This window comes from Cervus canadensis, chromosome 28 (genome assembly GCF_019320065.1).
Source record: "Cervus canadensis isolate Bull #8, Minnesota chromosome 28, ASM1932006v1, whole genome shotgun sequence".
Classification (NCBI taxonomy): domain Eukaryota; kingdom Metazoa; phylum Chordata; class Mammalia; order Artiodactyla; family Cervidae; genus Cervus; species Cervus canadensis.
In genome coordinates, this window is record NC_057413.1 from 9592402 (window position 1) to 9736580 (window position 144179).

Consider the following 144179-nt stretch of genomic DNA (forward strand, 5'->3'; position numbering starts at 1 on the left):
TAGTGACATCACAGTGATACCTTGAAATCAGTCTCTGGGGGATTATCGACAGCATGAAGTCAGATGCTACAAACTAAGGTGTGTGCTTGTGTGTGTACGTGTGCGTATGTGTGTGTGTGTGTGTGCGCGCATAGAGCAGTTTACCAGCCCACCACTCCACACACCACTGGCTGCCTCCCTGAGAGACAGAATGACAAGCCTCGCGTCCTCCTGCTCTCTCCAGTAACCGCATCAGGATAACGCACAGCACACACTTGTCTACCCTCGTGAGTCCCTCCGGAGCCTTTATCATCCGTCAAGCAGAACTTTCATTATGAACATTTTCACTCCAAAGAGGCACCAACCGCCAGAGTCAGCCCCTCACGACTTTTCTGGTCATGTCCATGTGCACAGACCCAGAATTTCTTCACATCTGCCGGCTCCTTCCTCAAATCCCCAGCTCCCAGGCTCAGAACTCAGCCCTCCTGAATTTTCCACTCCTGATATCAGAGTTAGAGTCAGACCTGCATTCGAATCCCAGTTTCCTCCCTGTCGATTCCTTTTGGCCTCAGTTTCATCACCTGTAAAATGGGGATTATGGTAATGCTTGACCTCATAGACTCAGTTTGAAGAATAAACTTGTAAACGTACGCAGAGCACACAGCAGCCTCTGGCATGAAGGTGGAGATAGCTATTGTTACACACTCTCTCATAGGCACCTCTGGACGCTGACTCTCGTGGGCTGTCGCCCCACCCAGGGGCATTACAGACAGGGCACCTGTGCCACCCACTCCCCCACCCCCTTGATGTGTTCCCACTGCTCCCTTATTCTAGAGGGCCTTTCCCCATCTATTGAAATCCTCCACGTCCCTCAAAACCGTGCACAATGCCTCTGCTGTAGGAAGTCTTTGCCGCTCCTTACAGTTGTACTAAACTCGGACCTCTTGGCTCTCCAGGAGGCCACAGGGTGACTCAGATGGCAGCCTCAACCCCATCTTTTTCACTTTGCCTGAGAGGCTGATGAAACTTCACTTCTTTGGGCAAAGGTGAGCAAAAGCTTTGCTCAAAACGTGAATGTGTGCAGGGAGGGAGCCTCACGTTCCCACACTGGTGTGTTGACAGGTGGTCCTTAGCACCGACCCAGCCCCCAGCCGCAGGGCATCGAGTGCTGGGAAGTCTCCCAGAGGTCATGGTCTGCCTCCACGTTTCACAGATGAAGACCCCGAGGCCTAGGAAGCTGCCTAGCTGACGTCACATAGCTGGACTTGGAACTGGCATGCTATGCCTCCCCACCCACTGCCTGGTGCTCTGGCCATCCTGCCAGGCTCCTGGATGATCAGGACAAAGCCTAATGGAGGCAGGTGGAGGGATAACATGAGCATGGAGCTTCCAAAGAAGGCTGGTGGGGCTGCCAGGAGGGCTGGAGAGGGGGCAACATGAGGCTGTGGGTCTAAGGGAGAGGAGAAACTCAGACAAAGGGCTCGTAAGAGTTTTTGGAGCCAAAGTCCTGGAAAGCCCTTATCTAACCTGCCTCATCCTGTTGTCCATATTTTTGCAGACTGCTTACCCACAACTTTGGCCTGGCCACAAATGGCTGCGTGCAGAAGGCATCAGTCTGGGAGCTCATCCCTACTCTATTATTTAGGATGTGGGCTTTTTCCATTTCCTAATGGCTGCATGAGATCCTGTCCTTGGAAGAATCCTGAAGTCTAAAATAGCCACCACCAACTCACCCCCTCTTCTGGGTCTCTGTTGCTTTAGACTGCTGCATGTTCTTCAAGTTCAATGTGCTTCTCACCTCTTGTAATTGTTATTCATTCATTCATTCATTCATTTTCTTATGTACCATGCTCCCCCATTAGAAGAAAAGCTTGAGGGTTAGGACTTCATCTTTTCTAATATCTTTTACATATTAGATCATGCTAAATTGCTTCAGTTGTGTCTGATTCTTTGTGACTCTTTGGACTGTAGCCCACTAGGCTCCTCTGTCTATTGGATTCTCCAGGCAACAATACTGGAGTGGGTTGCCATGCCCTCCTCCCGGGGATCTTCCCAACCCAGGGATCGAACTAGGGTCTCCTGCGTCTCCTGCATTGGCAGGCAGGTTCTTTATCACTTGCACCATCTGGGAAGCTCTCATTTAACAATCATTTGTATCTTTATTTGTGCTTTGAGACCACAATATGGGTGAGTACAATCTATGGGTGAGTGAAACAGCTATCAGTTTTATGGCCTAGCACTTGAACAATCTGCATTACTATTTCATATGTTTTGGGAGGAAAAGACATTTTCTCCTACAGTTGGGTGCCAGGCTCTACACAGGTCCATTTGGTCAGGGTCACTATTTGTGCTGATTCAATCTGCATCCATTCCTTTTTCTGAATCGGTGATTATTTATTTCTTCTTCTATTCCACTTTTAGCCTCTAGCTGTATGAAAATTAAAGGCTTTGGTCTATTCTTTAGTGTTTACTTTTCCAGTTAAATAAGATAAGGACCTCATATCTCTTTAACTGTGGTCAAGGTTTTTCCAGCTTACATGATGCTCTTCTGTAATACATTAGCTTTTCTGGTCTAGATTTCCACACAAACTAGACATTATTTTTATAGTTTTACACGGTCATTACTTAGGTTTACCTACATCTTTGCTGTTTACTTCTACTTGTATCTCAGAATATTCACCTTGAATGATTTTCCTTCTTCTTAAAATAATCTTTTGAAATTTTCTAAGGTCTTTCCATGGGGAGTTCCACCAGATATGGTTTGTCTGTACAAGTCTTTATTGTGGCTTCATTCTTAAAAGGTAGTTTTGCAGCACAGTATTGTAGATTGGCGAGTTTTCTCTAAGTACATTGAAGATACAGATCCTTTGTCCAGGAATTTCCACCAACGCCAGTGAGAAACAGCTATCAGTCTCATCACCAATCCTCTGTGGATAATCTGGTTTGTCTCACTGGCTGCTGTGTAAAAACCTTCTTTTTTCTCTTTGGTATTCTGCGGTCTGCCTATGGAGAGGTCACAGTATATACTTCTTTTCATTTAATTTGCTAAGATTCAAGGGCTTCCTAGAATCAATATTGGGGTCTTTACTCTGGAAAATTCTCAGCCATGATCTCTTTGGATGGTGCCTCTTCCCCATTCTAATTATCTCCTTCTGGAACACAGATTAGGCAGAGGCTAACCTCTCACATCCAAAATAATAGTTACTAATCACAGGTGGTGATTTGGGACACTTCCATCAACAGAGAAGATTTTACTGGACAGCATTGGCAGAGATCATCATTCTATTTCTGTTTTCTTTTAACCGTCCCTTCATATTTTCCAAATCTTTTTCTCACAGGACCACAGATTGAATGATTCGCTTAATCTTCAGGTTCAAAATTTCTCAGTTTCTTGAGTCTGCTTCATCAGTTTTTAAACTTCAACTATATATATATATATATATATATATATATATATATGTTGTTGCTCACATACACTCATATATATGTGTGTGTGTGTGTGTGTGTGTGTGTATACATGAGGCAAAACATATCAATCTTTTTCTTGAATAGAGTTTGTTAAGGATTGAATTGTGTCCCCCTCCCCAAATTTAAATGATGAATTCCTCACCCTGGTACCTCAGAATGTGATGTTATTTGGATACAAGGTCTTTATAGAGGTAACCAAGTTAAAGTTGAGGTCATTAGGGTGGGTCCTAATCCAATATGACTGTCCTTATACAGAGGGGAAACTTGGACACAGACATGTGCACATCATGTAATGATAGAGGTAGAAATCAGGGCGATGCATCTACAAGCTGAGGCGCACCAACCCACAGACCCCAGGAGAGAGGCCCAGACCAGATTCTAAGACCTCACAGTCCTCAGAAGAGACCAACCCTTTCCACATCTTGATCTCAGACTTGCAAAGCTGTGAGACCATACCTTTCTGTTGTTCAAGCCTCCCAACCTGTGGTCCTTTGTTGTGTCAGCCCTAACAAACTCAAATTCTACATAACATCTTCTAGGACAGACAGCCCACCAGGGTCTGCTCTGTGGAGTTAGTTCAGACCACATGTTTTTCAACAGTCTGGAGGAACCTGGAGGGGCAAGAGGGTTCACTGCCACCTTCTGCAGCATCCCCAGAATTGGGTAACATCCTCTTCTATTAAAATTCAGTTTCCCAGAGAAGTCGTGGAATACCATCAATTATTCTCCTTCTGAGTGCTCTCTACCTGAAAAAGCACAATGTTCTTATTGACACTGCACTTAAAAAAATGTTCTGAAGTAAATCTGCAGAACACTCTGGCTCTTCAGATCCGGAAACTGGTTAACCAGTAAGGATATAAAGACACAGAGAGATGTCTTGGCAAGGTCGCAGAACAGTTTGTGCCAGAGATTAGAACAGAATCAATGCTCTGTTGCGGCATATTGGCCAAGGGCCTGGATAACCTCCAACGATTGACTTTGTCAGTCCCTGGGGTTATTGGCCAGTAGTAGGATCTTTAGACCTGGAAGCTCCTATCATCTTGTCCAGTCTAATAAAGCCCACTTTCAGTCTCTCACAAGTCAAAAAGATAAAGATAATGGGTTACCCCAAAATTCACTTAGCAAGGACCCTAAATCATATAGAGTGATAGAGACTAGCTAGCACCTCAGGCCTTCTGGCAGAGTAAATGGAATATGTCCAGAACCACACTCAACTTTCCTAAAGAAATGAGATAGACCTTTGCTCTGCCCCTTCCATTTCTCTTAGCAACCTTCCTCCCTCCAACTCCACCCCATCCATGCTCTAATATTAGCTGCAAAAGGGATGCCAACGCTCCAGAGAATCCTGAACCAAAAAACTTTGAATGGAAGGAGGGTATAACTAAACATTATCACACATTATTCACTAAGAATTCACCTCAACACCACATGTCACAGGGCTGCCCGGCACTTATGCCCCCTCCTCTGGATTCTGAGCTCTGGCATCACCTCTTCTCCACCTGAACTCCCCCCGGCCTCAATCTAGACCCTCTCAGCCCAGAGTGAAGGTAGAGGAAGGCACGCTGGTTGCGTTGTGGTCCTCCCAACATCCCTTGACGCCATTCCTCCTTCCTCTTCCACAGTGCTGAAGCCAGAACAGCCTCCAAACCAGTGCTCCCCAAGAGGGAGACGGCACAAGCCACGAAGACAGACCACAGAGAGGATTTGAAACTTAGTAGCCCCTTTAAAAACATAAAAAATAAATAGCTGAAATCAATTTTAATAAGGTGTTCTTTTTAATTCATTATATCAAAAATATCATTTCAACATGTAACTGGTACAAAAAGTTATTAATGGGATATTTACCTGTTTTGGGTTACGTCTTCGAATTTTGGTGTGTATTTTACACTCACAGCACATTGAGTTTGGACGACCCAGATTTCAAGAACAGAATGTGTTCTGCCCAGTGGCTACCATATTGAACAGTGCTGGTCTAAGAGTTTCAACTGATCTGTTATAGCTTTGAGTCTTGGGAAGTGTGTGATTTTAGAGGACAGATGTTTCCTCTCATATATCTTTTATTTTTTCAGTGGGGCCCATTAAAATGCCAATAAATTCTTCCTTTTTCCAATAAATCCTTACTGATCCCAATTCCCTGTCTCTATATATCCAGTTGTCTGCCTGAAAGGACCCCCTCTCCCTTCCCCTTTCCCTATATGCCTCAAAGGCACCTATTTTTTTTTTTTTCTTCTTTGCTTCAAAAGGTTCTTCAGTGAACCAAAGCTGAAATGAATGTGGCCTTCCTGAATGTTCATGGAAGGTCTGCTTTTTCCACTGTTATCATACATAGTATGGGCTTTCCCTGGTGGCTTAGCAGTAAAGAACCCGCCTGCAATGCAGGAGATGCGGGTTTGATCCCTGGGTGGGGAAGATCCCCTGGAGGAGGAAATGGCAACCCACTCCAGCATTCTTGTCTGGGAAATCCCATGGACAGATGAGCCTGGTAGGCTACAGTTCATGGGGTCACGAAGAGTCGGACACAACTTAACGACTAAGCATGCACACACATACAGTACACTGCACAGCGTTTACTTGAGAACAGTCTGTCTTTCTTAAGAGACAGAATTACATTAAAAAGTGGGGATGTGCCTTCTCTCTTGTGTTCTCCATACTTCACACAGGAACCCACACATGGTCGCTCTTAACATGGCAGCTTGGTCCCCTGGGCAGTGGATGGTCTGAGAAAGAAAGAAAATGTGAGCAAACATCCAAGACAAGAGCCGAGGTGTCTCTCAGAACTTGACCTTGGAAGTGACACACCGTCACCTCTGCCATATTCTCTTGATCACACGGATCACCCCTGGCCCGGTGTGGGAGGAGCCTACACAGGTGTGAGTACCTAGAGGTGGGCATCCTTGGGAGCCATCATGAAGGATGGTGAGCAATGGAATACGCCACTGCTGGACAATGGAAACCCTGAATTCAGGCCTTGATGGCACATAAATCACTGATCTTTAGAACCTTTGCAACCAGCAAAGCCCAGCCCTTCCTGTTCTCCTGTCACACTGACGCTGCAGCCCAGCGTCTGTGCTGTTCAATCACTTCTTGCCTGCTTCAGCGTGACCTCACATGAGTCCACCCCAGGAAGGCAGCCCTGAAGTCTGGTGAGTCAGCAACCACAAGGAAGGATGTGTAAGTGGACCTTGCTATGGATAAATACGGTTCCATTTACTGTGACGAATGAATTCCTTTGTCCAGGTTTGTTCACATTTTTGAAGATTTGGAAGAAATTTTGAAAGTGGAACCTATAACATCAAGGCTTTCCGCCGTTGAAAGCAATTAGCCACACAGCAGTTGTAAACAAATGTAAAAAAAAACCCCAGCTGTTTCACAAGTTGGAAAAAATACTGAAATTTATCTCAATGAAGGCAACAAGATTAGTTAATAACAGTATTAATAAGTTCAAATGTTATCTGTTTTAAATTTTAATGTTTGCACAGACCTATTAAAGACTTGGTAGGCAAATGTGGGGTGAATTTCCCGAAAACCAAAAAGCAAAACAGTTTTGCCACCCTATTGATAAATAAAAAAGAGTAAACAGGGCTTCCCTGGTGGCTCAGTGGTAAAGAATCTGCCTGACAGTACAAGAGACGCAGGTTTGATCCCTGATCCAAGAAGATCCCAAATGCCTCAGAGTAAGCCTGTGTAGCACAACTACTGAGCCTGTGCTCCAGAGCCCACGTGCTACAACTACTGAAGCCCACCCAGCCTAGAGTCTGCGCTCCAGAGCAAGAGAGCCCACCGCAATGAGAAACCCGCACACAGCAAGAGAGGAAACAGCCCACACGCCAGTGAAGATCCAGCACAGCCCTAAATAAATAAAATCAGTTTTTAGAAAGAGTGAACAGGCATAATATCCACACGAAAGTGTACCACAGTGAACTTTCAAATGTAAATTATTAAATACACGAACATAATGAGGTACCTGAGACCTCTGGGTCCCCCAGGTCCATATTGCGAACACTACTGGTTTGCCTACCCTAATTTTAAACAAATGTTTAAAACAATGTTTGACCACGGCTAGTGTGTAGTAAAACATGCATGTACAAAAATTTAAAGCATGAGATTAGAAAATAAAAAGAGATCCCAGTTTTTAAAATTTCCATACCACCCTGTGAGGCTCACACTGAAGACCATCGCCTTAGACAAAGCCGTCCCGCACGTCTGTACTTGGACTTGCCTGTGGGACATGGCTGGCTCCTGAAACTGGGACAGAGAGGTGGCGGAGGGTGATTGACCCCCAGCTCTCATCTGAATTTAGACATCTTTGTAAGAACTCAGAAGAGGGAAAAGTGGATTGAACTCTAATATCCCTTAGGTTTCTAGAATACAGAAGCATGGCTGGTGAGGCTTCCCAGGTGGCGTTAATGGTAAAGAACCCACCTGCCAATGCAGGAGATGGAAGAGACACTGGTTCAATCCCTGGGTCAGGAAGATCCCCTGGAGGAGGGCATGCAACCCACTGCAGTATTCTTGCCTGGAGAATCCCATGGACAGAGGAACCTGGAAGGCTACAGTCCATGGGGCTGCACAGAGTCGGACACGACTGAAGCGACTTAGCACACATGCCCCGGTGCAGAGTAGCAGCCCTGGGTGGAGGCCGGTGGAATTAGGGAACAGTAGGTCTCAGAGAGGAAACTGACCTGAAAGGGCTAGAATGTGGGCGAGGAGGCTGGGTGCTGTGGTGGAGGTGGACATGTGAGTGGATGCAGCTGATTACCTCAGCTCCGGGCAAATTTACTGTGAACCTCTTGCTATTACAATGCAGAGCTGGGCAGGGCGTGCAAGGAGGGGCGTCATTCTCTCGCTTACCCTGGAGAACTTGTCTGGAGAGATTTACAAAGGTCTCCAGAGAGGGGCTGGAGGTCTCTGCTTGAGGGATGCCCCATCCCAAGAGGTCTGTTAGGGCTTGAGCTGGAAAGTCAAAGCTCAGCCACACCAGGTTAAGAGGTAAGTGGAACGTCCAGTCCCATCCCAACACCAGAACTTGTCTCTTACCTCCGAAGGGCGGCTGATATGGGACTCAGGGATCTGCCCCATTTTCTCTGCTCCTGGGAGTGGAGGGGGACTGTTTTCACCAACAATGGTACCTCTAACTGCACTGCAGTGGGAAAAAATAGTCCAGCTTGAGAGTGACCACCTAATGGAAATTCCCAGCTCGAGACTATTGTGTGGTCCTGGCTTGGGCAGCAATGGATTTACAAATGACCAGAACTGATTTCCAGACACATGTGAATACCCCTAGGGATTCTTAGAAAAAAACTGAGAAAAGAATCCTGGAAGCAACTCATTTTTCTACAGCCAGGAAGGGTATGTTTATAACCCTGGTTTCCCTTGTACGAGCAGGCGAGTAGGAATGCAGCAGGAACTGAGGGGTAGGTTCCTGTCAAGCACCCGGCACTGTCCTTCTAGAGCCACCAGATGAAGTCTGAAGACAGGGCTGTGAAAATGGACCAACAAATTCTGGCCACCTCACCAGATATTCTGCTCCTCGACAGAATAAATAATGTAAGGGCAGCTAGTACAATAGCTTTCATTTTAGAGCAGCACAAAAACATCTGTAGGGGAAATAAACAATCCCTTGCCTTTGGCGTAAGAGTTGGACCAAGTGAGTATGGAAACCAAGTAATCAAGCTGCCGGCTGGGAGGCGCTGACACACCCATTCTTCTCTCGCTGCCGGAACTTCACTAAAATACAGGCAAGAAATAAAAAGTGGCTCCAAGCCACGTGGCCAAAGAGACCTGAAGAGGAGACGACAGCACACAAATGATGTCAACAAAAATTGAGAGCCAAAAGGTAGATTGCGGCTGATTTAGAAGCCCAGGGAGAGCTGAAACGTAAACTTGTAGCAGAGAGAGCCAAAAAAAACTGTTTCCCCTAAAGGATCTTGGAAAAACCCAGCTCTTTGAGTTCCAGCCCCCTCAGAAGGCGAGGAAAATAGGAGCACTAGTTGGAAGATTTTGTTAAGTAGCACAGAGATCCCCAGATTCTGTCCCTGATTTTGTGCAGTCACATGACTCTCCCCCTCCCCTCCATGCCCCCTGAAGACTAGAATTTTACAGAAGTAGACTTTGACTTCCAAAGTCAAAAAGTAAACCGTCCTCAGAACAGTTGAGGGCAGACTGAGGGACTTAATTGCAAAAGGCAATTTCGGTGAAAGTCTGTACTCTGGACAGTGAGGCTTCCAACTTTTCCTCCATCTTGGTGAGGAGATGATTAGCAGCCAATGCAGAAGATTAGAGTTGAGTTGTCCAATATGGTAGCCACTAGTCAAAATAGGTAGTGGTTGTTTAAGCTTAAATTAGGTAAAATTAAACAAAATTTAAAATCCACTTTCCCAGCCATACCAGCCACTTTGCTAGTACTGAATAGCCACATGTGACTATAGGCCACCATATTGGATGGTGCTGAGAGTGAACATTTCCATCACCACACAAGTTGGTCAGCATTGGATTAGAAAATTCCTCTGGGGAAATTGACCAGACTGATAGGAAAAAACCTACAGAGACTGACAATTGTTGATTACTCAGAGTGAAACCCAAGGGTTAACAAGCTCCATTCATGCAAACAGAGCTTTCTATCAGAAATTTGGTGACTCATCCTTAAACATAGATGGCAAATCTGAATGATCTAAAATTTTAAGTAAGTCCTAGCCATAGGAGACAAAAGGAGATAACAGAAAGTATGCTGCATCCTTGAAAGAAAAATAGGAAAGTATAAAAATGCATGCTTAGTTGCTAAGTCATGTCTGACTCTGTAAAACCCCCTGGATTGTAGACTGCCAGGCTCCTCTCTCCATGGGATTTCCCAGGCAAGAATACTGGAGTGGGTTGCCATTTCCTCCTCCAGGGGATCTTCCCGACCCAGGGATCGAACCTGCATATCCTGCATTGTCAGGCAGATTCTTTACTGCTGAGCCACCAAAGGAAGCCCATTATCAAAATATGATAGGCAGATAAAAATGGAATGGATTAGGTGGCAAAGTCTCTTGGAGTGCCAAACAAAAAAAAAAGTTTAAAGATAAGAGGAGAAGCTCAAGCTGTCCATGAGATTCATCTTTCAACTAAAAGGATTTCCAGCAAAAGAGAAATGGAAATAAGGGGGAGGAAGAAAATCATCAAAAGAACAATAAAAAGAAATTCTCAGAACTTTTCAGATGGAAGGGGCCACTGAGTGTATAGCACTCTGAGTAAGACAAAATAAACATGTATCAAAGTGCATCATGACATTTTGAAAACTGGAGATAAAGAGCAGACATCTGGGTCTTCCTGAGAGCAAACGAGTCCCATACAAAGGATCAGGCGTCAGGATCACACTCATGTCATCAGAAGTGACCGTGAGAGCTGTAAGACAGAACCGTACCTCTAAAGTGCTAAGAAAAAATGACTTTCAACCTCAAATTCTACACCCAAGGGTAAGGGTGGAATAAAGATATTTTCAAACTTGTAGTGAATTCAAAATTTACTTCTTGTGTCAGTCAGAGTGGAAAACAACGGGCTCAGTCAGACTGGGGAGAATTCACTGTTTACCGAGGAAGCCAACTGGGAATGGTGAGGTGCCCCACGGCTGCCCAGAGTGGGGAGCTGTCACAAAGCTGAGTTCCCCAAACTGGAGACAGCTGCAGTCACAGGAGATAGTCACTGACAGAGGCGATGGCCACCACCAATTCACAGCTCAAAAAGAAGGGAGCTGGAGAACAAAGACCCCAACTTCCTTTCCCTCCCACTCAACTTCCGTATCTCCAACTGACCAAAGTCAACTGGAAGTCAGATGGAAAGGAGGCTACCAATGTCGTCTCCATAAATGCCAGCCTCCCAGGGCACAGAGCAGGAGGAGAGGGCTCTGGGGTAACCACTGGAGAACTTCCCTCTCTGTAGTCTTGCTCAAGATGCCACTGAAAGATGTGGTTCAGTAACATAAGGGAGTAAATCAGAGGGGAAAAAAAAACAACACAAGATCCTAGAAACAGAGACTCATAAAAGATGGGATTGGGGGCGGCCAGTGGGAAATCCCAGGGTAATAGTGAAGGAAACCTCAGAAAACATCTATGTGCCATCCCCAAAGAGCAAAATTCCAAACTGGAGAAGACAGAGTGCTCTTGAGAAGTGGTGCTACGAAAAGAAAGATGAAGACTAGTTGGCATCTTTGGGCTTCCCAGGTGGCTTAGTGGTAAAGAATCCACCTGCATTGCAGGAGATAAAGGTTCAAACTCTGGGTCAGGAAGATTCCCTGGAGAAGGAAATGGCAACCAATTCCAGCATCCTTGCCTGGGAAATCCCATGGGTAGAGGAGGCTGGCTGGCTACAGCTCATGGATTCGCGAAAGGGTTGGACACGGCAGAGTGACTAAACAACAACAAAAGTTGGCATGTTTAGGACTTAGGAGAAGATTATCAGGTTTATCAGACAGGGATGAATTAATGAGATCATGGTTTGTTTTTTTTTTTTTTTTAAAAAGCAAGTGGGGGAAAAGATAATTATTAGCTTCAAAGAAAATTTAAAAGTTGTACAGAAAGGAAACATAATTATTCACTACGACATACATTATAGTGTAATGAAGTGAGCGGTATTTACATAGTTGTGGTAGGTAGAACAAGGGCCACCAAGGACGTTCACATCCTGATCCTTGGAACCTGGGAATTCTATCAGCATGGCGAAAGAGACTTGCAGAGGTGAACAAGTTAATCTTGAAATGTGTGGATTCTCCTGGAGGATCTGGCTGGGCCCAATGTGATCCCATGTGGGAGAGGGAAGCAGAAGGACCAGCGTCGGAGGAGATATGATGATGAAAGCATAGGTCAGAGTGAGGCAGTGTGAGAAAAAGTCAATCCACCATCGCTGGATTTGAAGATGGAAAAGGGCTCCCAGCTGAGGGCTGTGGGAGTAAGTGTTACATCTGAATTTTAAACTAAATGCATCCTATTCTTTTCTACAATAAAAAATTTTAAAAGCAACTTTCATGGACTTCCCCACAGGAGCTGGTGTCACCTTGCTCAGAGAGAAGTAAGTTTCCATTTCTTTGATTCAAGAAGAGTATTCAGAGGGAGTACATTCTGAGATGAGTGTCCCAGCATCCTAGGAGGAGAGACTCCGAGAGAAGAGAACCAGAGCTGGGTGACCTATCCAACACAGGTCATAAAGTCTAGGAGATCCATAGCAACGTGGAGACTAACCTGGAGCGTGAAATAAAGACTAGGGCCTTTGTGTGGAAAAGATGGCCAGGAGACGTCAGACCAAGCAACAGAATCCTTCTAGGATCCTGGGGAAGATGCTAATACTAGTGAAGCAGAAATGGACCAATTTAAACTATGGGCTATCTTAAGGAGAGGGGCACTGGACAAGAACTTAACTGGTTTTACATATCTTTGGACATATAATGTAACTAATGACAAATGCACGAAGTGGCTCTTGGAGTACTGCATTATCATCTGTGCAATAGACGATGGCAGCGCACTTCCTTCACTAAAGGCTCTCTGCTGAGTGGACTGCATGTGTGTGTTAGTTGCTCAGTCGCGTCCGACTCTTTGCGACCCCATGGACTGTAGCCCGCCAGGCTCCTCTGTCCATGGGATTCTCCAGGCAAGGATACTGGAGTGGATCCTTCTGATCCAGGGACAGAACCTGGGTCTCCTGCATTGCAGGCAGATTCTTTACCGACTGAGCCACCAGGGAAGCCCAGGCTGAGTGGATTACTTTAAACAATTCACCTTCCAGTTATAATAGTTGATATTATTATTATTCCATATAGTCTTGATATTGTTTTACAGGGGAACATGTATTTTAAATTGTTGAACTCAGTCCTGGAATTCATAGCTACATGCCCAGAAGCACTGTCTTCTGAATCAATGCCAGATTCCCATAAAATGAATCACCAGCCCCTCCATAAGGTTTTCAGTGTCTTATATATGTGATCCTCCATTGCCAAAATGATGATCATTGTTATCTTAATCTACTCTGAATCTGTACCTTTCCAGGGCAGCTCCTGCCACGAGAAGCTAGTGGTGGTCTGCTGGGAACGGTTCCTACAACCCTCTGCCGCATATCATGAAGGAATCGCTTAGCTGGGAAAAGAGTGGAACAATAACCGAGGTCTCGGAGACATACTGCTTCCAATGGGTGGCCTCATCATTCACGACTGCCTGAGGAAGTGCAGACAGGAGAACGGGAAAAGGAGGCCACCCATACTGAAGGGAGGGCGAATCTCGGGGCTGATATTCCTTATTTGCCTCACACGGCTCCTGGCTTTCACTTGACATGCTTTCAGGCTGTGCTCATTCTTTAGTCATCTCCCCCTCTCTCCTGTCTCATTGCATCCAGCCTCTCCTGACCTGTGCACGATGCTCTGGGCTCTAGCCTTACCTCTCAGAGCTGGCTGCCCCTCCTCCAACTCCTCTTCCCCTACTTTCCTCTATCTTACCTCTTCCCAGCTGCATCTCTCTGCTCTTTTGGCACCAAATCACCAATGTCCATTGAACTATGCGAATACGAGAAGAACATTTTGAATGTCCTCTTCGTGCACCTCCACGTCTATCTGCAGGTCTCCTTCCACCCCAGGAATTCCTCACTTCCTTACTCATGCCAGCATAACCTAGGATGTCATTTCCAAGCAGACATTTGTCCCAGTCAGATTGGCTCAACCAACTTGCTTACTTCTGCATTTGCTAACATTTGTTTTTAAATACAAAAAGACTTCTCCCTAAAGGGCCATGGTTCATGATTAAGGATAAAAGTGTTAATTTATTAGCAGAGAATTAGGTATTTTTCAATAGTAAAGCACCAAGTCAAGCCATAAACTATTTCTACATTGCTGTGTAGACAATAAGGTCTGGGCAATAAACCCCATCAGCAAGCAGGGAGACAGAAGAGCGGAAGGACAGTTCCTGCCCCTGGAGGGGCCTTGTGTGAGTTCAGGAAAAGGCCCAGAGAAGCAACAGTCACTTACAGCAGTCATCAGAAGAACATAGAGGTCTTCATAAAAGTCTTACACCTACTGGAATCTTCTAAGAGACAGACTTCGGGTTCGGGATGGGAACGTATCAGGAAGGACACGATCGCTGTAACAGGGCTAAAGGAGGAATCAGCAGACAGCGGGAAGGTTCAGCAGGTCCACCTTCAGAAGAGGACAAAAATTACCTTTGAGGTTTCCACTCATGAACCTAGAGGGAGTTTAAAACTATATCCAAGGGATCAAGACAATTAAGAACTTCATAAGAAGTTGAGCTACTTACTTCTTCTTCATCTTGGTAATTTTTTTTCAGTTACTACTTTCCTTTTGTGATCAGTAGTAAAGAGCCTTACAAATGAAAAGCTCTTTTGCGTTTGTCTTTGGAGGGTATTAGGGTGGCAGCTTCTGAAGGAGAAGGAAGTGGAGCTTCGGCAGAGGGGGCAAAGGAGACCACAGGGCGCTGAGTGGGATCTTAGGAGAAAACCTGGAGCTGCAGTAGATAATCCATCTCAGGGTTCCGCCAAACCCGGTGACAGAATGTGTGGCTCTGTGACAGCCCTTGCACCAGAGCACGAATGATGTGACTTTCCCCTTGGGCCTCACTGCCCCTCTGAGGAGTGCTGCTTTGGGCTGGAAGAGTGTCCGAAGCCAGTTGGTGGCATAAAAATGCTACAAGGCCCAGAGTCCCCCATCCCTCCCAGTGTCAGCTGCATTCCTCCAGCCCTGTTACTAAACCATCAAAACGCATCTTCAACCTCAGGCTGGGAGGGGTCCGTCCAGGGTCAGGACACACTCTTTATCTGTATGGAAAATCTACCGAGTTCATTGCGTGTCCAGCTCCACAACGGCCTCTAAGACTACAACGGGGCCTTAAAGATTTGGTGTTTTTTTAAATATAAAAGATAGACTGTTTTAATGGGGGCAGTTGCATGTGTTAGGAGTTAGGAGGGTTAGGAGTTAGGAGTGCTGGGAGTTAGGAGTGCTGGTTTGGGAGCCAGTCTGCCAGTGTTCAGGTCACAGCTCTGTCTCTTACTGACTCTACGATTTTCGGTTAGTCATCTAACCTCTTTGCGGCCCAATTCCTCATCCATATCGTTGAGACAGGGCACCTACCCACCTCATGGGGTAGTGTTCTCAGGAGGAGGCGCACCTTGATCTGAACCTGACGGAAAACTAGAGCATGTGTAGGTAAGAAGACAGACAGGAACATGCCGGGCAAAGGGGTCGGCCGCAGGCACAGTCCAGTCTGAGGCAGGAGACGGACAGACCCGCGTGGCCCCTTAGTGCTTCTGTAACCCTCCAAGCTGACCACAGGAAGCATGGGCTGGGGAAGCCACACATACACCTCCAAGGCTGGGATATTCCTTCTCCCAGGACCCAGTGCAGCTCACACAAAAAAGGGGGGACCCTCTTGTACAGATGAATGATGACAGATGGACATCTTAGTCCTCGGTCCCCACCTTCTTTCACTGAGCACCCTGGGGAGATAGCAGAGGATAGGACAGCACAAGAGGTTGGTCTGGCTCAAAGCCTACTCTGTCACAGATTTAACTTCACCCTTGGAGTCTCAGTTTCTCCCAGGAGAAATGATTCTGCATGATTCTGCTACAAAACCATGCAGACCCAGGGCTCAAGGGAATTCACTGGTTTGCAGCTCCTCAAACAAACTCCACCCTCTCCCGCCACTGTGCCTTGGGAGATGGGTGTAGGGGAAGTGGGACCTGGGGATCCGGGTCCATCGAGGGGACCCTGTGAGCTTCAGACCTGCTATAGCAGGGCGGGGCACATCGTGGATGGTCAACACGTACGTGAGGACGCATCAGAGCCACGTCTCTGAAACCTGGGCTTGTGGCTCACACAGGCGCAGAACTCAAATCCGCATGGGCAGACTGCAGGCTAGTTTTCCAAGGGACCAGAAACCGCCCCCAGCATCTCAGGAGAGGCTGATAATGGAGCACAGCAGCTCCCGCTCTCTCACACGCACAATTGCCCGGGTTTTCACATGCAAATAGCCATCTGCACAGGGTTTCTTTGGTAAATGCCAACTTCATAGGTGCAATCCAGGTGCCCGGATTTGAGAACTTGGCATAGAGAGGAGCACGCAAGCTTTGAGTTCGTGATGGCCTGGCATTGTCACTGTAATTAGTCCCAATGGACGCGTCGGTCATTCAGTAACAATGCTAGATGATTCGGCCTCGCTCCCTCATCTCGGGGGCCCCTTTCCCCCATTCACCCCTTTTATAAGAAAATCCAGCCACGTCTTGCTTCACTTTTTCCCCCCTACCCCCACCCCTGCCTTGTCAAATGAAAAGCCCAGATGTGGGTGACCCATCTGTAGTGTGTGTCACGTTTTTAGCATCGTCTTTATTTAGAGCTGGGAGAAAGAGACTCATTAGAGAGGAAGTCCACAATGAAATTAGGAAACATTTGATCAGACCATTGTCCCCGCACAATATGTGCAATGAGGGAAATGCCGGAGCTGGCTGCAAATCTTCGATGTGTTTCAGTCTCGAAGGCTTGCTGATACCACGCTGACCAGAAAGGGGAGCCTGACAGTTCCCTGACCAGAATCCAAGCTTCTGGAAGAGGGGAGCACTGTCAGGGCAGCAAATTTTCTCTCTTTCTCTCCTTAAAAGACTTTGAGTTTTTAAACAGCTTTAGATTCACAGGAAAAGTGAGAGGAGGGTACGGAGGTTTCCCAGCGACCCCCAGCCCCCACACACGCGCAGTCCCCTTCCCATTACCTACATCCCCGTCAGGCCTGATGGACCTGCACCGGCACACCAGGATCACCACAGTCCTCATGTCCATCGTTCACACGCCGGTTCACACTTGGTGGTATTCAGCCCCTGAGTTTGGACAAAGCAAGATGACGTGTATCCACCACTACAGTATCACACAGGGTACTTGGGCTGCCTGAAAAATCCTCTGTGCATCGCTGGTTCATCCCTCGAGCCTTCTTAACTCTGGCAACCACTGATCTTTTTTACTGTCTCCATAGTTTTGCCTTTTTTAGACTGTCGTATAGTTGGAACTGTGTGGGATGGAACCTTCTCGGTTGGGCATCTCCCACTTAGTAATATATGTTTAAGTTTTTCATGTCTTTTTGTGGCTTGATAGCTTGTTTCCTTTTAGCACTGGATAATCCCATTGTCTGGATGAACTACAGTTTATTTAGCAAATTCTCTTTTCCCTGTGGCTTCACTCTGCCATGGAAGTCGTCAGGACACTCTGCGCCTTCACCAGCCTCAGTCCTTGCCTGTTGTCTCCAGAGGCCTCTCCAGAGCCCCACTGGGGAGGATTAGCTCCTCCCAAAGCTTCTAGCCTTTGGCAGCAGTACTTTCCTTCAGCCTCTTGGCATTTAAAGGGCAGAGGTTTGCTCCCGGGTCCCTATGCCAAGGACTTGATGCATGAAAACCACTCTTGAACTCCAATTCCATTTCTGGTATCCCAACTCACTTATTAAACAAAACAGAAGATCAGAAATATATAGACTCCAAAACAGGTGGGCTGATGACACCTTTCAAGCTCAGGGTAAACCGTTTTGCTACCAGGATGTCCAGCCACAGCTCCAAACACTCCATCTGCACTGCATCAAAATCAGCCCACTTCGACATCAGGAGAAGTTAAACCACGGAGAAATGGGCCCTAGAGCCCTGAGTTAAGAGGGAAAAGTCTGGATTTCAAAAAATAAAAATTGGCTCTAGCCCTGACTTGGTCATTAGGACTTTTGACCTCACATGTGGCAGAGTTCAGACTAGCTGTCCTAACTTAGAAGGTTGTTGTGAAAGTACAATATAAAGATAGTTATTAAAGCAAACAGGAGGATTAAAACATCACATTAAAGTGTTTAGTTTTATTACTAACAGATCACATAGCAAATTCTCTGCTATTTGTGGGATGAGAATTCACCCCCCATCTGCTAAATCCATCTAAGTGACATACAAGATTTGCCATTTTCAGATGACACAGAAAATCCATTTCTTGGTCCAAGTTACCTAGCACAAAGTTTAGCACTGAATATAGGAACCTGAAGAGCAGCAGTTGACCAAGTGATACAAACTTAGCATCTGGCATGCAGTAGGGACTCAATACAGACCCTTTCTGAATCCATTAATTAATGAAAATTATGTAGAAAAAAACCCTACTAAAGATAAAGGCAAGTTTATTCAACAAATACTTAGCATCAGTGAACACCTCATGTGTACCCACCTTTGTTGTTTAGCTAATGTATAAGCTGAAGCAGAACTCCTTTATCCATGATTCTCCATCAGCTTTCTCTGCATGGAACTTTGGTGAGCACCGCCAACTGCCATTTTAAAGGAGAGAAGGGTATAAATAGAGAGACGCACGGAAAACTGAGAAATGACAACAGACGATACAGCAACCAAAACGAGGTGGCAGGAAACCTGGAAACAAACCTATACAAAAGATGAATTCGAAGTAAATACCTCCACACATCGCCACAAACCTTGGAGGCGCCATTGTACTGATTTCCTTGAAGGCATTATAGTGTACAAGTCCATGTTTCTTTCATTATTGCATTAATCAAGGTGACACTGAAACTAACTTAACCCTTTCTTAATAACTCCCCGTGTGTTGTTTTTTAAAAGACAGGAGACACCTGAGGTCTATTTTAACAGCACCTTATGTTAAACACAGAGGATGCAAGAGGAACAGCTAATCATAACACAAAAGAACTTTATTTTTATTTTCCACTATTTCTTTAAACCTGTTCTTCAGGATAATGATTTCACTGTTCTGGATGAATCTTCAGGAAATCTCCACGACTCTTCTGGCTTTCTTAGGTAAGGAGAGAGGCTCCAGTTCCTTGTGCCTTCTGCCTGTGGAGGACACTTACCAACACTGATCCCATGGAAGCTCTTCCTTGATTTCAGGGCATTGGTTGCCTTATTCTAAAATTCTCCTCATAAGATCAGTAGACACTTCACCACAGGTTGGGTGAGGGGCTTCTGGAAGATGGGCCCAGAAGTCGTGCAGTAAGTTTCCAGATGTTTCCTTTCTGCATTTGTATCTTGGTGCCCTGCTGCCCACCTGCTTTGCTATCTAATATCTGTGATACCTTTTGCCTCAGTCCAGACTTCCAATTTAACATTTGATTACATTAGAAACTTTCCACATAGAATAACATACATTGGGGAGGGGAGTTAAGTGTTTAACAAGATAGCCATTCAACATGCAGAATTACTCATTTACCAAGGGTTTGGGTAGCTTTTTTTCTTTCCTTTTTACTATATTTGGAAACATTTGGATTTTTAATGAAATGTTTCCAATTTAAATCCAGATGTTTGAGATCATGTAAGTAGCCAAAAGTTGGAAAAGTAAATTACTGGATAGGCAAAGAGCCCTGTTTTTGCTATCATTATTTAGATGTGATCTGACCACACATGGAATTATATATCAGAAAATCTAGATCCAAGTCTAGATTCAGACACTGAACTTTTCTCTACCTGGAAGAAGCTACTTGGGCCTCTGAACCCAATTTCTCCATAACCAATAAAGAGATACATACACTGTGTTCTGAGAATCCAATAATGTAAGCAGCTACCCCTACTGTGAAAAACCTATATTTTGCTTGGAATATAAGCAATAAACATGCAATTTATGCCAAAGAATTTGTGTTGGTTTTAAAATATGTCCACACGTTTCTCTGATACACTTCTATTCAAAGAGTAGAGTCTAATTCTCCTTCCCTTTAGAGTGAGCTGTACTTAGCAAACTGACTTTTCATCAATAGAACACGGAAGAAGTGACAACATATGGCCCCCAAGATTAGGATGGGAAAGGAAGTGTGGCTTTTTCCTTTCTCTCTGATCACTCTCCCTGGGAGAAACCAGCTGCCACGTCATGAGGACGTGGAAGCACTCCATGGAGAGGTCAATGTAGTGACGAACTGAGGCGTCCCACTAACAGTCGTATGAGTCAGTGGGCCCTCCAGCACCAGTTAAGCCTTCAGATGATAGAAACCCTGGCTGACCGTGTAACTGCAACCCTATAGAAGACTTCAGGCCAGAACCACCCAGCTTTTCCACTCCCTCATACCTGAACCACAGAAACTGCAGTTTAACAAAGGTCTATTGATTTAACTCAGAAGAACTTATTGTGCAAAGATAAAGAAATAAAACAAAATTGATCAGATTTTCTATTCTATTCTGTGAATCAACAATACTCATGAAATCAGTGATTTTAAAACAAACAAACATGAACTCTCACTTGGAAAAGAAAAAAAACTGTCATATTTATCATTGCAATTCTAATGAAACAGTTCTTGAATCTGGTCCCTTTAAACCACTAGTTCATTGAAGGTACTGTGTATATATTAAAAAAAAAATTCACGTGGTAAGTAAAATTATTTTTAAATGGATGGTAATAGCACAGATATTCATACGCTAAACTGTGCTATGTACACAGCTGACACTAAAAAACCTAACAATGCACCTAAAGCTACTTCTAGCTGTTTCTTGTACTTATTAAAAAATAAGAGCATTGATTTGTTTTTTATTTGTTTAGAAACTTGTTTTGTAAAAGGAAAGCAGATATATGTTTATTGTAAAGATAAACCTTGTCTTTTGTGAGAATAAGATCAAAGAAGTTGCACTTAGGATACTATTAATAAATAACCCTTATGCATCACAGACAATCAGAACGCCACACACCTGTGGGGAGTTTACAGTTACTTGTATTTATCTCATTTAATCTCCTCAACAATTTCAGAGAGCAGGTACTGTTTTTCTCATTTTGCATATGTGATGGTGCAAAAACTATTAATGTGAGACTCTTCTAGGGCTTACCTACTCTTCTGAACCACCAAAGATAATCCTCTATGTTGTTCACTCACCAAGTGGTGTCCGACTCTCTGCAGCCCCGTGGACTGCAGCACACTAGGCTTCCTTGTCCTTCACTTTCTCCAGAGTTTGCTCAAACTCATGTCCACTGAGTTGGTGATATCATCCTCTATGTCGAAGCCCAATTTCTCCTTTCCTTTCACCTCCTAAAGATGTAGCATCCTTTCTAGAAAGAGACACATGTTGCAGTTCTGGGGTTAAGCAAGCTGGGGTGAAAGAAAGTTTTAACAGCTACAGTTAGGAGGATGGAAGAGAGGTCCTTGGAAAGGAAGTTAAGGAGAGAGACTCTGGAGCAGCCATGAGGTGGGAGGGATATTTTAATATATTTTATGGACAGTGTATTTGGAGCTCCTTTAACTTTATCTCGGGGATTCCCTGGTGGCTCAGACGGTAGAGCATCTGCCTACAATGTGGGAGACCTGGGTTCGATCCCTGGGTCGGGAAGATCTCCTGGAGAAAGAAATGGCAACCCACTCCAGTATTCTTGCCTGGTAGGCTCCTCAGTCCATGGGGTTGCAAATTAATAAAATTTGTTTTAATTATTTTTGCTTATTGAACTGTGTTTCAACACATCACTTTAAAACTCCGGGGTTTACGGTGACACATGGGGGAAAGTTCAGGTGCAGAGTATAAATGACCTTCCCACGAATCCAGATCTTTTAAAATCAAGTGTTCTTCCCACTTTATCACTTGGCTCCTTCTTCATTCATTCATTCATGCAACAAATAGTGGCTGTTCACATAATAGACTCCAGGTACTATCTTAGCCCTTGAGGAAATAACTTGGTTTAAAACTGCATTTTGAAAAGTCAACAAAAGAGTTAGAGACTCAAATTCAGCCACCTCTCAGTACGACTGTTTCCATGTTTGGAACGAACAACCTGGGTGGACTCTTTAATTACCCCAATGCAAAGCAAACACCCATCCATTATTCAGCACTAAAGCTGTGAAATGACAGTAATGCCATGTTTTAGAATGAGAACAAAAGCCTTCTCTAATTGTAAATTTTTACCTCTGGTTGAGCCAAAGCTTTTGTTGATTTTTTTTCTTTTGTGGTCGTTCTTTTCCTTTTTTTTTTAGAGATTGAGTGACAGGAATATGCCTTTTCTTTATATAGAGCTGGGGTACCCTGTGCCAATGAATCTTTGTTTCTCTTGAGGAGAGAAGGACATTCAGGCGTGATCCTAACTCTAGGATAAAAGAAAGAGGCTGTGAAGAGAGTTCTTTGTGGTTCAGGATGTACCAGGATGTGGGTGTCCTGAACATTGGATTATTTAAGACCAGATAAAACACATCTTAGGAAATTCACCCATGTTAGAATACTGTCTTCCAATGCGCCAGCCCCACTGGGTATATTCCCAGTGCCTTCAACTCTGTGATGACATCTTGGAAAGAGCACTGAGCCAAGCTAAAGAGGAAAACAATGTACATTTCTGTCTTCTTATTCAAGTTTCCCACTTTCCACTTGAGATCCTCCTCTCTCTTAATGTTCTCTCCCCTCTCAGGTTCTAAAATACCACTCTTTTTTGATTCTCCTCCCTCTGTTGCTGGACTGTCTCATTCAAATTTCTCTTCTGGCTCTTGTCCTCCCACCAAGTTCAGTGACATCAGGACTTGGTTGCAGTCCTTTCTTTCATAGCTACACTCTCTCCCTCTGCAATCTCATCAGTGTTGGGGCTTTAACTACCATCTGTATTTTGATGTCTCCTAAATTCATATCTCTAGCCCTTACCTTTTCCTTAAACTCAAAACTTACATAGACACTGCCTTCCTAACATGGTCACTCGGAAACCCAAGAAGCATCTCAATTTGAAGGTCTAAAACCCCAAACCTATTCCTTCACCAACATCTTCCTTCTAAGGAACTGATGCCTTTGCCCACTCATTAGCTCAACTGAAAAACTGGGAGTCAAATTGTGTTCTTCCCTTTTCTCCTGCCTCCATAACCACTCGGCAAGTTGCATCAGTTTCATCTCCCATACTCACCCATCCCTGTCCCTCCACACTTCTGCCCCCATCTTATGAGGTTATTCCAGGAGTTTCCCCACTTGACACACTGCTGAACAACTCCACTAGTCTTTCAGCAATCAGAGTAATCTTTTAAAGAACATGTTTCAAATTATGGTCCTTTTTTAGTAATATCTCTCACTGCATTTCCACTAAAAAGCAGACTCCTTTCCAAGTCTACAAGCATCTCCATGGTCTAGTCCCACCTGCCTCTCCAAATTCCTTTCCATTTTATACCACTCTCTCCCTCTCTCATTTCTGCCACAGTATCTTCCATTTAGGGGAAAGGAAGCCTGGCCATCACACCCATGCCCCCATGCCAGAACAGTGGTAACAACGCTGTCCCAAGGTGGGTGAATAGCTCTGACCTGTTGGGTAGACGACAGCCAGAACTCAGTGCAGATCTTGATAAAGGGGAGACAGAGGCAGCCCCACAGCCTCGTTTCAACTGAGTACCATGAACGTGGGACATCATGAGATGTCCTAGAAGCACTGGAGAAGCCGGGGACATCGGAAGGTGAGGCAAGGCTGCCACGGATGAGACAGGACGCTGACCCCCGCTAATCTACAGTATTAATAGAAAGATGACCTCTCCACTTGGTGGCATGCACCTAAGACATTCAGTTTTTGCACCAATGAATCAGATAGAGCCTCTGCCCTCCAGGACTTTTCAGCCTAGTAGGAGAGACAGACAGATTAACAAATAATTCCAAAACAGTGTGATAAGTGCTCTCACAAGAACAGATGCTAGTAAGAACCAAGGCACAAAGGTAGCAGCGGGTAATACTCGCTCTAGGGTGGCACTAACAGACAGCCAGCCGAGGATTATTCTGCTGTGGCTCGAGTTATGGCCCCTTTGGGCTTTTCTGGAGAAAATTTACAAGTGATCAGATTTTAGATTTCAATATTTTCAGAAAAAATAAAAGAGCAGTGCTATGTTTAGAGAAACGAAGGAGACCATCTTTATCAGAGGATGCTCTTGATTTTAAAATGCCACTGAAAAAATGGGAGTTTGCAATTTTTATAGAAGAGAATAAAACCCGTGTAAGTTGAACTATGGTTTTTGTGAACATTTTTAGTGCCATGCCAATTTTATTACATTCTTTCCTTTGGGGGGAAATATGTTTTTCATGACAATTCCTGAAAACCAGGGACCTAGCAACGGAAGCAAGGGCGGTGACTGAATAACCATAGTACAAACACTGTCATTTCGAGAGTGGCAGGAAGGTGGGCACAGGTCAGCGGACAACGATTCCAGAAGCCAAGAGATGCCAGCAAAGCCATTGCTTTTCCTTCAGCCCTCTGTGGTCCAAATGACACATTGGAGTCTCATGCCAGTTTTCCCCTTTAGGAAAAGTTAAAAAGAAAAATTTCATCCTGAATATTTATGGCTTTTCCCCTTCTTGGGATCAAAACAGTCTCAGAGAGATAAAACATGATGCTTTTCCTAACACCATCATATGGCAGTTTCTAGATGCACCTCCACACCTCCCTCCATCCTATTCTAAAGCTGTCATAACGGAGTAGCCTTCGCAATGTACAATACCATTTCAGTACACCAGCCATTTGCTAATAAGAAGGAGCACAATTAGATTGGCTTTCTGGAGGCAGCAATCAATATCCTGGTGTATGTGGACCCGATTAGACATTGCTAATTAGAGCTCTCAGACATTAATCAAATACCACGTATGGGACTAATCAACCAATGTGGGAAGCGAAAAAAAAAGAAAAATCTATAACCTCCCCTTGAATTCTCCCAACCTGTTCACCTTGAAATCAGACCCAGAGACAGAAAGACTCACAGAAGTTCTGCTAGAACAAGGCCGGGAGGCTGTGCTGTATCATGGGTTCCCGAGCCTCCTGGAGAGTGAGGCTGACATGACGTCATCAGGATCCTCCTTAAAGAAGACAAGCTCCATCCTGCAGCCTGGACACCCTTCTCATTGACTCCCTGGCAATTGTGGATGTGTGCCAGCTGCAGACTGGACCCAGAGAGGCGGACCAATACTCCTAGGCCTGAACAATAAACAAAGCTAAATGCTCGCTAACTAATGGATTATTCATGAAATAGCCCAATCGCCCATCATGCTATCTACTTGTACTCATACAATTATTCCTGTGTGTTTAAATAATGAATGTTAGGTTTGTGTTTAGTAACACAAATTGCTGATTAATCTGTATTCAAATCAAACAGTGCCTTATATGAACTCTTCGAAATACTGTACTAGATGGCAGCGTGTCTACCTCAGTTTAGAAATAGTTTCTATAATGCTAATTTTAAGGCATGTGATTGAGCCCTTCCATTTGACAAAATCTTACTGGATAAACCAGGCTTGGGTAAAGGTTCTGCTGCAAATGCTGGGCAAATCCAGATGTGATTTAAGATTTGTGGAGTATATGGAAAGTATTTCCAGCAACTATGTCCTTAATTCCTGACTCTTCAATGCTTCCTAATGTTACTTTGCAAAAAACTATGTACTGCCCAACAAGCTCTTTCAATCTCTTCACAATCTCCTTTAAAAAGATGTTTTGCTAAAAAAAAAAAAAAGAAAAGAAAAAACACAACATACGTGCATGCTATCAATATATTACTTTTTTTTCCCCAGAAACAGATAGTCAGCTTTAAAGGAACTCAAACCCCAAAAGGTTTACTTGAAATCTGAAATTCACAGCCTATAAATTGATTAGGTTTTAGGCTCTAAGAAAGCTTGTTTTTCCCACCATTCTTAACATTGTTAGTTTTAGACTTAAGCAGTGAGATGGAAATGGAATTCCTAGAACTTAATTATAGGGCAAACTAAACAGCACTGGAGGAAGAAACAGCATAAAATAGTAAATATAATAAACATGGGGTCAAATCTTGCTTGAATCCTAATTCACAACACATTAGTTGTGTGGCCTGGACAAATATTTAATGTCCCTGAGCTTCCAGAGGACAGTAATATCCAATGTCATAGTGTCATTCTGGAAGTGATCTGAAGTGATATGTGTGAAGACTTGAGATAAAGTTTTCATCGAGTTAGACCTCGTAAGTGCTTAAGTTCTCTTGCTTGTTGCTTTTCAGTCACCAAGTCATGTCTGACTCTTTACAACCCCAAAGACTGCAGCATGCCAGGTTTCCCTGTCCTTCACTGTCTCCTAAAGTTTGCTCAAACTCATGTCCATTAAGTTGGTGATGCTATCCCACCATCTCATCCTCTGTTGCCCACTTCTCCTCCCGCCCTCAATCTTTCCCAGCATCAGGGTCTTTTTCAATGAATCGGCTCCTTGCATCAGGTGGCCAAAGCATTGGAACTTTAGTTTTAGGATCAGTCCTTCTGGGGAATTTTCAGGGTTGCTTTCCTTTAGGATTGACTGGGTTGATCTGGTTCTCTTGGCCTCTCCCCTGGTTCAATGGGTCTATGGACCATAATGTTCTGGAAACTAAGAATTGCATCTGTACCTTCAGGGCCTGGCACTGTGGTAGCACATATTTGACTCAACAGATCATTAAGTGATTTGGCTCAAATCATTCTTGAGCCAAAATGAACTGCCAGAAAAACCACTAAAAGATATTTCAGGGACAATGTGACTGTTTCTTTACCCTCCTCCCCAAAAGTCAGTATTGGCTAAAATCTCCAGGCAGTAGTTTTCAGAAATCAGAGGAAACATTCCAGAAAAGGCAAAGCAAATACCTTCTAGCATTGAAAAGTGTGATTATTTAAAAAAAAAACCAAAGGCAACAACAAAAAAAGTCTCTCTCTTTCACTTCTCTGACCTCTTCTTCTTGTAATTTTTGGAATATTCATGCATGGAAAATGTCAGGCAGGGCATACAATGCAAATATGATGAGTATCCAAAATATTGGTTTTTATGAGCTACAAAACATGAGTCTGGGTGGACTGTTGGTGAAAACACAAAAACAGTATGGTGCACAGATACTGGAGAAAGGGCAAAGGTTAAATGAGGGACCTCATTAACATCTGATGTGATTCTAAAGATAAACACATCAAATGGGAGATACCACAATCTGATTTCTTGAGTTTGGATCAGGGATACACCATGGGCTTCCACTGACTTCAAGTACTGAGAGGATAAATAAGACTCTGGGTCCCTACAACGTGCCTTTGCCATCAAAGAAAGGCAGGGCAGGACGGCCAAGGTTAAGAATCTGCCTTCCAATGCCGGGGACATGGGCTGGTTCCTTGGTTTGGGAACTAAGATTCCACGTGCCTGGAGGGCAGGGCAATTAAGCCACAATGAAGAGGATGAGAGTCACAACTAAAACCCAACACAGCCAAAAATAATTCATAAATAAATATTACCAAAAAAGGCAGTGTATTCATCAGCACAGTGAGTAGCAAAATGTCACTTACTGAAGGGACTGGTCTTAGAGCAGGGGCATAGAATATAACCAACAACATGTCTTGCTAATTAAAAGTCATACGTTCATTTCTTAAAGTAAGCAAATTCATACGATGTACACATTAAGAAAATGTAAGTTCTTAAAAATTATAAATATAAATGATAAATATAACATTTCTATTATCCACATGTGATGGTAGCAATTAAAATTTGAAAAACTTTACAGAAGTTAAGAATGTGTTACCTCATCACATGTTGGTTATTTAACATATTATTCAGCACTTTCTTGTCCTACCAAATCTCACTGTGACACTCATTTTACAGGAACACTGGGAAAAAAGATGGCCCACCAAAGAAATCTCTCGTGCCAAGTTCCACATTACTGTGGGTCTCGGCTGAACTGTCATTTTTTTAAACAATGATCCTTAATTTAGTCAATCATAAGTCTTTATCTACAACCAAAGGATATCTAAATTGAATATCTGGCATCATCTCTTTCAGTGTGTTTAGGAATTAAATCTCTACCATTTGGAATCCAATTTTTAATTCCAAAACTATCGGGAGTCCCCAGATGAGCGAAGTCTTCACCCAGGGACTGTAGAGGGTGATAGAAATTCAACCGAGTCAACAAGCAGAGCATCTGGCAGCTAAGCTTTTGCTGCAGTGGTTGTTCAGTCTTTATTCAAATGGATATGGGCTCTGCAAGCCACTTTGTGTTCTAGAAGAAAAACAACAGATGCTGACGCACAAGGAGAAAGGGCTGAATTTTTCCTTAAAATTCTGAGCCTCTGAATACATGGTTTCATCCCCAAATCCCTTCTCCAGTGCCACCCCTGCCAGAACTCTATTCATTAGACTCCATCATTCCAAGTCAGCTCAAACACACACCCAAATGCCCTGCGATGAGGCACAAACACTACACAGCTGCCCCGAGTCTCAGGTTCTCATAGGATGCTGGCATAACTTTAAATATTAAACAATCCTCCCAGCCTCTGGTTATTGTCACTCGCGACGGTAGACACATGTCATGTTATCTGCCCCACAGTTTCCCCTTTTTCTGACAAGAGCACCCCCTTTTCCTGGAGGTAATTATCCTCCCGCCACTCCTGGCAGGTAATGGCTTCCCCAGCACACCCAGCAGAGACCCTCCCAGATTTCACAAGTGGACACCGAGAGAAGAAAATCTTCTTCCTTGAGTGCCTCTTCTTGTGGCTTAGAAAGCCTGCAGACTCTGCAGACTCGCCCACCCCACACCCAAATCTTCAGCCCTTACGAAAAAAGTAAGTAGAGAGACATAATGACATCATCCGAATCCTTGGAGCCAGGCGGTGTGCCTCAGCTTGCCTTGACCTCTGAACTTGCAAATTGCACAGACTGTCCTAAGGCCTTTGGTAACTTAGCATCCTTTCTACAACACGTACATTTTTTTCAGTCCACAGATGCCACTTTTAGGATCCTCAGTGGTTATTCAACACTTCTCCCCACCAGGCTGGGTTGAAAACTTTCTTCCCACACACCTAAATACAGAACATTGGTCTTTTCCTCTTTTGGTTACATATTCAGCCAATTTTATTTCATGATGGAAGTGTTTCTCACCAATTTAGCTGCTATCTTTGGGGAACTCTCCTCCTGGAAAGTTGTAGTGAAACTTTCTTCCCAACAAGGCGTTGGGTTCTTGCTTCACTTCCCTGGTAAAACTGTCTCTAATTATACTCTAGATTTTTTCCTTCCACTACTTACTCTGCTGTTCTTATTTTCTTTCTTCCTTTGCTGTCTTTTCCTGTAATGTCTTCCTAAAGCAGGGGTTCTTAACAAGTCCATACTTTAACCATCAATGAGCTTCAGGGATTTATCAAAGTCTCTTGAAATTATATGCAAATTTTACATGAATTTGCACATATACATATGTCATCAATCACTATGTAACAAAGCACCCCATAATTTAGCAGCTTAATACAACAAGCACTTATTAACTCACAGTTTGGGTGGGTCAGAAATCCAGATGCAGCTCAGCTGGGTCCCTCTGTCCCTTGCAGTGCAGCAATCAAGGTGTTAGTCTGGGATCTGAAGACCCTGGAAAAGGAAAACACACTTCTAAGCTCACTCATGACTATCAACAGGATTGCATTTCTCCTGAGTTGTTAGCTGCGCATGTCTGCTTACACTGCTCAGTCCTGTCTGACTCTCCGAGACACCATGAACTGTAGCCCACCAGGCTACTCTGTTCATGGGATTTTCCAGGCAAGAATATTGGACTGGGTTGCCATTTTCATCTCCTGGGGATCTTCCCAACCCAGGGATCAAACCAGCGTCTCCTGCATTTGCAAGTGAATTCTTTACCACTGAGCCATTTGGGAAGCTGCGGACCGACCAGTTCCTAACCACACAGGTTTCTCATAAAGTGGCTCACAGCATGGCATCTGGCTTCCCTCAGAACCAAAGAGAGTAAGAGAGGGTGAGCAGGGCAGATGTCGCAGCCTCTTGTGATCTAATCTCACTAGTGACATTCCACGCCATGTACTGTTTCTGTGATTAGAGGCAAGTTGCTAAGTCCAGCTTATCCTCCAGCGAAGGAGGTTACTCAATGGTGCCAAAGTTAGGAGGTGGGATCACTGGAGGCCATCTTAAAGCTTTCTGCCAAAAAAAAAAGGAAAAAGCTTCCTGCCATAAAATATTGTGAAGAGGAAGATGATTCATATCTTTCATCAATTTTTTATTTCTGAATCAACATTCATATTCTCTGTTTCTGTCTCAACCATCAGTTTCAATCAAAGTCTTCTCCATTTTCACAAAATCACTAGGAATTATCTCTCCAAAATATGCTGGACTTAGCCCCCCTCCCTTCTCTTAAATTTTTATGATGCAAAGATCTTATGTTGTCACCCATCCCCATCTCTATCTCTCACACACATACATGCTTGTGCACACACACACACACACACACTTTATTCCAAGGTCACTCAATGAGTAGTGGACTGTTTTGATTACATAAGAACACAGGACAAGAACTCTCTCTTGTAGAACACTGGTCCTTATACTCTTAGACTCCTTTATACCCTTAAAATTATGGTTAAAAATTACTGAGACCTCTAAAGAGCTTTTGTTTATTTTGTGGGTGTTTAGTTGCTTAGTCATGTCTATCTCTTTGCAACCCCACGGACTATAGCCCGCCAGGCTCCTCTGTCCATGGAAATTTTCCTAGCAAGAATACTGGCACAAAAATCACGTTTGTAAATATCATGACCAATCTCATCATGAGTCTTTAGGTTCTGGAAAGCAGTCAGCTTGCTTCATGGTAAAGAAAACAAGTTTTCCAGAATTCTAAATTTCATCATGGGCTATATACACACTGTCAGTTATTTCCCTTGAAGTAACAGGCCCACTTCATTCATTTTGGGGGAAATATCTGCCTAATAACCAAGTCTAAGTAATCATAGTTTGTCTGATCAGTTGTTCTTTCAAATGAAAATCATGTCCCATTCCAAAATGGGGCTAGTTCAACTCAAAAGTATCTTTCCTTGAGACAACCATCATACATAGTACACAGCAGAATGCTTGATTCATACATGCCATTTTGTTACACAGAACAGGACAAAGATGCAGTGTGTTGAGATTTAACCTGTCTTACTGCTTTATCAAGGTCACTGTTGAGCGACGTGGACTTTTCTTTCTCCAGCCAGTGTGGGAAAGTGTACAACCACCAGCAGTGGAGGCTGGTGTTGCTGCCTGGAATCATCCAAAGATGCCAGCATTTTACTTGCCGTTGCTTTTGTATGAACAGTGCAAATGTCAATATATTGAAAAAAGCAAATAACATCTCAGTATTATTATGAAAATAGTTTTTGACATCATGGACATATTCAAAGTGTCATAGGAACCCCCAGGGATGTGTAGACTACACTGAAAACTATTGTAATAGACTGTTTTATATTGTTTTTTTGATCCTAACATTCATTATTACACTGAAGGAGCAGGATTCGATATACTGTGTGCTCACTTCGGCTTATCTAGATCTGACAGGAGAAGGGAGTCCTATAATAAAACTACTCTTTTGATTTACTGAGCATGACTCATCCATTATCTCCTAAATATCACTAATTCACAAGTTTTGCCAGAAAAAGTCATGTTTTAAAAACTTAAATATTTAAAAGGAGCTTTTATCCAGCTGAAAACAAGTATACTATCTTGTCACAAATCTAAGAACTATATTAATACCCATAATATAGAAAAACTCCAATTTTTGAAGAAACTTTAATCCAGTGTATTACTAAGGTCATTCCAGGTACCAGCAGTGATAGCTCATGTTTGAAAAGATGGCAATAATCTCTTTGTATCTTTGAGCTCCTTCACTTTGCCAAATTCCATTGTATGCAAATTTATTTCCATATTTCTCTTAGATTTTTACATCTACAGATTGCAAGTCCCTCCGGTTGGGGATAATTTAAGAAAAGGAAGCTGGGGATTGGGAAAGAGAAAAGGGAGGTAAAACAGATGGCAGTAAAGAAATAGAAGTTTGAGCCTGAAGCTCTGGGAGAGATAAACTGGGAGGAGGCGGAGCAGGAGGACGGAGCCCCTACGCTGCCCTCTCAGGTCTGGTGAGGCCGGGAGAGGAGGTAAATGGAAAAGGGACTGCTACAGTGTTTTTCCTTGTGACCAGCGCTGGGCCCTGGTGCTGGAAACCAAAAATGCCTCCCCAGATGTGTTAAATAAAGCTTGCCCCCAATTTTTTCCATTTGAAAAATCCAAGTACTTTTGTGTCTATGAGACCAAGGCTGGATTTAGGACATGGGAATAACCAAATATAAGTTATAAAATCAGAAGAGCATCGAGCATTTGGAAGAAAGGAGAGGGTAGGTAGCCGTGTGTGTACATGCACAAACACACACACACATCATCTCTTCGTGTGCATGTGTTTGGTGGTGAATCAAAATAATATTGAAAGCATCTTGTAACTTGCTCACAAGATGAGAGAGACCACACAAAGTCGCCATTGAGCAAGAGAGCATAAATGGAAATGAATAGTATAATGTCCATTATAACCCATTCAAGTTGTGAAAATGCCTTTCAGGGTCTTATTTCTCCTGTTATCTTTATTGTTAGCAAATATTTCATAAAGTATTTATGAGGGTTTTTATTGGCTCACTTGTTATCTTGGCTCTTAAAAACTGTCTTTGCTATAAGGCAGTGTTTTCAGGTTCCCTGGAATATAACAGGGGTGGTGGGTGGGAAGCACTCTGAGCTTCTCTGCCCTCCTTTGAGAACATCCCTGCTTTGACCTAGTTTGCATCTTGGTCTTCTCCCTAAGATTTCATCTCAAGAAAGGGCTCTGGTACTATAATAGATACATTTTAAAGTAAGAAAGCCAAGGTCATAATGTCTAAAGTCCCTTTAAAATGAACAAACACTACATGCCAAAAATATCTGCAAAATAACATACAGAGACATGAACAGGCATGTCATAAAGAGGACACTCAAATAACCAATAGGCATATAAAAACTGTTCAACTCCATCAGTCACCAGGAAAATGTAAATCAAAACCATAAAAACGATGCCATTGCACACCCACCGGCTAGATTACTATTGATAAGACAGCAATACTGAACTGTTGGCAAGAAAATAGGAAGATGGGAACTTTCACTGAATGCGGATGGCTATGCAAATACCCAGATGCTGGGAAAGATTGAGGGCAGGAGAAAAAGGTGTGACAGAGGATGAGATGGCTGGGTGGCATCACTGACTCAGTGGACGTGAGTGTGAGCAAACTTCAGGAGATAGTGAGGGACAAGGAAGCCTGGCGTGCTGCAGTCCAAGGGATGGCGAAGAGTCGGACACAATTTAGCCACTGAACACAAATAACAAGTCAGAACACAGCAGTATCTACCGAAGCTGAAAATGCACGTGCCTGGCAATCCTGTATTAGTCTTCGTACATGTATGTACCCAATTTATGGACATGAGAAGACATTCAAGAGCACACATCATAGCACTACTGTTAATAGGCAAAAACTATTAATAGGAAAAAAAACTATGTTTTTTTTTCCTAAAAAAATAGGAAAGAAACAATTGCTGTCAACAATAAGGCAGACAGTTAAAATCAGTGGCAGATCCATAAAACGGAAAACCATACATCAGTGAAAAGGAGGAACTACTGCCAGATTAAAACAGCCGTGAAGAAAAGAAGCTAAGCATAAAAGAGAACATGTTCCATGATTCCATTTACATAATGTTCAAAAACAAGCAAAACTGCAGGGATGGACATCAGGATAAGAGTTATCTCTGTAGGGAAGGATCTGGGGTGGTTTCAGGTATACTTGGAGGATGATTTCTTCATCTGAAGTCAGTCACCCAAGTTTATTCCCTTCGTGAACATACATCAAGATGTATATGCTCCAGACAACTTTGTGATTTGTGTACTCAATTTATTGTATTTCAATAAGAAATTTACTTGAGAAAAAGAATACTAAGAAATGTAATTTTCAGTTATGTAGAATTTTAGGATCCTTTACTATCCCAATCCTTCTGTGTACTTTCCCACCCACCTCCCCACCTCCACACATATTTCTGGTTTTTTCCCCCTAGATCCTGCGCCAATTTAAAATTTGTTCACTATGTTTCAACAAGGTCTATTTTAACGGGTTTCTACTCTAAACCACCACCACTATTCTACAAGCAGAAGAGCTTCCTCTCCTCCTCCTGGTACACCTGCCCTGAAGAGATGAATTAATAAACAAATTCAATGCATGTGTTTTGAGCACCTACCTTAGCCGGGCACCAAGCTTGACTCTGGAAATGCACGGGTGAATGGGGCGGACTCAGTCCTGGCATGGTGGTGGTGAGCGGTGGGTGGGGGGGTGAGTTACTGCGTTAATGGGGAAAATCTGCAGTTAAAATCAGTTGTCAGAGAATGGAACGTGTTAAATGCCGAGGTGAGTGAAGGTCAGGTGCTAGCGGGTCACACAGCAGGGTGGATGCCTCTACTCAGGTCTCTAGGACCACATTTCTCTCCCCTACTTTTGAGGCCAGTTGTTCTTACACTAGCACCCAGAGGGTGATGACTCATGGTTGTTCTCTGTTTCCTGTTGTTAACCTGTCACCTCGAATTAAGCATGGAGAATCGGTCTGATTGGGTATCTTCCGTTAGCTTTAATTCTGCGCAAGAATTAGACCCTTTAAAGTACCTGATGAGGGGAGGAAGGAGAAAGTGGGAAGGAACATCCATAAAGAAAGAGAATTTTCAGCAGAAAAGACAGGGGGACACTGCTGAGATGCAAACAGAAGCAGGAAGCGCCTTTGTTGCAGCCTGCGGATGGTGGCAATGGTGGTCTCCCGGAGCTCGGGTGTGTAGGTGCTCAGGACCTGAGAAGGAAGGTTCTGGAACCACCTGCCTAACTAAAGTCAAATAAGAAAAATGTTCTGACTTAACTTTTCTGCTAAGGAAACCAGGATACGTTTGGGGAGAGAAAAGGATCAATCCAACACGTGCCTATACAGCATTAGAAACCCTCTGACACTTCATTGGCTGTAGCTAATGTCTTGACATCTTCCTACCACGGGGATTTAAGAGACGGCACAGGGCTCACCTGATAAGATACGTGTAAAGACCTTGCACAACGCCAGGATTCCCAGCAGTAAAACACTAACAGCTTAGGCTCCAGGAGAGATAAAAATGGGGGTGTGGGAGGAAAGAGGGAGAGGGACGGGAGGGGGCTGGGAGAGAAAGATTGCTTGCCACAGCCAGAAGGCATCAGGATGCTGAGAAATAAAGGGAAGGGAAAGGTGATGAGAGGCGAAAAGTGATGCTGCCTTCATTTCTTAAATTACCAGGGAATGAGCCTAATTACAGTTCTCCATCTGGTAACCTAGCTAGAACATTCTCTAACCAGCAGGGCCCCCATCAAGCTGGGATTATTGTGGTTATTATTATTATTTATTACATGGTGATATTCAAATACCTAAATTATGCAACTAATCCCCCTTAAATGCCACATTCTAAACAAATGCTTTCCAGAATACCATCTCTCGTTATCATAGTTTATCAACTAATTACCTCAGATCCACCTACCTCTTTATCATAATATAATATTCAAAGCAATTACATTTAAAAAGAAACAAAACTTTAGGCAGTATGTCTTCCCATGTAACAGAAATGTTAAGTTCCTTCAAAGATCCCTGCCTTTGCATCCACCCTCTGTCACAAGCAGCATGGATGCTGGTCCCCTAAGAGCAGTCCCATGCCGCAGAATGCAGGTTCCTGTCTGGCACATTAACCCTGCTTTGTGGTTCCGGAGCTTCAGCCTCGAGACCCCCTTCTCCATTGCAGGCGCCCGAGCTTCCAGCAGCTTCCTATGGCAGGATCCGTATTTATAATTCATGCTTCTTCTTTGGTTTCCTTTCCAGGTCTCTCTGGGCTGGTGCTTAAACAAAATCTCTACCCACACCAGGCATGTGCTAGTCCTTCCTCAATTAATAATTAATAGCAAGGATGGTAATCAGGAGCGCAGCTTTTGAGATTGGTTTATCTTCTGTCTTGCATCTAAGGATCACGTCTTTCCTCTCTTCAAGGGGTACTACTGAGGCTAGGCACAACTCAGACTTCCCCGAACATCACTGACTGCATTTTATGTCACAGTTAACAAAAAACCCAGAGAGCCCATAGAGGAAATGTGTTCTTTGGCCAACAGATCTGATCTGTCCTTAATGCGGCAACAATGTTACAACTTGTTTTGAGGGCCCCCTCTTCCCTACTCCCCACTAGACTCTCAGCTCTTGTCCTCAGTTGAACCTGAGTCTACCCTCAGGCTATATGGATGGAAAATGCCATCTAAATGAAGCCAACAAGCCTAGTCTGTATTCTTGCTACTCAAGTACAGTCCTTAGATCAGCAGCCTCAGCATCATCTGGGAATTTATTAGAAATGCAGAATCTCAGGCTCTCACCTGAGACCTTCTGAGTCAGCATCTGCCTTTTAACAAAATTCCCAGATGATTCATGTGCACATTAAAGTTTGAGAGGCCACGGTCAATGTCTCTTTCACAGTAATTGTCCCAGGGCTGACCCAAACAGCCAATTAGGACCAAGGGGCTCCAATTTCCAAACCTTTGTGTTATTAGTAGGAAAGTCACTTCTCACGATGACTGGATTTGAACCTAGACATGTGTATTTTCCAGTGGCTGGCAGCATTCTTACAAGCAGTGAGGGAAAGAATTCATGAAAATCAAGCCCACCCAGAGGAAGAGAGAGTGACCAACCTCAATGACATGATGGAGCCTGTCTTCACCTGTGCCAAAGGCCACGCCTTTAACAAGACAGTTCAGATACCCAAGACACACATCTTTTTTTGTAATAAAATAAATTCAAACTTGGCTTTCTGTCACTTGCAACCAAAAGAATCCTAAATGATTCAGGGCCCAGCTCCCAAAAGAATGTATCCTCTGCCCATCCACCAGGGTAGACAGTTTCTGACATTCTAAAGGCAAGTCTAAGTTAGTTGTTCTTTAACCTGGTCTTTCAAAACAGCTCCTTGGTTAGGCCTTTAAAATACATACCACCTCAGTGGGGAGAAAAGACCCACAGGCCAAAGGGTACCAAATTGCTTAAACGTTGCCTTTCTGCTTTTAATATATTAGATGCGACCCCTGCTTCCCCTTCTTCTCTTAGAGATGAAAGACTCCTTGGAAATGCCAGGCACGCAGTTGTCATTTGGAAATGACAGCCAGCCTGGAGAAGGTTAATGCTCTCATCAAAACCGCCCATCTTCTAAGTTGGTTAAATGGATCTTTCTGGTTCACCTGACTGCTTGCTCTTTCCCCAGATAGCCCAGCATCTCAGTGAAGTATTGTTGCAATGTAGGTGCCTTTGCCCAAGTACTTTGGGCATCCAGGTTATCCACGGGTCCCAGGTTTAGCAAAACCCAACCACAGATGTGCCCGGCACAAGCCAGAGGAGGCAGAGCAGGCCAAGTACTACTTCTGCAGGAACAAAGAAAAAGGGACTCTAGAGTGTCTGTCACAGAAAATTTGTCCCAGAAAAATGAAGGTCTCAACTGCTTGCCTCCACCCACTCCATCGGCTTCCCAGTCCTGCCAACGCTTCCCAGGGAGCAGCCCACGTGCCGCATGTCCCAACATCTCCTGGGGTGTGTGCTACAGCTTGGGCCCCCTGGGCCTCACGGTTCCTCCTCCAGACTGTCCGAGCCCCGAGTTAATTATTTCACTGGAGTTGGAATTGATGTGCTTAATAAATAAAGCTCCTTTCTGACTCTGAAATTCAATGACCCTGTCAAGACACAGGATAACCCCGGCTGGTGTTAAAAGTGCACGGTTAACCCAATGAGAAAGACGCTTGCCAGGGAGGGAAGAGGGAAAAGTAGTCTTGAGTCAAGTACACAGATTAGCTGATTCAGTCAGCTAATCATGCAGCCTTGCAGTGAATGAAACACAGAACCAGGCAGTGTTAGGGAATATCGAGGTGTGAGTGGGAACTGGAGAAGCAAAAAGGGACTGAAACAAAGAGAGTCTCCATGCAATTCCCATGGCAACTTCTTACCTCACCAGAGCTCAGACATCGCCAGAAAAATCAAGTACATCCCTGCACAAGTTAGGAGCGTTTATGAAGCATCTTCAAGTGCAAGTGACTCTAAAACCTATTGACAGACATTTGGGGGCATCTTATTTTGTACTTAGGAAGAATTTCCAGATAATATTAGTTTTAAAATTAGAACTGCTTAAACAACTTAACCTCTTTTCCTGGGCCAGGAGGCGTAGAACAGAGAACAAACACTCACTCATTTGTTCTACGGGAAGAGCCATCATCTGCCAAATGCCCTTCCTTTCAAACAGCTCTGCTCTGAGAGTTGGCCCGAGTGTACACACTGGGAATATGTGCACTTACCTCCCTGAGATCACGCTGCCGGTGTTCTACATGAGGCAGGCAGCTCTTCCGTGTGCTAGGAGAAGTCAAATGAGAACCAGAGAGCCATGTTCCCTCATTCTTTAGCAAATCAGACGTGAACAGTATATTGGTGTCCTATTACTGTTGTAACAAATTACCATAAACGTAATGACTTAAATGGAGAAGGAAATGGCAACCCACGCCAGTATTCTTGTCTGGAAAATCCCAAGGACAAAGGAGCCTGGCGGGCTACAGTCCATGGGAGTGCAAAGAAACGGACATGACTGAGCACGCACACGCACATGCAATGACTTAAAACAACAGAATTCATTCTCTTAGAGTTCTGGGAGCCAGAGCATGCAAGGAATCTGGTGAGCTAAAATCAAGGGATGGTGAGGGCTAGATCCTCCTGGAGACTCCAGGGGAGAATCTGTCCCTTGTCCCTTTCAGCTTCCACTGGTGGCCAGCATCTCTTTGCTTGTGGCCATATTTTTCCAATCTGACACCATCTTCACACTAACTTCTCCTCTCTTATAGTCAAATATCTCTCTGCCTCCCTCTTACAATGACACTTGTGATTTCAGTTGACCCTTGAACAACACAGATTTGAACTGTGTGGGTCCACATATACACAGATTTTTTTTCCCCCATATGTACTACAACATGATGTGAAGTTGGTTGAATCCACGATGTGGAACCACAGATACAGTAGTTTGACTATGGCACTTGAGCAGCTGAGGATTTTGATACCGAAGGCCAATCCTAGAACCAGTCCCCATGGATACCAATAGATGGTTCTAATTTCAGGGCTGACTCAGACAATCCAGAATAATCTTCCCATCTCAAGGTCTTTAATGTAATTACAGCTTCAACATTTATTTTTCCATGTAAGATAACATTCACAGGTTCTCGGGGTTAAAATGTAGATATCTTTAGGGACCATTATTCAGTCTACCATAACCAGATTTGATAACTGAAGAGTGGGCTTGTTGGGGCTGGGGAAAATACAGTGTCATCACTTGCTGAGAAGTGGCAGAAATCGAAGAGCTTGTCCCTGTATTATCTAGAAGAGCATGTTCAGGCAGCTACACTGGCTCCATCTCATCTCACAGAGTTGGAATGTTTATAACCCTTAGAGTTGCATACACGAAGGTGACAGTGGTTGCAGCTTAACTCCAAGAAGTGGAGTCAGGAAGGAATTCCCCATCCCCCCCCACCATTGACTCATATTGGCCATGTTACACTTTTAGTTTTTTTTGGATTCACTTGACAAGAATGAAAGAAGGGTTACAAGCCTACTTGACAAATCAGTAGAAAACACTAGCAAAGCAAAAAGAATTGACTCAAAATTCCCTCCATTGCTGATTGTCTTCTCATATGAAGCCTGGTTTGACAGGAGTTCCAAGAAGGGATAAAGGGGGGAAAATCCACTTTACAAGTTTTTAATGGATGCTGAGAGATGTGTATTCTATGTTTGAAAAGGATGGTTTAAGACAGTCTGACTTTGTGGCCGGAGCAGGCATTTAATTATGGGGTTTTATGTCTTTTTATGCTTGCCTGTGAGAGGAATTCTTTGTAAATCAGTAACATTAGCCATATGAAAAAATGACTGATTCTTTGAACTGAATTCCCACAAAGTAAAACAGAATCTAGTCTGAACACATTTCCTGATGCCCTGACATCATCTTATGACTCTGCACCGTGTTGAAAACTTCAGCTGTTGTTCAGGCAGTCCATTTCTCACTGCCTCGTGGTCTCAGAACCACAGGTCAACGTGCCAGTTGAAGTCATCTAAATCTTAGAGGATGGAGTTCCCTAAGTCCCAACCTTTCCCATTTCTCTCCATTGCTGCCCCTCCCTCCGGCTCTGAAATGCATCCCAAACACTTTACCCCAGAGGACTGCATCTTCCTGCTAAATATTGCAGCCAAGCACGGACAGCCAGTGTTACCCTTTCTTCCCTCCTCTGTCAAACCTAGACTCCCCTGCAGGCGCTTCTTTAGTCTCAATATATTCTCTCCTTCTTCTCTGTCTCCCAGAAAACTAGACCTTGCTTCAACCTCTCTTCTATTCTAGATCTTTCTCTCTCAGCAAAAACTTCAAGGCCCAGGATATTTATTTACTCAATCAAATAGCCTTACATGTGCCAGAATTCCACCCTGAAGAACTGCAGAGTTGATTTTTTTTTTTTTTTTTAAACAGCCGCCTTTGGACATTCAAATATTTGGAGAAAGTTAGAATAGGAAAAGCCCAGAGGTAGCCATGATCCCTTTGAGGTACTGACAACTAAAACGTAGATATATTTGGTTGAATAGAAGCAATGGATTTCTGGCAAGATCAGTTTCAGCTAGAGGCTGATAAACAATCCTGTAGTTTATACTACTATATAGAAGGACAATGTGAGGAGAGTGAATTGAGAAACAAAAATCCATCCCTCAAAATTCCTTGACCTTAAAGCACAAAGTCACTCCAGAATGGCCCCAGTAGTCTGAAAGGCAAACAACATGGTTATTTTTTTTTAAGTCTATAAATGTGCTTTACCTGCCAGCAGAGCTGTTAGAATTTAATAGGCTCATACCGACACTCAAGTGTTTTGAAACACCTATTATAAGGGGTGTTTTCAAAACCAACTTTTGCCCAACCAAAAGCAAGGGAAATTAACCCCATGAGAGAGACAGGAAATTGACTGCACGGATTTGACTTCAGTGACGTAGGCTCAAGGGCTCTGAGCTGGTGTAGACACCGTTTAGTGGAACTCCATCTCTGCAGGTCTGTTGGCTGTGCACAAAGAAAGACGTTGCTCAGACTCCCCATGACACCAGTAAGTGGGGACCCAGATTATGAGGAACATCAGTGGAGACCCATCACCTGATCTCCCTTTCACAGTCATACCTGCTCTTTGTGTGGAATGGTCATATGGAGACACAGATGGTGGCCTTTAGCCAACAATGAATATTTGCAACAATGTCATGCATTGTGAATAGTAATATATAATTGCTTTTATAGTTATTCTTGATTATAAAAATTATGGTTTTTCCAGTAGTCGTGTATGGATGTGAGAATTGGGCCATAAAGAAGGTTGAGTGTCAAAGAACTGATGCTTTCAAACTGTGGCGTTGGAGAAGACTCTTGAAAGTCCCTTGGACTGCAACGAGATCAAATTGGTCAATCCTAAAGGAAATCTACCCTGAATATACATTGGAAGGACTCATGCTGAAGCTGAAACTCCAATACTTTGGCCACCTGATGCGAAGAACTGACTCATTAGAATTAAGACCCTCATGCCAGGAAAGATTGAAGGTAGAAAGAGAAGGTGACAACAGAGGATGAGACGGTTGGATGGCATCACCAACTCAATGGACATGAGTTTGAGCAAACTCCAGGAGATGGTGAAGGACAGGGAAGCCCGGTGTGCTGTAGTCCACGGGGTCACAAAAAGTGACAAGACTGAGGGACTGAACAATGACATTTATAAACAAGGAAGCTGGGGGGGTGGGGGGTGGGAAAGAAGCAAAAACAAAAACAGAAAAAAAGATTAACAAGAAGTTGAGGCTCGGGGAATCCAATCTCTTGCCCAGTCATAGTCAGTAAACAACAGAATTTGGGTTATTTAACACTGAATAACAGAATTAGGGCTCACCCAGGGCTTTCTGCCTCAGGAGACACAACCCCTGAGCAACCTTCCCTGGAAAATGTCTAAGGATGGCTGGACTATGGGATCACTGAAGTACCTCTCTGGACATTTCTGATTCTTCTAATTTAACCATTTCTCCCTCCAAAATGTCTTTTTTGTGCCATTTCTATATTGCAAAGCACAACCTCTCCCTAGCTCCACCACCTCTCTGCTCTTCCGTACTGGAGACTACCCTCTGACCTTTAAGGCAAAACATTGATGCAGAAATAAGCTCAATGCTCACAGGATGGACTAGAATAAAGCCCCCAATAGCTGATGTACTCTTTTTTGCCTTCTCATTGATTTCTTTGCATCTGATACCTCTTTTCAGCCTCCCAATAGCCCATGAGGTAGGACTGCTATTACTTCATTTTACAAATGAGGAAACTGAAGGTGTGAGACGTGAAGCCATCTGCCTCAGGTTGTGTGATGAGCTCACCGCAGAGGCAGCGTATGAACCCCGTTCAGTGAGACCTCACCACCTACATTCTCTCGCCTCCAGGGCTCTGCCTTTCTGGCTCCCAGAGCAGGAGAGCAAAGCCTGCATTCTCCTGGTGGCCTGGCTCCTCCCGGCCAGCTGCTGGGTGTTCTGAGGTGTTAGATCACTTGCCAGTCTCCACGGGAGGTTCCAGCACACAGGAGCAGCGTCTGCCCAGCAGAGCTGGCAGTTCTCTGTCAGCCCTCCCTGTCTGCAGGGACAGCCCTCCGGATAATTTACAACGGGCATCGTGAAGCTGTGGGTGCACACGCTGGTTCGGGAGCCAGTGTCCATCGGTGGCACGCGTCCTGCCATCCAGGGCTCAGCTGCCCCAGGACGAACGAAGGACTCTTGCCCCATGGATGGATGAGCTTCCTGAGGCAAGGCAGGCAAACTAAGATGCCAAATCCTTGCTAAGAGGAGACGTGACCGCTTCTCCTCTCTGGCTCAAAGGAAACCCAGAACATGTTACCCTGGATCAGGGGTCATGAGGACTGCGGGGTCAAGCCTTGGGGTCACAAAGCCCACCAAACCTCACCTTTGGCCTTATGTCCAAACGAACATAATGAGATTAGCCAGGATGGTTGGAGTAAGCAGCAGTGGTTCAACAACTTGGAACTGAGCTCTCTTTACAAGGCCACACTACTTCTAGTATACAGTAAATGAATAGCTGCAATAAATCTATAGTTATCTTGTTATAATGCAAGCACATATCATTGACTTTAGGGGCTAAGAATCTTCATATGTTATCGGGAGCAACAAACCCTTTCTGGAGGACCAGATAGTAAACATGTCAGGCTTTCTAGGCACATACAGTTTCTGTAGTATATTCTTTGTTTTGAGCTTTGTTTGTTTTTAATGACCCTTTTAAAATGTAAAATCCATTCTTAGCTCATGGGCTGTTCAAAAACAGGCTACAGGCCAGAACTGGTCTGCAAGCCATAGTTTGCCATCCCCTAAATTCAAACATATAAAATATATTACAACCATTTTATTATACCTTCTTTTTTTTTTTTTTTTACTAGATGCCTCAAAAAATTATATAAGTGGCTGAAGTTGAGGTTCACCAGACTCCAGCCAGACCTCATGGAAATACTCTATGGTCTATTCTTAACATCCTAGTTAATGCTTCTTGCACATTCCATGGAAATATGAGGTAATCAGTGAGAGGAAGATTTAGGAATAAGCGTAACAAACATTAAACTGTGAGTTTTATTATTGCCTTTGGATGAATCTTTGGAAATCATCCATCTTTCCACTTAGGTTTCCCCATCTGTACAATGAGTGTAATAACATTGGCACAGATCCTGGGCAGTAACCAACAGGTTATTTGTGTTCCTGTGGTCTGGCACATTTCTGCTCAGAAACTACAAGTTTTTAGGTCAGTTCCTACTCTGTGGCTTTTCAGTGGAAGCATTTACTCTTTCCTTTGGCAAGAGTAGGAAGTTGTTGATGGGAAGGTGAATAATCCTGGGTCAGCAAAAATACTTCAGAGCCTACGGAATGGCATCGCTCTGTAACTCCCATTGCAGGAGAGCTTTGCTCGTGGTGCAGTGACCTGGGGTGACCCTGGATGACCTTTAACCACACGAGGTTTCCCTCTGCACTGACTCTGCACCTCTAAATGGACCAAAGACCCTGGAACCAACCTCATCATCCAGTGGGTCAAGAATCCCAGGAGGTCTCACCCAAGTCTGCCACCACAACTCCATCCTCCTGGGTGGATGCAGAACAGTGATGCACCCTCGGGGATGCAGGGAGCATCCTGCAGCGCAGTGGTCCCTGACCAAAGAGCCAGCAGACCTGTATCTGAGTCTCAGCTCCACCCCTCATCAATATACCACCTTAGGAAGTTTCTCAATCCTTCTGTGTGTGTCTGTGTGAGTGTGTGTGTATGCTTGGTTGTATCTGACTTTTCGCAACCCCATAGCAAAGAGTATTTTGTATTTTGTAGTCCACCAGGCTCCTCTGTCCATGGGATTTTCCAGGCAACAATATTGGAGTAGGTTGCCATTTCCTCCTCCAGGGGATCTTCCCAACCCAGGAATCAAACCCGCATCTCTTGAGTCCCCTGCATTGGCTTTACACTGGATAAAATGAGGGCCTGGAACTAAATGGTCTCATAGAAACATATGCCTTTAACTTTCTAAGTCCCACTAAGCCAACTGCTTCCCCTCTCTCCAGTAAATGCCATTAATTCCTGCTTCCTAAAAAAGTTCCTACTTCCCAACAAAATAAAAGGTCAAGAAACCTGAACCTGCCCACACCTCTTCTCTCCCACCCTCTAAATGACTGACATCCTCTCATGTTTCTTCCCCAATTTCATAAAAAGGAAGAAAGGCGTCTTTTCCTCTAGGGATAAGAGCCCCCTTAGGCCCACGTCCCCTCTGTCCCACCCATCTCAGGATCATATTCCTCCCAGTGCATCTCCACTCTCTCTCTTTCCATCTGTCCCCTTTCCTTGTGGAAATGCATCCCAGTAGCCCCATTTTTAAGCCCCCACCGCAAACCCCCCCCATGAACCTGCCTCCCCCTGGAGCCGATGGATCGAGCGCCCCCACTGTCAGTTCTGGCGGGGCCTCCTGGAGCAGGAGTGCACAGAGCCCTTTCAGGGAGGGCCCTGAAAAGTCTGCTTCTCAACCGGCTCACCGCAGCCCTGCTGAGAAACACATTTGGGGGGGACCCTGTGTTCCCCGTTTCTGCATCTCAGAACCAGCCCGGTGCTTGGCATACAGTAGACTCCTCATCACATGTTTCAAGTTATAGGGAAATAACTGTACCATGGAAGGAAAAACGAATAGTCACTTCTGGAAAACCACGCCTCTCTTCTGCTTGGGAAAGCTGGCCCCTGGAAAAGGACCCACTTACACCAACAAACGAAAACTAGGGACCCGCAGTGAGCTGGACTCCTTAGTTTTCATCTATTGGGAATCCTTACTGCCAGCCGAGAATGCAAGGCAGGCTAGCAAGGATGGCTTAAATGGTTCTTTTCTTTTCTGGCCGTTTTCCCCTCTTTCCTCCCCTCTTTAAAAAAAAATAATAATAATGTGGGGAGGGGGGCAATTAAGGAGCTGAGGTTTTAAACATCCCCAGAGGTCAAACAAATTGCATTTTTGCTACAGAGAGGGGGAGGGGAGGGGAGGGGCAGATGGTAAATCGGCTCCGGAGACCCTTCCGTGATGTCTTTCTCTCGGCGTCCAGCTGGCAAGACCGCTGCAGCGCGAGGGGCAGCCCCTCCGGTGGGCAGATCCGCTCGCAAACAGAGAAACAAGGCGTGCCAGCAGGAGTCTCGCGGCTGGGAAATTATTTCCTAATAAAACTACAAAGGGAAGGACGGTAACTGGGCACTGCTGACAAGCATTGTTGTCTTGTATCAAAATCTCTTTATAAACCTGTTTGAAGAACGGAGCTGGCTCCTCTTTGAAGTCCCAGTTCAAAGCCTCCAAGCCATTGACTTGCGGGGTTCCTGGCCCCCGTGGGGGCGGCCGGGGAAGCAGGAGTCAGAGAAACTTAGCAAACGCTTCAGCACAAATCTGTACTCGGTGCTCTGGGACAAGTTTCTGGTTAGACGTCCCGTGGGGCTCCTAATGATTGATAACACCCACCCCCAGACGCCAGGCGTGTTCTGCCGGTGATCTCATTCAGCCCTGGGAGGTAGACACTGCCACCTCCCACCTGAGAAGTGAGGAAACAAGAGCCGAGGCCCCAGCTCTCAGGCTGACTCCACACCAGGCCCATTCTCCAGTCCATTAAAGCCCAGCCTTCCGTCCCTACACGTGGGCTACGGTGCCACACGGGCCCTGACGGCCAGTTGCGTTGTATTAGCAGCACCGGGAGAGGGTCAGGATGGAAAGAAAAGGTAACAGTACAGGCTGTGCCTCCCAGCAACGTCTCTGTTTAAACAACACAGGCCTTCTACGCTGGCCCTAAGGACACCGAGAGAGGGTCCCTGCCTCAATTTCCCCACACCCGGGTGGGAATCAGGCCACTAAGGGCAGAGACCAAAACCCTTCCTGGAAAAACGGAAACCTCCCGTTGTCAGCTGAAGGGTTTCCCACCCCCCACCCCCCGCCTAAGCGGTTGAACCCCCAAGACCTGTGGATGTGGCTTAATTCGGAAATAGGGTCTGTGCCGACGATCAAGTTGAGGTCAGTAGGGTGGGCTCTAATCCGATGGGGCCGCTGTTCTTAGTACAAGGGAAACTGGGACACAGAGGAAGACAGGCAGAGAGGGAAAATGAAGTGAAGACACGGGGAGAGAGCCACCTACAGACGCCTGCAGCCTCCAGAAACGGGGAGAAAGGGCTGGACAGACTGTTCCCCACAGCCACACAAGGAACCAGCCCTGCTGACCCTGTGATTTCGGACTTCCAGCCTCCAGACAGACGGGGAGAACGGAAGCGGGTTTAAACCACGCAGATGGTGGGTGGAGCCTTGTGACGCCCTAGGAAACGAATGGACCTCCCGGCTCTGGTGTGCGTGTTCAGTCACTGCCTCGTGTCTGACTCTTTTGTGACCCCGTGGACCCCATGGACCCACCAGGCTCCTCTGTCCATGGGAGTTTCCAGGCAAGAATACTGAAGTGGTTACCGTTTCTTCCTCCAGGGGCTCTTCTAGACCCGGGGATCAAACCTGTGTCTCCTGCATCTCCAGCAATCGCAGGCGAGTTCTTTACCACTGGTGCCACCTGGAAAGCCCTAGACCTAATAAAAATGTCTGCTCTTCTGACTTTATAAGCAAGGTCATGGGTCCTAAGAGCCCTGTACCATTGACGCTTTGTCAGGGTCTCCCGCCAGGAACACAGGAGACAAACAAGGGGAGTCCTCTTGTCTCTAGGAGATAGAGGAGGTTTTCATTGTTTATTCTTCTATTTTTCTGGGATAAACTGTGCAAATTTCTGTCCAGACCCAAGAGCCACATTGGTGTCTCTCCCCCGCCCCACACTCGCCCAGTCTTAGGGAAGTGTTCCTCTCTCTTCTCCGCTGGTCGGTAGGAAGAGGAATTCATTGGCAAGCCTGTTTCCCTAACACATGGGCCAGGGTTGGTAAATACTGTACAGACCTTTTGCCTTGTCAACCAAGTCTGGGAGGGAGGCGGGAGAATCAGCTGAAGACAACAGTCCTCAGACATCTTTTCTCCAGGATCAAAACCTCGAAGAGCTGACACCCGTCACATCACGCAGCCTGGCCCAGCACGGGTCTCCACTGGACGTTCTCCCTCTCTGCCTGTTGTGGTTGCTGTTTAGTCCTTAAGTCGTGACTCTTTGGAAACCCACGCACTGCAGGACACCAGGCTTCCCTGTCCTTCACCATCTCCCAGAGTTGGCTCAAACTCATGTCCACTGAGCTGGTGATGCTACTCTCTGCCTGGCTGGATTATAATTTCCCTCTTTGCCTTTGGGGCCACGGGACCCTTTCCATATATAAATGGGGGGCAGGTTGTGGTCTGTTGTGGTCTCCATCACTTAAGATGATAGCTACAGAGCCAGTGACCTGGCTTGTTGATGGCCATGTCCCCCCAAACCTAAGTTGGCACCCCATCTTCCCAGGAGCACTTGTTCTCCCACATACTCCCCGCCTCAAACAGGCCCCTCCCATACCACTCTGGGAGAGCCAGACCCATTATTAATAGTGATCTCCTCAGAAACAAAACAGCCGGCTCAGGGGAAAGCTGCCGGGTGGGAGGGGCGTCTCTCGGGCCGCACCCCCAGCCATCAGCGTGCTCCCACTTGCCGACTCGTAAACACATCACCTCACCGGGCTTCTCGGGCATCCGCTGCCAGGGGAACAGAGGCCGCGGACCCCGGGGGGCGCCAGAAAGACGTGGGAGGAGGAAGCCGGGCGTCGGGACGGGCATCTGTCGTCTCGGCAGGTCTCGCCTTGGCAGAGCATCCCTGAATCCTTCGTGCCATGCAAATGAGGTGCCGGGGAGGTCACTGCCTTCTGCCCGATTATTATCTCTGACATTTTATTCATAATAATTACAGAGCCTTTCCACCTTCAAAGTGCTTGGCAAACAATAATTAATTAATTAACACTCGTAACACCCTGGCGAGGTAGCTTAGTGTTATTAATTTATCTCTACAGTGTATTATTATCTGCCGTTTCCTCCCTCCCCGCCGAAGCCGGTAAGCCTGTGCGCTGCGTTTCTTCTTGTCTTTTCTGGGCCAACCCTCCCAGTTTGCTACTTCCGTCTTCCACTCTCAGCAATGATGCTCTGCAGTGATGCGCCTCTGAGTTTGCCGGCTGGCCTGCACACCCCTCTTTGGCTTGCTTCGCTACAAAGCACCGCTCTGCTTCTCTGTGTGGGAGCTGGTGCCTTGGAGTGTATTTGTTTCTCTCCAGGCCCAAGACTCTCACTCCCAACACCTCTCATTAACTCAGTTCTCGCCTCTCTCTCCCCCAGCCCGCTTTCATTCTGTCCTGGTCCAGCCGCATCCCACCCCCACTCCAACGTCATCTTTTTTTATGATTTCAGCACAAACAGGACTCTCTCATCTCCATTCTTAAGCTCTGTGCTTCCTTTAGTTGCCACAGTTCTATCTACCACTTGGCTCACCATCCATTCTCCTAGTTATCTGGATTTTAATTACGTAAATTAGTCTTCTCTGAGGGGTGCTTCAAGCAAGGCTAACATTTAACTCCTCTCTCTCTGCTCCTACTCCTCCTGTTTTTAATCTCATCTTCTTGGTGCCTCTTGCCCCCTCCCTGTCTAATCCTGTCACCCCTCAGCCAGGCCTTTATCCTTGCCTATTCCATGCTGGTCCTTGAGTGCCTGCTACAGGCTAGGTTCTGTGATGGAGTAGGGGTCAGGGGGTGGTGGGGAGGAGGTAACAAAGATAAAATTAGAACCCAGGCTCCCTCCTCAAGGAAGATGAGATAAGCAGGGCAATAGGAGGCCTTGAGAAGAGCTGTGGGAATTCACAGGTGGTGATTAATGGTGATCCTGCCTAGGAAGAGAGGAGGGGTCACAGAGATCTTTGCAGAAGTGAGGACACTTGAAAGATGAGTGGGTTGATACTTGCCTGGCAGAAAAAAGAGGCAAAGGGCGTCTCAGGCGTTGGGAACAGTGAACAGTGGAATGTAAGCGTGGCCTTGGATTGCTCAGCCTCTGAGTAACAGGGCTTGGATAACCCAGCCTCTGATTTCACCTTGGGCCAGCTGTAGGCCGGTCCTCCACGGTCACCCACTGAATGAAGTGGAGGGGAGGGGGGGGAGGGGCGGGGAGGAGAAGAAAGGGGGGAGGGGGTAGTGGCTTTAGGGAGGATTTTATAGGGAGAGAGAACAGGGACGATTCATATCACACAGCATTTCTCTCCCAAAATCTCCCCTCGGAAACCATCACAAGATTGTTCTTTCCCCAGATCACACAGCCTCCAAGGCCGAGTCCCCTGCCTTGCACGTTTCCCCAGGCCTGTCACACGCTCCCTTTCACAACCAGAGATGCCCACTGTGTGGCTTTTCTGCATCTTCTCCCTGCCTCGCCTCAACTGTATTCTGTGGGACAGACACCCCACAAACAGAGAGGAGCTCTAGGTATTATTAGGCTCTTAGCAGATCAGGAGGAACAATTATAAATATCAAATAATTTCTTCCCGAGACAAGTAATGTAGTCATTTTTATTTGCTGAATTACAAATAGTCTGATAGCATAGTAGGCAGCTAAAATACTGTGTGTGTGTGTGTGTGTGTGTGTGTGTGTGTGTGTTTAGAAAGTAGAACGGACCTCAAACACCATGCTGACAAGCTTGATAGTTCATCCTACAGAACTCCCACTTTGTATCCTTTGACCACCATCCCCCTCATTTCCCTCACCTCCTTGCTCCTGGTAACCACCATTCTACTCTCTACCTCTATGAATTTAACTTTCTTAGCTTTCATATACAAGATCGTGCAGTTTTTTCCCTGTGTCTGGTTTATTTCACTTATCACAACATCCTCCAGGTTCATTCATGTTGCAAATGTCAAGATCCCGCCTTTGAAGGCTGAACTTCATAGAGATATGTGATATACACCTAGTATATATGTATCACATCTTCTTTATCCTTTGGATCTGTTGGTGGACACTTAGGTCCATCACCAAAGCACTGGGGAGGCCCCTCCCCTCACTGCTCAGTCCTTCCTGGTCCCCGTTGCCCCAGCCCACCTGGGCGTCCAGGGCCAGAGGCTCCCCTGCCTAGGGTCTCATCTGGGGAGTTTGGGGTGAGCCTGGGATCCCTTGTGCCTCACCAGCCCTCTAGGTCTGCCACACCAGCGCTTGTGGCATCTTTCCCCATTTCCCCACCTCTCTTCCTTCCACCCTCTCCTTCAACACCCTCAGAGCCTTCTCTCACTCAGCCTCTTGCCCGCAGAGTCATTTCTCTTTTCTCCTGATGCCCTCAAAGGCCTCCTCTCTCTCCCCTCTCCCCTCGGGATCCCTCGCATCCCTTCTTCAAAGAGCCTGGGAGTTTTACAAAAGCCTTTGACTTCAAGCAGCTTCTGTTTTCTGCCCTCAAAATATCCCGAGGCAAGGACAGGCAAAGGGCCCATCTACCTGTTGATCTGAGGGAAAGTCAAAATAGAGCAAAATACAAAACAATCGCTCATAGTCTCTTTTGCCACATTTACATGTTTTCCTACTTTTCTCCCTACTAGACTAGACACACCTTCAGAACTGGGTGTCGTCTCCTCTTTGTCTCTCTAATTTCTCTGCGACCAGAGTAGCTCTCAACAAATGACCAGAGTGGCTCTCAACAAACAGGCTGGAATATAGAGGAGTGAAGGTAACTCAGGATTTGTCCGCCCCAAACTTCTCTCCCTTTAGTATGTACAGACATATACCAGAGACCCCACTCTTGGGCTCAGGTAGGGGATACACAAGTGTAATTCTACTACCTATAATATTTATTTTTTCCTTGGGTTTCCTCAACTTTATAAGTGTGCACAATTCAAGATTTTTTAATAATAGAAAAGTATTTTATTTAAAAATCTGGGTCATTGGGAGAGAGGGCGGGCAGAGAAACAAGGAGGTCCTCACTCTACAAGGGAGTGCAAACACCCTCCCCCACAGCACAGCGCAGAACCGCTTGTCTGCCCCCAGACCTATCCCAGGAACTGGAGCAGAACACCCCATGTCCATTCTTCCTGTGGGGCCCTGCTCTGGGAAAAAGCAACAGGAGGGAGAAACGGGAATGGATTCATAGATAAAGCATTTCATGTCAAAACTGGGAGCCAACCCTGACGCACAAGGGCATCAGGTTACACCTTAGCGGATTCATCCCCCGTTGAGAGTCCTGATAGCTCAATTGGTAAAGAATCCGCCTGCAATGCAGGAGACCCCGGTTCGATTCCTGGGTTGGGAAGATCCCCTGGAGAAGGGATAGGCTACCCACTCCAGTATTCTTGGGTTTCCCTTGTGGCTCAGTTGGTAAAGAATTCTTCTGCAGTGAGGGAGACCTGGGTTCGATCCCTGGGTTGGGAAGATCACTTGGAGAAGGGAAAGGCAACCCACTCCAGAATTCCATGGACTGTATAGTCCATGGGGTCTCAAAGAGTCGGACACGACTGAGTGACTTTCACTTTCACTTTGAGAGTCCAGGAACCCAGAGTCTTTCTGAAGCTTGGCCAGCCCTAATAGAAAGCTACACTACCTGGTGCTCAGATCTCACACGGAATCTCGGCTCCTGCCGTGGAGCAGCGCCCAGAAGGGGCTCTCTGGTCCGGCCATCTGGAATGGCCAGTTCTATTTACTGACCCCGGATTCATCCTCTCCTATTCACTTCAAAGAATGCCCCAGGAGGCAGAGAGACAAAAGGCTATCGAGGGGACTTGGGGGAAGGGAGGGAACTGGCTAAATAATTAGCCCTCCGACCTTCAAAGTACTCTATAATCGTTCATTAATCCACCCAACGGAGATCTGCGGGCAGATGGACAGCTCCCCATCGCCCTGACACACCCAGTGCTAAACGCAGCCTGAGGGCTCAGCAAGCGCACACAGGAGCCGGCGGTGCTCCCGACACAGGAGATCAAGACCGCAAGGCTTCAGCTCCAGATTTGCTGCTAATAACAATCTCTGGATCACCCGAAAGAGGCAACAACAGGCGCCAGGAGGCTTTTGAGAGAGAATTCACCCTAAGGCTGGGGGAAATAGAACCAGTGGGTGGGCTTCCACTCCAAAGGCTCCAAAAGTCAAGGGGGTGATCACCTTGAGCCTGCAAAGAGGCTACCCTCACGAGAGTGCATTTGAGTCCGTGCTGGGCTTCCGCCTGAGAAAGCAGACTCCTGAAACCATGAGGACCGCTGATGGGTCCCACCAGCAGCCTGAAGAGCAGCCGGCTCCACCTTGAGCAGAACTGTGGGAGACACCCAGGGAGGGTGCTAGAGACAGACACGTGCGGGCCCGGTCGCGTCAGTCGTGTCTGACTCTTTGGGACCCCACGGACTGTAGCCCACCAGGCTCTTCTGTCCATGGGATTCTCCAGGCAAGAATATTGGAGAGGGTGGCCGTGCCCGCCTCCAGAGGATTTTCCTGACCCAGGGATTGAACCTGCGTCTCTTATGTCTCCTGCATTGGCAGGCCAGTTCTTTACCACTAGCGCCACCTGGGAAGCCCCGTGTTTGAACTGCAGGTGCTACCAGACCCACTCCATCCCTCTACTGTGGAGCCTGCCACAGGGGAATCTGTGTATCTGGGGGTGATTCTAGGTTGTTCTGTCTTCACCTTTTTATCAGGTCTCCCATCTACCACTGTGCAGTCCCTGTGATACAATAAGGTATCAGCCTAAGATATATATTTACCACATGTGAGCTCACACTTTCAAGTTCTGTATTTTTACCAGTGTTTAGAAAGGATGATGAATGTTGGGACTGAAATATTGACAAGAAAGAGAAACTGCTGACTTTTCAAGATTCACACGGTATTATTCATCCCGGTAATTTCACAGAAATGTCCAGCCCTTGGGCAGGCATACTCCCAAACTCAAGTTCAAGTGTCTTAAAGTCTTCTGGACTTAAGGAGAGTGAGTCATACTACCAAAACCTACAGAAACTGAAATGCAGCATCGACGCGAATTGTTATCACCATCACTGTTATTACAGGACACTGACTGCGGCCGAGGCATCTGGCAGAGCACGCTTCTGTATTGTCATTCTCCTCGCTCCTCATGCTCACCCTGCTACTGGGACTCTTCTCATGCCCATCTTTCCCAAGTGGATACTGAACTCCCCAGAATACGTGAAGATGCTCCAGGCCTCACTACTGTAAATGGAAGAACTGGCCTTCAAACTCAAGAATCCCTCCCGTATTCAAGTTTTGGCCACTCCTCCCTATGGCCAAGAGAAGTGTTTAAGTGCCCCTCCCAAGAAATACACCGGCCACTGTGTTCCGTGTCTTCCCGCCTGCAGGCAGGTTCGGTGAAGAGTCAGATTTTCAGAAGGCTGCTCACTGTCAATGAAATTCAAACAGGGGAAGCACTATGATTTGAGAATTGCAAGCCTTCCTCCATTTTTGTGGCCTTCTCCACAAAAATGGTGCCTGAAAAGCCATCCCCAACAGAGCACCACCCTCTTGGGCTCAGGGGAGGCTGTCCAGGCTGCCTCATGAGGCTCCCTTTTCTGCTTTTCCACTGAAAGTTGCCACCTGCTTCTGAGGGACTGCATCCACCTGCAATGCAGGAGACCCTGGTTTGATTCCTGAGTCGGGAAGATCCCCTGGAGAAGGGATGGACTACCACTCCAGTATTCTTGGGCTTCCCTTGTGGCTCAGCTGGTAAAGAATCCACCTGCAATGCGGGAGACCTGGGTTCGATCCCTGGGTTGCAAAGATCCCCCAGAGAAGGGAAAGGCTACCCACTACAGTATTCTGGCCTGGAGAATTCCGTGGACTGAATAGTCCATGGGGTCAGAAAGACATGAAACACAACTCAGCAACTTAAACCTTCACTTTCTGAGGGACTGACCGCCAACATAGCCATGTTCAGGCTTTAATCCTGTCTTTTGCTAGTCTTCTGTCTCTTTAAGAAGACTTTGCAAATCTATGTTCTAAAATATAATCTGTGCCAAGAATAGGAGAGGTAGTGTATGATTCTGCTCCTCTGAGGTACCACAATGGGCAAATCCATAGACAAAATGGAGTAGTGGTCACCGGGGCACAGAGTTTAGGTTGAGGCTGATGACAGGTTTGGAGCACAGATAATGGTGATGGTTACACAACATTGGGGATATATTTAATATCACTAAATTGTATACTTGCAAATGGTTAAAATGATCAATATTATGTATGTTTCACCACAATAAAAAGGAAAGAAAATTCTAATACATGGTTAACATGGATGAACCTTGTAGACATTATGTGAAGTGAAATAAGCCAGACACAAGAGAACAAATACTGTATTTACATGAAGCACCTAGAGGGGTCAAAATTCATAAAGGCAGAAAATATAGGAGCGGTTGCCAGGGGCTGGGAGGAGTGGGAGGTGGGGAGCTATTGCTCATGGGACGGAGTTTCAGGTGGGGAGGATGAAGGTTTGGAGAGGAGACCGTGCTGACAGCTGCACAATGCTATGCGTGGACTTAATTCCCTTGAACTGTACATTTCAAATAGTGAAAATGGGAAACTTTATGTTACATCTATTTTATCATGATAGAAAACAATTTTTTTTTTCTTAAACGAGGAGGAGGCTGCTTTGTCCAGCACACCCTCTAAAGGAGTCCCCCCACAGCTGAGAGGCCTGGGGGTCCCAGTGCTGCAACACAGGTGATGCCCCTCCATCGCCTCCAAACCCTGGGAGGGGCTGTCCAGCATCTCTGCCCAACTGGCTGTTCATGACTCCCCTCTTTCTGGGCCATGAGCCCCTGGATCCCTGGTTCAAGCATCTGGCTAAGGAGCTGTATTCTTGGAGACTGTCAGGGACCTGCTCCTGGTGACTTTACAGTTCCAGAAATCTCTGCCATCTTGTTTCCATTACCACTATCCCTGCTCTCAGAAAACTCAGTATTCCCAACTCTCAATTTACAAACAGATAAACCCTGATTGCAATTCTTCAGGGTTCTTTCCCTGAAAATGAGCCTATCTTCTATTTAAGCTGCAACAATAAATTCTTTAGAACACCCAGACGCCATTCTCTGTCATCTCTGTCACCACTGTCAGCCACTGTCACCTCTCCCAGCCCGAAAGGGCGGCAGCCACCTCCACATGGGGCTTCCCCGGTGGCTCAGCGGTAAAGAATCTGCCTACCCATGCAGGAGACGCAGGTTCAATCCCTGGGCGGGAAGATCCCCTGGAGAAGGAAATGGCAACCCACTCCAGCATTCTTGCCTGGAGAATCCCATGGACAGAGGAGCCTGGCAGGTTACAGTCCATTGGGTCGCACAGAGTCAGACACGACTGAGTGATTAAACACACACATACACACACACACCCCTCCACATCCCTCCCACTGCCAGACAGTGACTCCAGCTAGAACCCAACTTGCACCCTGCAGGCTCTAACCTTCCTCAGAGACATTTAGAGCTACTGGACCTCCCCTCTGGTACCACCCTGAAAGATCTGGGGAGAAAGGCACCGACCTCCCCAACAAGGATCCCAGCAGGTGGACTGTGACGGGAGTAGCCAGCAGGGCCCTGGGGCCCATGCAGAAAGTGACCCATTGATGCCTGGCCTCCTGCAGACCTCCTGGAGCTAGCGGGCAGGGGCCGTGGGCCCTGGGCAGCCCGTTCAGACCCCTCCTGATTGCTGCTTCCTGACGGCGCGGCCTCCCCCAGCCCCTGGCTGCTCCCCCGGTCTGGGCTCCCCCGCAGCCGCAGTGGAGAGCTTCCAGGGTGTTGGTTTTATGACTGGAGCTGTCGGCCGGAGAGACACGTTTTAAAATTCATGACCTTTCCTGTCAGGGTTCAGAAACGGATCAGACTCCAAGATGAAAGCTGAGTTTATTCCTTCCCTGGTCCTGGGGGCCCCCTCCCCTCTCCCACCACATACCCCCCTCTCTCTCCACTTCTTCCCCCTGGAGCGAGCACTGTCCTCCAGGATCTTCTGCATTGATCGTGGTTTTAATCCCACCTCCCTGCAGAAGCCAAAGCGAAAGGAAACACTCTCCTGTTTCCAGATGGGAGCGTGTGCTGCTGCTCTATAAAAGCTATCTCCCTTTGTCAAGTGGGGCAGGGCCACGGAAGGTGCGGCTGGGCAGCGGAGATAGAGCAGGGGTTTGAGCTGATCTGAGCCGGGTGGTGGGGGCTGCGGCTGTTTCCTTTTTCCAGGAAAGGCATGGGCTGGTGAGTGTGTGTGTCTGTGTGTGTGTGTAGTAGTGAGGGGGCGCCCACCTGAGGCTGGCGGAGGTGGGGGCGCAGCTCGGGCCCAGCAGACGGGCTGGCAGCCACCCGGCACCGCGGACCCTGCCAAGGAAAATTAAAGAGCGGTGTGTTTGCTTCTTGCCACGAGGATAAACAACAACAAAGATCCCTCGGTGGAATTTGTGCCTTGCAATTTCAGTGAGCTGTCCTCAGTCGCCCCCTCCCCCGGTTGTTTCTCCTCTTGGGCCTCTGCTGAGGGTGTCTATACCTCGTATCCTCCTTGATCCTGGGGGCCAGGAAGGATCAACTTCCTCCCAACGGCCACAGAGATCAACTCCACGGCCACAGAGAAGGCCCACGGACTTTATTGTGGCCCCAGGAGAAGTAAATGGAAGAGAAGCAAAAGCTGCGGCTTCAGGAGCCTTGGCCCAGCAACAGAAGTGACATGTCCCCGCCAAAATGAGAGAGAGCATGTCCATTTCTGGGGAGGAGGGCTAGGTAACACTTTGCCAGAGCATATCAGTGCCAAGCAAGCTCTAAGCTCTACATCTGCATCATCTCATCCACTCCCCAGAATCCACTTTATAAGTCAGACCTCATTAGCCTCAGGTGATGCTAATTCCAGGAGTCAACTCAGCTTCAGCAGGTCACCAGGTATCTGGTCAGACGCCAGACTAGATGTTGCTGGAAGGTACTTTTTAGATGAGGTTAACATTGAAGCCAGTAAAACTTTGAGTAAAGCAGATTACTCTCCATCATGTGGGTGGGCCTTGTTCAATCAGTTGAAGGTCTTAGGAGGAAAAAGACTTGAGGTCCCCCCAGAAAAAGAGAATTCTGCCTCCAGACGGCCTTAGGACTACTCACTGCAACATCAACTCTTCCCTGGGTCTCCAGTCTGCTAGGCTGCTCTGCAGATTTCAGACGTGTCAGCCTCCACAAACACTTGAGCCAATTCCTTAATTAATTCCTCTCTCCCTCCCTCTCTCTCTCTCATGAACACATATACATACACATATCCTATTGGTTCTGCTTTTTGGAAGAACCCTGACTAATACACTCCACTTTACAGATGTGGAAACTCAGAGAAATTAGTCCCCTTGCCCAAGGCCTCATGGCCAGTCAATGGTGCAGCCAGGATAGGAATGCATCTGGTTTGGCTCTAGAATCTGTCCACTTGTCCCCAGACTGCTGCTTCTCTCAGCGACAGGAAGTGACAGTCACATCTCCATCAGCAAACTAATGTGGGGACGGAAATGTAGTGGGAAATGCATTCAAGTAGAATGTAGCTGGGTCAGTGGATGTTGCCAGGAGAGATTTTGAAATCAGTGAGATTTGTCTTCAATCTGGGCTTCATTTTGATGTCTGCGACTTTGAGCGTGGGATGGAAATCTCTCAAGCATCCATTTTCCTGATCTGCAAATTGCCATGAAAACTTCTCAAGGATTTTGATGTCTGCGACTTTGAGCGTGGGAAGGAAATCTCTCAAGGCATCCATTTTCCTGATCTGCAAAGTGCCATGAAAACTTCTCAAGGTTATTGAGGGATTAAATGGGATAATTTTCTGGGCAAACAATATTTTTACCATACGAGTGAAAGCACATAGGTTGTATGATTAGACAGTGGCTCCAGGCTCAAGTGTTCTAAGCCTGCCCTTGCTGACTTATGGGAGATGCAGTCTTCTTTAATTAACTCTCTCTCAGGTGTGTTTCATTTCCTCAAGGGCCCTGCCCTGCATCCGTCTCAGGGCAGGGTTCCCACCAGTGGAGGTCACCCCACCTTGAGTTACTAGCTCTGACCTAAGCAGCTGCAATTCAGAGCACAACTACACCGACCGCAGGCCCAGGCCGAGTTCCAAAGTGGGGTCAGCGGTCCCAGCCCCTCGCTCACCTTCCTCCGGGGCCTGCTGGACACATCAGACTCGTCCTGCCCGTGGGCACCGCTCACCCAGGGCCCTTTCCTGCTGCTCCCCATCCCTACCCACCAGTCTATCCTGTCTGTCTCTGCAAGCCCGGAGCCTAACAGTGAACAGAGCTTGTGCGTTCCTTTCTCAGGGGAGACACGCACATACAGAAGGAGATATAGGTAGAGGGAACTTTGCCAGTGACATCTCCGGGACAGATCCAGTCATGCCAAAAGAATGAGGAGCCTGGTCTGAGGCGGGTGGCGGCGGGGGAGGGCGCAGGTCAGGGGTAGTTGTTTTGCTGTGTTTGTTTGCTTTTGTTTTGTTTCCTTTTTTGCTTCCTTATGTGTTCAGAGACATTCCATGGCAAAATTATTGATCTGCATTTTCTCATATAATCCTCCCAACACCTCTGTTGTGCCATTATTGTCCCCATTTTATAGATGAGAAAAGCTGAGGCTCAAAGGAGAGAATTAACATACCTCTGCCTGACAAATAGGGTCAGATCCTAGGCTTGTCTGGCTCTAGAACCCTCATTTTTAACACTATACAGCACCTTCATAATGGGTATGTCTATCTATCTACCTGCAACAAATATTAGTAACTTTTTGGGAGGCAAGAGACATCACTTCAATCCCAGCTGTGTCTCGTAGAAGTCAAATGACTTGAACAAGTCACTCGGTCCTTCAGGTTGTTTCATCAATAAATGAAGAGAAATGGAACAGCAGAAACAAATGGTCTCCTGAAGCTCGAAACATTTACAGTTCTAAGAATTAATGGCCAGAGAGCCTAAACTAATACAGTTATACCATGCTGTCCTCAACTGATACTTAGCATTAGGGAAAATTCTTAGAAACAGAAATAAACAAAAATATTAAGTATAAGCCATCTATTAGATTTACAAATTATGTTGCAAAATTTACTGTGCTCTATTTTTCCTTTGAATGGGAACATTGAGGTCTAGGATATACACAGTCATAATATTGCTGAGATCACACTGACTGGCCATACACATTCCCGGTTCCAAGAACCTTCTCTGAAATTACAAGCTTGATAATGTCAATATGAAGACCCCCCCCCCTTCACCCAGTAAGCAGTATGGAAAAACATTTGTCTTTTTTATTTCAAAATAAACACTGAGACTCTCTCTTTTTAAAATGGAGAAAACAATCATGGAGGTAAGTATAACCAAAAAAGTCTTGGAGAAGAAATAGAAGCATGGGAGAAACACTTGCTGTGACATTGTCACCCTGTTCCTTTTGGTGTGATGCCACCTCCTACAGCACAGAATTAGAACCCAGGGCAAATGAAGTCCCAGTCCCCCTGGCTGGGTAAAGGCTAAGACTTCCCGATATTATCAGGGAGGAAATGATGGGGATGCCTGTCAGGCCATAGAGACCTATATACCTCAATACATGCATTATTCCATTTTCTTCCCTGCACCTGGAACTTTGCCCTTTGCCCTAACTCAATAATGAGTTTATCATTTTGACTAGGAATGCCAGTAGTATCCACCAGAAATCCGCCACATCCCCTCTGGTGCACTCACTCCAGAAATCTCTCTTCTCTTTAATTTTTCATTTTCTGCCATCTTTAATTCATTCGTGTATTTATTTATGTATCACAAACGCACAACAGAAAGTGTTCCCACAGGGGCAGTCAAATTCCAAAAGAGAGTAAACCGTTTGTTCTCTCTACAAATATTTACCATGTGCCTACTATGTCAGGAGGTGTCTGTACAGAGACAAAAAAAAGACACAGTTGCTGCCTTAAGGAACTACCTGCCCGAGTCAACCCAGGGACCACCCACTCCAGGACCCCTTCAACAGCACCTGTGTCAAGACAGAGCAGAAGCACTTCCTCACGGTCCTGGGTCAGTGGGTCCCTCACATCCATGACCTGCATCCCCTGGAGGGCAAGGCAAGCTCTCCTTGCTGCAAATCCAGTAGGAAAGTTTTAAAGAGGACACATCTCACCACATCTTTGGACAAAGAATTGTAATAACGATGATGGCGATAACGAAGACGTTGATGATGACATAACAACAACAAAAAAATGCAATTCCCTTTTCTAGAAGAGAAGGACTGTTTGCCTACCTCCTTCTGCCCCAAATCCCTGGGTGTGCCGACTTGCTCACTTCTAGGGAAGTCTGAGAAGAGGTCAAAAACGCCCGTGTGATGTCAGTTTCTCTCGGGGCACTGCTGTCTGACCTGTACATCCTGACTAATGTACTTCAGCTGTATCGGCATGAAAAATGAACAGGAAGGAGATCTTGCTGCTGAAACATACGTGTCAGAAAATCATTATGAGTATTAAATTACAGCAATAAAATGAGCCAGAACTAATTTTGCAAATTAAGATCCAATAAATTTTTTTCACAGCCACACCTTTTCTTTACAACGAAAAAATTAGCAAAACAAGATTGAGCCTAACAGTATGAAAACTTGACTGTAAGGGGGTTGCAGTGGGATGAGAATGCGTATAGAACCAGACATTTCAATATGACAAACAGATTGGCATTTGGGAGGGTCGGAATGGAGGTTGTCTGGACCATGTGCCAAACGGCATAATGATCAGTTTTTTAGTTGATGCACCTATGTATTTTACATGTAAAATTTATGTATACATTCCCCTTCCTCTCTTCTTCTCCCCCCAACCCACCTCCCCACTCCCAAGATAGGGTTCTGCTGACACAAGACACTAGCGAATTTCTAAATTTCTGACAACTGCTTATTTTTAGAAAAGACTACTGCTGTCGGTCAAATTAAATCTGAAGCTATAAACAAACCTTTAGAGCTTTGCCTGATCTGGAGAATAACAGGATATCACCCTCCACCCTCCAGCCCTGAGAAAGAGACTGTAATTAGCTCATTGTCCGGAATCCGCACAAAGGGGGCGGGGCCGAAGACACGCTCCCTTTCAACCTTTCTAGGGAGATCTCAGGGCAGATGTTAATTAATTAACTTCCCCCATCTCCAGGGAACAGGGTTGATCACAACACCTCATTCCATGAGGGACACTGGGGATGTAGCTGAAATGTCCTGACCAAGGACTCACACACAGGGTCCTTCAGGAAGAGGGGAAAAAAAAACAGGATTCACCCCCTGCTGTTACATTCCTCCAGGCACAGGGCTCTGGTTGTACTGCAGGAAGCTGCCTTGCCCCACCCGTGGAACCAAACTATTTATAGCCACACAATCATTATAAATAAAGCTGTTTATACCCTAGGACCCTGGCCCTGCATTAGTTAAAATTGTAACCGGTCAGCTATAAATAACTCCGTTCCAGGCTCAAGTGTGGCCTCTGGCCGATACTTCCTCAAACTGTGACAAATACTGACAAGTTTGTTTGACAAACATCCCACTGACATTCATCTGATTTTGAATAAGCGTGCTGTTTTTATTAATTTGGTCCCTAAGGGCCAGGTCTCAGGAACTTCCTTTATTCTTTCCCTTCCTCACCTCCTGCACTGAGGAGACTCTGTCTTATGTGGTAGCTGTTTCCCCCCTTAATCACTGGAAAGGATTTGGGGCCATTTAAGGGGAAGCTTATTAAACCCACGGCTTCTCTCCCGGGATGGTTCTGCTGGAGGGGCTTTGCAAGGGTCTGGGGAGTTTTGTTAATAACACAGCGGTGACAGAGACGGGGAGGGGAATGTGGGCCAGGCCCGGCCTGGGATACAGGCGGGGAGGGGATTGGAACGGAAAGGTAGATCTGACTGCGGGATTGTTGGAATCTGTTTGCAAGGGAGACCTGAAAACCTACAAATGCCGGAAATTGATCAATAGAAAACAAGAGTCTGGATGGAGGGACTGACCTCCCAAGACCCCTGATCTGAGGGACTTTGAATAGTCCTAGAGTGGAGTCCCCGAGGCTTGGGTACCCTCTCTAGGGGAGCAGACAGTGATGTGTGTCGGGAGTCACGTGGGATTTCGGAGTTCTGGGGGATCTTTGAGATTGTCTAGTGGAACTCAGTCATTTCACAAGCCATTGCGTTGAGCCAAACAAACTCCCACAGCTACTTAGTGCAGAACTAGACTAGAACTCAGCTCTCTGGCCTCCGGGCTGCGGGCTTCTCCCATCATCATTAAATTAATTAATACATGTGAAGTGTTGGAACCACTCGTGGTCCTTGGTGAGCACTTCCTGAGTGCTAGCAATTACGGGAGTGGTGAGCATCTGCCAGTTCTTCCGACTGTTGGTCTCTATGCACTAACTCTTTAAAAAGAACTCTTAGGCTGCTCCTCACCTTTCCTGTTCCACGTCTTCCTGTCTGATTTGACTCTTAATTATAACATGTACACAAGCTCACTCCTCACCCCTACTTTTGCCAGTCTGTCCCAAATATAGCTTTCAGAGCAATCTATTAAATATACAGCCCTAGTAATAAATCGGTCGTCCACCGGTCCCCCCGTCTCCCAGCCAGGCTGGAAAAACAGCAGGGAGGAGCCACTGTCCTCTGGTCCCGAGTGCTCGGTCTGCCTCTGTGAGAGCAGTGCCTTCCACCCCTAACCTCAGGCGCCTCACTTCCTTCACCCCTAGCCTCAGCCTTGTTTTCTCCTCCTCCAGAGCAAAAACCCAGCCACTGGTTCTGTTCCGGTTGGTTCCATGTCTGCCTAAATACCTACAGACTTCTTTTCTCACGCTGGCTGACCACATCCTCTGTTTCAGGTCCCACCTGCTTCTCCTGTCCAGTTCTCTGTGTTAGCCCAAAGTCAACGCCTCGCTCCTCCTAGAACACACCCCCTGAGATAATTCCCCCTTGCCTTTGACAAGGAAGCCCCTTCCTCTACATCTCAAGGCCTTGACCTTCTTTCGAGACTAAGTGAGGCTTTGCTGATGGATCAGGCAGCTGTGACACACCCTTTCCCTGGGAGCCCCATCACCCTTCCTTGAGTGTCTCTTTCAGCAGCAGCCTGTCTTTAACCCTGCCTTCTAGTTACTGTGTGCGTGTTTATGTTCACTCTTCTCTCCTAGTGGTAAGGGGAACTCCTTCATCATTTTGGTATCTAGCCTGGTGTATAATTAGGAAGGGGTAAACATTAAAAAAATTCTACTTTCTAAAAGTGCAAGCAGAAATGAAAAAGATTTGGAAAGGGATAAAGAACATATAAACTAGTGAATATTTGCTGAGATGTGTAAGCAGCAAAAGCTACAATGAGCCAAAGAAGCTCCATGACGGGTGGTCCCCTGCAAACCAGCGCATCCTCGGTGCTATCGGCAGAGGCAGATACCGAGGCAAGGTACCGAGAGAACTGGAGCTGAAAAAGCCCAAGTAACTGGGCAACTCAGCAGTTAAACAAGCTGGAGGAGAAAGCAGATAAGTGTCTCATCAACCCATCAGTCAGCCGCCCTGAAACATTTATTTAGAAACTGCCTGCCCCCAGTGTACATAACAGAGAATTACCCTTAAAGAATAGATGTTTTCAAGTAAACAGACTCATAGAAAAGGAAATCCTATCTGTAGTCACCAGAGGGGGTACTGGATGAAAGTGGTCAGAAGATGCAAATTTCCTGCTGTATCTAAGTCGAATCATTATGCTGGACACCTTAAACTCACAGAGTTCCCTATGTCAATTATACTTTGATGTAGGCATCCTATGTCATTTCTGTTGTGTCTGACTCTTTGCGACCCTATGGACCATAGCCCACCAGGCTTCTCTGTCTATGGGATTCTCTAGGCATGAATACTTTGATAAAACAGGATTAAAGAAAGACTAGATGTTTTCCCCATTTTCAGAGAGACTCTATATATCTGGAATTAACAATCAGCTCCACTTTCTACATTCTCCCCCACCTCTTAAGCTTTTATAATACTAAGACCCATGGAACCCCAATTCTCTTTCAGCCCCCAAATTCTTGCCTTTACGAGGAGAAAACATGCCAAGCTCTGCCGGGCCTCCCTGTGGGTTCCCCATCCATGTGCGTGTCAGCCCTGGCCTATGGGCCCCTCGAAGCCTGCCAAGGCCCTGGGTCATTTGAGGTTCCCTTAATACTCCATGGACACATGAGAGAACTCACTGCATCAGGACTAACCCATCCCCGGAGGAGAAGCAGATGAGAAAATTCTCAGCTGACAAGCTAAGCACCAAAGAGGAAAAGCACAAACTGAACGTTCCTACAAGAGTCTTCTTTCTTCCTCAAAAGTGACACAAGGAGGAAGGCGCCAGGCAGGACCAGGGCTTTGGGTCCCTTTGTGCAGTCCGTATTAACACAGGCACACTCTGCTATGCAGATGTCACTTCCAATAAACACCAGGGCTTTCCCGGGCCTGGACTCTAATTGAAGGGATTGTTACTGTTGCTGAATGGCTGGGGAATTAATTAATGCAGAGCCAACCACTTCATAAATGCCCGCTTTGTGAGCGGTCCTGGCGTCCCGGGGACCGCGACTCCTGTGGTCAACGCAGCCCCAGGCCTCTGTGTCAGCAAATGATATTTATTATTGCCGTCAGCCGCTTTCTGAAACCACCAGGAGCAGGAGGCCTCGCCGGGAGCAAGGTGGGCATAGCCAAACATCCTCCCACTTCTCGGGGGCTGAGCACACGGTGTTGGAAAAACTACCCCGCCCACCCCCCAGTCTTCTGGATTCTTCACGCAAGACCTGACTTAGTTTTTGAAGAAAGGCTTCGTTTGCAAGTCGTAAAGATGGGAACGGTCGTGCAAGCTGATTAAAAAGCTTTTCTCAACCCGCTGTATCCCTAGTTTGGTTACTTGAGGTCTGTGCAAATACAAAAACTTAGGCACACACTCGAGCTGGAAACATACACACCACCGGAGTACCTCTGATGTGCGTTACTCCTAGTCTTCACCTCACTTAAAAATCAGCTCCAGTTTGAATGAAGCAAATGGACTCTTCAGGTTAACCCACTTCTTAGGAGGGAAAAAGGAAGCGGTGAGTGAACATAACAAGCTCTCTGCCTGATACACGCACACCTCACTGAATACACACGGGGTGGACGGTTTTTATTCTCCTCCCAGAAAAATCCCCAGTTCTGCTGACGTAGCACGTGCAGGCCCCACGTCTGTTTCTGCCGTGGTGGCTTTGTAGTCTCCTCAGTCTAAATTGCTGTGGATGCCATCCTGAAAACATCCTTTAAAATTAAAAAAGAAAAAATGCCTCGATGCTAACATAATCAAGAAAGGTTTTTTTTCTCCTTTATGCTTTGTTGTGATATCTAAATGATCAATGGTGAGGGTATATGCTTCATATCCAAGAAAATAAAATGCATGATATAAAAGAATTATTTTAGGTTCGTAAAGTCTCTCAAGATCTTTAGGTTTTCTTTGGCAGCTTTATCTGATTTTTGTGGAAGTAGTGTTCAGGTCTTAAAAACTAGCCTGGGTCATAAAGCACAGAGAGTATGACATTCTCTGAAAGTGGATCCTACACCACTGGCTTCTGTCCAACCTTAGTGAGAAAGAAGTAATGGAGAATTTATCTTTGGAAACTTCATTCTCCCTTTCCCATGGTCTTATCCCTCTTCCCATTGCCTTTGCCACCCTTGCAATTCCCATCACTTTCCCTCTTTTCCTTTGGACTTTTCCTTACTATTACCTTAAACACACTCTGAGGAGGATAGGGTCTAGTATCAATCATTTATACATTTGTTGTTGTTCAGTCGCTCAGTTGTGTCCAACTCTGCGACCCCATGGACTGCAGCATGCCAGGCTTCCCTGTCCGTCACTATTCCCCGGAGTTTGCTCAAACTCGTGTCCATTGAGTCGGTGATGAATTAAAATGGGCTTCCCTGGTGGTGCAGTATTAAAGAATCGCCTGCAAATGCAGGAGACACAGGTTCGATCCCTGGGTCAAAGAAAATGGCAGCCCACTCCAGTGTTCTTGCCAGGAGAACCCCACGGACAGAGGAACCTGGTGGACTGCAGTCCATGGGGTTGCAAAACAGTCAGACACAACAATAAATGAATTAAAAATAATCATCATTGATTTTGTTCCGATGTTATAAGCGCATATTTGCATTTTAATTCTAAATTCAGTTGCATCATGAAAGGTATCGACTAATACATACATGACAGCGCTCAGCACCTCCCTGCATCCCTGAAATCAGACACATCGGCTTCTGGCTTCTCTGTGGGAAAGGCAGGTGCTGGGAACAATCAGAGAGATGACTACAATTAATGCTTCCACTTTGGCTATAGAATATCACCATTTAATATTTCTATCCCTTTTGAAATAGCACAGACTCCAGGGATACTGATAAATGTGGGAATGGTTGAAATAATGTGCAGTCTGGAAAACAGTCACAGGCTCCAGGCTTTTGAAAAAAATATATTCTTTATTCTTACTTAGAAAATTATATTTGCCAAACTTATATGTCAAGCATGCAAATTGAGTGTCTGGTCAAGGAAAATGAGTAATGTTTTGCGTGCTAAATTTTGGAAACAGGTGAGGAAACTGTATCCCCCCAAAGTTAAATAACTCGTTCCAGGTCATTCACTGGTCAAGGTTGGGCTTGAATGAGAAAAGAAGGTTTCTGAGTCCTAACCTCGGCTCTTCTTGTTTCAACACATCATCTTTCAACCCACTTAATTAAAATCACAGACAAATCTGACTACTTCATGCTGAAGGGACGACCCTCCTAATGTTCTCTCCTTCCCTTTGGGGGAATTCTTGGCAAGTCGGCTAAGAAATGAGGCTGAATGAGCAAACATCACATTTCTGACCCTCCTGAGCCTTCTCTACGATCAGATCATGCTCTGCAGATCAATGGGTGATACAGAAGAAAGGGAAACTTAGAAATAATCATTTGTCATCGTTGCCTTTTCCATCATTCTGATCCTCCACACACTGTTCAGGACCTAGAGAGAGATGGGCAGGGTCACCAAGGAGCTTCCCTAGGGAACACCCTCCAGGGAGACTTTCCCTGTGGCAGTCCACCTCCCAAGCCAGAGGGATGACTTGGTGGTGGGCTTCTATCTTCACAGGTGGTAATCAATACTTGACTCTACTCGTGGTTGGATCTGGGGTCACCGTCTATCTGGTTCCATGCAGACTGCATCTCGGGCCCTAGTCACTGTGTACTCATACATATGCCACACTGCCCTGCCTGCCGTCACCTGAAACCAAAGTAAAATCTTGACTCTGACTTGCCAGTGTATGCCACATGAAGGATCTCAGTACTTGTCATTTATAGATTTGTTCCTTTATTCAGCTAAAATATGGCAAGTGGTTACTGTGAACCAGGCACTGGGCCAGACTCTTGGTATATAAAGAAACTGGACACACAGCTCTTGCTCTTGACAAGCTGGTGTGACAATCAGAGAGAAAGGGACAAATGACAGAGAGTCAAGTTAATTTATACCCAGATTGACAAACGCCTCTTTCCTCCTTAAGACTCAAATCAGACACTACCCTCTTCAAAAGGCTTCCTGGTCGTCTCCAGGCAGCAATGTGCTTCTTCTTCTGTGCCTGTTATCAGGCACAAATATTATTATTTGGATTGTCTCTTGACACTAGAATTTCTCATATGGTTAAAATCATTTCTATGTACATCTACTTCATTCCTTGGATTGCATGTGAAAGGGGGAGGGTGGAGGATGGAGGCAGAAAATGTTTTGTACCATCTCCAAACACCACAATATCTGAGACTTGTCAGATGAATGAATGAATGATGGGTAAGTGGATGGATGAATGAATGAATGGGTAAACGAATGAATGAATGAATGGGTAAACAGATGAATGAATGAATTTGTTGCCAGGCTCTCCTATCCTCTGGATTTCCTTGACACAAATGAGAGTCCACCAATTCAAACAAGGAGTAAATTTTTTAATGGTTCCTTGATATTTAGAGTGTGTTGATTTCCAGTTCATTACACAAACCTGCAGAATCTGAATAAGTGAAAGCCTCATCTTAGCCAGCAGCACCATTTTGTTTTCTTTGTGTTTTCCAGGCGCATAACTACAGCATGTGTGAGCAAGGGTGAGTGTGGGCGTGCGTCGGTCCTGCACATAATCTGGTGGCATCCTCGATAACAGGTGTCCCTCCTGTAGGTCTCAGTGGTGATGGAGGGAATGGAGGGGTGTGCCAGGAAGATGGGGAGACGCCGCCTGCCAAAACCAATCACATTAAATCTTAATGCTCATTCAGGGCCTGTCACAGAAGGAGGAATCTGACGAACGCTCACATGTCAGGGTGGTTATAGCGTCTGTTAAATGGCTTGTTAATGTGATTGTTGAGAATTTTACACAGAAATGACACTGGCTACAATCAAAGCAAGGCGGGCCTGGCTTCAAGTCAGCTTCTACCAGGTATGGTCACCACTTCAGGTCAGGTGGATGGAGGGTTTTGCTGCTACCTGGCCTGACTTCCTGCTGTCATTTTGAGCTTTCTCTCTCTGATTTATAATCTGTTTCTTTTTAAGACTAGCAACCTCCCCCCAGAAGATACATAGGATCATAATTTTTGCCTGTTCCTGCAAGTAAAATAAAGATCTTTTACACCAGAAGTAAGGAGAGTTTGGAAACAATTTGTCACTCTCATCTCTTTCCATGAAATAAACAAGAGGTGAATAGTTAGGTCAGGTGGTACCTGAATCGAAAGGAAGAAAGAAAAACACTGAAGGGCAGAGCACAGTGACCTCCGCTAAGTAGGTTCCAGTAGCTCTTCCCCTTTGGTTTTCTGGAGAGTATGGAGCACAGATGATAGAAATCAATACTAGGTGAGTCATCAATGCTAACTGACCATCTCCTTGGGCAACGGACTGCCTTAGCAGATTTGGGGGACATAGAAAGAAGTTACATGAGCCTCATCTACAAGGAACTCCTGACTTAAAGAGGACAGATAAATAAAATAAAATTTTGTTATTTTACAGATTAATGATGGAAATGAGATTTGGGGTATTGGTAAAAATATTTAAGATCCTTTTGCAACCCTCACTCATTCATTTCTTTGACATCCATTCATTGATGAGGCGGTCAAACCAGTCAATCCTAAAGGAAATCAACCCTGAATATTCATTGGAGAGACTGATGCTGAAGCTGAAGCTCCAATATTCTGGCTACCTGATGCGAAGAGCTGACTCTTTGGAAAAGACCCTGATGCTGGGAAAGACTGAAGGCAGGAAGAGGAGAGGGTGACAGAGGATGAGATGGTTGGATGGCATCACTGACTCGATGGATGTGAGTGTGAGTAAACTCTGGGAGTTGGTGAAGGACAGGGGAGCCTGGCGTGCTGCAGTGTCCACGGGGTCGCAAAGAGTCAGACATGACTTTGCGACTGAATGGCAACTATGACCATGTAGCCCTTTTCTTAGGAACAAATGTTCCATTTTCATTCTATTCTATTCTATTACATTACATTACATTTTGGGTAGGAAGGGGGTTATATCAGAAAACATTTCATATTGGTTTGAATATCTCAGTAAGAAAAACCTTTCCACAGATGAAGGTGGTTCATTCAACATCCAGACAGCAATCACAGACTCCTAGGGTTATCGATGCTGGAGGTGACCAAGCCGGCCTCCAGGAGGTTGAGCTCCTTCTGCAGAGTACCTGCCACCACTGGGAGATGGAGCAACAGCCCAGGTCTGCTGAGAGTCAGTCCTGCACACTTCCCCCCTCGCCCACTCCCCAACTGCATAAAATTTAAATACCTCGAATTTGTCTTCAGTAACAGGAGACACAGGCTGCTCTCCCTGAACTGGCCCTGGTCCCAGCACATTTTGACATTTCCCGGCTGTGTGCCACTCTGGTCTCTGAAGAAGGATGCTTGGCTCTTCAAAGTGTCATGCAGGGCCCCCCACCTATGTGCAGAGTGACCCAGGCTGGGCAGCATAGGACACTCCTGGAAACAGATGGGCCAAGCCACACAATTACCCTTGCTTCCTTGAGATGATGAACCCCTCTCTGCCTGCGTCCTTTTCTTTCAACCCCTGGTAGCAGCAAAAGATGGTTTCTCAAAAGCCTGGCTTAGAGAAACAGCAGCCCTTCCCAGACCCACACTCTGCTTCTCACTGAGCCTTCTCCCTCCTTATGGGCAAAGCCTAGAAGCATTTTTCTGGTCTACTTAAGTTTGTATTACAGTGCAAGCTCTGGGTCTTAATGACACAATCACACGTATGTGATAAGCTCCTGCTATTCCAACTCTTTAGCCAAGGCTGAGATTTCTTTCAGTTCCTCGAGGCCTCTAGAAATTAAGATCCTCCCTCCCGGCCTCTCTTGACAATCCAGTCCTTTTGCCAAGGCTTTGCCACCAGGAATCCTTCAGCCGTCCTCTCCTCTGCCTCTTCTTTCCAATATAAGCCCAGCATCATGTGCTGGTTTTAATAGCTTTTCTTGAGGCAGGTTACTCTCTGGGTTAGTTTCCTAGAACCTCCATAACAAAAAATGACCGCAAATTGGACGCTTAAAAACAACAGAAATGCCCTCTCTCACAGTTCTGGAAGCCAGAAATCCAGAACCAAGTTGTCACCCACACTCCCCGCCAAAGGCTCCAGGATAGGATCCTTCCACGTTTCTTCCAGTGCCAGGTGGTCCCAAACACTCCATGGAGGTGGCTGAATGATTCCAGTTTTTCCAGCTGCCTCTCATGGCCACCTCCTCTTCACTCTGTGTCTTCTCCTCTTCTTCATCTTTGGACACTTGTCACCTGGATGATCCAGGGTGATCTCATCCTGAGACCTTTGACATAATTACCTCTGCAAAGATCCTTTTCCCAAGTCAGGCCACATTCCCAGGTTCTTAGGTTTACGATATGGACATGTTTTTCTGGAGGCCATCATTTAACCCACTACACCCTTTTCTAGTGATGTGGTTCACCCAAAATCAAACTTGAAACACTGTGCTTCGGAGTTGCTGAGGCTGAAGCTTCAATACTTTGACCACCCGATGCGAAAAGCTGATTCACTGGAAAAGACCCTGATGCTGGGGAAGATTAAAGACAAAAGGAGAAGGAGTGGCAGAGAATGAGATGGTTGGATAGCATCACCAACTCAATGGACGTCAGTCTGAACAAACTCCCGAAGACAGTGGAGGACAGAGGAGCCTGGCGGACTACAGTCCACGGGGTCGCAGAGTCAGACGCGACTGAGCTACTAAAAGACAACAATGATAACGACTTCAGGGCTATTGAATGATTCATCCAGGAAATCCTGAGTGTTACTCAGGCACTGGATGCTGGATCCTAGCTTGCCACTATATATACAAGATGAATGGCTCCTGCTCCCTAGATGTTCTTAATCTTATAAATCAGATAGAAAAGCAAATAGGTCATTCTAACACAACATGAACAAAATCTGAAAAGTCCCAGCGCTCAGAAATTCCATGGCACATTTGCCTGATGATTCCCATATTCCAAGAGGTGTCACTCTCTTTGTGTTCATCTGCCACTGAATCTGCTTAACCAGAAAAATGAAAACTGATGGAAGAAGGGGAGTGTCAAGGGGAACAAGGGAGATGTCTTCCCCGGAGAAATTTCCCTCAGCCACAAATATGTCTGTCTGAATATTAAAAATAAGGGCAGACATCTGGCAAAACAGTGCACTGGGGGCGTAACGTTTCTGAAGTCTGAACAGAGAGCATCTCAGAGTCAGAAATGGCTCACCCGTGGACAGAAGTGATGGCTCCCTGAAAAGGCTTCTACATATTTGTGCACAAATCCACAACCTGGATGGATGCCAAGGAGCAAGCTCACTCTTTCACTGTTGAGCTGTTTAAGCATTTTAATATTTTAGTTATGCGGGGCCATATCTGAGCTCCCATGTGAAGCCCCCCATGTTTAGCACTATATAGGAGACTGGGAAGCAAGGCAAGTGCTTCCCTCCACTTGTGAACAGAGAATCCTAGAGCCTGCTCCTAAATTTCCTGAGGGGTGGCAGGTGGGGGGCCGGGGGGGGGGGGGAGGCAGGTAGAAGATGATTCAGGATAGTAAGGAGGCCAAGTGGAGAGAAATCAAACACACACCTTGTTAGTGATTCTACAAGATTCCTACCTCACAGCAGAGATTATCTTTGGTAGTAAAGGCTTCCACAATTTAGGAAGCTAATGGTGGATAATATTTATCCTTGAAAACTGAAACATACAGGTACAAGGAAGACAGACAAGTAGGCCATGTGCAAATTAACTGGAGTATTGTGATTCAAAAATAAAACTCGATTTTGTTTGTTAGAATGACTCCTTTGCTCTGCATTTCTTTTTAAAAAATGTGTAGTATCTTATAGTAAAATAATTTTTCTTCTGATTTTTTTTTTAAGTTGAGACTCAATGAATAAAACATAGATAATCATCCTAAACCAGCCCTTATCTATGGTCCTCTGCTATTATCTTTGGAAAAAAGAATTATGTCCTGGAAGAGGGTTTCTAAGAAAATTGGCAATGATCCACCAGCTGTCCAGGGAAAGTTGAAAGCATAACAGCAAAATTTTCTAGGAAGTTATGCTTTGGTGACTATGCCCAGTAAAGAACTTTTTCTGCCTGAGATAAGTGGCAGTTAGAAAACACTCTGTTATAGATTCCAATCTCGGCTTTAAAACACGACTCATGTTAAGTCCTGAGTATAATATTTTGACAAATAAAAATAATTGTTATAATATCCTCAACACTACAAAGGAGAATACCTCCACACACCTGCCCATACAGCTGAGAAATATTATGAAGGGGGTTGACCCGGCTGACTCCTAGTTTCCCCAGCTTATACTTCAGCTAAAAGAAGGTGATTTATGCTGACCTTCTCCAGCTCTTATAGATCAGGGTGACCTCAGCCAGATACTGGTTTCCATTATGCAAGTGAGTTTGCCACAAATATTGGTCCAAATCCATTTCTCCTTCCTAATTCAGCCTACCAGAAAATGCAAGAGATTCCATCCTTCCGAGAACCGAGAGAAAAGCAGGGATGAATTATGCCTACAGGTCCCATTTAGGAAAATGTCAGCTTGACCTCCTATTCGTCAGCCTGGGGTGACCAGTGCACGGGCTCCTTCTGCCCCAGACTGTGTCCACTGCGTCATTCCACCTCCCAGTCTTGCCCTAGGACTAGGGTTCTGAATCTCAGACTCACCAGTGTGGCTGCCACCCCTTGGACAGCACTGCCCTAAGCAAGATGTGAGCAAAATAAGACCAAAGTGCAAGAGGATCTATCGGTGGGCCTGTTCTCACTTTATGCAGCAGGTTAACTGGAGGTCTTCACAAGCGTAGGTCCTGAGCCCTGGGTGGTTCAGTCGCTCAGTCATGTACGATGCTCTGCAATCCCATAGACTGAAGCACGCCAGGCTCCCCTGTCCTCCTCTGTCTCCCAGAGGTTGCTCACACTCATGAGCCCTGTGAGTGGGACTTTATTTGAAGAAAGGGCTTTCACAGATGTGATTAAGTTAGGAATCTGGAGATGAGATCATCGCAGATTGTCCAAGTGGATCCTAAATCCAAGGATGAGTGTCCTTCTAAGAGACACAAAGAGGAGAGACGCATGGAGAGGAACAGAAGACCACAGGAAGATGGAGGTAGAGACTGGAATGATGTCGCTACAGCCAAAGAATGCCTGAGGCCACCAGAAGAGAGGAGGAAGGATTCTCCCTTAGGGCCTTTTGAGGGAGCTCTAGTCCCTGCCCAGAGCTGTGAGAGAACACATTTCTGTTGTTGAAAGCTACCCAAAACTGTGGTGATTTGTTACAGCACCCCAAGGAAATTCACACACCTTACTTCATTCTCATGGACAGATGACATTCTCATGATCCGGAAGACAAGGTCATATGATTACCAAACTCACAAATTTGAAATTTCTTTCACTTTACACTTTACTTTCACAAATTTCTTTCACTTTACAGTTCACTTTATAGCGCCCAGACTGATCAATTAGTCAACAAATACACTTCAAATTTACTAATGTGTTGTAGCAAGAAAAAGACAAGTGAACCAGAAAACACTGTTAGACATGTGCCTAAGATTTTCACTACAATATATTATAAACATACATGTGATACATCTTTGAGGCTGTCTGTCCTCGGGAATTTAATCTTTCTCTGAAAATCACACCCCACCACTGCAGACTTGAGCTCCAAGACATGTTTGAATTGCAGGACTCCTTTCCACCCACCTTTAGACTAGTCATAAGTCACTGGCCCCGGGATGGACCTTGAATCCAGTTGTGACCAATCACACTGTCTCTCCTGGTAATTTGAAACTGAGATGAAGTTGGCCAGGCTAATTGGGCTGGTTGGGTGCTAGAGGAGGAATAAACTCAACAGCTACAAGGAAGTAATCTTCCTGTGTTTTCACAAATGGAGAAAGTCAGTCTGAAGAGGGGAAAATGGGACAGATGCCTGAGAACAAAGGTAAGAGATACAAAGAGGGGCCTCTCTGGGTTCCTCCTGGCTCCCTGAGATCTCATGATATTCTCTCGAGGAACCTCTCAGTCCCTGGATTCTGTGCAATGTTCAACCTCCTCCCTATAATTTCTTTTTTGCTTAAACCAGTTCAAGCTGATTTCTGATATTAATTTCCAGGATAAACTTGATTAACATGGAAATGAGCACCAACAAATAAAATTAGTGAATAAAAATTTACATTTCACAATGAATCCATGTAGGGATAGATCGACCGATTGATCTATTTATAGATATCTATATGTGAGAAAAAGTGAAAGTGAAAGTCACTCAGTCATGTCCAACTCTTTGAGAGTCCATGGACTGTAGCCCACCAGGCTCCTCTGTCCATGGAATTCTCCAGGCAAGAATACTGGAGTGGGCTGACATTCTCTTTTCCAGGGTATCTTCCCAACCCAGGGATAGAACCCAGGTCTTCTGCATTGCAGGCAGATTCTTTACCGTCTGAGCCACCAGGGAAGTCATATACTTTTATCTATATACAACACATACAACATCCCTTAACCAGGCACAAAGTACTTTTGGATCTAAAAATTTAAGGAGTCCTTAAGCATTGAATCCTTATCTTAAAGAAACTATTAATTTTATTCCTCCCATTACTCATTAAATTAGAATTTAATAAGTGTTTATTGAATGCATATGAAAGAGGATTCTGCAGAGTTTTTTTGAAAGTCCTTTCTTCCCCTTGAAGCACTTATGATCTAATTAAGAATATAAAATATACACTGTGACCTAGTGCCCATATTTCACCTTGTCATTATTACTAGTAGTTTTCAACTTTTATAAATCAAAAACGCTCTACCCCATCCATTCACACATTTTACACTGACACCTCTCCACCAGTTTTTGCATGCCAAATTCAGATCTTTATAAATCAGCGGAAAAATGAACATTTTGAGCTTACTGCATGGCAGTGCTGTCAGCCAAAATTTGAGTTTTGGCAAGTGTTGCCATTTTTATCTGCACAGCAATGTTTCTGCAATTATTTGAAATTTTTATTGCATTTTGCCCCTATGGTTTTATAAAATAAGTGGGGAAATGGAAAAATGAAAGCACTTACACGTCATTCTCGTAAACTTAACATGATCAAGACAAAGCTGGAAATGGGGCAGTCCGATGTGACTAAACACTCACTAGATTTAAACTGGTGAAGAAAAATAACAGAATGAAGCTTTTATGAAATGCTGTAAACATATCTTCAAAGAGTGGATCTGCAGCAGAGGGATGACTAGAGACTTGATCCTTTTCACAGCCTGTTGGGAATGGAATCCCTTCCTCTTCTTTTGTTTGACTTTCACACATCCCTGTAGGACGGAAGTTTTCAGGAAGGCATTGCTGATAAAGATAGGAAAAAATGCCTGGGGGCCAACATAGGTCAGTAGGGCCTTGAATCTGACTTCCACTCCTCTTGGTGGAAATTCTAAGCTCTATGGGAAATAGAAGGAAGGCATTTGTCTTAGGCTAACTCAACTCTATGTCTTCTTTGCCCAGTTCATTCATTATGCCTTGCTGCTATAGCTCACAACTGGAGTCTTGATCTAGCCAATGGTTCTTGACCAGGAATGAGACTCTTGCCCCCAAAAAGACATTTGACAGAGCCTGGAGATATTTTTGACTGTCTTGGGGGAGGGTGGGGATGTAGCACTATTGGCAGGTAGCGGGCAGAGTTCAGGCATGCTGCTAAGTGTCCTCACAGGACAACTCCCCCCACAGTGATCGTTTGGCCAAACTTTCAAACAGTGCGGCCAAAGTTGAGAAAATCACTAGCTCCTCAACTCTGCTCTTGATTTAAGAATTAATATTCCTGTTTTAAAACTCCCTGAATCCAATTAACTATAGGCAGATCTTGGGAGATATTGTGGGTTTGGTTCCAGACTACCACAGTAAAACAAACACAAATTTTTTGGTTTCCTGATACATATAAAAGTTATTTACACTAAACTGGAGTCGAAGTGTACAATTGCCTTACATCTGAAAAAAAAAAAAAAAGAAAAAAACAGAGTACGTACCTTAACGTTAAAAGAATTTATTGCTAAAAAATATTAACCATCATCTGACAATGCAGAGTTGCCACAAATCTTCAATATGTAAAAATTGAAATATCTATGAAGCATAATAAAGCAGAATGAAATAAATTGAGGTTATGCCTGTGAACTCTCTGGATGATGGGTTTTCCTCTCTAATTTGTGTGTGAGAAGAGACTGTGTAAATGTGGGTGGAGATGGGGTTGGAACGGAACTGAATAACACCCATCACTTACTGAGCACATATTATGTGCTGGCCACGCTCTGTTCTAAGAGCTCTGAGTCCACGACCACATTCAACCCTCATATGAGCCCTATGAGTTAGGTCTACTGTGATCCTCATTTTGCAGATGAGACATCCGAGGCAAAGAAAGGTTAAGCGAACTGTTTCATGTCACAGAGGTCTAAAGTGCTGAGCCGGGACTGGAATACAAGGAGCCTGACTCACCAGCCAGAGGAACAGGCTTGATGGATGCAGGAAGAGCCAGAAAGGCAGGAGAGCCTTCCAGGCAGCATGGATAGGAAGGAGGAGAGGGGGGTCCGGGGAGAGACGCACCTGGGGAGGCCTGGCAGGGCAGGAAGAGACCCACGCATGCCCTGACGGTTCTCGGTGCTGACTCGGCTGCAGAAGTTGCAGTTCGGAGCCGTCAGACTTGAACTTGGGGTCACACTGCAGGCCCACTGTTTAATGCTCTCACACTGTGGCTCCCTCATGGCCTGTAGAGAAGAGGCATTTTCCTCCCCTCCCCACCCCCGTTCAGACTCATCGCCTTCTGTTAACTCAGGACCTGTTTTGTGCATAAGCTGCAAACTATGCAGAGGAGCAGAAAGCATGTGATATGTTTCAATATGCCGAAGTAAGATGCTGACCAGTGAGGTTTGTTTATTAAAATCTTTATGTGGGGTGAAGCCCAATTGAGCTTATGTCAGCTGGCTTCTGGAGAGGCCCTGTTTTCAAGATCAGGCCACAGTTTGTCTTCTTTACTGAGCTGACAGAGGACATTGTGGAACATATATTATGCCAAAAACATCTGTATTACAGAAAATCAACAATGAAGGGTAACAGCTCCAAATGGGGTTGGTGCTTTGAAAGGCTTTTATGTGTCAATAGATTAAACTGCTATTTTTATCCCAGGAGGAAATGAGAGGAAGTAACCAGTTTAAGAACAGCAGAAACCCGCCTCTTCTTTCTGCCAAGTTATTTTGCACACTCAGGAGGACACAGGGTAGGTTTTTGTTTTGTATTGTGTTTTTAATCAACATTTAAAAAAATAGTTGGAGAATCATATCCTGAGTCAGAGTACTTGGGCTGGCTTTTCTCTTTTATTTTTTCGTCCACTGGGATGTGCAATTCTGGATGAGACACGATGTAAAAGGACTTGCCTCTCATGAAGAACTGGGCACTTTATATGCCTTCCTATTTAAAAACCCTGGAGTGTCACAGGCATATCCAGATGTGACAAAAGAACTAACTTTGTCACCAACGCCTTCATCAGGAAAACAGGAATAATAACAATAACCGATTACTAACATTCCCAGGTGGTGCTTGTGGTAAAGAACCCACCTGCCAACGCAGGAGACATAAGAGACGTGAGTTTGATCCCTAGGTCAGGAAGATCCCCTGGAATAGGAAATGGCAACCCACTCCAGTATTCTTGACTGGAGAATCCCAGGGCCCGAGGAGACAGGCGGGCTACAGTCCATGAGGTCGCAAAGAGTTGGACACGACTGAAGCGACTTAGCATGCATGCTCATTAAGCCCTTACTATGGCTTGGTATTTTTCATTTAACCCTCTTCTCTCTATGAGCTAGATCCTATTATAATCTGCCTTTTAAAATTAACTTTTTATTAACGTATAACATATATAGAAAATTACACACATTTTTAAAGCATAGAACTCAGTACATTTCACAAAATGAACACACCCAAGTAATCACCACCCAGAACAAGAGACAAGACACGTCCAGCCCTGTTCTGCTCCTGTCCGGGCACAGCCCCTGGAGCATAACCACCAGCCCAACCTTGAAGAGCATAAATTAGTTTCATCAAGCTTTGAACTTTATCTAAGTGGAGTCATAGCCTTTTCTTTCTGACTTTTTACTTTCAACATTATGTCTGTGAGATTCATCCTTATTGTTTTGTGTAGCTGTGTTGTGTAACTATATTTTGCATTGTGTGTGGTTGCAGATTTCTCATATCCATTGTTGTTCAGTTGCAAAGTCATGTCTGACTCTTTACGACCTCATGGACTGCAGCATGCCAGGCTCCTCTGTCCTTCACTCTCTCTCGGCGTTTGCTCAGATTTTCCATAGCTTCAGAGTACCCCATGATGTGAATCTGCCACAGTTTACTTTTTCACTTTGCAGTGGGTAAGTTTTGTCCACTTTAAGGTTGAGGTTAAAGATGAAGGTTAAGATTGAAGATTAAGAACACTGAGACTTAAGAGGTTACTGCTGTATTTATGATGGATAACCAACAAGGACTAACTGTACAGCACAGGGAACTCTGCTCAATGTTTGTGGCAGCTGGGATGGGAGGGGAGTTTGGGGGAGAATGGATACATGTATTTGTATGGCTGAGTCCCTTCACTGTTAGCCTGAAACCATCACAACATTGTTAATCAGCTATACTCCAATACAAGATAAAAAGTTCAAAAGAAAAAAAAAAAAAAGAGGTTAAAAATTTGCCTAAGTCACAAAGCTAGAAAATCAAGGATCTGGGTTCAGGGACCTCTCTCTGATGGGTGGGAAGGTCTTCTGTGTAAACAATTTGGGAAGACCATTGGAAGAGAATATTTGAGGAACACGACATGATGCAAAACCACCTACTTCTACGGCGCTCATTCCTGTAGGCATGTCTCTCCACCTTTGGCTCCCATCTAACACCTTCTCCCTTTTTATTACTTTGATTGACTGTTTCAATAGTCCTATTGGAATTTTAAACACTGCAGGACCTGATTGAGTTGCAGAGATAGGAAACACAGCATTGTACCTGAGACCTAGAAAAAATGTTGAGTGTTCAGATACGTCCTTAGAGAAGCAGCCACAGAAGAGGGTGAGGGCTTTGACGGGTGTGTCAGCCGAAGAGGGCACGGGGCTCATCCAAATTCAGAGTGCACTGGCCACATTTGTGGGTCTTCTCTAACCCATGTGCTCACTCACTCTCCTCCCAGCTCTAACATTGCTCCTACAAATAGTTTATTATGCTGTTGCCAGGTCATTCCTAGGGTGAGCATCAATATGGCACATCCAGTGAACTGATTCACTGTGAGGATCATTGTATCCTAATCTGCATTCATGCTTTCTACATGTTTTTTAGGAGGAAAGGATAAGGAAAGAAAGAAAAGCAACACTTTCAAGGAATCACATTAACAATGAAGGAAACAGGAATGTTTGTTCTCGCCCTAATGGTTTGTTCTCTTCAAATGGAAGGGAATCCAATGAAGAGGTGTCCTTCAGCCCCATAGAGAGAGCAAGCACCTTGGGCAATCTTTTTGGCGCCACACTTCATATCCTTCTCCGACCTCATAATCAGCAGTGATGATGGCTAGAGATACAGGGAGACCAGCCATAGAATGGACGGGAGCCTCAGGGGAGACTCAACAGCTCTCACTCGGAGCCTCTCAGCCTAGCTCACTGGTGTTTTTCTGCAAACAGGCACAGAACTGACACGTGTCTGCTGGATTCTTTAGTCAATTTATAACGGATCTTGCAGCAAATGCATAATTATCATGGACCAACAAACACTGTTAAAATGGCAGAAATCACTGAATCAGCTGAGATATGGGCCAGTTGTTTCATTGATGTAAATGCCATTGGGGTTTCCAGGTCTTATGTAGAAGAAAACCACCGTGCTTCGCAGAGTCTCAAGAATCCTTCTTTTCTCTAAGCTCCCTTGAAGGAAAGAAGAGGCTGCTAGCGCTGACTAGTGCACTGGTTTGCTGTGGCTGCTGCAACTAAGCACTACCGATGGGGTGGCCCGAACAACAGAAGCAGCTCTGGGGTCTACAAGTCTGATGTCCGGGTGTTGGCAGACATGCACGTGTTTCATGCTTCCATCTTTGGTTTGCACATGGCCATCTTTATGTTCATACATAAAGATGTATGCATTCTCTCTGGGTGTGTGTCCCCATATCCAAATGGCCCCTTCTCACAAAGACACCAATCCTTCTGGATCAGGACCCAATCTAATGCCTTTACTCTAACTTGATTACCTCTGTAAAGACCTACCTCCAAATAAGGTCACATGCTCAAATCCTAGGGGTCAAGACTTCAATATGTGAAATGTAGGGGTACCCAGCTCAACCCATAACACCGACTCCTGCAAAGATGTCTTTGCCTCTCCTCAGTGCAGCATGGGGTCAGCACCTCCCAGCATCTCTAGGGTCCACATTGCATGCTCTGACCCCAACCAAATAAGCCTGCTGAAAAGAAGGGAATGAACTTGACATGGCCCCAGATCCAATTTCTTTGTGGTCTTCTAGCATCTAATCACTATAGGGAATGCCTTTCTGTTTGTCAGGCTCTCCTGAGGTTGAAGGAATCAGGGCTGCCTGTCTGACTCCCGGCTCAGTCTTCCCCAACTACTTCCACACACCTGTGATCTCACCGCCCTGCCTCATCCCTCCACGCAGGCTCTTCCTTCCCCACCTTGACTGATGCTCCTCCAGCTCCCTTCTCCTCTTTCTCTGCCCCTGAGCTGTCTCCTCAGATCTCACTCAATTCACATCTTCTGTGACAGGTGCTTCTCACCCACATCATCAGAACAGACAGCATCTTGTTCCAGTTTTTTTTACATGGCTTGATGAAGGAAGAAGGAAGGACATTTTCTCCTTCCCTCTGCAAAGTCTTAGTAGCTCACAAGAGCTGTCACCGATACCCAGTTCCACAACTGTTTCCTGGAGCCACAGAGTCCTCTTTCAGGTAGCCTGTCTTTGAAACCGCTGCCAGGCAAGCAGAGATTGGACAGCTTGATTGCACAGAGCTTAGACCAATGACTGCAAACATCCGGAAGATTTTACCCATGGCTAAATGAGAGGAGAGAGTTAAGACTTGATTTTTACTTTCCTATACGAAAATATCACTTTTTTAGAAACCCTGTTTTGTCTCCAGTGCTATTTCTCATGAAGTCTTTTCTTTCAAATTGACTTTTAATTTCAGGAAACTACTTCATCTCATAAAAATTCCTCCCATTCAATTTGAAAGCAGAATCAAGTTGCCAGAAGTCATCACATGGATAGAAAGGAAGAGGTTTGCTGCTGAGAGTGACTTGTAAAAGGTTTAAAAATATAACATTTGACCTTATTTCTTTAACAATATAAAACTCGAAGTTTTCTTCTGATCGTTTTGAAGCCCTCATGAATGGATGGATGGATAGGTGTGTATTGATTAGGAGACTTCAAAACCATTGGCAACACTTGGCTTAGTCCTTCCAGGGAATGGATACCTTTCTAGTGAAAACCCAAGTGCTAAGGGAAGCACACTCTTTCAAGATGGAAATCTACTCTTTACAGCTCTATTTGCTAACAGGCCCAATTATTATCCCCAACTAGCTGATGAAAACCTGTGAGAAAGACAGAGAAAGTATAGACACACACACACCCCTATCCCCATGCCTGAGACATGACTCCCAATACATGTTAAGCTGTTGTTGTTCAGTTGCTAAGTCATATCCAACTCTGTGACCCCATGAACTGTAGCCCACCGGGCTCCTCTATTCATGGGATTTACCAGGCAAGAATACTGGAGTGTATTACCACTTCTTTCTCCAGGGGATCTTCCTGACCCAGGGACTGAACCGTCATTTCCTGCATTGGCAGGCAAATTCTTTGCCACTGAGCCACCAGAGATGCCTACATGTTAGGTTGAAAATGAAAGTGAAAGTGAAGTCGCTCAGTCGTGTCCAACTCTTTGCGACCCCACGGACTGCAGCCTACCACGCTCCTCCGTCCATGGGATTTTCCAGGCAAGAGTACTGGAGTGAGTTGCCATTGCCTTCTCCAGAGGATCTTCCCAACCCAGGGATCGAACCTGGGTCTCCCGCATTGTGGGTAGACGTTTTACCATCTGAGCCACCAGGTTAGGCAAATCTTAATCTGTGCTGAAAAGTCAAAGGGAAAGATAGAAAGAAAAGATCTATTTCCTAAGCCAATTAAGTTCAAGTCACTAAATAGGCTGGTGTTTTCACACCAAACTGTAAAAATGAGTAAATGCGATGAAAAAACATACATTTTAAAATATTCTGACCCCTGCCTTTCAGTTCCTTTGTGTAATCACAATGTGCCGCCTACTTCTTACATGCGGACAAAGAGAACAATGTGCAAGCAGAGAAGCTTGATGTGGGAAACAGAAAGGTTAGGGTGGTTGCAATACAATGTTGAAGGACATACAAGTAAGTCACTTAACCCAGTCTTGGAGAGAAGTGTGGAAAGGAAGTGCTGTCTACTGGGAGGCCTGAAGTTAGTTAGACAGATTGCAACAGTCTGGAACCAAGACAAAAGCGGCCTGAGCAGTGCATCGGCAGGGGAGATGGAGAAAAGTGGTCAGATTAGTGAGATGTTAGGAGAAAGGATCTACTGGGCTTGGTGGGACTGCTGCCTCTGTGTCTTTCTTCCAGGCTGTGGCCCTGGAGACAGTAGAGGAACAGGTGGGAAGGTGATTTATCTCAAAGCAGCTAACTATCCACTAATACATCTTCTTTGTCGATCTCTATTTTCACACAGAGCAGGCTTGTTTGCAACTGAATAAATATCAGGCGTGCAGCAGCTAGAATGAAATACCATACAGGCGACTTAAAACCAACAGAAATTCATTTCTCATAGTTGTGGAAGCCAAGAAGTCCAAGGTCAAGATGCCAGCAGATGAGGTTCCTGGTGAAACTCTCCTTCCTGGTTCACAGATGTCCATCTTCTCACTATAACCTCACAGGGCAGAAGAGGGGAGGGAGCTCTCTGGGGTCCCTTTTCTAAAGGCACTAGTCTCACTCATGAGGGCCGAGCATTTTACATGGAGTCCAAGTGGCTTAGTGGTAAAGAATCTGCCTGCCAAGCAGGAGACCCAGGGTCAGGAAGAGGCCTTGGAGAAGGAAATGGCACCCCACTCCAGTATTTTTGCCTGGAGAATTCATGGACAGAGGAGCCTGGTGGGCTACAGTCCATGGGGTCGCAAGAGTTGGAAGCAACACAAGATCTTGTCAGAGAGGCTGGCACCGGTCTGGGTGTAGGTGTGGGAGGCAGCCATTTGCCACAGGTCCACCAAGAGTTTTCACCACTGTCCATCAGATGCCTCCCACTCTTCTCTGCACAGATGAGGGAAGGGCAGAGAGGTCAGCCTGGTCCAGCCTGTGCCACTCAGGGCTGTGGAAGTCTCTGGACTGTCTGCTGAGGCCACCGGCCTGGCCTCACTCTTCGGCCAGCCCTGGAGGGAGGAGGCAGAGCACCTCTCCATCTGATCATCACTTACCCACTGTCTTTACTTCTGTCTTATCCTCAGGGAAAACCCTGGCTAGATTTGGGCGTAATGATGGGCACAGGGAGCCTGCCTGTCTCCTGACATTTCTCCCTAAGGGTGTAGTCCTTTGAACCAGTGTGAGACAGCAAAAAGCAGGCAGGCCATTTGCTCTCCACTCTCCCACATCCTTCCCCCAGGGCAGGGAGCATCAGATGGCTCAGACGCTTTTGAGGAGAGGCAGAGGGGCTGGGGGTGGGGGTGGCGGGGAGGCGGGGCTGGCAAAGGAAGAATAAGGAGGGGCCAGGGGAGAGAGGGGATGGAACAGAGTTAACTTTCCAAAACCATCATCTTGGCAGCAGACCCAGTAAGGCTCCCTGTGCCCTCAGGCTTGCAGGAAGTGCATATCCATTATTAATTCACCTGGACATTCTTATCCTTTCCAGCCTGTATCCCCAGGTCTCTCTACTCTCTGCCACGCCAGTTTCCTCAAGCCCAAAATTGGAGCAGCTGTCATGCCCTCTCAAGCCAAGACCAGTAGTTTGGAGATAAGGACATGCCAGTCCTGCAAAGAAATGATATATGCCAGAAAGCACTGCATTAGGCTCTTCATTAACTGGAGGGCCAATACATTTATGAAAATTGTGAATCAGTTAATCTACTACTTAGAGCAATTAATGGCTAATTAACATGAGGATGGGGCTGACCCTTCTATTCATCTCCATTCACTTCTGAGCACCATGCAGACTCGGGCTCCAGGTCAGGAAATGGAACTCTCCTTGCCTGACTACTGTGTATTAGCGTCAGATCCTGGGAGGCACCCCGAGATGGGGTGGACTGAATGTCACCTCCTCTTCATGTTGGGACGTCTCCTGAGGGTTCGGGCATCTTTTTAAACTTTTTTAAAAACTTTATTATGAAGATAGTCAAACATATGAAAAGCACAATAAACATTAACTATCTTCAACAGTTATCAATATATGCCCAATTTTATTTCATCTGTGCACCTTGTTTGGATTATTGTAAAGCAAATCCCAGGCTTCTTATTATTTCATCCATAATTATTCAGTACATATCACTAAAAGAGAGGGACTTTTAAAAATATATTCACAACACACCTAAAAAATTAATATGAATGATAATTCCTCGATGTCATTAAATTTTCTCAAGAATCTTGTAGTTTTTAAGTTTGTTTAAAATGGGATACAAATATGAGCTTGACAGTGTAATTGGTTGATATGCCTCTTATTATAACACTCTTTCAATCTCTAGGTTCCTCATGTGTCACTGCTTGTTCCTTACAATTTTTTGCTGAATAAAGTATGTCATGTGCCCTTAGCATTTGACACAGTCCAGATTTTGCTGACTGCACTCTTGTAATGCTGGTTTGTGTGTGTGTGTGTGTGTGTGTGTGCGCCTGCATGAGTGAGAGAGAGAGAGATGTCTATGGAAATTATTGGGTTTCTATAACATCTTCTAGAAAAAACCAGAATGACTTTCTTGGTCAACCCAATAGAATATTGAGTTCAGACCAGTTTGTTTTTGTTCTGATTTGGTAAGAATTTCAAAGGTGGTGGTGTGTGCTTCCACCAGGAGACGCATGAAGTCTGCTTGTCACTCTTTTTGCGATGTTATCACAGCCACTGGTGATTACTGCCTACAGCGCTGTTTCTCAGCTGAGGGGCATTTTGTCCTCCCTGGGAACACCTGACAATGTCCCATGACATCTTTGGCCATCCCAAGTGGGGGAAGAGATGCCCCTGGAATTTAGTGGGTGCATGGCAGTGATGCTGTACAATGCACAGTCCCCCACCACAGAGAATCTTCTGGCCCCAAATGTCAATAGTCCAAAGTTGATACACCCTGGCCTGGATCCATTTATTCATGAGGGGCTGCAAAATGTTACATTTTTAATTTCATCATTCATTTTTTATTTATTAGCACTAATACTGGGATAAAGAAAAACTTTCTAATCAACTATTTGGTTTCCCTGAGACAGGATTCAGAGAGTAAATGTAAGCTAATGTTTAATTCTTTCATTTACCAGTTTTCAAAATATTAAGGTTATTTCCTAGACTCCTCCAAAGCTGACCAGTAAGATTTTTTTCTTATAAGAATCATGTATAACTTGAAGTATAAAGCAACTGACTGTGTTCCAACCACTTCAGTGATTATCTTTTCTGATGCCTAAATTGCCCCCTCTTTGGATATGTGGAGGTTATTCAGGTGGGTTTCTGAGTCTTTTTGACACACCTTTGTAGTCTTGAAAAGTTTGCTTACATTTCAGGATGACAAGATCCCTTAGGGTCATCTTGTATATTTACTCCCCTGGACTGAAATCAGCCACTTCTCCTAGGAGCCTGCTTCCTTACAATGGTATTTAGCAATCACTATCTAATTATGCATGTTAAGACATAAATAGCCCTTGTAATATTTTATTTCTCTCTGACCTATTTGACACAGAGAAATATTTCTACAGTTTACCCTTGAACACCAATCCTCTGCACAGTTGGAAATCCAAGTTTAACTCTTCAATCAACCTTCAGTATATGTAGTTCCACATGCACAGATTCAACCAATCCCCAGATCATGCAGTACTATAACAGGTATTTAGTGAAAGAAATTCATGGATCAGTGACCCACACAGTTCAAACTCATATTGTCCAAGGGTCAACTGTATGCAAAAAAGAGGTTTTACCCCAACTCAAACCTAAAGCCATTAGACATTTTTGAAAGCTGGCAACACATCCACTTGCATTTCCAAATCCTCTCTTTTGGTCATCAGGCCCAGAAGTGGAACAGACTGTCCTGAGAATCCAATATTGAGGATAAAAGAGTCTGGGTTCTGGCAGCCAAGAAGGCCTAGAAATGCCAGAGCTGGTCTGAACTCCAGGCCACTGGTCTCTCCGAGGCTTCTCCTTCTCCTGGGTTACAGATGGAAAAACAAGCCTCACAGGCAGAGGTGCCAGACAAGCTTGGCAGATCTTGGGGAGGAGTGTCAGCCCCACCAGAAGTCTGGGCAGATGAGTGGAACCTCTGCAATATCACAAGCTGGGTACATACTTTCTTTTAAACAGACAGGCTATGGAATAGGATGCTACAGCACCACTCACACTTAGACTATGTGACCTTGAGGAAGTTTCTACTTGCTGCATGTCCGGCTGAGCTACCTTTAGACCCTGGGGTCCTCTGGCATCAAGGTATTTTAGGAGAAGGAAAGAGAAGCACTGTGAGGCCATACAGAATGCACTCTGCTGCAATAAAGGGCTTCTTATTTTATCATAAATTAAGGTAGCTTAAATCATATTGAAAAGTCAGAAAGTATATCATTTGTTTAAAGTCAAGAATTGTTTTACCAAGGGAATTGTTATCTCTTATTTTCTCTTTTCTTAAAGAGGTTAATATCTCAGAGCTGCCTAGCTCAGGTTTAAACTGAAGAATGTCAGGTTGAGGGGCTTCCCAGGCTGCACAGTGGTAAAGAATCTGCCTGCCAACGCAGGAGACGCAGGTTCAATTCCTGGGTCAGGAAGATCCCCTGGAGGAGGAAATGGCAACCTACTCCTGTATTCTTGCCTGGGAAATCCCATGGACAGAGGAGCCTGGCGTGCTACTGTCCATGGGTCACAAAAGAGACATGGGACATGACTTGGCGACTAAGCAACAATCTGTCAGGTTGAAACTGGCCGTAAATCCTTTCGGGAACAAGGTAGGCAAATGATGTAGAAGGAGAAGTAGAGAGGGAGAGAGATATCTCACAGACATATATATTGTGGAAATATACCTGCTATGTGCAAAAAAAGAAAACATAGTGCCTGAAAGCCCTGCAGCCACCTCTGAGTGAGCCCAGCAACAGCTCCACTCCCAGGTGATGCGCTCAGATTAGCGCGCTCCAGCTCTCCTGTCCTGGGCTGAGGGAATTAGAAGGGGCTGATGGTGCTGGAACAGGGCTATTTTGCATTTCTCAGTGACATCCTCTAATGAGCTGACAGCACCGAACACCAGGCTGATGTCTTGGAGAAATGAAAACAATCCAGTGGTCATTTCACATCCTATCATCCTAATGACAACCATGAGCTGCCTTCTCCTTGCCTTTGATTAAAGTTCCCCAGGACCTGCCAGGGGATTGAGAATAAGAGCTCCAAGAGGGAAGGAGACCTAAGAGGGCTGTATGGAGGGAAGGCAGAGCGCCCCTCCACCTCACAGGGAAAAACACATTTGGAAAAGTCAGAAAGGTCAAGGGTAACTAGCCTTGGTATTGCTTGACACTCGGGTTCTTGGAAATCGTCACCTACGCTGCCTAATTAACTTTCGGCAGCAGAGCCAGTGAGGGATTCCACCAAAGAGATCCTGTACTATGTCGTGGCTCAAATGTGGTTCAGTCCTCACAGAAGCACAAATTACAGGGATGATGCTCCAAGCCGGGAATTCAGCCAGCGTGTACCAGGGCAACTGGACTCGCTGTTAAGATGTTGAAATGCTGCATATTGGTTGACCAAGAAAATCCCTCCCCAATTCATCTCCCAGCCACTGCCTCAAGCTGTGCCCACTCCTCTCCTAAAACCTGTGGTCTACCCCCAACAACCCAGCATCTTTACGAAACGGGCCAGGTTTGATGCAGAGGGCTCCTGCCTGCACCCTGGGAATTAGCATGGTAGGTGATTTCCATTCTGACTGGTCAATGTCCAGGCCAGACCCATGATTAAATAGTTTTCATATTCCATCAGACATGCCCCTACGAGACCGCCCAGCACCGCTGAGCCTGCTCAAGCCCAGCCGACAGCCCACAGGGGGTGGGGCAGGCTCTGTAGGGCTGCTCTGCGCCGTCTGCCCCCTGGGGCCTGCGGCCAGCACCATGCACTGCCCCCACGCCCCGACCCAGTGGAAGAACACAGGAAATGAGAGGCCTGGGATCCGCCTGGCTCTCAGAGGACTGGACCATCTTCTCCTGCCTGGCAGGCTCATCACTGGGATTTTTTTTTTACTGCCCTTTTCTTGTCGCCAACCCTCTTTAAGCTCCCTAAATTAATAATGATGAAGCTCTTTAAGCTCTAACTCCAGGCTTTGTTTTTGATGATTTCCGTTCTCCGGGGCCGTTTTCTCCCACTCCGGTAGCCCTCTACTCCTCTCTCCTTCATTTGTATCCATCCTCAGATATCCAGAGTGATAATCACTGATTAGGTCATTGGCGGGGGAGGGGGAGGAAAGACAAGAAAAGGAAAGAAATAGCCATTTGGGTATTGCGGAGTGGAGGGTTTGGGTCAGAAACAGTGTGAAATTTCAAGAGCTGTTTGCCCAGTGAAAGGACTCAGGAGGAGGAAGAGAGTGGAACATCCCTGAAGGATCAGGCATAACATCCAGTACATGGCAAAGAAGGTACAAAAGGGTGATGTCTTCTCACCCAACAGGAGGTCTGAGTGAGGACCTGGGACAGCACACCCTCAGTGGTGGCCAAGTCCCACGCTCCTGTGTCCCTCTGCTTTGCCATCCTTGGTCTGGGACTCTCATTTTCACAATCAAAATTCCTACTCCACACCCTGTGCTTTTTTTAAAATCAGAAATGCAAGAGTTCTCCCAGAAGCTCCATTCAGTAGGCTTCTCTTCCATCTCATAGGCTCATTAGGAATTTGCAACATTCCTGCAACAAACAAAATTAGCGCTTGTCACCAAGGGAGAGGGGAGAATGGGTGCTGGGTAGGGAAGCAGCGTTGTGGGCTCTGAGGAGAGTCCAGCCCCTCCAGCCTCTCACACTCCATCTGCACTGCTGGGGCCTGCTGCCTGCCACCTTCCTGCTCCCCAAGATGCACTGGGCTAAACTACAAGGCGGGGCTTAGAGTTTCTGGCGGGAGGAGAGCTCCTCTAGATCGTCAGCATGATCAGCTGAGCGCTTTACCATGGACAAGGGGTTGGTCAGTTCCTCTGGTTCAGCAGTGAAAAGTCCCCACTTTGGGAAGAGTTAGAAAGCCCCCCCTCCCCCGCCCCCGCCACGTTCTAGCACTCACAGCTGCTGCAGGCTCTAATGGAAAAGGATCTGATGCTCTCATTTCCAGACCTGCCACAAAGCCCTTCTGCAGAAACTTCAGCCTCTCAAAAGGGCTAGAGAATAAATTATGCATTAATCACCATCTGAAGATGAATGGAAATGATCAGACATGTGTAATTTCTGAGCAGCGTTAACCCGGAAGTTGGTGGAGGGCAAGAGGAAATATGGTGGGATGAGAAGCAAAGAAACCTCTCGGGAGCATTGACTTTTCTAGATACATCTCTCTGGTCCTCCAGGTCGCTCTGGCTGGATGGGCCCAGGTGACTTAGAAAGCTGGATCCTGAGATATCTTTTTTCCTCTATCTTTTTTTATATTGGAGGATAATTGCCTTATAATACTGTGTTGGCCTCTGCCATACATCAACATGAACCAGCCACAGGCATACATATTCCCCTCCCTCCTGAACCCTCCTGCCATCTCCCACCCCATCCTGGGATATTTTCACCCAAGAAAAGAGCCTTGCTTGCACGGGTGGATGCTGAGGCCTGGTCCCCTGGAGCTTATGACGTGTTTGATCACTCCTCCCGCATCTCACACTTCTGAAAAAGGGGTGGTGTGAACCTCACCCACAATGAACCTTCCCCCAAGGCCCAGATTGCCTCCTGCTCTGTGAAGAGTAAACCTCTGAGAAGCCTTGCTAAGCATTAAACATCTTGGGTTTTTTGCAAACATCTCTAAAACTGAGACTCTGGCGGTGGGGGGCGGGGGAGGGAAATGTTCCGTGGGAAGTACTGTGTCATGGGAGGACTGCAGACCTCAGGGGCAGTGGCCCTGGATTCCGGACCCAGATTCTAGATTCACCACGAGCCTCCCTGGTCTCTGGCCATCCGTCAGTCTTCCCATCCATAAGACAAGGGTCGGAATTATTGGAGACTAAAGATCACTTCTGGCTCCCATTCTATGACTCTAGGGATGGACTCTGTTACACTCAAGTATGTGGTATTTCCTTTCTGAGTTCATTTTCTCAGAAAATGTGAATTAATCAAGCATATTCGTGACAGTAACTTTTGAGTGGTTACTATGAGCTCTGGCAAAGTACTTTAAACCTCATAACTCTTCACCCTCCCAGTAATCCTCTGGTGGAGTAGGTGGGTATTATTAACAGGTCCAGTCTTTGGATGAAGTAACCAGGCTTAGGGAGATAAGTAATCAACCACTCCATTTCCACTGGGATGCCTTAGAGGCAACTCCAGTTTAGTACTTTGGAAACCGAACTCTGGTCTCCCCGACCCCAGCCCAGCTAAACGTGCTTCTCTCTCCACCTCCCCTTGCTCAGCAAGAGGGCAACTCCTTCCTTTCTCACACCCAGGCCAAAAGGCTTCAAGTTTCTCCTACCTCCACTTCATCACAGATCATTTAGGCTCTCAAATATCTGCTGTTTCTTACCACTCCCTGTGTGACTGCTTTAGCCTAAGCTTTCATTGTGTGTTGTCTGGACCTTGGCAAGAGTCTTCTCACTAGTTGCCCATTTCTAGACTTCTGTTTCCCATCACGTGCACATACATACATGCACATACACAAGCAGATGTGCACACATGCACATACCAAGGGTTGGTTTTTTTTTTCCTATACCACAGTCAGAATGATCCCTCGCAAATGTAAACTGTATCATGTGTGTGCTTCACGCTAAGTCGCTTCAGTCGTGTCTGACTCTTTGTGACCTCATGAGCTGTAGCCTGCCAGGCTCCTCTCTCCATGGGATTCTCCAGGCAAGAATACTGAAGTGGGTTGCCGTGCCCTCCTTCAGGGGATCTTCTGGACCCAGGGATCAAACCTGCGGCTCTTATTATCTCCTGCATTGGCAGGGAGGTCCTTTACCACTAGCGCCACCTGGGAAGCCCAAGCTATATCATTCCTCTGTTCAAATCTTTCAGTGATTTCCCATCTCACTGAGGGTGAAATCCAAAGTTCTTACTCTGGCCTCCAAGGCCCTCCAAGTTCTCCTCCACCCACCCTCTGTCTTCTCCTCCTCTCCCCTCTTCCTCCAGCTCCCCAGGCATCCTCCTGGCCCACCACCCTTCCCCTAGATATTCTAGTGGCTTGCTTCACCACCTCACTCTGTCTCTCCACTGAACCGTTTCTCTGCCTAAATAAAACAGCACCTCCCTCATCTGTCTTGTGCCCCTCGCTTGGTTCATTTTTCTCTTTAACACGCATCTCCACCTGCCATAGTTTATATTATTTGTTTATTTTCGTGTCCTTCTCCCCCCTACCAAAGCTCTTCAAGAACAAAGACTGTGTGTTCACTGTTGAGCCCCCAGGGCTGAAAGAGTGCCTGGCATCTTAAACAGTCCCTCAGTGTGACCTATGGTGGCACTCATTTGCAGTGCATAAGGGCATCAAATAAACACATTGGACACCTAAAGCTGACCCAGTGTTATATGTCAATTATGCTTCAGTAAAGCTGGGAAAATAATAAACCATTCAATAGATACAGGTGGCCCCTGTTATCTGAGTCTAATCCATACCTGAAATTCCACTGGGTAGGGAATTTGTGGGCAGCAGAAGCCCATATTCTCTTACATTAAAGGGGAAAGTAACAATGTGTTCCCTGTATTACCTATATTTCTAATCACTTATGAAACAACCCACTGTGGGTTTCTGCATGATATAGGGCATTTAATATACCAATTACCTAATTATTTGACTCTTAATGAACTCATTAGTGAATATGCTTGTGTGCAGAATGCTACAAAACTGAAAGAATTACATTTTCCTTCTACACAGAAAGGAACTATGTACTGCAATGTAAATAAACAATAAAATGACTTGTTAAAGATACACAATGAAGGCAAATATAATTACCAAAACAAAATAAACAACTTTTTAAATGCTTACTGACTCAACCCAGAGCTGGTCGAGTGAGAGGTAGAAGTCACTGAATGGCGTGGCTTTGGGGAGAGAAAAGCCAAAGTGAACTGGAGAAGGAGCTGGTGAGACCATCCAATGCCCAATGCACAAACTACTTCCTGATCATGGAAGTCATAATCAGTCTTCTCTTCCTGGTGTTCAGGAATCCGGAAATGGATGGATGACTGTGGAACATTGCCCCAAGTTATAAATGTGACAGCAGGATTAAAAAAAAAAAAAAAACCACTAAAAATAGGTATCTGTTTTTAACTACTATGTAACTATGTAATTTATAATCCACACTGGGGACAATTTTGAAAGTGAATGAGAGAAAAATATGTTTTAAGTATTTAAAAAATACATATTTAAGTATGCATTCATAGATTGCCAAGTTGGTTTTATCGTAACGGTCAGTCAGTCAGTTCAGTCAGTTCAGTCGCTCAGTCGTGTCCAACTCTTTGCGACCCATGAATCGCAGCACGCCAGGCCTCCCTGTCCATCACAAACTCCCGGAGTTTACTCAAACTCATGCCCATCGAGTCAGTGATGCCATCCAGCCATCTCATCCTCTGTCGTCCCCTTCTCCTCCTGCCCTCAATCCCTCCCAGCATCAGGGTCTTTTCCAATAAGTCAACTCTTCGCATGAGGTGGCCAAAGTACTGGAGTTTCAGCTTCAGCATCAGTCCTTCCAATGAACACCCAGGACTGATCTCCTTTAGGATGGACTGGTTGGATCTCCTTGCAGTCCAAGGGACTCTCAAGAGTCTTTTCCAACACCACAGTTTAAAAGCATCAATTCTTCGGTGCTCAGCCTTCTTCACAGTCCAACTCTCACATCCATACTGACCACTGGAAAAACCATAGCCTTGACCAGATGGACCTTTGTTAGCAAAGTAACGTCTCTGCTTTTTAATATGCTATCTAGGTTGGTCATAACTTTCCTTCCAAGGAGTAAGTGTCTTTTAATTTCATGGCTGCAGTCACCATCTGCAGTGATTTTGGAGCCCCAAAAAATAAAGTCTGACACTGTTTCCACCGTCTCCCCATCTATTTCCCATGAAGTGATGGGACCAGATGCCATGATCTTAGTTTTCTGAATGTTGAGCTTTAAGCCAACTTTTTCACTCTCCTCTTTCACTTTCATCAAGAGGCTTTTTAGTTCCTCTTCACTTTCTGCCATAAGGGTGGTGTCAGCTGCATATCTGAGGTTATTGATATTTCTCCCAGCAATTTTGATTCCAGCTTGTGCTTCTTCCAACCCAGCGTTTCTCATGATGTACTCTGCATATAAGTTAAATAAGCAGGGTGACAATATACAGCCTTGATGTACTCCTTTTCCTATTTGGAACCAGTCTGTTGTTCCATGTCCAGTTCTAACTGTTGCTTCCTGACCTGCATATGGGTTTCTCAAGAGGCAGGTCAGGTGGTCTGGTATTCCCATCTCTTTCAGAATTTTCCACAGTTTATTGTGATCCACACAGTCAAAGGCTTTGGCGTAGTTGTAACAGTAGGCCCATAAAATAATTTCTGCCAAAAATTATTCTCAAAAATAAAATCATTTCTACAAATTTAAAAAAAATCAGCATCTATTCATGCAAAACATTTAAAATTATTTAGATCTAAAGAGTTAAAAATAACATTAGCAGAATAATCTTATTCATAAACATTTATTGTAATAAATTCTAGAGTCAAATCTATATATAATACTATGGAACAGGTATTTTTCTAAACAATGTATTTTTAACATTTATATTTCTATTTTTTTCATAAAATTGCCTGCACTCTTTTCAAAGTTGCATTTCATATTGAGACATTTAAAATTTTTGGAATCTCCCTGGCTGTCCAACAGTTAAGATTCCGTGCTTCTACTGCAAAGGGTGTGGATTCCATCCGGGGTGAGGGAACTAAGATCCCACATGCCATGCAGCAACCTTTTCCTCAAAAAACTTACTGACCATCTATTTGACATGGGTTTGGGACCTGGGACCTGGGTCCCTTTGCTGCGGCACTTGCACCTGGAAAAACGTCCCCTTGAACAATAAAATACAAAGAAATAACATGGGACTAAAATTAGCTGCCAGCATGTGCAGTTAGGGCAACTTATGGACAACAAAGATACAAAAAAGACCAAAAGACCAGCTGCCACTTCTGAAGAACCAGAAGCAAAAGCAGAGTGCTGGGCCTGCCCCCTGCACTCAACACCACCAAAGGGGCAGGCAAACCACCTAGCTACCCCTTGGTGCTGGACCCTTGGACACACCCCTACCTTCACTCCATATGCAGAACCACCTCACCCCTGCTCAGTGAGGGAGCAAGCAAGCAAACAGGGGAATTTGTTCCTTGTTCTCGCTCCTTCCCGCTGCAGCAGGGGCCCCAGTAAAGCCTTGTCTGGATTTCCTGTCCTGCCTCTTATCAATTTCTATTGATTGAGGAGGCCAAGAACTCTAGTTAGTAACAAAATAACTCTTCTCAGTTGACCATAGTATTTCTAATTAAGAAAAATATTCTTTCTACAGGTGCTGAGGTACCTGGTAAGTGAAGAAGTAATTCTGATAAATGGAAAATATTCCCAATTCTAATTTTTTAAATTGAAATGTGTTACTATTTCAGTCCCAATCTTTTCACAGGTGTCATCCCTTTGTCATTCATGGAACTGTGACAGATATTTTATGAGATGAAACTCATCATCAAGTAAGTTGTCTCCATTTATGATTTTTAAAAATGTTTTGCCAAATTCAGATGCTACAAAGTCACAGATTTTCACAATTTCATTCCATTCCAGCACAGAATATAAACTCATCCAGTTACGTATAAGTGAACTGAAAGTAAAAGTCGCTCAGTCATGCCCAACTCTTTTCCACCCCAAGGCCAGAACACTGGAGTGGGTAGCCTTTCCCTTCTCTGGGGGACCTTCCCAATCCAAGGATCGGACCCAGGTCTCCCACATTGCAGGTGGATTCTTTACCAGCTGAGCCACAAGGGAAGCTCAAGAATACTGGAGTGGGTAGACTATCTCTTCTCCAGGGAATCTTCCTGACCCAGGAATTGAACTGGGGTCTCCTACATTGCAGGCAGATTCTTTACCAACTGGGCTATCAGGGAAGCCCTGTTAAATATAAGAGATCCAGCCAAATATTCTTCCCATAAATAAGATATCTCAAAGCATAAGTATTTACTCTCAAATTTAAAATTATTTGACTGCTTCAACTCCTTCTTTGTTTTTGTAGGTACAAATCTTGTTTTCAATAATTAGTTTCCTAAAAGTTTCCAGAGCTGGTCTTTTGGCTCACCATTCCTTGAATACTTGATAAAGGATTACCAACTTACTTTAAGTAAGAGGCAAACAAAATTTTGAGGATTTATTTGTTTAAAAAAAAAATCAAGTAGAAAGTCATTATGTATTGTATTATTCTTGAGTTGATTTATAAAACAGCACTTCAAAGGTCCAACATTTCTAAAATCTAAGAACATGCAGAAAAGGGAAAAAAAGCACATACTGCCAGGCTGAAGGACTTTTTAATTCTACATCAGCTCTATCACCAATATTTTGTAATTTGGTTTCTCTGTATAAATAAAAATATTTACAATGTCTGTCAACCATAGCTTCTACTTTGTTGGTAGACTCTCACAGCTTGTTTGGATGCAGTTTTGGTCTCTGAATGCACTACAGCTAATTCCAAATACATTTCTGCTTCACAGATTTCTTAATTTAGTAATAACACTATTTTTTCCCATTATGCTGGGCTCCATCGAAGCTGGTATTTTTAGTACCACCACCGTCTTCACTGTTGAATTATTTTTAAGTGAAGTGATAAACTATGATAATATCAGATGCTTTAATCTTTGACAGAATGATCTTTCAAAAGCTTTGAGTCCATGAACTGGATTAAAAAAAAATAATAATAGTCAAGTCATTATTTAAATTAACTGACTTTTTCTGGAAGAAACTGATACAAAACTGCATCATTTAACTGTTTGTGATATTTTTTTAACTGGTGGGCCCATTTCACAAATTTCCCTTTACTTTTCCTATGTGCACCAGAAAAGATGAAGTCAAAATTAAGCAAAATTAATTTGGAAGAATAATCATTTTACCTAACTGAAAAGTCAAACTTCTCAGAGTGATATAAAAACACGACCACACATGTGAAATCACCAGGCATAACTGTCTTTAAAAGTTAATAATTTTTTTAAATAGATGGTGATGCTTTTTCATGAGATTTTGTCTTCTGAGTTTACCTGTGGTCAGTGCCTTTATTACAGCCCCAAGAGCATCTGACAAATGTTAACAAGTTTCGCATCCATCAATATTCTTGAACAAAGGCTACCTAGTACTGAATTTTTCATTCAACATGCACTTTTCTCTAAAGCTCAAGGCTGCAGGAAGAGATTGGTTTGGAGGTTTTCTTTTCATTTTGTAAAAAACTCCCCAGTATTATCACAAGATAAAAGCATATAGATTTACACAATGTAACAGATGACAAGCCACTTCAGACCATTCTGTCTACACTCCACAGTGGCACCAGCCACTAAACTCTGTTTCCAGCAGGTGTTTCACATCCACCCAAACCCCCCAAACCTCATGGGTCCTTCTGACTGCAATGACGCTGTGTCCCGGTGGCCCCAGGGTCTCCCTGGAGCTGAAGTTCATGGCCCAAGTTGTCAGCAGGGGCAGCGGCAGTCAAATGTGGCCAGACCAATGTATCCACTATCCGTGGATCAAAAATGTTTTTAAAAAATTCCAAAAAGTTCCAAGAAGCAGAACTTGAATTTGTCACGCTCTGATAAATATTTACATAGCAGTTGCATTGTGTTTACGATTATTCACATAGCATTTACATTGGATTAGGTATTATAAGGAATCTAGAGATGATTTAAAGTGTGTGGGAGGATGTGCATAGGTTATATACCAACACTAAGACCTTGATGCTGGGAACGATTGAAGGCAGGAGGAGAAGGGGACAACAGAGGATGCAATGGTTGGACAGCATCACCGACACAACGGACATGAGTTTGAGTAAACTCCGGGAGTTGGTGATGGACAGGGAGGCCTGGCATGCTGCAGTCTATGGGGTCGCAAAGAGTCGGACACGACTGAGCGACTGAACTGAACTGAGTCCCATTTTATGTAAGGGACTGGAGCATCCATGGATTGAGTGTCCTTGGGGTCCTGGAACCAACCCCCGGCAGTACCAAGGGATGACTGTGATCCTCCTGTCACTGAATACTTAGGGGAATCACTAGTCCCTGCCCACTCAGGCCTGAGGGGAACAGGCTCTCCCTGTCCGAGTCCCTCCAGAAGGAATGGCTCTTGCTGACTCCCTGCTTGGCCCCCAGAATGGTGAGAGAATGAACTTCTGCTGCAGCCCCAGGAAACCAGGACGCTGCCTTCATCCCTGAAAGGACTCAGATCCAGTCTTGGCTTGCATGCTGAGAACCACAGCTCTCTGGCTTGGCAAACTGGCCCTCACAATTTTTAAAGATTTTGGGCTGTTCTGGAACTGACCTGGCACAATACATCTTCTCTCGCAGCACATCCCACTTTAGGGTCCACTCACCCAAGGAGAGGTGAAGGGGATATGGTAGGTCTAGGTAGTGAGGGTGACAGGATTAGTTTTGCTACATCAAATATTCTGGGGGGACATCAAGATAATTACACAAAAGTATGTAGTTGTTGTTGTTCAGTCGCTCAGTTGTCTCTGACTCTTTGCGACCCCATGGACTGCAGCACGCCAGGCTTCCCTGTCCTTCACCATCTTCTGGAGCTTGCTCAAACTCATGTCCATTGAGTCAGTGATGCCATCCAACCTATATAGGCCTGCCCTTAATCCCTGCAGCTCCGCCTCACCTCCAAGGTCCTACTCTCCCGTAATACTTCAGTAGAATAGCTTAGTCAGACATCCGTGAATTTTAAAACATCTAGGGCTTACATTTTCCAGGTCATTTAAAAAATTTTTTATTTTATATTGTAGCATAGTTGATTAAGACTGTTGTGTTCGTTTCAGGTGAACTGCGAGGTGATTCCGTTGTACATATACATGTATCTATCCTTTTTCAAATTCTTTTCCCATTTAGGTTTAGTCCAAATTCCTATCTCCACTCTGGACACCACCCTTCATTATTTCCTCAAGGCAGACTTAATACCAAGGAGGACAGTGAGGAAGAGTTTACTGCAGGTTTGGGAAGAACTGGAGAAGCTGGGTGCATAACGTGGATTAGGAAACAACCTAAAATTGAACACCAGGCATCATGCTTAAGAGGCCCTTGGCATCTAATGCTCCTGACTACTGGTCTGCTCCCTTCCTGTGCTCATTTCCCCCTGCACTCCTTAGAGGCAATGCTTCTCAAGGACACACAGGCTTTTCAGGTGGTCGTCTAGGTCCAGATCCCACCTCTGATATCTCCTCCTTGTGTCATCCTGGATGCATTAAATAACCTTTATGTGCCTCAGTTTCTTCATTTGAAAAACAAGTATAATATTACTCACCCATAAGGGGAAATAAGTATTGATACAGGCGAATGTGGATGGACTTCAGAAGCATTATGCTGTGTAAGAGAAGCCAGACACGGAAGGTCACATACCGTCTGATTTCTCGTAAGAAATGCCCAGAGAAGGTAAATCCATAGAAATAGGATGCAGACTGGGGGTTGCCAGGGGCTGGAGGAGAGAGGAATGAGGAATAACTGCTTACGAGGTATTATAGATTGAATTGCATTCCCTTGAAAAGATGTAGTGAAGTCCTAACCCCCAGTACCTCAGAAGATAACCTGATTTGGAAAGAGAGTTTTTACAGAGGAAATCAAGTTCAAACAAATTCACTCGGGTGGCCCTGATCCAGCATACGACTGGTGTCCTTATAGAAAGGGGAAGTTTGGACATAGAAACAGACACATAGAAGAAACACAACGTGAAGATACATAGGAAGAACACCGTGAGCAGAGGAAGGCAGAGACTGGACTGATGCAGCAGAAACCAAGGACCACCAAGGGTTTCTGGCCATACTAGCCACTGAGAGAGACAAGGAAGGCCTCCATTCAAAGTCTTAGAGAGAGTGGGATGATTTGAAAGAATAGCATTGAAACACATACATTACCACATGTAAAACAGCCAGTGGGAGTTTGATGTATGGTCCAGGGCACCCAAAGCCAGTGCTCTGGGACAACCTGGAGGGGTGGGGTGGGGAGGGAGGTGGGAAGGGGTTCAGGAGGGAGGGGACACGTCTGTGCCTGTGACTGATTCATACTGATGTATGGCAAAAACCATCACAATACTGTAATTATCTTCCAATCAAAAACAAAGCCTTAGAGGGAGCCCAGTCGTGAAGACACATTGATTTAGGAGCCCCAGACTGTTGTTTTAAGCCATCCTAGTTTGTGGTACTTTGCTACCGCAGCCCTCGGAAGTGAACACAGGGGGTACAGGGTTTCCTTTCCAGGTGGTGAAAGTGTTCTAGAACTAGGTAGAGGGGGTGGTTGCAGAACATGATGAATGTCACTGTATTGTTCACTTTCAAACGCTTTATTTTGTGTTCTGTGAATTTGACCTCAACACACAGATATACATACAAGTATAATAGCACCTATAAAGGTTGTGAACATTCAGTGAGTCAACACGCAGGAAGCATTTACAACAGGCCCTGAGAAACAGTAGTTGCTCAGAAAAGGTTAGATAGTATTACTATTTTCGACAGTCTCTCTCCAGACTTCCCACCTCCAACCATCAAATAATGAGCAGTAATTAATCCCCCCAACCCTGATTTCTCTTTATGTGGAGCATTTGCGCTGTCTCCTTCTAGAACAAGCTGAGTTGGGTCCTGAGTCTGAAATGCCTACTCTTTACACACAGCCTGACCCTCAAGTCATTTTCCGCAGAGTTATTTCTCACCCACAAGAGGAAGGGTACCTCCCATCCACCCACCACCCCAACCACTAAGTATTCAAAACATAGCAGCAGAGAAATTTATAAAAAATGGCAATTATTTCCATCCCACTAGGAGGCTGCATATAGAAAAGGACTCATTTCTCCACTACATAAGCTTAAGCATTTTGAGTCCTTCCTCTTGAGGGCGTGGGTGGTGCATCGTGAGGCCTGACTTCAGGGGACCCAGGTCACTCTCCACCTGCCACAACTAGCATTTCTGTAGACTGTGATGGCAGGAGCCAGGAAGGTGGGTTACCCACATGGAAATCAGATACCTAACTTAGGCCTCTGGGTTCTATAATCAAGTGAGTTGACTGTCCTAGAATCAGTTCATTCCACCTAGTGGGTGGGTGGTCAATGTATTAAAATAATGGAACACCCAGAAGAACTAAGAACTAAGGTCTTGATAAAGGATAAAGAGATCAACAAAAAATTACTTCCTGCAGAATTCCCTGGTGGTCTAGTTATTAGGACTCCACGCTTCCTTGCCAAGGGCCCAGGTTCGATTCCTGGTCAGGGAACTAAGATCGCATAAGCCACACAATGTGACCCCCCCCAAAAAAAATTAAATTAAAAAGAAAGAAAACTACTTGCTGACATTAAAGCATTCTTGCTTTTCACCCTACGCTGTAGAATTACAGAATAGAAAGAGAAAGCTTTGCTAAGTACTGAGAAACCAGGCTTCAGAAGATTTGATGCTTTGTGCGAGTAGGAAATTGATCACGAAGAAAAGGAAAAGAAAAAAACTGTGCAAGCGAACCGAGCAATGAAAGAAAAAATTCAAGGAGACATGTGAGACCACAGCAGCCGATTTGAATCAAGCATGCCATAGATTTGGGGCAAGCTCTTTTGAAAACAGATGCCTCGAATTACATTTCACAGAATTGCTGTTAATGCCCTACAACTTGTTGTAACATGTGTATCTTCAGGAAGGTCCTTTTTTATTTTTAATACTGTATTGTTTTTTATACCTGAGGACAGAGTATGTAAGAGTGAAAATGTATCAGCCATGCATCTGGCTGGCAAAGCACTGGTTTGAGCGATTCTATTACAAGATAGATACATGTTTATAGCTTAGATGCTTTCTTCTTCGTAAATATTTTCTCTGGGGTTTCCATGGTCTTCCCTATCCTTTTAGGGATCAGTTAACTCCAAAATCAAACACCATTGGATGAGCTATGGAAACAAGACAACTTTCTCAAACAATTGCAAAAGGAGGAAAAACACATCAAATGTGCCATTCTCATCACAGTACTAACAGGTTGCTGGGAAAGGATATCCCCTCCCTTTCATCTGTTGAGGTTATCAGAAAAGTCGAGGCTACATTTAGGAAGAAAAGAAGAGTCCTTACTATAGGACAGAGCAAGTGAAAAATTTTATGAGCCAAACAAATAGTGATGGTATAGCTATGAAAATAACTGCAGTCACCATTTATGGAGCACATAGGCCAGGCCTTGTGCTGAACGGTCCACCCGATTTGTCTCATTTAATCCTTCCAGCCACCCTATGGTGGGTAAACGTCTTTATACCTCTTTCACAGATGAAGCAACTGAGACTCAGAAATCACTGCCAAATTCACAAGCTATTAAGTGGAGCCAGTCCTCTGATTTAGGCTTATCTGATTTTGAAACCCATAGGGTTAATTACAAAGTTCCTTGCCAAATTCAAAGTTCTCACATGCCCAAGGACAATGCCACCAGTTCTCTCCAGGTGACTTATTCTTTGTGTCAAAGGGCATAAATAATCTGTAGCTTTCAGGGCTGGCATTCCTATTGGGGGTAGGTCTGTTTTTCTGAAACTGAGAGAGATCATTTTCTTCTTGCTACCCAAGGTAAGCAAAGCACACTCAGTCTTTGGGATAAAAAAAAAAAGCGCCAACAGATATAAACAAGAGAATATAGTTATTGCAAAGACAAACAATAAAAATGGAGTCCCTGAATGGAAAGATGATTGCCCTGCAGTCAAGACATAATTGCTAGAGAGTTAAAGAGAAGAGAAAGAGGAGGGAGGGAGAAGGTGGGAAAAGAGACCCACTCAGAGCACAAGATAAAGGCAGAGAAAAGTAAATGCTTTTCTCAGATAATTAAAACTGGGAACTTACAAGATACGAAGTTAGACACTGGGTAAATTATATATCTCTAATTCCTCTACTGAAGCGCCATGGGCTAGAGACAGCCTCCCAGGTATTAATGAAAAGGCCTCAGCATGGTGCTCTAAATTCGCCGCAGTGTGCCAAATCTAACAAAATAAGCTCGGAAAAACCCGCAAAAATGGCAAAGTCGAATCCTTTGATCAGTTGTTTCTCTTACTGGCAACTCTTCTTAAGCTGACCGCCCCTCCTCTCCACCAGTCCACCACCATCCCACATACACACATGTACAAGCACACACGTGTTCATGCACACGCAAGACCAGAGACGATTCTAAGAACACTTTCTGGATGGCTAGCTTTGCCTGGAAATGTGTTTCATTATTCTTCAGTGAAATTTAAGCCATGTAATCATCCTGCCGACAACCTGAGGCCTAATGACCTGCCACACTTAGCAAGAACAAGCCATTCAATCCTTAGACAATGGAGGTGCAGCCTAAGACAATAGAATTCCACTTCCTCTTTGGGCAGTTTTTGTTTCATTCCATTTCTTCTAAGTGGGTGAAGAGCAGGAGGGTCAAAGGTCAGCCACGCTTAACACTTTGAAGTAGGCAACTCACTGTTTCCTGGGCTGTCTCCTCCTTACTCAGAACCTTCAAGTCTCTGTACTTCCCTTTCAAAAACCTCTCCAATGTCTAAGGCCCACTCAGATCCTACTGGTAGGGGTGTAAATTAATACCACCTTTGTAGCAAGTCATTTGGCCATGTGTATCAAAAACCTCAAGAATATACTTTTCTGTGAATCACATAAAAATATAATCCATACAAAAAATATATGCACAAAAAAAATTGTTACAGAATCATTTAAAATGGGGGAAAAATACAGTGCCCAATTACAGGAGACAGTGTGGCTAAACAATGATCCACCCATTTATGCAAGCATGTTTTTGTCATTAAAAGGGATTATAACATGATAAAAGTTATAAATAGCTACACAATTATTTATAGGATAAACTCAACTATAATACGAAATATCACCCACAGAATGCAGAGACATGTGAGGTATAGTTACCTCTAGTTTAGATGACAGAATTATGATTATACATAAGATCATAAAAGAAATAATATTTTCTTACAGCCATCTTTGCCTTTACTGTCTAGATTTCTGCAATGAGTATTAATGTCTTCAAGGCAGGAAAGCATAGTGGTTAGGAGCAGTCTCAAGTTATGACTGAATGACTACATGACTTTAAGCAGGTTATTTAATTCCCTGGACTTCAGTTCCCTCACCGATAAAATGAAGAGAATTTTGTTACTGGAAGGATTAAATGAATTAATATACAGACATACTTCATTTTACTACACTTTGCTTTACTGTTCTTCATAAACATTGCATTTATTTTGGAAATTGAAAATTTCTGTCAACTCTGTGTTGAGAAGTCGATTGGTGCCACTTTTCCAACAGCATTCACTCACTTCATGTCTATGGGTCACATTTTGGAAATTCTTGCAATATCTCAAACTTTTTCATTATTATTATATTTGTGATGGTGATCTGTGATCAGTGATCTGTGATGCAGCTATTGCAAAAAGATAACAACTTGCTGAAGGCTCAGGTGATGGTTAGCATTTTTTTAGCAGAGCATTTTTTAATTAAGGTGTGTGTGTGTACATTGTTTTTTCAGACATAATGCAATTACACACTTAAAAGACTACAGAACAGTGTGAACGTAACTTTTCTATGCATGGGAAGCCAGAAAGAATTTGTGTGCTTGGCCTTACTGCAGTCGTCTGAAACTGAGCTTGCAATATTTCCTGCATACTCCTGTATATAAGGTGCTCAAGACAATGACCTGGAGTAAATACTCAGGAAACATTACCCACACTATTAAACATTTATTGAGTGCTTGTTGCGTGCCACGTAGAATGTTAAGCACTGTGGCTGAAAAGATGACCACAGTTGATTCTTGCTCTAGAGTAGGGAAAGCAGACATATAAAGAGACACAACTCAGTGGGTATCTCCCAAGATACTATGGGAGCGGAGAAGAGAGTCCCTACCCTTCCAGGGAAAGAATTTTCACTACCACTGGGATTAGAGCTCCTCAAATAGTTTCGGATTCTTCTGTTTCTTTATATATTTTAGGCAATTCGGTAGGGAATGAGTATCTGTATGGTAGCTGGCATCTTAAATCTTTAGAGCATTTTATAGTTTCCAGACTGCTGTCATCTACACCATCCAAAATGGCTCTCATGTGACCCCTACAAGGCTGGCTATTTTTCAGCAAGGGCTTAGAGACATGAAGTGGGCTAAGGCTCTTCGGACAGCAAGGGACAGAGATGAGACACAGACTCAGCTGCTATGGAACAGAACTGGATGTCACACCAGAGATGTTGCAGAATGGACTTCTCTGTCAGTGGAGGCTCATGTTTTCATTCATTACGTCCACAGTTTCTATTACTACAAAAAAAAAAAGTCATAGGAGGAAGAAGGCAGAAACGAAAGATCTAAAATGGAGACTTTGAGCCAGCCAACCATATGACTGTCTACACAATGAAGTCAGGATCTGAAACGCAAGCTCCATATTTGACAAGGGAGTCTCCCATGACACAGCGGCAACAAAGAGGTTTGGTGCATCAGTGAGCCGGTAGAAGTTGGGGAAAGCCCAACATGAACCCCTAGAGAGAGAAGGTTTGGACAAACTACCACCAAGAGCTCAGACTATTTACACAGATTACTTGTTGATCCAAGGACTATGGACCCTCTACTCCCTCATGCCTGCTAATTTAATTTAGGCTTCCATTTGCTGGCTGCCTTTGATCCTATCATTCATCCATAAGATTGTCTGGTATGTACCCAGCTATTGAGAAGCAGTGTAATCTAAAGGAGATAACAATGAACTTGGAAGCCAGTGACCCGAGATAAAACTTAGTTGAGCTATTCATTAGTTGTTGGGCTTCCCTAGTGGCTCAGACAGAAAAGAATCCAACCTGCAATGCAGGAAACTTGGGTTTGACCCCTGAGTCAGGAAGATCTTCTGAAGAAGGGAATGGCTACCCACTCCAGTATTCTTGCCTGGAGAATTCCATGAATAGAGGAACCTGGTGGGCTACAGTCCATGGGGTCGCAGAGAGTCAGACACAGATGAGCGACTAACACTTTCACTTTTCATTAGTTGTATGACTTTAGCAAGAGTCTTTCACCTCTATAAGCTTTAGCTTCTTCCCTTATAATACTGAAATAATAATACCTACCTCCTAAATCTGTTGGAGATCAAACAAAATATATATTTCTGAAGCATTTAGCATACGGGCATGGTTCACAAATAGTACTTACTCTTCTGAATAAGGGAATGGACTCGCGATGCTATTCAAGCACATCATTAGCATTATGGGTTAGTCATGTGTCAGGAATCACAGAGTCCTAACTGTTCAACATGCATGCCAGTCGGCTGGACTACTACCAAGTCACCAACAGAAGCCTTTTGCACCGGAACTGAAGCCTCACAGTGAAGAGTTTCCTTTTTATCCAACTCCCATGGCCTTCACCCAACTGGATGGATTAATCCACTATTTTGAACATCTAGGTCAATAGCCTTCATTGTTGTCACAGAAAATTGAGAGCTGCTCTAGGATAAAAATAAATCTCTCCCAAGACCTACATTTCTATATGGAATCTGAGATGCACTGAATTGCTCTTGATCAACACATTTTTCCATTGCCAAAACAGACCTTCTTCATACAATAACAGCCTCGCAGTCATTTCACCAACCATATCTCTGTGCCCGATTGTCATGAATGATGAAATATGATTAGCAAATTACAGTTCTCCTGTTTTATTTTAAGGGAATTTAAGGAAAATGAATGAACTGAGCTATTTTGCATTTTTCAGTAGGATCATTTAAAAGGGTGGGTAACAGAGAACTCAAGACTGATGGCAAAAAAAAAAAAAGAAGAAAAAAAACACAAATAATGTTGCCACTCCACAGCCTATCAGCATAGCTGGTCTGTGCCTCCTGTCCTCAGCAGCTGTGCAATGTTGTTGTACATGGTTAAACAGCTGCTACTTGTTTCTGGCATCTTTATTTTAGTACTGGATGAACTGACCTGGAATTTGTTAAAAATTACTTTATATCTAAAGGTGTGAAAAAGACGAGATGACTATCATATTTCACATTGTGCTTTCTTTCTAAGTTAGGTCACTTTTAACAATATCTCTGTGACTTGAGTAATGAACTAAACTCCTCTGCAAGGTACAGAGTGTCTTGTTTTAATCACATCCATTTTACAACGTACTGTACTGTGGGAAAAGTTGGGGTTCTTAGAATTCTTGTTCAAAATAAAGCTGCTTTCCTACTTTCAAATATCTTTTATTGATAACAATAGTACTTTGGCATTGCTAACTTTTTTCTATCTTCAAGTCCTAGGCTTATAATTCTTATATCTCTCTCATGAAGTTGGCAATAAAGAAAAATTCTATACAGCCCCTTTTATTTTCCCACTGATACCATTATAAAATTAGAGGAACATTTCTACGAAAATAATTTGGCCCTGAAATGTAATCAAAATCACATTTAAGAATGCAACACATATTTTAAGTACATGTTTTAAAAAATAAAGATAACTTGTGTTAAGCAATATTCAAAATAGCCATACAATAAGGGAAAAAGCACTGGACTTGGGTTTGACTCTAAGCCCCAACACTTAGCAGCCATGCAATTTGGGGGCAAGTTATTTACCTTAGCAGTTTTTTTTTTTAAACTGGACTAAGAATACTTACTTTGTGGGGTCATTATAAGGATTAAGGGACACAGTAGTATAATATCTGTTCTAAAATATAGTTTAACAAGTATTACTCAAATTGAATGAATGATTAAACATAAGCTACGAAAGTAGATACATGAAGTGGTAGCAATGATAAAAAAAAAACTGAATTTCTGAATATTTTTAAAGTACAAGCCTAAGATTGTCCATATTTTTAAAATCTTGGTTGACTTCTTCACAGATTACACATGTAAAACAAAACTGGACAAAATAAAACATTTCAGAAAAACACAATACAAATAATGAAAGTTTCTCATAATTAATGAATCCATAATTTTTGAGCTTGCAGTCACACTCAGGTCCAACAAAGGTGACTATCCATTCTGCCTTACCTGAAGCTATGTCAGTTTACATCTCTCAACCTGGAATAATTATGAACAGTGTCTCTTTCACATTTAAACTGTCTCAGTACGGATGATATGTGTCCCCTCAACCCATATCCTACCTTCCAAAAAGAACCACCACCAGCAGTTGGGTGCCATCTTCTTCATCTCTCTGCTCTTCTTCATTATTAGTTACCCTTAAAAAGCATTATTTGCTTGTTTTCCACAGTTTATTTTAACTTTTTCTCTTATTCTACAGATTGACTTTTTGTAGAAACATAACTCCCATATGTGTTGATTTTCCTATTTGAAGTAAGACTGCATAATTTTGTTTTAAATGCACTTTGTATTTCCAAGAAGGCATGCTACTGAACAAAACTGAAACATGATACTAGTTAATGCTGACTTTGTAAAAGTTCCATGAAAAAGGTAATTTTATTTGAATTCTGCTCTGTAAATCTCATCCAAGTGAGCATAGATGCAGAAATAAACATTATTCAAATAAGTGAACTGTAGTAAAATCTCACTAGTTTGGAATCCAACAATTTGGAATTTGAGATCACTCGTAAAACATCTGAATTGAGGTTTATTCTAGCTTAAGAAGTCATTTCTTCATGACAATGAAAATGAACATTTTAAAATACAATTTTAGGGCCAAATATTTAAGAGATCAAGCTGCATGTTATAAAAGGGTTATAAAAGAAAAATATATGGTTTAGTCTAATTTGACAACGCCTGAGCTTAAAAGTTTTTTGATTGTCTATTACACAACTCTGTAATTCAGGTTATTCCTTAAATTATAAGGTCTATTGAGATGCGAGGGCAAACTTCATTGATTAGCTACGCAACATCCACCTTCTCCCTTGCAGCCAGATACATTCCCAGCCCGCTTTGCAGCCAGCGATGAGCCAGTTCTAACCAAATCCCTGGAGGTGGAGATGGAAGGGAAGAGCACAAGGTCTTCTAAGAAGACTTGCTTTCCTGAAGCAAATGATTGGTGCTGCCTGCTCCCCACATTACCTGCCTTGTATGTTTTGGAGTTGCAACTGCATCTCACAAACACGAAGGAAAGGCTAGGAGCAATGCAGAGATGCCAACTCTAATAGCACTGAGCAACTAAACCAATACAGGCCGCTGCTTCACTCCAGATTTCTTATTCCATGAGAAAAATAAACCCTTATTTGTTTAAGCTACTGTGAGCTGGATGTCCTGTTACTTGGGGCCAAGTACATGCCCACCCAATGCAAGGGTTTGGGGGCCTAGGTTCCTACAACATGTCAGTGCCCACACAGGCAAAGCAAAAGCAAAACTGTGTACAAACCAGTTTTGTGGTGGTTTAGTCGCTAAGTCATGTCCGACTCTTGTGACCCCATGGACTGCAGCCCGCCAGGCTCCTCTGTCCATGGGGTTCTCCAGGCAAGGATACTGGACTGGGTTGCCATTTCCTTCTCCAGAGGATCTTCCTGACCCAGGAATCAAAACCAGTTATGAGATGCCTTCAAATTGTCAGTGCACAGATAGAAGTAATAAGGTTGACTCCAAAGTAGAGTTCAGAACTCCACAGACAGACACACACACACAGTGCAAGGGGCTGAGCACTAGCTAATTCTTAGGCAAGAATTCAATAGAATCTTGCTGAAATAAGCCTACTTTACTTTAAACTGATGTTTCGCATCCTTCTAAAAAGTAATGTGGTTTCTTTCCAGCCATCAAAAAAAGAAAAGAATAATTCCTCTCAAATCAGTTTAGCCTTTTAACTTCAATTTGGACTCCACTATTTTGAAGTAAATATTCTCAGAACAACAGGCAAAGCTATATTCAAACATAAATGTTAAACCTATTCCAGATGTAATTCTTTTTATTATTAACTGCTATTCCACTAAATCATGGTAATAAACATGGGTTCTAGAATTGGAATGCCAGTTCCCAACCCTAGTTCTACCACAGACAGACTCTGAACCGGAATTTGAACTTCTGTACCTTAGTTTTCTCATCTGTAAAAAAGAGAGAAACAGAGTTCCTCTTTAATGAGTAATTGTGATAAATTACTGAGATGTACCACGTTTGAAAAGCGTATGGAATAATAAGCAGTACTCAGTAATATTAGGCATTATTATGAGTGTTCCAAAGTTGATTCTATTTCTTATATACAAATATACAGACTATGCAAATATGTATGTGCACATGTGTATGTACAATCATTTTTGTTTTACTCTGTATTCTCATCTAAAGCATGGATTAATGTAAAAATCAGATTATCCAACCTCCCTCACCCCAGCGTAAATCTAGTCTAAGCTATAATGAACAAATTGCCCTTAATCTCCTTTGCTTCTTTTTTTTTTTAAGTTCTGTGTCTAGGTTCATTTGATTAAAATTTGTGTAACGGAACTCTAAAAACCATTTATTCTTATTTCCATGAAAAAACTGACAAAGTATGGGTACTTCTTGAAACGTCTTCTTGGGCTAGCCCGTTTGAGCATCAGCTGTCAGTATCACCTATTAGCAAACATGTTTGGGGTTGTGCTTGATTGGATTTTGTCTTTTTATCTTTCCCCTTCTTGCAAAATTGCTGTTAACGTCTATCTGTTTCTCACTATCTTCATCTGTGCCCTGGAAACCCTTTCCATCTTTAAGTTTAAATACATGACCTTTGTACCTCTTAGCATCATGCTCTTCTTAATATTTTAACTATTGTTGCTTCAACTTCAGCTCCTCTGAGAATACAGGTATTAACCAAGTGTGTCAGTTCTAAGGTTCCCAGTTTTTTTCTTTTCTGTAGTGAAAGAGGTTTGTCTTTTCCCGCTTTGTACCAGCTTACCCCAAAAGACAAGTACCCCTCCATCTCCTCTCCTGAACAAAGTGCTTCTGGGTGCTTCCTCCTCCCGTGGGTCAGGCTTACTGCAGGCTGTTTTCCCCACCCGGCTTCTTCCCACACCCCAGCGTTTGTCATTCTGAATGCGCCCACTGCGCGATCACTATCTTTCAAACTGCCTCCCTGAGCTGCAGCGGCCACCACTCCTCTGCCCTGCTCAGTGTCGAGTCTGAGAGACCTGTCCCCTCGTCAGCGTCCCTATCTCCCACAGTAAAAAGTTGTCATCGTCACATTTCACTTGTCAGCAACATGATGCGTGAATCAGATATTTCCTTTTACGCTTTCATCTTTGCCACACGTAAGAATTAGTGTCTAATGACACAGAGGCGAAAAGTTAATGGAAATTTAATTGAAAAAACTACCATCCCAGCAGGAATTGAACCTGGCGGCCTTAACACAGACGGCAGATATATCATCCACTAGGCTCTGGAATTTGGTTTAGCATGCTTGGAGAAGGATGGTATCACTTTGGTAAACAGATAATTCCCACATTTCCCTAGTACTACTTCAGTCAACAGAATAAAGAAAGGAGTGGGTTCTGATTTAAATGTAAGGGCTATCCACTTTCAAGATTCCAAACAGGGGAGTTTTAATGAAAATAGGATTTAATTTCCTGTAAATGTTTGAGTTCTTCAACCCTAATAAATAGAAATAATGAATATTTGTGCACATAAAACATACCTTCCTCTTAGTTAGAGCAGCATTTAGTTGCTTCTGCCCAGAAGAACTCCAGGAGAATTTTTCAAGGAATATGTCACACCTCAGATTTTTCTAGAGGAAATGATGCTATCTGAATATTTTTATCCCTCTTCCTTTCATATTTTTCTCCAGAAGCCTAAATCATGAAGGAATGGACAAGGTACACAGTTTTGATGATTTAATAGTAATGGAACCCTGCAGGAATTTAGACCATCAGGCTATCATTACATATCTTTATTTAAGAATAAATTAATTAAGCTTAGCAAACATGTATTATCCAGATTAACCTAGAGCTTTCACCCAATGTGTAATATTCAAGATTGAGTGAGGATTCCTGAAAGATTGAGAGAGGTATCTCTACCCCTCAGCCCTTGGTTTGCATTCAGCATTTTAGAACATTTTGCTATTTCCCTGAGCTTGTTAAGCAGCTGTATGCACCACAATATGTAACTTTAACTAACTTAACCTTCAAATCATTGAAAAAAATATAAAAGATTCACAGAAAAAAGCCACAGGTTGAAAGTACTGCCAATAACATCAGCCCAAGCAAGCCATGAGAAAATGGCAAAGCCCGCAGCTCTCACACTTTGACAAGCTCTACAGGGGTCACATCGCAAGTGAACAACACAGAAGCCTTCATTTCCAAAAGGTCAACCAATAAAAGACCTCAAAGTTATTTTTTTAAACTTGTTTACAATGGGGACCAACACCCACAATCATTAACACTGAACCTTGCATTATGACTTGAGATATTAGCCAGTGATGATATGGAATCTTGGTGATCAGCAAAACATTAAAAGAAAGACATGCAGAACTAGAAAGCAAATGTCTACAGTTTTAATTAGGCTTCAAGTTATGTGAAACCCAACCAGGATTTATAAAACTGATTAAGTTTAATGATATTTAAAAGCCTCTCTATCGTGAAGGCAAAAATGTTTTTGAGTTACAAACAAATAAAAATCATGTTGCTTTCCCAGTACAGTGCACGCCAGTAGAGAATACAAGCTGCGTTTTTCCAAAAGGACATGGATCTCATTGGCTTAAACAATATAACATCCTCATGCAAACTACTGATCTAACATTAACAGTAAACCCATATTTCAATGATAGGCTGATCCTTCAAACAAAAATCATAAAATCCATCGGCATGATTTTCTGTTAATGAAAATTAGGAAGACGCAAGCTTTCCTTTGTTTCTTTTTTTTATATTTCACAACGACCTTCACTGACTTATAGCTGGCATTTGCAAAACCTACAGTAAAGTGACATCACACGCGTGTTTAACGTGTACATATTCACTCTCTCCACTCAAGGGGAAAAAGCAGTGTGAGAAAGAGGAGGGGGTACGTACAGGGCAGCAGTAAGGAAAGAGAGGAGGGGAGGGGGAATTTTTCCAATAACCTGAGTGATTCTACTCACTCTTTCCCTCAGTGTGCAAATGCCCTAGAGAGCACAGGAAGGAAGAGATGTGAATCTACTCTGCCCTAAATCAATCTTTGCTCCTGCTTATCTCTCGGAGCCTCTTGCTGAGACGCTAATGTTTAAGGATCTGGTGCTGAAAAATTAAATGTTTCATACATAGTCTTTAACTGTATGCGTGTTTTTGTATATACTATACATACCAATGCTATAAACTATGCATACTGCATGAAAATGGGCAAATTATAACTGAATTTTTAAAAATATAATAGCTTCTCACCTTCTATGCTGACTTTAGGGCCTAGTGCTCCCGTACGGTGTGATCCCAGTGTATGTATACTGGGACTGAAAATTCAGTTGAGAGGTTGGCAATGGTATGTGCGTGCTCAGTCATGTCTGACTTTTTGCAACCCCACGGACTATAGACACCAGCCGGGCTCCTCTGTCCATGGAATTCTCCAGGCAAGAATACTGGAGTCGGTTGCCATTTCCTTCTCCAGGGGATCTTTCTGACCCAGGGATCGGACCTGTGTCTCCTGCATTGGCAGGCAGGTTCTTTACCACTGTACCACCTGGTAAGCCCAATGGTGTAAGAATGGAGAAAAGGAGTTTCACCATCTAGAAAGAAAGGGTATGGCTAGCCTTAGCTTCAGAAAGAGAAGCGGCGGGATGGGGGTCGGGGGGTAAAAAGCACTGCTGAAAATGAGTACAGCTTCAGGGTTTGTCCACAGAGGGTGTCCCTGGGATGTCCTGTTCCCGTTTTGAGTTTCCGCATATGACTAAATCAGTTACTTCCTTCTCTCTGCCTCAGCTACTCCTCCCAAGAAACAGGGCAGAATATCTGCTCCTTGTTTATTGTCACAAAATAATATAGTGGTTGGTGATTAGACCTAATTACTAGGTCATCTGTTCACTGATGCTGAAGTATTCAGCACACTGGAGAATTCTAAGAAGACAGCCAAATTTTCACTAGAAAAACCCCCAAAGAGGGCTGAACAGCGAGGCGTAGGGACAATTAAGATAGAGTGAATGTCACTTTGTGTGATAAACATCACAGTGATGCTCTTACTTAATTCAGTGCATCAGGAGAAGGTTTTTCCCAGTGTTAAACCCAAATCCAAAAGGCTTCATCTGAACTGCTTCGGCTTCCTAATCTCAACTGAGTGATATCCAAAATACATAAACAACCAACCAAACAATCTGGGAAAATCCTACATGAGCGCCTGCAGTCTGAAAAGCTGCCATACTAATAAGCCCTCCTCACTCCCCCTGCCCTGAACTCTGGGCCCCTTGCTGCGTTCCACAGTCCAGTGCTCTCTAACATGCCAGGTTAATGCTGAGAAGGAACTCAAACCACAAAGGATCAAAAAGCAAATATTTTTGCCCAAAGCTAATGTAGCAAATTACATGCAAGATCTCAACTCCAAGAACCTTTTAAATGGTGCAAGTCTACACAAACACATAGCATCCAGTCTGCCAAGACTTAAAAACTAAATTAAATCTAAGTCAAGTCCCACTGGGGGACTTATAGAACCAGTTTAAAAGACTGGGGTTCTGGTCTTGGCAGGACCACTAGCTTATATTGTCCCCTAGGTAGCTGATTTCTCTCACTGGGCTTCTGTTTGACTGCCTACGAAGCCAACGTTCTACTCTGAGCACACAGTGCTACTAACGGTAAGGTGAGAAGGTGGGCGGGGCACTGTGAGCTCCACTCAAGAAAGGTGTCTACGCATCATCAGAAATTTATCTACACGCTCTGTCGCCCTAACTGGGCTGCCATGGATGACTGTGTAGTCTGAAATGCAAAAGGGCACAGGAGGAACTAAAGCCAAGCCTCTTTCCACCTAGAGCAGGGCTTCATCCAACTAGAGGAAAGGGTCTTAGCCTTCACACGTGGTGCTCTGTGTCTCCAGGCCCAGACAAAGGGGTTGATGTTTCAAAACTCCCTTAAAGATAGCCAGGCTTCCCTGGTGACTCAGACGGTAAACAGTCCACCTGCAACGCCGGAGATCTGGGTTCAATCCCTGGATCAGGAAGACTCCCCTGGAGTAGGAAATGGCAACCCACTTGAGTATTCTTGCCTGGAGAATGCCTGGAGTCTGGAGGGCTGCAGTCCATGGGGTCACAAAGAGTCAGCCATGACTGAGCAAAGGCATGAAGGTTCAAAGATACCTAACAGATAGTGGCCCAAGCCCTAACTGGGGATGGAGCAGCAGTCAGAGCTGATGTCATTTTGCAGAAAGCAGAAGGAGGAGTCATTTACAAACAAAGCTGCTCTGGTGGGAGTCACATTCACAATGAACGTTTGTGGTCAGAAGGTTGGAAACCAGCAGAGACCTTGGCTGGAGAGCCGTCTTGGCACCACAGCCCCACCACCCAGCCTTCGGCTAGGTTCTCCACGTCCTCCTCCTTCGCCCACAGCTGCCGTTCCAAAAAGCAAAGCAGATGAAGCTAGGAAAGCTCAGGTAGAGAACGTAGGCGCAGTAGGAAAGCTGGCTATGGCGACAGGGCATCAGAAAGCCTGGAGGTCAACCAGCTGTGTCTGGCCACACAGTCGGACACCAAGTGGCAGTGGTGATGACTTTTTGAGCACTTAGGGGGACATGTATTTTTTAACTCACCGTGTGTCGTCAGTTCTGCATCATTCTCATTCCTGATCCTCTTTATGCTTAGATTTCAAACCGTATTTCAATGAGGCATTTTCATCTTTGTCTATTAGTAGGGAAATAAACAAGCATAGATCACAGACTTCCACGGATACTGTGGCTGCAAATGTGACCCTGAGAAATCAGGTTAGTAGACTATCCTCCAGTACCCGGGCAAGAGCTTCAGTGCCGAGAGCAACAAGCAGCTGGTCACCAACAGAAGGCCCAGGGGCCTAACCTAGATTCAAGTGCAGAAGGTTAGCAACAAGGAAAATCTCACACATACTACATGCTGGTCAGATACTATCATCCAAGCCAATATACAGATCTACCAACAAGCTGTGGGGGAGTTTTGTTTGTTTGTTTGTTTTTGATTTTCATGGATTCTGAATGTTTCTGAGCTGGGGTGGATGAGGAGAAGATGTAAGAGACAAAAGAAGTGTATTCCTCACTTCTTGATATAAGCCAATATCAGGAAATTAGTAAGAGCGATCACACCTCTGACAGCGGGTCACTTTTGTCATCTCTAGTCTTTCCTGTGGTTCCCTAATTTTCTACCACAAATAAGTAGCTTCTAATAAGTGAGAAGTGGGAAAAGACCCCTCATTATCTAAATTTATTGATTCCTAAGTTCTGACAGTGTGTCTCTGGACAGTGAGTTTGGAGAGGGGGCAATCTATTTGGTTCAGAGTTTCAGAAAACAAAACTTGAGATTTCAGAAAGTGATGGATTTATCTGAATCAACTTGCTTCCAAAGTTCTGAGAGGGAAAATTTGGATGACCAGAGGTCAAGTAGCAACAGACACCTATCTTGACCTTTGAATAAACAACCCTTTCCTACCCCTCTCTGCACATAAGGATCAAAAGTCAACACAATGGGCAATTTGCAATGTCTGTCTCTGAAAAGTTTTAGCCCACTGTACTTGCTTGCAACAAAACTTGCTTCTTAAGGTAAGGAAGTTTCTGAGGTGAGTCGTAGAAACAAAGAAATGGGGGACATCGCAAGTGATGTAGGTTTCTCTGTCAAATCCACACAATGGAAATACCTGAGAACAGTTATGGTTTAATCTGTGTTCTCTCAACTGCTTTGTTAATGATCTGAGGTCCACAGGCAAAATGTGTTAAGCAAAAATGAAGTATGATTTCTTGGCCTCAGCTCACGAAGTCTTCACTTGTGCTTTAGACAAATTAAATTAGAGAGAACAAAACCCTGGCCAAACCCATGACTGTTATAGACTCCCTATGCCAAGGAAGTAGAACTCATCAAGAACTTGAAGTACTGGAAAGGAGGGCTCACGGGGGTCAAATGAACACAGTGTTGCTAATATCCCTCAAAAAAAGATGTAACAAGAGAACCAAAATGGTTTCTAGAAAAGTGAAAGGGGAGATCAGACCCCTTGGAGAAGTTCTTCTCTTCCTTTAATATCTTCTAAATATATTTGAACTTCGTTTCCTGCTTGGACTCACTGAATCTCCCCTGATCTATTCCCCAGATGTGAGTTATACTTGGAAACACAACGCAGGACTGCGTGGTTCTGACCCACGTGCTGGGCTCATGAGCACCTCCCATGATTCCCACGGCACTGACGTCATTCACTGTCAGTGCTGCCCACGTCCCTCCCGGCAAAGAGCCACGTGACTCAGCAAACAGTGACCCCTGACTCAGTCACTGTGGGAGGAGAGCGTCATCCACATCTGTGTGAGAGAAAGATCCCAAATGGCCTGTGCAGACTGCTGGGACTTGCCAAACAGCTCCTCCTCACAGGTTAATTCTCTTGTCCTCCCTTATTGTGCTTAAACGTGGCATAATTTGTCACATGTCAAAAAAAAAACACTGGCTGACTTACCTGGGCTCAGCACTCCACATTCCAAATCACAAATCTAAGTAGACGTGTTTACAAGTGAGCAAGGCGTGTGGAAGAACAGAGGCAGGGGGGAGTTGTCAGGGCTGAACAGTAACTTGCACTGAAACACACAAATGCTTCTGAAATTCTGATTTTAAAATAACAAGGGTCCCCACTTGTTGAAACCTAATGTTTATGCATGCACAACAGCCCCAAGGAAACATACTGTCATTCCCATTTTAGAGATGAGAAAATCAAAAGCAGAAAGTTAGGTTAAGTTGCCCCAAATCTCACAGTTAGAAAATGATGGAGCTGAGTTTTCAAACTAAGTTGACTCTCTGCTCTTCCAATCTCTAAAATCTAACAGAAATAGTAAGCTACAGGTGTTAAATAAGTTTGGATAGAAAAAAATGTAAAGAAATTTAGAGAAGGGTTTGATCCAAGATATTCTAAGTCAATTGTCTCATCATCATGATGTTATTCATGCTACTGTTGACAACTCAACCTAACTTCCTTCATACAGAGGAATATCAAACACTGGGTGCTCTGCTTTCTTCTTAAATAACTTCCTTCCAGCTTCCCTTACACTTCTTCCTCTCAGTTCACTGCCTGTGAGCCAACAAGGTCTCCCCAGGACCGCATCAGTACAAGGTTGCCTCTCCCTCCCTGCTCTCCTAACCCGGCAGGCTCTCCTCTATCCCTCAGAATCCACCCACCTGAGCTCGTGGAACCCTGTGCTTAGCTGTGAAACTGCCACCTTCGTCAGCACCCGAGACTTCATCCTCTCAGCCCTCCCTTCAAGGCAGCCCCACCAACTCCCAATCCTGACCTCCTGAATCAAAAAACACAACTGGGGAAGGGCCCATAACCCCTGACTTGGCCCACTCCAGGCTAAAAACGGGCTCCACACAGTTTGACCTTGGCACATGCTTAGTAATCCTGCTATTTGCCCCTCATCCACCCACTGGCTCCTTTTCTCAATATAACTACTACAGACCTTTTCATCTGCAGGCCTTAGGACCCACATCCCAGCCAAATGCCCATCTCCTTCTTCACCAAGAGTCGGATATCTCCGAAAGTCAGCCTTGCTCTTGAGCTCCGCTTCACCTGCCAGAAACCCTTTCTTATGCCTGCTTCCCCTCCTCTTCCCTCTCCTAAGGCCACGGCCCTTCAACACTCCTCTATCTATCATCCCCTAAAGTCTTAAAGCATGTCTTGGTTGTACCTCTTATCTGACTTGCGAGGTAGAGTTGCCAAGTACTTCTTATCTTTCTGCCTTTGAATCATCTTTTAATATTTTTAATTGCACAAACAAGAGTCTGACTTATCTTTCTGTGTGCACATATCCTGTCTACCCCACTGGATTGGGTGTCCTCCAACGCTCCGTCCTTTCCCATCTGCTCACCTCCCTCTCTAATGACTCCCCCGGAGAGAGCTCATCCACTTGTGAAACACCGTGTGTGCTGCACATGTTCATGCCACCAAGCCCCTGCTCAGACGACCTGGCCTGAGGGTCCTCTCCTTTTCTTATCAATCTAAACCCACACTCTTTTCTCAGGCCACTTTAAATTCCACTGAAGCTTTTTTCAGCAAACACAGGTCCATGGTTATCTACTTATTCTCTGAATTCCTATAGCACTCCTGACTGTACACATTGTAATGCTTTACTGTCTCTATGAAAAATGAAAATGAAAATTACTCAGTTGTATCTGACTCTTTGCCATCCCATGGACTATACAGTCCATGAACTTCTCCAGGCCAGAATACTGGAGTGGGTAGCCTTTCCCTTCTCCAGGCAATCTTCCTAACACAGGGATCAAACCCAGGTCTCCCACATTGCAGGTGGATTCTTTACCAGCTGAGCCACAAGGGAAGCCCAAGAATACTGGAGTGGGTAGCCTATCCCTCCTCCAGCGGATCTTCCTGACCTAGGAATCAAACTGGGGTCTCCCACATTGCAGGTGGATTCTTTACCAGCTAAGCCACAAGGGAAGCCCATGTCTATGCGAGTGTAGCTTCTATTTCCCGAAATAGGTTGGGAGCTTCCTGAGGACAGTAACCAAGTCTTTGGTTTCAGATTCCCCATGAATATCCAGCACAGTGCTACATACTCTGAGGGTACTTATCAATATCCTCCTACCCACATAAATCCTATATTTCAAAAATTAAAATGTAGCTCAGATTTCTTGTTTCAAATATGGCACAGTAAACTAAGGCTGCAGTAGCTCTAAACTACTTTTCATTGGAAAAGACCTTAATGCTGGGAAAGATTGAGGGCAGGAGGAGAAGTGGGTGACAGAGGATGTGATGGGTGGATGGCATTATTGACTCAGTGGACATGAGTCTGAGCAAACTCCAGGAGATAGTGGAGGACAGGGAAGCCTGGTGTGCTGCAGTCCATGGGGCAGCAAAGAATTGGACACAACTTAGCAACTGAACAACAACAGCTCTAAACTAAGCAAAATCTGAAGCCAAAACTGAGCAAAATCTTAGCCCTTGAAGTTAGAAGTTTTATGTGCTTAATGCTGTCCTTTCACAGGGCACCAAGTTTAGTGACACTGCAGACGGCACCCAGCTTCACAGGGTTGTCATGCTTAGTTATTTGAGCCCCAAAATACAACACCTTGAAAGAGTCTGTCTGAATCAAGAATTCAGCCCTCATTTGCCCAAGTGGAAAGTTGCATGTAGCCAAGCAAAGCTGACCTGATGAAAGCCAGTGTGTTCAGTTTCCTTTTCAATCAGCAACCATAATTGCCACTAGTGTTCAACATGGCACGAACCACAACTTGTGTTCTGGGGCCAAGATCAGTGGCCAGCTCAGCACCTTCTGAAGCCTGGGTGGCTGAAATCCAAGGCAAACAAGACTGGACAGATGAGCCGTGGCAGTGAGAACTGTAATGTGCCACTGTGACCCAGGGAGTTTCCCCACGATCTGGCAGGGCAGGGTGTACCCTGTAACGTGCTAGATTTCGGGTTGATTCAGCCTTGCACCCTGGGAAGGTGGGTCTCCATTAATTGCTAATGTGAAGACATTCTCTTGCCTCTTCCTGGCCTGAAAATGTTGTTCAGTTCAGCTCAGTTCAGTCACTCAGTAGTGTCTGACTCTTTGTGACCCCATGAATTGCAGCACGCCAGGCCTCCCTGTCCATCACAAACTCCCGGAGTTTACACAGACTCATGTCCATCAAGTCGGTGATGCCATCCAGCCATCTCATCCTCTGTCGTCCCCTTCTCCTCCTGCCCTCAATCCCTCCCAGCATCAGGGTCTTTTCCAATGAGTCAACTCTTCACATGAAGCGGCCAAAGTATTGGAGTTTCAGCTTCAGCATCAGTCCTTCCAATAAACACCCAGGACTGATCTCTTTCAGGATGGACTGGTTGGATCTCCTTGCAGTCCAAGGGACTCTCAAGAGTCTTCTCCAACACCACAGTTTAAAAGCATCAATTTTTCAGCACTCAGCTTTCTTCACAGTCCAACTCTCACATCCATACATGACCATTGGAAAAACCATAGCCTTGACTAGACAGACCTTTGCTGGCAAAGTAATGTCTCTGCTTTTTAATATGCTATCTAGGTTGGTCATAACTTTCCTTCCAAGGAGTACATGTCTTTTAATTTCACGGCTGCAATCACCATCTGCAGTGATTTTGGAGCCCTAAAAAATAAAGTCTGACAATGTTTCCACTGTTTCCCCATCTATTTCCCATGAAGTGATGGGACCAGATGCTGTGATTTTAGTTTTATGAATGTTGAGTTTTAAGCCAACTTTTTCACTCTCTTCTTTCACTTTCATCAAGAGGCTTTTTAGTTCCTCTTCACTTTCTGCCATAAGGGTGGTGTCAGCTGCATATCTGAGGTTATTGATATTTCTCCCAGCAATCTTGATTCCAGCTTGTGCTTCTTCCAGCCCAGTGTTTCTCATGATGTACTCTGCGTATAATTTAAATAAGCACAGTGACCATATACAGCCTTGACGTACTCCTTTTCCTATTTGGAACCAGTCTGTTGTTCCATGTCCAGTTCTAACTGTTGCTTCCTGACCTGCATATGGGTTTCTCAAGAGGCAGGTCAGGTGGTCTGGTATTCCCATCTCTTTCAGAATTTTCCACAGCTTATTGTGATCCACACAATCAAAGGCTTTGGCATAGTCAATAAAGCAGAAGTAGATGTTTTTCTGGAACTCTCTTGCTTTTTTGATGACCCAGCAGATGTTGGCAATTTGATCTCTGGTTCCTCTGCCTTTTCTAAAACCAGCTTGAACATCTGGAAGTTCACGGTTCACATATTGCTGAAGCCTGGCTTGGAGAATTTTGAGCATTATGTTACTAGTGTGTGAGATGAGTGCAATGGTGTACTCTTTGGGACTGAGCATTCTTTGGGATTGCCTTTCTTTGGGATTGGAATGAAAACTGACCATTTCCAGTCCTGTGGCCACTGCTGAGTTTTCCAAATTTGCTGGCATATTGAGGGCAGCACTTTCACAGCATCATCTTTCACAATTTGAAATAGCTCAACTGGAATTCCATCACCTCCACTAGCTTTGTTCATAGTGATGCTTTGCCCTCTTGAATTAAGAAGTGAAGTGAAAGCCAAAGTGTTAATCACTCAGTTGTGTCCAACTCTTTGTGACCCCATGGCCTGTAGCTCCTCAAGCTCCCCGCTAAGAACCAGGCCTCACCTTAGGAGCGAAGTGCAGCAAGCCCCTCAGCCCTTGAGGAGACAATTCTGTACACAGATGATAAGAGGCCAACAGCCAACATTCTCAGGCTCTTCTGTTATGAATTAAAGTCCACAGGAGCTGGAAACCACTTAGAGTGTTCCACAGAATTATCAAGATGGTATTCTAGGAAGGCAGCCCCTCAACATCTATTAGTTCAAAAGCCAGAGTGGAGAGGGAACATAGAGGGGAGATACCATAGACTCAGCGGACCGCAGGTGATGAGATACCATAACTCACATTTTGTTCATTGTTTTTCGTTTTGTTTTTTCCACATCAAGCGATGGCAACTGGTAGAAAAGAGAGAAGAAATATAACTTACTCTTCACAAGTACGTACACCCAAGCCCATGCACAGTGGGGCTACAGACACTGCTAGTTCCACCCCCCTCCCCCTCACAACAGCAATGGAGAAAGCACTTATTCATTTTCCTATGATGTCAGCATCCTCTTTATGATCCTCCCCGAGGCATGAGGATGGAGTCACCTGCGCCTGGGGCACCTTTGGAGATTCTAGAACTCCAGTCACTCATCCACTGGACCAATATTTATCAAGCATTTACTCTGTGTAAGGCCTGTGCTCTGAAGTCTGGGATATGCAGTCACTAAAGAAGGAAAAGTCTGTGCCCTCCTGGGTCCTATATTCTAGTCAAGAGGAGAGAGGCAATTGACAAACAAGTCAATATAGAAACTATTAATATCAATTGATGCTTTGGGGGGAACAAGGCAGATGAAGAAAGATGGGGATTCCCCACGGGTGGTCGTCTGTGGCCCATGTGGGGTAGTCAGGGCAGGTCTCACTGAGGAGGTGACATTTCACGGAGACTCTGGGAGTGGGCAGAGATGAAGAAGCCATGCAGAATCACAGGGAGAGTTTTTTTTCTAGGCAAAGTGATCCTGAGGCTACAGAAGGGTTGGTGTGTTTGCAGAAGAACATGGGCCACAGGGGCCAGAGAACGAAACAGGCCGGCAGTGAAAGGAGAGGAGACGGGAGTGGGCACGAGCCAGCTCACCCAGCCCCTCAGCAGCCATATTCAGGACTTGAGCTTGGACTCAGCATATCAGTCGGGGCCTAGCTGGGAGACAGAAGCCATACTGGTTTGCTTATTTATTTACTTTATTTTTTTTATTTTTTTATTTTTGGAGGCTAATTACTTTACAATATTGTAGTGGTTTTTGCCATACACTGACATGAATCAGCCATGGGTGTACATGTGTTCCCCCATCCTGAACCCCCCTCCCACCTCCCTCCCCATCCCAAATCTCAGGGTCATCCCAGTGCACCAGCCCCGAGCGCCCTGTCTCATGCATCGAACCTGGACTGGCGATCTATTTCACATATCATACCGGTTATTTTAGCAAATATTAATTAGAGGTAGAGTTATTTACCAGGTAACTGAAAGGGGAAAGGACAGCAAGTCCAGGAAGATGTCTCCACCCCCAGGGCTGGGCAAGTGAAGGTGAGCTATCAAAACCTGGAAGCTCCAGGCCCCTGCAGAGGGGGCGTGGCCACTGGCTCTGATGTCCCTGAGGAGGCACAGCCAGGTCGGTTCCTGAGGGCGAGACGAGTGCAAAGCGGACTCAACTGCTGCTACGGGAAGGAACTGCCTCTGCCAGGCTGAGGCAACCGGGCTGGGGTACTGCTCACAGGAGACGCAAGCTAACCGGAAACCTACAGAGAGCCCAACAAGAGGGAGCGAGTCCCTTCTCCCTTCTCCTGGGTGCCGTCTCCCTCGAGCACCTCCTGCTGACCTAGCCCGACAGGGAGCCAGCTGACCAGCCTTGGCAACATGAAGTCAAGTGCAGAAGGATGGGTTCAGGGCTGAGGGGCAGGAACTTAATAACTGTTAGTGTTAGTTGCTCATTCATGTCAGACTCTTTGTTAACTGACAGATTCCTCCGTCCATGGGGATTCTCCAGGCAAGAATACTGGAGTAGGTAGCCATTCCCTTCTCCAAGGGATCTTCCCAACCCAGAGATCAAACCCTGGTCTTCTGCACTGCAGGCAGATTCTTTACCGTCTGAGCCACCAGGGGAGGGAATGGCTACCCACTCCAGTGTTCTTGCCTGGAGAATTCCAGGGACAGAGGAGCCTGGGTAGGCTACAGTCCATAGAGTCCCATAGAGTCAGACACGACCGAGCAACATTTTTTACTTACTTTTTCACTTTTACTTTCAACTTAATAACTGACAACCTGAATGGGACAGGAAGGCACCGAAGGATTTGAGCAAAGGGTGACAGAGGCTGACTCACTCTGAGGTGGGTGATAAGGACAGACAGTGGGAGGGCGGGGACGGTGGAGGGGGGCAGAGGCAGCTGGATTCGGGATATTGTTAGTCCCGATGGATTTGCCGATGACGCGCATGTGGGCTGGGAGAGAAGCAGAGGCGTCAGGATGACGCCCGCGTTCTGGCCTGAGTCACTGAGAGACGCATCTACGGAGAGAGGAGGCCGAGCAGGAGCACGCTTTGGAAAAGGGAAGGTGATAGGGGGCTCTGCTTGGGGCAGGCTAGCTTTGAGGTGAGTGCTAGAAATCCAGAGATGATGTGGAGGGGCCATCAGATACCCGAGCCTGGAGCTCAGGGGAGGGTCTAGGTTAGAGGTGTAGGAGTGAGAGTCACCCACGGTATGGATGGATTTCAGAGCCATGTGGCCAGATGAGGTGCTCCCCAGGTGGCGCCTGTGGTAAAGAAACCTGCCTGCCAAAGCAGGAGACGTGAGAGACGCAGGTTCAATCCCTGGGTGGGGAAGATCCCCTGGAGGAGGGCATGGCAACCCACTCCAGTATTCTTGCCTGGAGACTCCCTTGGAGAGAGGAGCCCGGTGGGTTACAGTCCATAGGGTCACAAAGAGTCAGACATGACTGAAGTGGCTTAGTATGCACACAGCATGAAGCTAGATGAGATCACCAGCGATGTGTCAGCATGGCTCAGGATGCACACGAAGGCTAGAAATAGGATTTGGAGTCAGGATGACGTAGACTTGAACCCAACTCCATCACCACTCATATTCCTGGGCAGCTCTCCATCGAAGCCTGGATTCCCTCACCTGTAACATGAGATGAGAGCGCATCGGTCCTATGTGAGGATCCAACGCAGTAAAGTGAGGGAAGCCCTTACCGGTGTCTGACATGAATCCCAAGCTGGAAGAGGTGGGAGCAGTTGACCTTGTCCCCCTCAGTGAGAAAACTAAGGACAGAGGAGGGCAGGAGGGACTTGATCGCCTCCTGATGTGCGTGGGCACGAAGGTGGAGGAACAGCTCCTCATACTTGTGAACGACTGGCCAGGACGACCATCGGATAGGAACAGGAAGGGAAGACAGAGTCACAGAAAGATGCTCTTTAAAAAAAAAAAAAATAGCAAGCCTGTAAAATGCCAAAACTGAGTTTGCAGGCCGAGAGCAACAGAGAAACAGAATCCTTGCCACAGGATGAACTATTGAGACGTCAGCGTGTGCCTGTCGTCAGCCGGGTGAGCTGCAGTTGAGTCAGGCTGAGCCCCGCATCACGACTCTCAGCCCCCACACACCAGGCACTGCACGCTCCGGAACTGCCTGGGAAAGGAGCCCCGACCTCCCGCTAATTGCTCACCTCTCATTAAGCATGCTCGCATGAGACAGGCGTTTCTTTCCAAGAGCTCAACTGCAGGGTTATGTAAGGCTCTACTGAATTCCTGGCCCGAGAACCGTGACCAGCTGCTTACACAGGGTGCTCCCCTCCTAGGGGCTAGGTCAATTCAGGAAACCAAACAGCAGATGACAAAGCTCAGAAAACGCAGCAGTGGTAGAGTGAAAGAAGCTCTCTGTCTTCAGGGGCTGCTTGCCTCAAGTGCAGTGAGCACCCTGCTTGCAGGACCCCTGGTGGGAAATCAGAGGTCCCCCTGCCCCATCCACCCCCCGCCCTCCTGCCAAGGTGTGACAGACCTTTTAACAAAGTCTCTCCACGGTCACCTTGTCTGATATCAACGCTCTTTTCGTGGTTCTACTTATGACAGCCTTTTCCCACACAAGTTCCCAACACTTTCACAATGTAAAAAACTCAACCATCCAGGGATGATATTCCAAACAGCTGTTCCTGGATGCTAGGGCAGACCCATCTGGAACCGTGATTCTCGACCTCAGCTGCAAGTGGAGTCTCCAGGGGAGACTTTGAAGTGGTGATGCCTCGGCTCAACCCAGGCCGATTGTTATGGGATGCCTGCCCCACAGATTCAAAAGTTGAAGTCCTAAACCCCAGTCCCTCAGAGTGCAACTCGTGTGAGATGGGGACTTTAAAACATGACCAAGGTCAAATGAGGTCACCAGGATGGGCCCTTGTCCAGTACGACTGGTGTCATTATAAGAAGAGGAGATCAAGGCACAGACATGGACAGACAGGGATGACCACATGGAGAAGCAGGAAGAAGACGGCCATTTGCAAGTCCAGGAGAGAGGCCTCAGGAGAAACCCAGGCTGCCAGCACTTTGATCTTGGACTTCTAGCCTGCAGAACCATGAGTCGATAAATTCTTGTTGTTTAAGACATCCAGTCTGTGGAACTTTGCTACGACAGCCCCAGGAAACTAACACACCAATTGAGTCAGCATCTCTGGGAAGGGGGCCCGAACGTCAGTATTTCAAGTTCTTCAAGTGTTTTGACTGTGCCTTTGTATTTTAGAATTTGCTGTTCTAGACTATAAATCCCCTCCAGTCTGCCAAAACCAATGACCCTTAAGATCGTTTCACTAAGACTGTATCATGCATGATACTTGGTATAGTTTCCTTCCCTCCTTCCCATCAGTCCTTCCTTGACAACAATCAACAGGACAGATCACAGCCTTCATCTCAGGCTCAAGCTCAGCATAAAAAAAGTGCCGCCTAAAATCCTCCTGTTAAAATTGGAACTGCTGGGTGGCTCCTAAAGTGTTAGTTGCTCAGTTCTGTCTGACTCTTTGTGACCCCATGGACTGTAGCTCTCTGCCCATGGAGTTCTACAGGCAAGAATACTGGAGTTGGTAGCCGTTCCCTTCTCCAGGGGATCTTCCTGACCCAGGGATCAAACCCAGGTCTCCCTCGTTGCAGGCAGATTCTTTACCATCTGAACCACCAGGAAAGCCCAGGAGGCTCCTTTATTTCTAATAAAGCCAAAGACCTAGAAAGGGGCTCTAACCTGACCCAAGACTCCAAGTGAGAGGCAAGGCTGCTTCAAAGGCAAACAGGGAAAGACGAGGCAAGTACCATCTCTCTTTGGGGAATGCTGCTGCTGAACAGAACGTCTTTTTTCTTTTTTGTCAACAGCAATGTTGTCCGAGGAATGGTCAAATGGTCACCATAGAGCTGGAGACAGACCTGTGTGATTGGCCAGGCTTCATTTTTCCGCCCCTGGTCAGCGCACTTCTGTAAATAACGATCCCAAGAGGGACTGGAGAGCACGAAAACCTTCTTGCCTGCCCTGCGCCTCTGTGTGCCTGCCTGTAACACAGACCCAGGGATCCGGACCTCAGAGCACCACTCGTGGGAAGGTGGACTGCCAAGAGTTTTAACCCTCCTCCTTTTCAACAAAGGAACCTTATCCTCATGTGTTTCCCCGGCACGTCTGTGTCATCCCCTCCCCCTCTTTTTTTACTCTTTCCTGAAAGCTTCTATTATCAATCACTGCATGGGGTAAATTTTCAAATCAGCAGTCAGGGTTTTTAAGCCTCATGATTTTTATTGCAGTCAAAGGAGGCAGGTGACCAACACTGACGCTGTCTCCAAAATCCACTGGCAGCTTACTTCCTTAGTGTTCATTCCTTCATTCTCATGACCTTAGCAAGGCTGGGAATTTCCTCTCATCCAGCCATTTGGACCTTGGTGTCTGACCTCATCTCATGCCCAGACCCTGCCTTTCACATGACAGCCAGAGTTTAAGGAAACCTTCCTATAACCTCAAAGCCACCCCATTTTAGGTCACTGAATGTCCAAATTCTTCCCTGCAGGTTCAGGCAATTCAGGGGGGCAGCCTCACTGCTTGTGATCCCCACACTTGTACATACTGCTTCTGGGCTGCATCCTATTGAGCCCTCTATTCAATCCCACTCCTACAAAACAATAAGTACCAAAGAGAGGGGAGCAGAGGGAAGGTCTATTATCAGGCACAAATGAAGAATCCATGATGTGTTCTCAAATCCCTCTTGGCGACTCCACCGTCTGGGTGCAGATGGCAGGGTTGCTTGCTGCTATTCAATTGCTCAGTTGTGTCCGACTCTCTGTGACCCCATGGCCTGCAGCACGCCAGGCTGCCCTGTCCATCACCAACTCCCAGAGCTTGGTCAAACCCATGTCCATCGAGTCAGTGATGCCATCCAACCATCTCATCCTCTGTCATCCCCTTCTCCTCCCGCCTTCAATCTTTCCCAGCATCAGTCTTTTCAAAGGAGTTGGCTCATCGCATCAGGTGGCCAAAGTATTGGAGTTTCAGCTTCAGCATCAGTCCTTCCAATGAACATTCAGGATTGATTTCCTTTAGGACTGACAGGTTTGATCTCTTTGCCGTCCAAGGGACTGTTTGACCTGGGGGTTCAGAACCCCATGAACAGTATGAAAGGACAAAAAGATATGGCAGGTTTGGGGGCGGGGGGGTTCCTCTTTCTCTGCCCTCCTCTGGCCCAGCATCCAGCTCTCTCCAGGATTTCCCCCAGAAACTTGAATCTTCCTCCCTCCACTCTGTAGAGGAGCTGAGGCAAAGCCTGTAGACAAAGCTCAGCACAAAGGTCTCCCTCGTACAACAGCCCAGGGCCGGTCTGTGATGAAGGAGCACCCCCTTGGGCAGTTCTTATGTAAAGGCCGCCTCCACCACCCAGGATCCTGCCTTCACCATCCTCTGACTGAGGGGCACCCCCGGGTCAAACAGAAGCTCTGCCCAGAGGGAACTGGCGCCGGGCCGTGACCCATCTGGTCACATCAGGTCCCCCAGGGAGCTGGGTCGCGGGGCTCAGTCACAGCCGAGGCGGGCTGCCGCTGAAGGAGCTCGGGGAGCAGCAAGCCAGCCTGGAGGCATGCCCGGGAGAGGTGGCAAGCAGACGCCAAGGAAGCCTCGAGGCCTGAGGAAGAAAACCTGCGAGGAGTGGAAGGAGACACAGGAGAGGCCGCAGTCGGGAGCAGAAACCAAAGCAGGAGAGGAGAGAGCTGGCCGTGCGAGACCAGGCCAGGTGCTTTGGAATGAAAGAGGCACCCCTCTCCCTGCCATTCGTTGACTCCATGTCCTGGGCTTGCTTCCTTCCCCGGGTGAGCAGGCAATAAATCCTCATCTCTTCGGCACCCTAAGGGCGTCTCCGCCCCTTACAACCTAAACCCGGGCATCCGGGGCCCCTGCTCTGCACAAAATAAGCACTCACTCCCCGTCTGCCCACCCCCGCCCCGCCCTGGGAGCAGGCTCTGCTTCCAGGTCAGATACACAACCTGAATTCACAGCCTCCAGTACAGAGCTGCCTCTCAGAGTTTGGTTTCCTTCCATTCAGCCCTCTACACTATGCCTGGGGTGCGACCCTAATTTCCTACGATTCCTTATATGCCATGAGGTGAAAATAAACACTGTATAAAAATACATGCCCAAATATAAGACCTTCAACCTTCCTCCTCCAGGTTGACAAGCAAACTGCAAGGGGTAGTTTAAACTAGAATATCACCTGGTGCCCATGGAAGGAAAGCTGTAGGAATGCAAGCTGCGATTCCTTCACCCTCACACTTGGGGAGCTGTCCCATCACTGCAGCAGCAAACTGGAGACGTGGGGGACACCTGGGGTCTCCGATGTGAGGATGAACTCTAGGATGAGCAAGCTGTCCTTACCTCAAGTACAAAAACTAGGAGTTTTCTGTGTGTGTGTGTGTAAGTCACTCAGTCGTGTCCAACTCTTTGCAACCCCATGAACTGTAGCCCGCCAGGCTCCTCAGTTCATGGGATTCTCCAGGCAAGAATACTGGAGTGGGTAGCCATGCCCTCCTCCAGGGGATCTTCCCAGCCCAGGGCTCGAACCCAGATCTCCTGCATTGCAGGCAGATTCTTTACCACTGAGCCACCAGGGAAGTTTTCTACTTCTACTAAGGCCATTCTCCACACACAAAAAAATCTATGGAGGAGTTGATTTTCCAAAACTCAGAAAGGGAGAAAATGGATCAACAAAAGCTACATAGGAAGATCGAGAAACCCTACTGCCTACAAGGGTGACCCTTACTACGGAATGGGCTTATGCCAAAGAATCAGGGCCACCCTTTTGCCTTCAGTCAGAAATGTATCAAAGGAACAGACTTCAGCTGTTTTTTTTTCTAAAAGAGACCTTTCTTCTCTGTTTTCTTGAAAATTTATGACTTGATAGCCGATGTGTGTATATAGTTTATGTAGGTTCATGCCACACGTCATTTATATACATAATAATAATAATCTCGATTGAGTCTCAGCTTGAGAAATTCAGATTATGGTGGGATTAAAGTATGTAAATGTAAAGGATTACATTCTCCACCATCACTCTCCTTCCTTCCTCCGCATTAACTAGAGAGGTCCAGTGGCCAGTCTCCAGTGGAAACCAACCCCATCCTCCTAAGGTGAGTTGTGGAGACGCAGCCTCTCACAGAACTCTGTTTCTTCTGACCAGCTCTCCACCCAGATGATAAGGGTTATGTTATAATAACAGTAAGATGATATTGTTCACATCAATACGGCCCCACAGGCATGCCTGCAGGCCAGATGGACACCACCCCTTCCTCTCCCAATCAGGGAAGGATGTTAGAACACAGGAATCTAAAGGGCAGTATTTTTAAGGGGACTCAATCTAAAATGCATTGCAATTTATCAAGAGAGTAAGTTACTCAAAACTTTGATATTTCAACAACTATTAGTTAACATATTCCTTCCCACATCCTGTGTGAACACTGTGGGCTGAGGACACCGACTTCTCGGACTCCAAAGCTGCCTCCTGCGAGAACTGCTGGCATCTGACTACAGAGCAAAGAGAATAAATGCTACTACTAACTGATCCATGGAAGATCCCAGCACTTTAGAGGGAATCAAGACACCTGTCCCTTTCTCAGAACACATTCACAAAAACAGTATACTCTCCAATGATGATAGCAAGTGTAGGATTTCCCAATAAAGGATCTATCACCCTTGAAACAAAGGAAATAAGATAAAGCATGACAGCCCTTATCATCACTAAGGACAATGTTTATTTTATGCAGTCTTGTATACTTCCTGGGCTTCCCAGGTGGCTCAGCAGTAAAGAATTCACCTGCAACGTGGGAGACACAGGTTCGATCCCTGGGTTGGGAAGATACCCTGGAGGAGGAAATGGCAACTCACTTCAGTATACTTGCCTGAAGAATCCCATGGACAGAGGGGCCTGGTGGGCTACAGTCCATGGGGTTGCAAAGAGTCAGATTTGATCTAGCAACTAAACAACAAGAACAACAAAAACTTCCTAATCCCCTTAAAATAAACATCCATTACCTTTTTAATGAAATACTGCTTAACATGTTATGTAAAAAACAAAAATATTTTCAGCTGTAGGAATGGAAGCTCATGTGATTCGAGGAGATTCTACAGGGCAAGGAGAAGAGGGGGCATTTAAAAATATCTCCAAAGGAGGGGGCAAAAGATCAATCACTTTTTACAAAAAGATTTCTTGACTGCTTCCCAGTGTGATGGATATTAAAACAACACTCCCAGCTCTCAACAAACAAAAGATACCTCCTTCTAAGTGTCTACAACACGAGACATGACCTGAAGGACCCACTATTTCAATACACGTGTATAAGTCACCTACGGCTGAGCTCCTATGAGTGAAACGCCCAAGCTTCTAGAAAAAGCATGTCCCAGTATTGGCAATGAAAGCTAATCAAAGGTACATATGCCACTAACCAACACCAAAACCTGTCTGGTCACTGAGAAAACAAAGGCTCAGGCTATTTCCTCCCCACTGTCTGGGCAGGCAATCAGGTGATTAAGATGCCAACAATCCTAAGGACCACTGAATGCCTTTTCCATATAACTCACCATTTCTTGTGCTAGAGGATGTGAGCTTTGAGGTTGGGTGGTAGCTAGGTAGAGAGAGGAGGGTAGCAGGAAATGGGGGTACAGTTACATAGAGGCATGTGATCACTATAGGAAGAAGAATAAGAATCAAGAGAAAGAAAAAAGGAGGCTAGAGATAAAAATGAAGACAAGAGCAGCATTCCTCATTACCAACACTGGGAAGATGATCTAGGTCTGCCCTTCAAATTCATCAAGAGCAGGAATGGTCACTCACAGAAGTCAAAGGACAGGGGAGGCCCCAGGGTGACAAAGACTTTGTAATGAAAGAAAACACACCGGGGGAACCTAGTTTACAGACATTTGTGCAACAGAGTTGGGGGGGAACCTCCACAATCTCACAGTCTTAGTCCTGTCAAATGACAAATACCTCTTTTATGTGAGTATCAAACGGTATCGGAGGCAGTACCATAAGCAAGACTTCAATGGCATTGATTTTGCATGTTCGTAGAGTTGCTTCTAAAGAGGAACTCCCTTGACGGCTGGAGAGTTTCTTCACCTGAAAACTGCGATTGTGCAGCTCACTTAGCCACCACGTACAGGCCAACAGGAACAAATTCATCCAGCCCTTCTGACATCATCACGCTAACACTTCAATTACCTGATAACTGCGGCCATGTTTTCCTGGCTGAGCAGGAAAACTTCAAAAGAGCTTTACCTTTTTTCCTCTCCAGCTTCCGCTAACCTTGCACCTCCTTCTGTTTTCACGGCTGAGTCTCCACAGTAAGGTTGTAACCGACACGTAGACAGAATACAAAAAGAGTCCAGACCTAAATTCAAATCCTGCTTCCACTGTTTACCAGTGGCATGACCCTTGTCAGGACTTGCCTAGATGCTAATGAACTTCAATTTTCTCATCTGTAAAATAAAAGTTACAGTGAGAAATCAACTAAGAACTCTTTGGAACACAAAATTACTGTGGTGATTCATTGTAATGCCATTAATAGAAGAAAATAAGCATTCAGCTTTACTCTAAAACCTAAAAGGAAAAGTACATTTCTTCTCACCTATAATGCTCACTACTTGAGCAAGTTATACATAGCCAATCTATCTTTGGTTTTAAGTAAAAATAGTCTGCTCCAATTATCCTGAAAATGTCTCAAGGGAAAATTACTGTTTAATCTGATAATATCATCCTCCTAATATAAGCAAAACAAACAAACAAAAAACAAACAAATTTTCTATGTACAAGAAATAATTATAGGTGATTAACATGATGATAATGTTAATGATAAAGAAAAATATGGTATAGTCAACACCGCAAATTTACTTATAAGGGGCTTGGGGTTTTGTTCAGTCTAAAGATGGCAGCAGAGAATATTACAAATATCCCTGGGCTCCACTCTACTGTATACCAATTTCTTTCTACTAAAGCAACTGAAGCGCTTTCACTGCATTGGTTTGTTTGCCCCTCACTGCAATGTGAGCTCCTATAGATAAGATCTACATCTTGGCCATCTTTATATACCTGATATTTGGCACAGAGTGGACCAGGATCATGGATAGATGGTCAGTCCACCTGCACTGGCAGGGAAAATAAGATACAATCTTAAAACGAAAGCTATTTTGTAAGTTAACACTATACTTATATCAGTTAAGATTAAGCTCAGATGCAATTATCAAAATCCTAACAAAAATGGCTTAATCAAAAACAAATGCATATTTCTCTCTTACACAGAAGTCTAGGGGTAGTCTATCTACAGCTCCACCTTGCCAGGGACTCATGTGCCTTGAATCTCACTTACTTACTGTTCAGCTGTGTGTGGCTTCATTCCCAAGTTTACATCTCGGTCCAAGATGGCTCTGAAGTTCCACATGCTATACCTGCAATCCAGGTAGCAAGAAGGTAGAAGACAGGTGTGCATGGGTACTTGGGAAACAAAATGGATAACCTGTGTCAAAGAATGCAATTTTCTTCTAATATCCATTTCTTCCCTTTTAAATACTAGACTCTCAATTTTCACTCTAGCTAATTGCCATCCACAAAAAAACACTATATGCCCCAACCTACCCTGCAGCTAAGTTTGACCATACAATTAAGTTGTAGACCATAAGATATGAGCAGAAGAATTGTGTGGAATTTCTGGGAAGTTCTTCCTCTTTAAAAGGAAGACAGATATGATGGCTGGAGCCCTAGCAGCCATCTTGGACCATAAAGACAAAAGCTACATTCTAAGAACGGCAGGCTAATGAACTAGAAGAAACCTGAATATCTGAAATTCTCATAGAAGAACTGTACCAGCTATGAACTGCCAACTCTGAACATCTTTTATGTAAGACAGTAATAAATTTTATCTTTTCTATGCTACTATTATATTTCTGTTTCTCATTAAGCTGAATCTAGAAAAATAATTTTTTTTCCTCCCCATTCCTATCTACCAGTTTCCAGTATCATTTTCTCCACCAACAATGGCCATCACTGAATGTTCTTTCTTTATCTTAACCTTTCTCACAGGGAGTAGGAAATAAAGGACACATAGCTCGTAACTTTTATTTTTGCAAACTATGAAGATTTTATAACAAAAGGAAATAAAACATGAATATCAACAATTCCCTGTACAACTGTTGTGAGATAAAATTAAAAGAATTCACCTCCAAAATTGCAGAAGCATTTCCCATTGCTACATAATATCTATGGCCATGTTTGCAGTGTGTACCTGATAAGGAAGAGAACATATCTCTAGGTAAATGGTTCTTAATTAACTAACATACTTTAAAGTTGGCAGGAAAAAATAGTTATTGTTCTATATCAAACAGGTAGATCAAGACATCTTTGCCATCTGACCTAAAACTCATTTGAGCAAGATTATTTCATTTTATTTCTATAGTAGAAATCTCTATAGTAGAAATTTAAGTCATGTACATTATCAAAACAATGTTAGAAATAAGCTGCTGTACACATATCATGAATACTAAACATATTTTCCACACTTAACAGCTATCTTCGCTAAGATTCAATTGGAGTTATGCCTATTGCAATAACCTCAATTCTTATTTTATTTTGTCTATATTTAAAGGAGTTCAGTGCATCCCCAAGTATAAGATAAAGACATTTCTAAATTGACACCATGGAAAGATCAACATAAGTAAGTTTTACAAAGGTAGTGAATTGGTGCATGCTCAATTGGTTCAGTCATGTCCAACCCCATGGACTGTAGCCCACCAGGCTCCTCTGTCCATGGGATTCTCCAGGCAAGAATGCTGGAGTGGGCTGCCAAGCCCTCTTCCAGGGACTCTTCCCTACCCAGCGATGGAACCCACATCTCCTACATTGCAAGTGGATTCTTTACCTTTGAGTCACTGGTGAATTGGTAGCTTCTCTGAATCTTTCTGCAAGGTGATCTCTGACTGCAAATGATCACTACAGATCCTGTGGTGGAGGAGAAAGACTTGTGGACCTAGAGTTTACCTCAGTGATGTGAATTCTTGTCCTAATTCCATTTCCAACATGTAGTGTAAATTTGAACAAGTGTCTTAATCTCTTCAGCCTCTTTTCTGCTAAATGAAAATAATACCAACTTAATAATTTTGATGAGATTCAATAGCATGTTGAAGCAGTTTATAATGGTAAAGAGTTGCATAGATGTATTATCTGTATGTCTGTATTAGTTGGTAATGTTTGGGCTTTAAGTAGCAGAAACTAAATTGTGCCACCTCAGCTGTTTGTATGTGTGTCTATGCAGATAAGTGTGTGCTTAAAGTATACAGAATGTCCTGGGAGAAAAGGAAACAGTATTTATTACTACCATGACTGAGGGCTTTTTTCATGATAAAATGGGAAAGGGCCAAAGCAAAGGGATTTAGAAATAGCAAATCCCTTATTTCTGTTCTTTCAGGGATAATAACAAGTTCCCATATCTACAGTCCTGAAGGTCCCCACCCACATGACCCATACAATGCCCACTTCAAATGCACATTAATGGTAGGCTGGCCCTGCAAGAGAGCAACGGGAGTTATGAAACAGAAACACTTAAAATCACTTGAAGAAGCCCCTGAATATTCAACATGAGGGTTTTCTGGCATTTGAGGCCAGCAGCACCTACGTTTCCGAGGACCACCTTTCTAGGCAGGCGGCACCTCTATCTGCACAGATGCTCCTGGAAAGCAGTGTGTGGCCTCCACACTTGTGTCAGCGGCTTCTCCTTCCCTCTGTCTTCTTCACGGTCTGTTCTATAAATACCCCTAACACTTTTAACTAAAACCCCATGGAAAATTTGGAGGTGATACGCTGAACAGGTGTTACACCTCTGAATAATACCTAGTAATCAAGGACCCCTTTGCCCTCCATTCTCCTACAAATAGTGCAAACTCATTCATCATTGTGCAAAATAAGCTATTCCTGCTGTCTTCACTGGGAATCTTCACTGCAGTCTCCAGGATCCACTGTGAATGGCCACGGCTGCAGCTTTTGCTGCCTTATTGGCTCTAAAGCCCCCAGGACAGGCACCTAGAGAGCCCAGAGCACCATCCTAACAACAGGACCACCACCTCGACCCATCTCCTTCTCCCCCACGGTCACCCAGGACGCTGCTCAGGAGGAAACAGTTTAGGTGAAAATGATGTCAGAACGGAGATACTGCTATCAAAAACTGAACAGCGGTTCCTCAGAAAATAAAAACAATACTATCAGATGATGTAGCAATTCTACTTTTGAGTTTATACCCCAAATGACTGAAAACAGGTCTTGATATGATATTTGTATACCCATGCTCATGGCAGCATTATTACTATAGACAAAAGGTAGAAGAACTCACGTGTCCATTGACAGATGAGTGGATAATCACAACGTGGTTTATACATAAGTGGATATTATTCAGCCTGAAAAAGGCAGGACACTCTGGCACCTGCTGCGTGGCTGAACCATAAGGACATATTGGTGAGTGGAAACGAGCCAGTCACAAGATGACAAATTCTGTGTGACTCTACTTGTATGAGGTACCTAGAGCAGTCAGCTCACAGGGACAGAAAGTAGAATGGCGGTTGCCAGGGGCTGGGGGAAGGCGGAGTAGGGGTTATTGTTTAACGAATATAGAGCTTCAGTTTGCAAGATGAAAAGAGTTCTGGAGACGGGTTACAAAACTATCTGAATGTATTTAACACTACTGAGCCGTACACTTAAAGATGACTAAGATGGGACTTCCCTGGTGGTCCAGTGGTTAAACATCCACCTTGCAATGCCAGGGACACCAGTTCAATCCCTGATCTGGGAAGACGGCACAGCCACGGAGCAACTAGCCCGTGTGCCACGACTACTGAAGCCCGTGAGCCTAGAGCCTGAGCTCCACCACAAGAGAAGCCACCGCAATGAGAAGCCTGTGCGCTGCAACAGAGGGTAGCCCCCACTTGCCACGACTAGAGAGAGCCCCCACACAGTGAGGAAGACCCAGAGCAGTCAAAAATAATAAATAAATAATAAAAAATTTTAATTTTGAAAAGTGGTTAAGATGGTAAATATTATATGTATATTTTGCCATAGTGTTTTGTTTTTTTTTTTTTTTTTAAAAAGAGGCCAGAATCTTCTATATCCTCCCTGGAGGCATGAGTAGCCTAAATCCAGCTCCGTAAAACCCAACCTCAGAAGGCCAACCCATCTCACACTCAGATCCTGCCATGACCCAAATCCCTTCCAGCCGATCACTGAACTTCTTTTTTTTTTTCATTTATTTTTATTAGTTGGAGGCTAATTACTTTACAATATTGTAGTGGTTTTTGCCATACACTGACATGAATCAGCCATGGATTTACATGTGTTCCCCATCCTGAACCCCCCTCCCACCTCCCTCCCCCATCACTGAACTTCTATAGCCAGTTAACCAACGAAATCTCAGCCCCAAACTGTGTTGTAGAAGAAAAGCTTCAGACGTAACGAGGTCCCCACATGGTAGAACTTCATGATGTCTTGTTTCATGATCTGGGAACACACATGAGTGTGTTCCATCTGCAATACTTCATCAAGCTGTATCCTTAGGATTGTGCATTCTTCTTTGTGTAAGTATTCTCTTTATTTCTTTAAAGTTTTTAACAAAATTTCAGCCCTACTTTGTTACTGCTTGTTTTATTCACATGATCCTTGGTCTCTGGCAAGATGAAGCATCCTTGAAGGCCTCACAAGAGCCTGGCAGAGCACAAGGCTTCTATTAAGAGCTTCAAATTTGCTTACTGATTTCATTGAAGTCTGGAGATCCCAGGCGTATCAGAGGGAAGAGGCAGGGCTTGAGGCAGTAGAATGGTTTTCCAAACTCCTTCAGCATCAGGGAAACAAAACCTTCCTGATCCCAAAGTTGCCGGTTAATAGAACAGCCACAGCAATCCAAACAGGCTCATAGAGGGAAGCTGGCTGTGCTGATGACAACCCATACCTTGGAAAGGTAACAATTTTGATGAAGAAGAAGATACATACATACACACATATGTACACACACACACACCCAAAGTGCAGTGTCAGTAGAGTCTGACTCCAGCCTGCCCACAAGAAAAATCAACATTTTTCTGTTGTTAACTAGTAGTACCTATATTGAGAAGTGGCTTAAACCAAAATAACTGAGCAAATGGCAGGCTCTCCTGAACAACATGGTAAGTCCATGATGGCTGGTTCTCAAGGAGAGTCAGTTTGAGTGAGAGTTCCTTGATCTTTAAAATGCTGATGGCTACCATTTACTCCCAGAAACAGAAGGGCTGGCCCCAAAGAAGAAGACGGGCTAGATGCAAAGGACCCTGAAAGGGTAAGATGGAGCCCCCAGAACCACTGGGAAGAAGGGGTCAGTGTGAGTCTCCAGTTGGAGTCCTCTGGACTCTAAGACGCCAAGTCTTAATGCATTCTCACGCACTGGGAGGTGGGTGGCGGGGCTGTTTTTCCGCTGTTTCTCTGGGTATTGCAGAGCAGCGTCCTGTCTGGCAGGGCTGGACTGGCATATCTAGCAAGCAGACCTGGCTCCAAGAGAAGCTGGGAGACTCCCCCAGGCTCTGCCCCTGCCCCTCTGTGCCTGGGCGGAGAGGAAGGAAGTGGGTGGAGGGACGCAGGGCGAGGCTTTGGTACCAGGGGCATGACTGAAGTCTGATGATGACACCAGGCGTCTGTGGGACTCGTGAGACAGACAGGTGTTCTCGTCATGGGGTAGGGAAGCCCCCCAAAGCTCATCAGGGAAAACGCGCATTTAGCATCCGGGTCAGTCTGAAGTGGAAGGGAGCCCGAGATGCCCTCAGCTCTCCTGTTTCTCTCTCTTTCTGGTTTTGTCTTGTTTGACAAATCAAACCGAATCCCAAAGGACAAGCATGGGAGGGGAGAAGAGGCCTCCTTCTCCCCGCAGATTTATGGCATTCTGGATGCAGCTTGCGTCTGTCAGGCCAAAATGGTGAGGGTGGGCTAATAGAGTAGAATTACAGCTTCCTATAATGGGGAAAGTTAAATAGACAAGCTCTCCTACCCCGAGGAGAACGAAGCAGAGGTCAGTGCTGCCGCCTTTGAACATGAATGGCCCCTTCCCCTCGGCTGCCTTTCACATGTGGCCCGGCAACAGTAGCAGGCAGATGCGACACAAAGCCAGACACACCTGATTAACCATGAATACGACAGCTGTCGCTTCCCCACCGCCGCCACTGCCCACACCCTGGCTCTTGCCGCTGAGTTTTTCCCCCTCCTTTCAGCCAGCGTGAGGAAATTAAACCTACCATTAAGACCCAAGTTAGTGGGAGGGTGTCGTCGGCGGCGGGGGCCTTTGTTTCTCTGCTCACAGACGTGTGATAGGTACCTTCTGATTTGTCCTTTCATCTGAGCAAGCGTGGGGGCCGCAGTCAGCTCGGGACCCAGAACCCAGGGACAGGCCCGCGGTGGGTGGGGTGGGCCGGGCTGACTCAAACGGGAGGGAGAAAGTGGACTGGCTGAAAGCGGGCTGTGCACCTGAAAGTGAGTCTCTCTGCTCCCCGCCCCGCCCCACCTCTCAGTTTTATTCTCTTGCCTCCAGCAGCCAGAATTCCCTGCCTAAAAACACCCACCCTTAAAACAAGCTGACCACCAGGAATGTAGCGATAGGAAGTGGCGCTCAATGCAGCATTGTCTTTCTGCGAGAACTTAACTTATTTTGCCCTACTGTGAGCTGACCTTAATACAGAAGAACCAGGGCAGGTATCTGGGGTTTTTCCTTTTCCCCCTCTCTTAGGTAGCCAAATCCTTGAGTTCCAGTTAACTTCCAAGACCTCAAGAATCAGGTACAGGAGGAAATCTAAGTGTTGAAAGGCTAATTTATTTCTAATGACATAAAGTATAGTGTGATTATGAGAGCTTCCAGAAACCTTTGCAATGGTAATTACAGCCTTGAGTGTGAACCCTGAGTTTTCCTCGGGATTTTTTTTTTTTTTTTTGGTCAAGCTTGGGTTAATCATTTGACTTCTGTAAGCTTGCATTTCTAGACCTTCAAAGGTTCTCTCCATTGTCAGAAAGTCCCTTAAGTATTTGCAAAGAGAGACTAATAAAAATGATCAGAAATCACTCAGTGAACATCCAGCCCTCTAACATCATGATGGGGTGGTAACTGGGTAATTTAACTCAATCTCACAGAAATTCAACAAGTATCCCTGGTTTCCTCATGAGTGTAAACATGGTGAAATAATTCAAGCCTATCACCTGAAGGCTCACTATTTCTCATGAAGCCCAAGCCCACTGTGTACCTCTGACTTCTCCTAAGAAATCAGGGAGATATTTCCATCAAGGTAATCAGGGAAAGGGCTAACTGAATCGCCTAGAAATTTTTGTTATATGTAACACAGTAAAAGTTCCCAAAAGCCCTGTTTTGTAGAACACTGGGATTTGTTCTAGAACACAAAGGCAGCCTACAGGGGTTGGTGACTTGAAGCTCACCTTTCATCTCACTGATGAAAAGCTATATCCACTATTATTAATAAACCAACTGAGGGTGTCTCACCTCACAGCCATCTGAAAAGACCCTACTCACTTTGTCTTCAAAATCGTCTCTACAACTCTTCTTCCAATCTCCAATCTCTTTTTCTTGCTTCACAGAGCCCACAGTTTAAGCAGAGTAAGCCTGTCTGTTTTCAATTCTTAACTTTTCACACACACGGCAAATGAGAGGAACTTCTGAACACTGCGATCATCTGGCTGATGAGCAAGCTGTTTTCCATTTCTGGCAACAAATACTTTTGGCTTATCTTGACGGGAAGAAAGGGGATGAAAATATACTTTGGTTGGATATCGTTGATAGCATTTGTCATCTTTGCAGCTAAAAAAAATTAGCTTAGAGAAAAATTCCCTCAGTATTGCAGAAGATGGCAAAAGAACTGACACTACTACTGAGATGCCAGCTGAACCGAATTCATAAAAGAAGTAGCCTACTGTGATATTTTTCATAACAAACACAACATCTCATCATGAGGTGGGCTGAGGGCTGGACCAGCAGCTAGGATCTTTGGGGCTTAGGCTGGGGGGACTATGGTGGCTCACAGGACCTTTCAAGGATCACTTTACATGTCTGTAACCGGTCCTTCTTTGTATCAGTTTGCTGGGGCTGCTATAACAAAGTACTACAAACTGAGCAACTTAAACAACAGAAATGTATTGCCTCACAGCTCTGGAGGCTAGAAGTCCAAGATCAAGGTGTTGGTAGGGCTGATTTCTCCTGAGGCTGATTTCTCTGAGGCTGATTTCTCCTGAGGCTGATTTCTTTCTCTGATTTCTCTTGTAATCATCCATCTTCTGTGTCTTTACATGGTTTTCTTTCTTTATGTGTCTGGCCCTAAGCTCGTCTTATAAAGACACCAGTCATATTGGATTAGGATCCATCTTAATGACTTCATTTTAACCTGATTATTTCTTTAAAGACTCAATCTCCAAACACATTTTTGGGTACTGGAGGTTAGAACCTGTAGGAGGATGCAATTCAACCCCTATGACCCTTTGAGGGACTCAACTGAGTAAGTTCAGCTCTATCTCAACTCAGACAGACTCTGAGCCTGTGGTCTGGATTTACAAATAAAGTGAGTTGAGTAGGCATATGGCATCACTCTTGCCATGATTTACTCACAACAAAACATGAAGGAAGTAAAACAGATGGGCATGTCATTTGAAGGCAGGAGAGTCCATCTCGTGGATTCCAGGGGCCGTGAGAATCACAATGCCACCTCTCAAAAGAGTCAGGAAGACCAATAAACGAGATTACTTCCGCTCTAAGGTGAAAGTGTTTTATGACTGCATTTTCTCACCCTCATTGACCATGCCCATTCACCAAAGCCCAGAACAAAAGGGTTTTTCCCCCATTACATTTAGAAACAGCAAAGAGCAGAGAAATGAATCATCAAACAGGCAGAACCCTCTTCCTACGACTCTGTTACCTGAGTGAAAACATTACTTCCTGAAAGAGTGAAAAAAAGAGAAAAGTGGCAGATGACTAACAGCAGTGACAGCGTGGATGCAAAGAACTTTAGGACAGCTCGAACTTTAGAAACAGGCAAGGTTAGATGATGAGACACGGTGGGGTAGACGAGGGGAGGAACTATGAATAAGAGGTTCCCAAAAAAAGACGTGTGTGTGATTTATTTAATAGTTCCACCAACGTGCAGCCGTGGGTTGGGTATGATGATTCTAAATGCCCTGTGACACATATTTACAAAGAAACCGGGTGGCTTTACTTAAATGACACCTTCTTATTCACCACTGCCTCCTGCCGCGCTGCCAGTTACCAAGGCTCCCGGAGCAGCACTGTTGAGTCATGAGCCATGTGCTGGCAGTGGCCCGGAAGTGAAGAGAGGACCACCAGCTCATGACTGTGCAGCTCCATGGGAAAGATGTAGCTTTCATGATGGTGTGAGTTGTGAGTTGATTTGTGCCCCCCAGAAAGACGTGTTGAAGTCCTAGCCCTCCAAATCTCTGAATGGGACTTTATTTGGCAAAAAGATCATTGCAGATGTAATCAGTTAACATGAGGTCACACTACAGCAGGGTGGGCCCTTAATCCAATATGGCTGGGGTCCTTAAAAGGATAAATCTCAGCACAGAAACAGAGATATACAAGGAGAATGTCATGAGATGATATAAGCAGAGCCAAGGAAGTCCAAGAATTGCCAGCAAATACCAAAAGCTAGGGGAGGCAAGGAAGGATTCTCTCCTACCGGGCTCAGGTGTCTGCCAACACCTTGATTTCAGACCTCCGCCCCCCCAGAACTGTGAGGGAATCACTTTCTGTTATTGAAGGCATCCATTGGTGGTACTCTGTTACATGGCAGAAATCAGTTCAGTTC